The following is a 113,938-nucleotide window of genomic DNA, read 5'->3' as shown; positions in this document are numbered from 1 at the left end:
AAATTTGAACCAACGTCAGAAGAATCTATAATCAGCTTGTCGGCAACAGATGAATAACATTAAAGCGTAAGGACATACATGTTGTTGAAGTGTCTCTTTAAAAAAAAGGAAGTGCCTGGTTTGAATGGGTTCTCTTCTGGCAGAATGAAGGCTACTGAACTTTATGTTGCGTATTTCCACTACGTCATTGTTTCAAAAATACATCAAATAGGGGGGGGGGGGGGCTTACATATGATTTTCTTTTTTGTTGCTTCAATTACTAGTGTTTTAAAACGTAACTTTAAGACAGTACAGCATTTGTTTCATTGTATGCTTTGTTTGGAATCAGTATTCGCATGAGAATGATTAAACTGTGACATTCTACGGATGCTGATGAAGATGCTGAAGGACAAAGCAATGATCATTCGCAAGAGTTGGTGGCCCTCGTCTGTCACACATTTAAACACTTCAAGTAAGTAATTTGTAAAATAAAGTACAGGTCTCCCTTAACAAAGCAAGTATCATGGGTGTCTCACATTGTTTTATAAATAAAATCTGTCAAGTTGACATTAATTCACTGCTCTCTGTCAATCAACTGCAAGATGAAGGCCTCTTTCCACTGTCAATCATGGGGATTACTTTGACCATACTTCACCATCTTGGTGAAGGCAGGGAGGGGACCAGGAACATTTCACTCGCCACTGGTGTTAGCCATGGCTGAGAATCCAACGATGGTCGCCATACCCAAACCGCTGTACCCGCCACTGTTAAGGCATCTTATATTGTGTCTGTGTTGCTATGCTGTATGTTAATTTAACGTGAGAATACCCATGAGATAGTGAATATCTTTTTTTCTTCTGGCCATTGATGCAGCACTTCAAAAGCGGTACACAACACAAAAACAAGGTCTTGCCACTAAATGCAAACGTGATGAGACATCTGAAATGTATCTCTGTTGAGCAGAGGTTTTTGTGCATGCATCATCATTCTGCCATGGCCAGTCAGCAATCAGATTTATCTGCACAAATTTACCGTTACTGAGCACGGCAGAGGCTGCTCAGCCACTCGGCTCAAGCGGGTTGTAGCTCACGTCTCATACAAACATAAGACTCAACAAAGGCGATTGTGAAACATCTCATTTGAGAACATATACAAATGCCGTTGAAGGCAATGTTATTGACGCATTTCAGCCCCTTTGTTGCACCATCACCGAACAATTCGCTTCGTTTTAGAATAGGGGGCCGTCCATAAATGACGTCACGCACCTAGGCGGGGGGGGGGGGGTCAGACATTTGTGAGGATGTGTCACAAGGGGGGGGGGGGGTTGAGAAATGTGACGTCACATCAAGATGCGCAACTTTAAATAAATATAGACAACACGTTCTACTTAATAAATAGACTTTTTAATAAATGTTTTATCCTACAACATCAGAGTGCAGCGCCACATTAAATACGCACTACAATGACAATAGGATAAAGCGATTTGAAGCATGTTTTATATATTTAGTTTTGGGGGGGGAGGGGGGGTAGAGTTTTGTGACGTCATATTTAAAGTGGGGGTCTGACTTTTGTGACGCCGTTTGACGACGGGGGGGGGGGGGCGGTCAAAAATCGCGTGACGTCATTTATGGACGACCCCTATGCAGCTCAAAAACGAAACAAGCTCAGGTAGTAAAGTCACGTAGATAGATAGAAAAAATAATATAAATAAAGTGAATACAAATATCGCGACGTTTCGATCGCAACACAAGCGGTCGTCAGCAGGGTGGTGTGTGGAGCGGGGTTGATCTCCTGGTGGCCCTTTGCTGCTGCATTGGCATTGCTGTTGCAATGCCATTGCTGCTGCATTGCCATTGCTGTTGCATTGGCATTGCTGCTGAATTGCCATTGCTGTTGAATTGGCATTGCTGCTGCATTGTCATTGCTGCTGCAATGCCATTGCTGTTGCATTGGCATTGCTGTTGCATTGGCATTGCTGCTGCATTGGCATTGCTGCTGCATTGGCATTGCTGTTGCATTGGCATTGCTGCTGCATTGCCATTGCTCTTGCATTGCCATTGCTGCTGCAATGGCATTGCTGCTGCATTGGCATTGCTGTTGCATTGGTATTGCTGCTGCATTGGCATTGCTGCTGCATTGGCATTGCTGTTGCATTGGCATTGCTGCTGCATTGCCATTGCTCTTGCATTGCCATTGCTGCTGCAATGGCATTGCTGCTGCATTGGCATTGCTGTTGCATTGGCATTGCTGTTGCATTGCCATTGCTGTTGCATTGGCATTGCTGTTGCATTGCCATTGCTGCTGCATTGGCATTGCTGTTGCATTGACATTGCTGCTGCATTGCCATTGCTGCCCCGCTCATGCTGCTGGTGCTGCAGATACACTTGGGCTACGCCCATCTCCAAACCTTTATAAAAAAAAACAGTTTGCCGCTTGTGTTGCGATCGAAACGTCGTGATACTTTTATTCACTTTATTTTTATTTTCTTTTTTTTCTATCTATCTACGTGACTTCACCGAAAGAACCAAAGAATATGAATTCCTGCAGTCACGAACGTGTGAAGTCAAAACTTAAGCTCAGATAGCTGTATGTATGTACGTTGAACTTCTTTCGCATCATACACAGCTAACCGTGCTCATCGTAGGTGCGGATGAAAGACAACGAACTGAACACAAAAAACAATTTCGAAAGAAATGCGTTTTCAATGTAGCTGCATAGCTCTCGTGGCTTTCTAATATCGTAAGGAAGAGCATTCCAGACGGCTGCAGAAGCACACATCTGAAAGCATGTGATGCAGTGACCGTTTTTGTAATGAAAATTTCACACAACATTATAAATGTTCAAGCAATCTATTTGTTAAGTAAATTTAAGATAAAAATGTTCTTCGCTATCCACAGTATGCCACATTAATAAGCATCATTTTGAACGCTGAGCCAGTAATTTTAATGTATGACTGTTTTGTTTGCTTGCATTACGTCTACTTTAAAATAGCCTATAAAAGAAATCGAAAATTGATTAATGTGCATAGTGCATACAGCAGAGGTGCATTTATTTATACAGGGATGTAACAAAAAGAGTAAGAAACGAAAAAGAAACGTGCTAACCCAATGTCACATCTGAATATAAATTTACAATCTCACCTTCAATGATTTTGACCACTCTTCCTACATTTATACCTCTTAAGGGTCCTCATGTTGACACAATCCCCTGCACAAATAGCACATTCATTTTACTTGTCGGTGGCAAAATGAAAAGACTTCGTACAATGACTTGGGTTATAAAGAGGTTGTGAGTAAAAAAAAAGATATTAGTAAGCGTGCCTGTAATAAGATGTATTCTCCCAGCCGCCCTTGGATCGTATGTGTCCAAGGTGAGTTTGGGACCATGCTATTAGACGGGGCTCTGTCTATGACGATCCGACTGCACATTATGCTCCTGGCAGTTCCGCAAGAAAACCGGCCAGAGCTCAATCAATCAAATCCCCGTAAAGACACCACTTACAATTTATAGAGACACCAAGCTGCTCTTACGCAATTTGCATGCTGAGCATACTGAGATGGAATCACAAAATCAATTCGAAGTTTAAACCGAGGTCACGTTAAAATATGTTCTCAGTCCATGCTTGCTCTTTGCAACGATAAAAAAAATATACATTTTTGGTGGTTATGGATTAAAATATAGATTACCATATTTTGTTTCTTTATTATTGGGAACGCGCCTTATGAATTATACATTAGACTTATGCAAGGAAACATTGTCTTCTAAATAAGTAAATGATTGCGTATTTATATATTCTGTATTTCTGTAACACGTGCTCTACGTACACAATAAGAAACAATTAACCGTTATCGTATGAGCGGTTTGTTGTGTTTGTTAAAATATTGCTCCACATGAATGCAGTGCGGCAATGACCAATAGTGCACGTGCCTTATTGTGCCGTATTGATGCCACTGTTACTATAGTCCAGCTCCTTCATCCACAAACTTCGGCTTCTATTGTCAGAGATGGGGGAACATCACGGGGGCACAAAGGCAGTTGTGCCCAAGGGAAACCATATGTTCTGCCTCCCCCACCGCCCTGATCCTCATAACCATTATGGGACCTCTACGGCTACTTGCCTACTCTATGTCGAAATAATTCCCCAAAACCAACCGTAACCACTTCCATCACCACATCAATCACCGCTGGGTGGGCATCAATTATTTGCCATACAGTGGCAGTGATATCCTAGAGCGTATGGTTCCACCATAATAATGTGGAATTGCCACCACTGTCTGCAGTGGTGCTCATTTGAACGCGGATACATAGTTGTTGTTAACCTTCACAGGAGCAACCCCATTTCTTATTATGCTTCTCTTAACCGATTTGGTAGAGGATACTATTTTATTTATACCTCATACTGTGCAAAAGCAGTTTTCTATCCCTTGCAAAAATTTATCTTTGCAGTAATCGCTTCCTCCTCTTTTATATTTATTTTGTCTTTCATTGGGGTCTGCGCCCTCTATTAATTTTGTATGGACAGTCCTAATGGTTAAGCTTCGTCGTTGTTCAAGTATATGCCGCGGTATTCTATTCTGGACCTTTGCGCCCCCTTCTTTTCAAGCCTTTATGCAGTAAAACAGGAGATATAATTCAGGAATTAGCAGATGTTTCAACCATTTGCTCAGCTTAAGCACCACCTGCAAGTCCACTGGAATGCAATTAAATGCACCATCGACATAAAAAGAAATTTAAAAAAACCTCACACGGGATAAAATTAACCCCAAACCTTTGTGCTTTTTACTAAGATATAAGGGAGGAGACGTGCAGCACACATCTACAGTACCTGTAGTCATGAAATAAGCATGTGCAGTGAGCTCCCCCTACAGAGATAATTTACAAGGGATGCAGCCAATGTTGAAATGCCCTTCAAAAAATATTATTTCATTTGAAAGCTCTTTTCATAAATAACACTGAAAAAACGTATGGTGCAGAGCTTTCTCTGACGATTGGAATGTTGAAAGACGCGACATGCAGAACTGTGCGAATGCACAATTTATTTACCAATCCCACGGATGAGATTCCGTGACAACTGTGCATAATTCCCAATGTGTGCGTGTAAACTCAACATATTTTTCCATTTTTCGCTCGCAATTGAAACGTATTTTATTAACACACCTGCTAAAATGATCATAACTGGCCATTCATTACGGAACTATTTTCCACATACTCTAGGACATGTTGGTAAGTTTTCTGAATATATATTTTTTGGGAGGCACTTAATCAATTTAAGACCATCATTTTTAGAATAACATTTAATAATGTATGCTTAGTTTATAACTAGACTGTATTCATAAGGCATGTGATTTACACCGTGTGTTTGCATTGGCATGATGGCATCATTAAGTCATCATTCACAGCACCATCCAGCCTGGCAATGGAATTGATGACAAGATTAACGACCTCATTGTAAAGTATAATTACCCGAGTGACCAGACTTGGATATTTAGGTCCCGGCCAGGGTTTGTGAATTCCCAAATAACAGTTCAACATTCAACGGCATGTGAGCAACATCTTGAATGTAACACGTGGAAGGCAGCCATGTGGATTATTTCGTGAAACTCGTAGTGCAAGGGCATGTCTTCCCATCTAGAATCCCATAGGTTTGACAGCCCTAAAAACAGCACATCGGGATTTACTGTTGATGAAATCGGGGGGGGGGGGGGTGGCGGCTGAATCAATTCCAAAAGGAATTCCCTCAGCGAGAAGGCACGACAGTTGGGAATTTACATCATAAATGTAAAAAAGCCTCTATCAAAATGCAATATATGGGTGATATACTCACATAGACTATGCGTGGTAGTTTTGTCAGGCAGGACCGCTTCTTGTGAGTTTCTTATTAAGAGATAAGATTTTTTTCATGTAACTACACAACTTGACAAACATGTAAACTGCAATCTCTGCCACCAGAGGCTCTTAATAATCGCACGGCTAACCGTTTCCATTTTGTCAGGCAGGTGCTGCCAAGTGCATTTTTGGATTATTATTTAATTTAATCTACATTAACTGTCGATACGCAACGACACGGCTCCAGCAAAATTACTCCAGGTCAATAACGGACGTGTGCGATGCATCATAAGTAAGGGTGCAACGTGAATGTTCACGTTATCCTTGCTCACAATTATTTTCTCTACTCTTTCATGCAAAAAAAATCAGTTGCCAATGTATTCGTAACAGCTGGCAGGGGAGATTGAAATGCATTGGTATTCACAAAAGTCAGAAATGCAAAGGTGACAATTGTGAGTAAATATTATTATTAATGAAAACCCACCGCCTGTTTCTGTCCAGTGTAGCATCCCTTGGTATATTTCTGTGCAAGTTAACTCCAGGGTCAATTAAGGACTCCCACTGTCAGTTAGGTTTATTTATGTTATGCTGTGGAGTGAAGATGGCAAGACCATGCAGCAAAGGAAGTGGACTATTTCAAAATGCTTTTGATCGTGAAGCATACATCTCCATTTTTTCATGGGTTACATATAGCTTACACGAATTATTTATGATACATGTAGAATAAAAAGCAAAAAATGTATGTGAGATTGGAATCAAATTCACTTTTCCAAATGTGTGCCAGTCCATCAAACTAAACTAATAGATAATGTTAATTTAACCATGATGAGAGTTTGAAAAACACACCTCCAGCACACGTATTTATTAAATATTTAAGCTTGTGCATGTTAATCTGGCGATATGGGTTTTTTTTTCTCTGAGAAATGTGATTCTACTACCAGAGAGTTGTTTAATCGGTTTTGAAATCTGTGTAATTAATCCAGATGCAATTATCAAGGCAGCTGGCATCAGATGTGGGCACATTTTCTTATAGCTGCCATGTGGTACCTGCTAATGAATGTGCACAAATAGAAACTGATGGACGGTAATCCAATGTGCGGCAAAAAATATTTACGCATTATGCACAAGCTTAATAGTGTTGGAAATATAAGAGTTCTTCGAAAAATGAAACTTAATTTTGTAACTGGTAATGTACAATTACTCTAATTAGTCACAGAATGCAGACACGTGCACACGTATTTTTAGTTTACTCTCTTTTAAATATGAATGTGTCGTCGGGCTAGAGTGATACTGTAAATGTACTGTGAGCGGAAAACAAGTTTATACACCAAGAACATTGGCACCGTAAAAATATATAAACCAATTATTTGGTGATGCTGCATTGGCAGTGGTGCAAAAGTACGTTTTTGGGCAATGGCTCTTCTCCACAGCACACGTCTTGAGCAATGGCTCTTCTCTATAGCACACGTCTGGGGCAATGGCTCTTCTCTATAGCACACGTCTGGGGCAATGGCTCTTCTCTATAGCACACGTCTTGGGCAATGGCTCTTCTCTATAACACACGTCTGGAGCAATGGCTCTTCTCCACAGCACACGTCTTGAGCAATGGCTCTTCTCTATAGCACACGTCTGGGGCAATGGCTCTTCTCCATAACACACGTCTTGGGCAATGGCTCTTCTCCACAGCACACGTCTTGGGGCAATGGCTCTTCTCCATAACACACGTCTTGGGCAATGGCTCTTCTCCATAGCACACGTCTTGGGGCAATGGCTCTTCTCCACAGCACACGTCTTGAGCAATGGCTCTTCTCTATAGCACACGTCTGGGGCAATGGTTCTTCTCTATAGCACACGTCTTGGGGCAATGGCTCTTCTCCATAGCACACGTCTGGGGCAATGGCTCTTCTCTATAGCACACGTCTTGGGGCAATGGCTCTTCTCCATAGCACACGTCTGGGGCAATGGCTCTTCTCCACAGCACACGTCTGATGCAATAGCTCTTCTCTATAGCACACGTCTTGAGCAATGGCTCTTCTCTATAGCACACGTCTGGGGCAATGGCTCTTCTCTATAACACACGTCTTGGGCAATGGCTCTTCTCCATAGCACACGTCTTGGGGCAATGGCTCTTCTCCACAGCACACGTCTTGGGCAATGGCTCTTCTCCACAGCACACGTCTTGGGGCAATGGCTCTTCTCTATAGCACACGTCTTGAGCAATGGCTCTTCTCTATAGCACACGTCTGGGGCAATGGCTCTTCGGACATTGCCCAAAACGTCCTATTGAGAAGACCATTGCCCCAAACATCGCGGATTATGTATATTTATATTAAACCGGTGTTGTTGACGAGTGTGTCGGACTTTTTTATATAAGTATATATATGATAAATAAATAAATAACATGGCATAGCATCATATAGATCTTTCCATGAATTACAGCACAGAGTTGTGCAATGAGCCGTTGAGGTTATGCGGATTGTGTTTAAAAGCGGGGGAAGCGAATGCCTCCACGCACACGCCGACGCATTCCACGGAGACCTGCATTGCAGGTCCACGGGATGATTTATCGTGAGGAGTGTGGAGCCTTGCATTGACGACGTGTAGAGGGAATATAGGAGGCAAGCGGCTGAAGTGGGGGTGATGGGGGGGGGCAATGTGTAGTTGAAAAAAATCAACGATTTGCTGAGCTCATCAAGAGCCTGCCATGGTAGGGTTATTCATCACATCTCTTAATACCAATACTGCTCCTCTAGATACTATATGCACAGTGCATTGAGCTGTGTTATGGAAACAGTCCAACGTGGGCTCTTTCAAATGCCTTTTCCATTACTGTCCAATCTTGTTCAAGTGTAAATTCGAGCACCATTTCATAGTTTGGAATGTTACGTGCTCAACGTTAATAATTAATGGTATAATTATGAATTCAACAACCCCTACAGGCTTTAGTTGAATAAGACTTATATGCAACTGGATGATAATAAAAAAAATCCCAAGCCTACAATTTACTTCCATAATTGATTTATCATCTGGGTTCCTTAATAGAATGGAATTTTTGTTCATCTTACTTTACTACGCTGGTCAGCGTGGACTGGCAAAGGAGGGAGAGGGCAGGACCCGTTCTGATTTCACTTCCCACCCACATTAGCAGTGACAGGGATTGAACGCGGGTCACCGCGGGTCACCGCGTTCAGAGCGTCGTGTGCCAACCGTTGTTCCACCGTTTCACCCCTTACCAACTGTTTAGTGCGTGTAACATTCTGTCCGACCAGTATGATAGATGAATCGTAATTTAAGAGGAATAAGATTTGACACTTCGGTAGACATATGCCAGGCCTAACACAAAGTGGTAATAGTGACATGACCGAATTAAAGAGGTTAATATAACAATCCACGCACTGATTATATTAAACTAAAACAGAAGTGCCAGAGCATGTAAAAGAAAGACCGTTATTAAATTGAAGTTCTTCTAGTGAAGGATGCAGCAATGACAATGCACACTATTTAATTTTCAAAGCCCTGTTGTACATTACAGACTAATTCAGTGTTTTAACAGATGAAACCCCGATACGAATGATTTAAGTGGATCATCATAACGCAGTTGTTCGGGCACTGCGCTACGAATCCAAAAAGCCAAGTTAGATTTATGGCCATGCCCCACCCCCCTCTCCACCCCCCTCCACCCCCCCTCCATCCCCCCTCCACCCCTCCTCTCCACACCCCTCTCCACACTCTTCTCCCCCCCCATCCACCACCCCTCTCCACCCCCCCTCTCCACCCCCCCTTTCCACCCTCCCTCTCCACCCCCTCTCCACAACTCCTCTCCGCCCCCCCTACACCCCCCTCACCACCCCCCCCTCTCCACCCCCCCTCCACCCCTTTCTGCACCCGCCCTCCACCCCCCCTCTCCACCCCCCTCACCCCCCTCTCTCCACCCCCCGACCCTCCAGTGAGCTTGGCCTGGTAGGATGGGGATGCATATTTGATGGGGATGGTTGTGTTTTGTTTGTATATGTTTGGGTAATTTGTTTACCTTTCTTGTACTTTGCACTCCTATCACGTGTTGTTATTGTACTGTTTTCCTGTTGTAACGTTCTTACCCGCCCCTACTGTACATCTGTGAACAAAAAAGCTTTATAGCTCGTCGGATTCCTCCAGTATAATTAATTATTGATTCACCAACCTGGCCAGCCTGGTGAATTATGATCAAACAACTCCCATGACTGACAGTGTGGGGAGGCCTTCATCCAGCAGCAGATTGAGAAAGGGCTATACAGTTACGTGCTAATGCATATTGATAAGAAACATCGACACTGACAAGTCAATTGAAAAAAATATAAAAAAATGTGCAAAGAAGCGTGGGCACGTGTGCTGAGATCCCACATGGACTCGCCCCTTCCTGCTGTGCCTCTTATGTCTCTGCTACAGGAACCAACGCCTCCCAGTCAATTGTTGCTCCACCGAGAGGTTGCTCCTTCTTCTCTGCTGCCTCCGTAATTCAAGACGTTCTCACTGGCCATCCATGTTATTTGTGCCCCTGTTCAAGCCAAGGCCCAAGACCTTCATCTTCTCCTTTGGCTATAGCTGTGCCGTCTCTTAAAATATACACATCTATACACCCACACAGATGCCTCCTTTTCCCTCACGATATGCCTATCCCGTTGTTTTGGAGAGCGCCTTGAGATGCCGTTGCATTCATAATTCACACACAGTGCTGTCAATGCAACCTCGTGTTGTTTTTAGACTGGGAGAGAAAAGCACGTGGATTAGAGAGCTCAAATTAAAGGCATCAACAATGGCTCTCAAAGGACAATGAAGTGAGCTTAGGTGGAGTACATCACGAGGAAGGATGCCGCAAGCCGATGAAAGAGACGGTTGATGCAATGGCAGTCAAAGGAGGCAACACCACCGAGATAGAGCTGTGAAGTTGGCTGATGTGCAGGAGTGAGCAATAGTGTTGTATCGCAAGCCTCAGGGATGGCAACGACGTGAGGAGGCTTTCATCCAGCCATAAATCATGCTAAATACGATGATGGAAATAATGTAGTGAAAATGCTCTATTTTAAGCTGGTAAGGTCTCCCCTAAAACGTTGCGGTATCTGTTGCACGTCTAAATATGCTTTGGAGAAAGTTTATGAAAGCATTTCCGTTCATGTATTTCCTCTGGTAATTATTTCCGTGATTTATAAGCGTCGTTATTTTCCATAAATTGACTCCTCTTGTTGATTGCGCCTCGTTATAATAGCCGTGGGTTTCAAGGAAATAAATAAATGCTCCTCTCTCTCTCTCATTAATTGCCCACATTGATATCTTCAGTAATAGCCTCTATACAGACACAACCGTATTTCTCACACACCTCGGCCACATGCGGCTACACAAGCTAGCACAAGGACCCATGATCTCGCATTTGAAATATGCAACATGCATGCCACCTCTTTTTTTGCCAGTCCACTCGAGAAAAATAGGATCGCTGAGAGGCCTCCACAAGGGATTTGTAAGAGATAATGCTCTATAGCTTCCATTTGGTGGTTCGTCCCGCTTGGCACGGTGAGGATTTCTCCAGCAGAATGGGTGCCTTGGGAGGAATTGCACTACCACTGAGTGTTCTAATGCGCCATAGAGTGGCTCAGGGAGAAAATGAGTGGGCTGAAAAATGCATGCATTGCAACAGGAAACTCATCAAATGTGATGATCCCTCAGGGTTGGCCGTCTTCCTACCGGCGAAGAATGTGAGCAGCAACTGTCCTGAGATCCGGGTGGCGTTTATTTATTTATTTTACGGACGGAAAATGACTCCCCAGAAGAGCATGAGGGGGGAAAAAGTGTTCTCAACTGCTTTGGAATGTACATGCCATGCCAGCGAAAATATATGCAAAAATATTAATCAGTCCTCATGCATGAGATGACTACATGTAAGTGGCCATCCATTTAGTACGTACGCATGGAGGGGGGTTAACCCAAATGCTGGCGTATGTATGGGGGGGGTCTACTGACAATGTATGTACGCATAGGGAACGGGGGGGGGAGGGGGGGTGAAGCCTCGATAATAATTTGTCTACATTGGCCTTCAAATGAGCCACAGTTCAGTGTCTTCAGCTGTCAGACAACAAGTCCTACCGGGAGAAGTGGGGCTGTGGGAGAGGTGTCACTCTTTGTGTGCCACCCCTGACTGCAGCTATCACGCAGCTCGGCAAAATAAGTGGCCAAGGTTCGCAACTTAATTATTTAATGCAGCCGGCGGTGGACTATCTGTTTACTTAAACACGTCAATATTATGAATCCTTGATCGTTTCTGCGTGGATTAAAGATCGGCCGTTCTGTAGGATTCGGGGGGGGGGGGGGTTAAAAAGTCCGCGTGCGTATAGGGGAGGGGGGAGGGGTCAAGCTTTGACAGATTTTTGCGTATGTACTAAATGGATTGCCCCTAAGGGGGGAAAACTACTTTGGGACATGATTCGTTATGAAGATTTGGTTTAATATTCCAGAGGATAGTACATCCACTTTCGTTTGAAGCAAAGGCAGTGCCTTGCGAGTGTTCATTCCCAACAGCGCCTCAGCCTCCCTGGACAATACTATATAACCAGCAGTTATTTAACGGGAGGTAGTGGATTATACAAGTGTAATGATACATCGATTAACATTGACTCTTAAGGCTCACAAAGAGAGGACTGAGTAGCTTCGAGGTCAGAGCGCTGAGCTAGCACTAATGAGATCCTGGATTTGAATCTGGGCAGACAACCGATGGTGAAAGTGAATTCCAGCGAGTTCAAATAAAAACTATACAACTAAACTATTTTTATTTTACCAGGTAAGGCACACTGAGATATATATGTAATTTTCAGAAGCGATCTGGTCCCAAATGATAATTCAACGATGTGGCTTATCATTCGGAATCATTTATAGCAGCCAAATACTCTAAACGCATGTTTCTCAATGTGGAAGGAAAAACCAGAGAACCCGGAGAAAAATCTATGCGACCACAGGAAGAACTTGCAAACTCCAAATATACAGGCGTCAGGGTCTGGATCGAACCAATAACATCCTGTATACCAGGCGAGGGAGTTAACATCTTGCCACCGAGTTGATGGATTCTGCCTGGTCACCAATAACTGCCCCAAAAACCTGCCATAATATAACTAATTTTTTTACGAAGTTAAGATTATTTCTAGATCTGTGAATATGAATGTTGGATTGATTGACATGCATTATACATCTTTGTACGTATGTACGTTTAAATTATTTCGCAACGTATGTAGCCAACCGTGCCAATCGGAGGTGCGGGGCATCGAACAAATGCATCGCTCGTGCAAATTGATAGGCCTATTGAAGTGACTTCATAACAAGTTTGGTGACCTCATCTTCTTATGCTGTTCTCTACACAGGGTGATGCACTGCTGGCTGTTGAATTCCGAATAGAAATTCCCTCAACTTATGATTCCAACCACAATGGGAAAATATAATTGGAAAAAATTATTTAAAAATTTCAGTGACTAGTGTTGGATAAAATTTTGATTTAAAGCTTTCGTGACTGCAGTAATTCATATTCTTAGTTTTTTCGGTAAAGTCACGTTGAAGAGAAACAACAAAATAATAAAATATATATATAACAATAAAAAAATTCTCACGACGTTTCGACCATAACTCAAACGGTCATCTTTATTATTTTGTTGTTTCTCTTCAACGTGACTTTACCGAAAAAACTAAGAATATAGTGTTGGATACATAAATTTTAATGCGTATGTTATCGTTAAATGTAGGCTAGGAGACACACAAGAAACAATGGATTCTTAAATCGCAGTCCGGAATTTAAATAATTGATTAAATCTTTAGTATCGGGGTGGTGGGGTTGGTGAGGTGGTGAATCGTTACACCCCGAGTGGATTATGGACAATTGTAAAGGGCGGCGGTGGAGGGGTTGGCAGATAGGAACGCTCTCCGCTACTGGAATCTCACCAGCAACAGTGCAGCTCATCATCATATCTGGCTCAGTGGACCAGTCGAGTGCCAAACCATCACACGTTGATATGCGGGTTTTGACCAAACTTCTCCCACACCATTTTCTATTTCACACCAGCGCGACACACACATCTCTCTTCTTGCTGCAGACACAATAAGCACTCCTGTAAATTAACTGCTGCAAAAAATAGCCATGTTTCCACACATTCAATAAAATAAAGCAGTTATATATAACAGCTCATGTCACATATTATTATAGCACATTAAAAGATGCATTTTTTTATTCATCAAAATAACACCGATACATATAAACTATCGACATAATGATAAACCATGAATTGTTGAGCTGCTTGGCCATTGCTTACGGTGTAATTTGTAATTGGTATGAGACGAGGCTCAAAAGAAAGCTGTCTCTGGTGTGGACCAATCAGTTTCAAGGACAATGCATTTATTATCAGAGGATGTTTTTTGTTTGCATTCTGACCACAAGTATTGTGGTTAATGCAGACATGATTCCTTGTAAAAAGTTTGGTGTTTTAACATCTTAACACCTGTTTTGTTGCCAGAAAAAAGGGGAAAACCTATTATCAACAAAAATAATGTATTTATAGTTGTCTTCTGGAAGAGAAAATTACTTATTCACTTCCTTATTTAATAACATTTCAGGGGCTATCCACAAGGGAACAGAATTCAGACGCCCACGCACAAACACCAACAAGGGCATTTAAAGGACAGATTATAGATAGGCTCTCTGAGACTTTATGCACAAAACACAACACAAGACACCCAACATTCATCAATCTTGCAGATTGTATAACCAGGACAAAGCAAACGACCAAGATGGAAATGTGAGCAATTGGCCGATTTGTCCAAACACGGCATCCCAAAGGGCAAGCCTTCACTTTCAGCCTCAAGACAAATGCAGATCACAATCAGATGCGCACGTTGACGTTTGCATTGGAGGCTTTACAAAAGGATCGTAAACTTCTATGGCATTAATAATGAGGGGAGAGTTGCTCACGATGTTTTTTTTCCACAGGAGCCAAATTTATATTTTATATTGGGCCATTTATAGATGGGAGTTTTATTGAACCATTGTTGGGGGGGAAGGGAGAGCAGAGGACGGAGAGTTTATACTGTATATCCTTATCGAACTTTAAAACATGCTCTTTCAAAACAAGAATATAGTTATATGTTGTATCATATTTTCTTCATTGGCATTATTTATGCCTAGATACATTCCAAATGAGACATTTTCATTTACAATTCATATTTATATTTTTCACCAGTTGCAAGCTCCAATGAAGATTTCACAACTGTCCCACAGAGCCACAGTTAATGGACTGGCAGGTCACGTGCGGTAAGGTAAAGTGTGGGTACCTCCCACCTCTGCAAAGATGTCTCACCAGAATGGAAATACCCTCCACAGTTCTTCTCCAGAGCAGCCACTTGTGCAAGCCCTTCTGCCAGCAGTGGTATGAGAAAGGAATTTCAGGGCTGCACCAATCACCCTTTAATTTATGTTTCCAACTTTTGCTTTTGACCTGATTGCTAGATATACCGGCTTAGAAGTCGCCAGGGTAAACAAGGTGCGCGTCCTCGATTGAGTAATCGGGATTGGGTAGAAAAATGTGCTTACCGGAAAGCAGCAGCAATGTAGGGTGGACAACAATAGGAACATTAAAAGTGTGTTGTTCGGGAAAAATCGAAGGAACTGGAAAGACAGGAAGACCTCAAATAGAATGGCGACACAAGATATCAGTGCTAGAAAGATGTTGCGCTACTTGAGCATACGGGCACAAGACAGAGGAATGTGGAAACAAATGACGAAATGTGGCAGTGAGGGCACCTACGGGCTGCCTGCCCATGGATGGTGATGATCATGATGCTGCTTAGCATTAGTAGTGAGGTTTTTTTTAATCTCCACACGTAGAGGAACTCACTTCACACAGCAAGGAGTGGGGTGGAGGTAGTGGGATGGGGGTAAATAGAGGGCAGCTGCATTCACCCAGAGAAAATCCCTCCTATCTTCCTCCCCCTTGCACCCTCTGGACCTCCACTCCTCGTGCCGCTGCCCACAAGAGATTTCAGCAGCGAGGTTGAGATTTAATGCAGTGTTTACCGGAGTAAAGAGGGGTTATGCCCCACATAAAATTAGCTCTGCCCCTTGGCCTCTTTCAAATGGAGATTTTAGATAGGGAGTTTAATGTTTTGGTGGAAAGGCTAATCCACGCCCCAAAAATTACACGCAACTTTTCAACTGTCCGCACACATGGACATCTCTTAGGGTGACATTCCGCATGGCAAAATAGGGCCAGAATTCTGCCTGAATGTTGATTTCGTCAGTCTGTGAGCAGCATCAAATCATTAATTTGGCCCAATGCATGATGCCCACCCTGGGTGCGAGAAATGGTTATTGCGTGGTACATGATGATGAATTGCAGGGATAAATGTAAACAAAACTCACCTTTGTATCTAAGCGCTGCACTAATTGATAGCAGCGCAGGTAGACGGATGCAAGTAAACATAACGGTGACTGAAATATACGACGATGGTTTAATAGAACGGCGATGAGGAGGATGAGGAAGATGAGGACCTTTTATATTTATTTCTCAGCGGTGTCAGTAACTGTTCGTGTGAACCACCCATCAACCTAGGGATGCGTGGGAGATGGCTAAATCATGTTTAGATCCTCCCCAGTGGCTTGGGCAGCTTGCTGGATTGCAGCCAGAGAATGAAATAGTAACAGCCATGTCGCGGCAGCTGATACGATCCATCTCACGAAGGCGCTGTGTTATCCCGGCGATTGCAGCCTGCCTGAAAATGTCCCACGAGAATTTCAAATTCCATGCAAATCCTGCAGGGAGAAGTCAGAAATGCGCACCAGGGTAAATGTATACAATATTTTTTAGTTTTACACAAAAGCACTTTTAAAAATGCCATTGAAAAGCAAACTATGATTATGCTCGAGCACGCTAACCAAAGTCCACGTGATTATCTGCATCCCTCTCATCCTATTATAGAAATAAACAAGTTATTCCTCACATAGGTTCTAAAACTTTGGTCCTTTGGGTCCGCTGTGGTCCATATTTGCACATTCATATGCAAATGCAGTTTCATATGCACGCGCAGAGGCCTGAAAAGCATACGATTTGCATATCTCAAAGTCAGGAGTGATATGTAGGCCTAAGACATGTAATAGGCGGAGGGGGGGGGGTAAGATCTGTATGTGGTATCCATTTTGTTTTATTTATCATGCCGGGTGTGGACAATAAAGTGCATGAGCAATAAACAGTTTAGTTCGACTCTTTTAGTAGCGATAAATGTTGACTCATATTGTACCTATGCCAACAAAAAGCATCATATTTAGGCATGAAATGGCACATTGTGGGCGAAGCTGTCAAATGACTATGACAAAACTTTGGCTGTGGCGGGCACCGATAGCCAGTGATTTAGGTGTAGGGCACTTCTGATAAACGTACTCATATTCATCACCATTGTGCTGAGTGTTTTTTTCACGTAATTTTAAAGGAGAGATGCGTTACAATCCAAACATGGGTAATCAAGCCCTTGTAAGAATTCAGCAAGGGATTATTGATATCTCAATAATATTTATTGGATAATCCAACAAATTTGACCAAAGCACCCAACCAAGAGATGTTTTTCGTGTCCACAAAAAAATTGCAGATGGTGCACTTCGACACTGATAATTGTAGCATATTATTACGAGGAAAATGATTAAAAAAAACTGGTTAACCCTGAACTTGAATGCAATCATACTGAAAAAGAAGTAACCGATCACGGACATAACAGCTACGTTATTGATTCTCTAATGTTGGTTTAGCGAGACAGTGGTGGGACACCCCTGTGATCCAGCACTGTGGAGGCGAGGGTTGCTGAATCGCACAAATGCTGTGATACTCCTCTTTCCATGGGTGTCAAGGTGTCAAACTCTGGCTTGCCAGTAGAAGGCAGTACAGCAAATGTTGACTCCAACTGTCCCTTCTGTATGGGATCGTGTTGCCCCCTCCCACTCGCTGGTTTTCTCTGGGTGCTCCGATTTTATTCCACTCATTCATTGACCGATTACACCTTAATATATAGAGGACCGCAGAGCTTGGGGAGAAATGTGGCACCAGCTCACTGCCTCACATTGTGTTCATTGGACATTGTGTTCATTGGACATGGCGATGAATTTGATCACTGTTCATGGAGAAGCTCCCAGCTCTCAGCACGTGGAGTGAAACGTCAGGCGTTGTGCCAAACAACAGCAATGCAGTACAACCTGAAACCGGGTCAGAGAGCTTTACAGCACGAACGCAAGAAGGCCATGCCTTAGTGTACACTCTCAGTATTTGAGAAGATCAAACAAATCTTTGTTGCACGCGCTGAATTGTGTAGCTGCAGTTCAAAAATGCACTTCTTTAAAATCTACATTCCTGCCATTCTCATGAGGATATTTTTTATCATTCATAAACAGATTGTTACCAAACTTGTTATTTTGTATCACCACAGATGTATTCAACCAAATTTTTACTTTCTTCATCATTACATTTTATCAGCTAATTTTGTACTTTCTAGTGCTTGAAGCACACCATGGGTGAATTGATGTTTGATTGGAAACCAGAGGGCTCCATTTAATACATATTCTTCTATAATCGCCCCAAAAAGGTGCTTTTTATTTAATGTCTGATAAATCTAATATGACATATCAATCTTTTTTTACCCCATTATCTGTATTTTCTGTTCTGATAATAGGCAATTTTCAGCTACATGTGTCATCTTAGATTTTTAGAAGCATCAAATGTGAACCCCTGTAAGATCTGCACGGATTATTATTCACGGTTTACCACTACTCTGCTGTTGTAAGGGTTTTTTTAATCTTTTTAAATTGTCAGTGCACTGAAAATCTTAAAATACTTTATAGGCATGCATCAGCCTCTCTTGTGACCTACATAATTATTACTCAAATTGAGTAATGTTGATTAAATCTAACACATTATGAATTGTTTGTTACATGCAAACGCAGCTTCTGTTTACCATCCTGCATGTCAGAAATTTTAGGGAGTTGCATCATTGTAATGTACAAATATACTCAAAAGAAATGCTATATTGTTGCACATGAAGAGGATACCTTACAGGATTAGACATTGTGTGCAATGAATTGATACTGACATTATCACACCACATTAATTTTCAATTCCAGCAACGAGTATATTCTAAAAATGATTGAGACACAATTGTAAAGCTTCCACGGTTTTAAAAATGCCGTGCAAATGTCCTTACATGTACAGTTGATCTGATTTAAACGAAGTTTCTTACAGAACAAAAAATGCCTGCTCTGAAATTTCTTTTTGGGCATTTTAACGTACACTTCACTGTACCAGTAAAGCATGTCCAAGACATTTTTGCGTTGAAAAATGAAAAGCAATTCCAGAATTAGTCCAAGCAGCCTAGCGGTGAGGTCTTCTGCTTTCCCCTTTGTCCAAATGTTTTAAAATAAATTGTGCCCTAACTTGGAAATCGTCCACTTGAATGTGGCAGCTAGACCAGCAGTGCATACAGAAAAGGCTGCAATTATCCAATGGGCTAATGCGATAACCCAACCGAAGGGTTATCTAATCTTCCTTTTAAAAAAAACATCCCTCCATGCCAAATTTGTAGAATTGTGATTAAGCTCAAATAATTTTAGATTACACGATGGTGCTATTTATGCAGCTCCTTGACAGCTCTACAGCTCACACGGCTTATTCTAGCAATGTCAATAACAAGTGAACATAACCAGTTTATATGTATATTAGTAGCCCTGGGGAAAAAAGGCTATAAAATGCAAACATTAAGAATTACAACCATAAGAAGCAACATCTGAGTTGGAGTACTGTGGCATATGATGGATGGCTTTCGATGGCTTATTGCCATATATTTTTTACAACATAAAATACTTTTACATGAAATACAAGTACATTTGCCTACAACTGTAATTAAGAACGTGTTTAGTTGTAAAAAGATGGTTGTAAACATATTTCCATGATGAACAAAAATATACACGTTTTATTTCTTTGTCATTGAGAGAGATGTTATTTGCGTTAAGATAGTAAAATTTTGATTTAAAGCTTTCGTGACTGCAGGGATTCATATTCTTGGTTCTTGCGGTAAAGTCACGTAGAAGGGAAAAAATAAAATAATACAAAATATAAAACAATAAAATTCTCACGACGTTTGGACTGCAACACAAGCAATCATCATCAGGTGTGAAAACCACAGCAAGAAATTTTGAAAAAAGTGGCGCTTTTTTAACGTTAGCACCACGGAGAGCGATTTGGCAGTTATTCAGATGGACGAATCCATCTATGTTCGGAAAAGAGGAGGGGGGAGACGAAAATAATGGATGCGGTCTGAAAGCCACCGCAAGCGTGAACAATCAATTAAGACCCGAAATAGTTGATCAAATCCTTCCAATGATTACTAGGCCAAAATCCATCTTCTCGGTTGAAATTGTCTCTGTGTTTGTATATGTGGATAGCCTCATAAACGAATCTCTCATGGTAGCCATATGGCTTGCAAAGAACCTCTGTCTTGGAGAAGTCAATGTCATGTGAGCCTACTGAATTATAACAGTGATCTGCCACGGCCGAGGTGTTGGTCCAACCGTGTTTTAGGTCTGCTTTGTGTTCACGAATGCGGTCCGAGACATGTCGTTTGGTTTCTCCAATGTAACTACTACCAGAGGCAACTTAGTTTCAGACCGCATCCATTATTTTCGTCGCTCTCCTCCTCTTTTCCGAACATAGATGGACTCGTCCATTTGAACAAACTGCCAAATCGCTCTCCGTGGTGCTAACGTTAAAAATAACCGCCACTTTTTTCAAATTTTCTTGCTGTGGTTTTCACACCTGATGATGATTACTTGTGTTGCAGTCGAAACGTCGTGATAATTTTATTGTTTTATATTTTTATTATTTTGTTTCCATTCTACGTGACTTTACCGAAAGAACCAATAATATTTAAGATAGTAACTTTATAATTTTTACTGCAAAGATTTGTTTTGTAATGTGCAGCTCCCGCATGTTTATCGGCATGACGTCTGACGTTTTGCACTACTGGTAAGAAGCTTCTTCACGAGCTAGACATTTCAGTTGCTGAAGAAGCTCCCAGAAACTGCACACTTAATTTCCTTAAGCGGAATATCAATTAGCTTGATGACTATTTAAAAAAAAAATAAACACGATGAAACATTTAAGATATGACTAGGTTGTGACTAGAGTGTTCCGTATCCGTAAATGTGACTGATGGCGAAAACATTCTACAATCTAAGAAGTACAAATCATCTTAACCGCAAGTGTCAAATTCGATACAAGGTCATGTCACACTGATGCCATTCGACCTTTCTGCGTGTGCTGCTATTAAGCAGCAGGTATGGCCTTTCATACAAATTGTGCGACTACTTCTCCGTTTAAAAACAGACGCAAGAAAACGTCGTGAGAATATTATTGAGTTATTTTATTTTATCAATTTATTATTTTATTCTCATTCTACGTGGTGACTTTACCGAAAGAACCAAAGAAGATGAATCCTTGCAGTCACGAAAGCTTTAAATCGAAAAAGAATCATGCAGTTTCTCCAAAAAAAATGTGTTTTTATAGATAATAAACTGATAATGTATTAGCAGAATCCGTTGAACAATAAACAAGCAACATTCGTTTTTTTTTAAATGAATTTATTGAACATAAAAAAGGAATGCGAGTGGTATGACCAAAGGCTCGCGTCATGCCGGGCCAGTAAAACAGCACACATTGATGCACAGCACTTTACTCACTTACCCATGGCTGCATTTTCAAACATGCCTGCCTAATCTTTAGATAAGCAAGTCCACTGCCTCAGTGCATTTCTCCTAACTTTGCTAATTGCAATACTAGCCGAACTCAAAATACAAGTGATAATAACGCATACCACAGCATGCAAGATGGCATACAGTGCATCCCATCAGTCCGTCGGAATTCCAAAGGGGCTTGCGGAAAGCGCAAAAAGGCGGTCGTTGACAAAATATAATCTCAAAATGACGATAGCGGGAATGCAAACGCAACCAAAGGGGGTTGGCAGTAGCCCAGGATAAGGCAACGCCATTTGCATTTTGTGGTTTGTCATTTCAAGGTCATCTTTAATCGACTCAATTGTTATGGTCCCATGAGATGTTGCATAACCTAGAAATGCCAAGGCATGCAACAATCCAAACACCGAGCGACGCTCACAACGATAGCAAAAAAAAAACGTGGAAGGTGCTGTGGTTTGCAAACGTTGAGCCATTTTATGCTCGATTAAGTTGTTAGGATAAGAACAAATGCATTGTTTAAAAAAATAGAATAAAGCAATGCGGGTAACAAAAACACGTTGTTTTAAGACATATATTGTATTGTACACTGCTTTGTGAAACAAATTACTTTACATACATGTCAAATTTGGATTTCATAGTACAGTACTATTTACAGCATGGATTTACATTTCATAATACACAAGGGGAATGTGCTCTTTAATTCATGCTTAAGTTCATGCTTAAGCTCTCGATCTATGTGCTATTTTACCTTTAGTCATCATTCGAACTTTACAAAAACATGTATTGCAGTAAAACATTAAAGTGAATGCTAAATATAAGCAAATGTGAAATACTGCTAAATGTAAATATATTTAAAAGCTGACCAGAAATGTACAAGGTTTAATTTCACCTACCAGCAAGATTTCACAATCATACCAAATGTCAAAGAACATTGCTTTAAGGAGCCAAATAAGTAAAGATCGTTCACAACTTTTCCAATTCAATGATGCTTAAATGCTGTTAAATATCATAAGGAAACTAAACATTTTATTATATTAGCAATATTTTTTTTATTTTATTTTAAGCAAATTATGCTATAAATACATCAAAACTGCTGTTTATTACATTTGGGGTTGGGTAATATTAATCGGCAGCAATTAATTCTGATTCTATAGCATTCTCCCAGGCAAGGTGTGTTCAAAAGAGTTAATTGAAACTGATACTTAATTATCATGCATTTAAATTAACTCTATTGTCAACGCATGGCAAAGACACTTCAATTGATGATTCGGTCCAATTAACCAATAAGCATACATTATGTGGAATAAAATAACAGAGGGGTCACACACCTCAATGTCGCAAGCCTAACAAGGCTCAATCATATTTGTCAGGTGATAAGCAGCCTATATGGACAGTTGTGCTGTAAATTACATAAACATGCCAAATGACTATGACAGGTGGCCAAAAAGGACATGAGCGTTTTCAGTTGAGGCTTCAATTTTCCTTGCACCAGGAATAAACAATATCAGAAGTTGAGGGCCCGTCACTGTCTGTCTCTTTGGGTGTTATCCCGAGCTTAGATGTGATTCCATCAAATCATTGCCATGGCAGGCGGATCGCACTACCGAACATCCAAGCTTTTTGCAGAGAGGGGGCAGAAGGGTGTGAAAAGAACTAGAAGCAAAACTGCTCATTGACTGTGGATGTTGCCAGACCACAAGCAGCAGAATGTGAAGGCAAACTGATTCAGTCGTCTTTTAACTCCACCGTTTATTCGTGGGAAATGGAAAGTTCGGTTTGCGAATCACGTAATTGTACCTTAACCGGTTTAAAACTGAAAGCCAACCATGGGGAAACGTGTTATACGATATATATTATGCAAGACACGTGTGTACACTTAAAGATGCTAGCCAAAGGCCAAGCCACATGTTGCAACACTGTCTCAATTCAACTGACCATGTGCATAAAAACGAACAGCAATGGTTGTACAACCAGCATGGCACCATTATTTATAATAAACGAAGTCCTGCAAAAATGTGTGTGAGCATGGGACGTTTCAACTTGCCCCAACAAACTCACTTAAAAGTCCTAAAATTCCAAAGCCACCGTATTACAAGAGGTTAATTTGGCATGAACTAATACAATGGATAACCAGATAACTTTATTATACTGTATATGCTATTGCACAATGCACATCACACAATCTAATTCTGCATTTAGACTCAAATTATGCAAGAAACAACATTTAAAAGAGCTGACCTATTTTACATTTTAAAAGCGTGACTTGAGTATGTTTTTCAATACTCAGTGCAGGGTTAGTTGTATTTTGTTGATACGGTGGTTCATGAAGTAATTTTTCCGTCCCGAAGACGGTGAGTCCGTAACGAGCCAAATCAAGCTGAAGCCATGCAGCACGGTTGCGACTTAACACATCGAACCATTATCGTGCAGACTGATGGACATTATAGCCAAAACAACAAAATCAGCGTGCCTGTCAAAACACTGACCCGGCGTGCGATGTGTACACACCGATGCACTCTCAAGTGGCAGCTTTTTAGAAAGCACTCCCCCCATGATGCACAGATTTGTCACGAAGGAATAAGTGAGATATAATGGTTGGGGGGGGGGGACGGGGGGGGGTGTTTGCTGGAGGTTTGCTCAGAATTAAAAAAAAGACTCCTGTCTCCACTTCGCGCCACCATTTTTCCTCCCGAGCACAAAAAAAGATTGCTGGAGCTGCTCAGTCTTTGGCAGTGGCGACGTACGTGTGTGTGCTTCAAAAAGAAATGTCTCGATCGCAGCATTTATAGTTGGGGGTGAAGCATTTTTTTTTTTTACACGAGGAAAAGTGTCTGTGGTCTTGTAAAGCGTACGTAGGTAAGCAGTATATTGAAGAAGAGAAAAGGGAATACAGCTGAACGCTACTCTGAACACGCTCCGGCCCTCTTGAAAGCAGAGCTGTTTGGGGAAGGGCACATCAGTCGTAGAACTTGCTCTCACTCCTCAGTTGACAGTACATGATCATGGCAAATGCCATGCCAAGGACCTAAAATGCACAAATACACATTGGACAATTAGAATGGAACAGTCTGAAAATGTTGTTTAAATATGTATTTTGTCACCGCAGTCATGTATAGCTGGGCAAAGTACTGTAATGATTCTACCATTCCACCCAAACCCTACCATTCATGCAGGAAACATGATTCTTCTATGGGTGATTTAATGTAAAAAAATCTCCATCGAAATTATATTCTAATCGGGATTCTGCCATGGAAACTTCATATCACAGAATGAAATATCGAAAATCCAGCTTAGGTTATGTTGGGTTATTCTTAGCAGAGCTAGCTTAACTAAGCACCCCAGATTCCAGCCAGCCATAATGCTTAATCTGGCAGATTCCATGTGGTTAGGATTGATCAGGATTGCCATTCATATGCATTGCCGCTACCTTATACATTGAATTAGCAGCTTCGTGTAAAGCCAAGGCTTTACGTACAAATAACTGCACCATGTATTTTCCCAGCCATGTACAAGCACTAGGTGTCAGCTATTCGTTTAAATGGAAATTATTCTAGGATGGCCAGGCCTCAAAGGCGCTCTCTTGTTGCTTAAACACCACAAATGGGCTTCACACAGCCTGGCACTCACAGTTATATAATTTTGCTGACTCCATCCTGTTAGGAATCGTATTCAGTTCAAATCAGAAATATGATTCGTAAAAACAGACCAGCTCTACAGCAATTTAAGCTGACAATTGGTGGATTAAACTTCACAATAACAAAACAAGAGGCCTGCATTTTTAATGAAAATGTCAGGCAATTAAATATATCTGCATTAGGATAACTTCTGTTAAATTTTCACTCGTTTAGTCTGTAAATCCTCAGTCTCAAAGACTCTTTTTCGGGAGGCTCTGACGAATTTTTTGCAGTCAGGAGTAGTTTGCGGATAGTTTTTCAGCATTGGCATGTTTGGCCTACACTAGTTATATCGCATGTTTTGAAAAATATCCCTACCTGAATCAAAGCGATGCACAGGCCAAATATGCCAACAACCATGAGGTGCTCCTGCAGCCACGCTTTCACTTTGTCGTAACAACCCTGGACACACGCACACAGAAAACATCCGAGTAAATTAGCTTGGAAATCCTCATTTGGTGCAAGCCAATAGCCTGCCAGCCAGTAAGTCGGTCATTCAAAGAGTGCTGACACATGACCCACGTGGCTTGTTGTGGACAGAACAGCATGAACAGATGCTTGCGATTTTCACGAAGCTCATCAAGTACCCGGGATCAAAGGGCTGGCATCTGGCCGTTTCATGCCGCTGCCCAGGAGATGAACGCTTTATCAAAGGAGGCATGCGCACGGCTGGCTCGGCAATGATGGATGCTGCTCACTGACGAAGATCCTCATGACGTGTTCATTAGGGCTTCCAAAGGAACACCAGCTGAGAAAAGCAGAGCGCTGATCCAAAACTAATCACCATGTGTCGCCACGAAAATAAATAAAATCATCAAAAGGTTAGCAAGGCAATTCCAATATATCTTTCTACTGTAACATAAAAGGCATGTATAATGTTAAAAAATTTCAATGGGAATCTTTAACCAGAAGGTATCAAGATATTACAAAAACATACATGATATATAAGAGACACAAATTGCGTTCAACAGAGGGCATTTGCAGTGTCCTTGACTGATGAAAATTCCAGCCACGGACAGTTGAGGCTTTTTGCTTTGTCTTTTGAATACCAAACTTTTTCTCAATCTTAAAGACTACTAGATATTAGGCTGGTATTGATGCCATAAGCCATGCCTTAAAACACATTATTATTATGCCCAGAATAGACGAATTAACTCATTGGCGCAAGAATACATTTGCGATTCATCCAAATAATATTATATTTAGGCCAACGGACCAAACAACACTGAACAAACGAAGACAAGTAATATGAGCAACAATACAAACGAGATGGTAAAAATGAGGCAAAAATAATCAACTCTTGAATCAAATCATAACCAGGCATTGTGGAAAATAATCCAATCACTGGTAGAGGAGGGTGGGGGTGGGGGGGCGCAGAGGGAGAATAATTTACATTCCCACGAAACGTACCATACATGCATACAGTTACAAAAATAGGACAATGGAGTCACCTCTCTTTACTTCCTGTTAAAACATTTGACCTTTTTGGGAGAAAATTACAAGCTTTGCTGAGCGAAAATCAATGACCGATGAGTTGGTACTCTCTCCATCATGTGACACCCAGGCTCATGCTGAATAGCTCACGCAATCAATCAATAGGGCTGCACTTTTCTGCAGCAGCCAGCACTGTTGCCAGACTCCCATTTATATCCAAGCAGGATTGCCCCCAATAATTATGAGCCCTTTGTAAATCCACCGTCAGTGATTGGGGGTTGTTTTGACCATACTTCACCACTCTTGGTTAATGAAGGTTAGTGACTGGAGGGAGGCTGGGGGAGGGGCAAAACCAGTTCAGATGAAACTCATCGCTGGGATTGAAATGCTAAAGTATGGCCTGAAAAGAGTTTTGTTATTTGAAATGTTTAACATTTGTTCAAGGCAATATTTGAGAAATGTAATATAATTTATTATATTGAAACGGGCTAACGGAGAACTACTGCAATTGCATACTAGTGCATTTACAGGAAAAAAAACCCGGCAAGATACTTGTACATTGAGCTCATGAAACAATTTATATGGCAGTATCGGATGTTGTCCTGGATATGCGGACTTTTTCAAATAATCAGAAAACAGTAAAAATATATATGCATTATAAAAAAAACTATTCTGGTTAGAGACCATTTTTTTAGATTGCAGTTGAGAATGAAAATCAATGACTGTCGAAGTAAGTCCTCTTGGCTCTGTCACCAGTTCCATTTTTCACAGGAATGCATGCCCAGCAAATGAGATTGATCAGATTTCCATCACAGTTAGACAAATACTGCATGCCCTCGCTGATTTTCCAATCGTATTCACAACAGCTGTGGCCAATATAGTTAATTGGACTATTGAAGGTATCCTGTGCACATCACATTATTTTTCCATTTTTTGCAAAGACTTCCATAGTCCTGTCACTGATAGTATTACATGTGTTTGTATGGTGGGTGTATGTGCAGATAGGGTAGAGCAGTAGCGCAGTAGCGCAGTGGCTAGCCCACAATGCTACAAGCTCAGAGAACAGAGTTTCATTCCCACTCATGACCAATAACAGTGGTGAATATTTGAATCGGTCCCGCGCCTCCCCTAAGTCGACTCAGCCATAAATGAGTTCCTGGTACAGTATGTAAACATCAGCACTGTGAAGACAAAGGCGGCCAGGCGTGGTGTTGGACCACCAACCCCCTTGTGTGCCATGCCGGTCTTCAAAGGCGCTCGCTAACAGCGCTTGCACCAACAGTCTGTTGAAGGCTATACGAGGGATCATTGTCTTTGTGTGGGTGAATGTTGGTGTACGTGCAGATATACGGTACAGTGGTGCACCTTATGAGTGCATCACATTTGTAAATCGTCGTTGGTGATGGAGTGGTTTGCACAATGCAATGCAAACCCTGTAACATCAGTTCAATTCCCTGTCACAGTTATCAGGCCTGGGGGCCTCCCTTAGATCCTCAAATGAGAACCCGGTGTAGCATGCACCCATCAGTACTCGGGTAGACAAAGGCAGTTTTGGCGTCATGCTGGCTATGCCATCCTCTCTTTCGCTATGCAGGCCTTAATAGGTGATCGCTAACAGCATTTTCCCCAACACTCTGTTAAAGGCTATACAGGGAACCTCTGTATTAATATGTGGAGGTAAACCACACGCACGGGTAGAGATGATCATTCCTTCCAAAGTGGCTCTATTCGTTGACGGGTGCCTACTTATTTATTTATAGTGCGATAAGTCGCGTGAAGCGCAAGCGCACGGGTTGCGGAGACACGTTTCCAGTGAGAGTGAACCGAAGGATGTTGCAAAATGGAGCGGGGGAATTGGGCCTGAAGCTTCGGTCCTCACCGAGTTGATGTTGGTGATGGAGGTTAAGATGCTCCCACATCCGTTGCTGTACTCCAGGCAGCAGGAGTCAGGGACCTGTTTTTTCTTAAACACGTCGAACCAGTCTGTGTAGTTGCCCACGCCACAGCAATGGAACTGCGAGAGAACACGGTCTGTGTGAGGGCATGTTGGGAGGGGAGATGACGAATGGTGAATCGAGAAGGTGATGAGGGTAGGGGGGGAGGTGAAGAAGAGGTTGTTGATAGGGTTGCCAAGTATATTGGTTTTCTGAGGACGTCCTCCTTGTGACATAGCCGTCCTGGGAAATCTGTGACTCTTCCCGGGATATTAAAGTCCCCATTTTTCTGTGAGTTGCGTAACAATAAACCACTCAATACAACACCATTTATACATTTAACACGTAGGCTTTCACGACCAATATTATCCATAAGAGGGGTTTGTTTTTGGTTAGATTGTGTAAATATAAATGTGTCGTTAAATCCGCTACCACCCGACAGAAAATCAGCAAGGTGTGTCACGTAAACAAAACATACCTATTCGCTATTAGTTCAGCACACCAGTGTGTTGGAGAAAAACCCACAACATTTACAATTCGACTACAACGTTTTACCGAACTACGCCTAATTAGGCGTAGTTCCTCCCTATTCGGGTATTGTGAGAGACTCTTATTCCTCATGATATGTCCCAGTTTTTTGTTAGTGCCTTGGAGGTGAAAACGGCTTGGTGTGCTTTTTTTTGTTGCAAGCAGACTGGATGGGTTTGGTTGCCCCGCCTGGATGACTACATTGTTCGGTAAATTGAAATGTGTACACTTTATGCTTACATCAAGTTTTCAAAGTGCTTTTCTATTTATAACTAGCAGACCAGCCCATCCCTTGGACGTAACGTTGGTCCCTGCATCCCTCCCGCCTGATGTCACGTCTCGCTAGCCAGCAAAACAAAATTCTAAAATAGTATGATATGAAATAGTCAGGCTTCTTGATTACTTCATGCATTCACCTTTACGTAACATTTACACATGACTGATTTAACTCCATACTTCCCGCACCTCCGGTTATCACGGTCGGCTGTGTATGGTGCGAAAGAAGTTCAACGTACATACGTACAGCACCGGCCGCGCATTTGCGTGGTATACAAAGCCAATGAGTTGGGGGGAGTGCGTGACGGCTCAACACTGAGGGATACATCCCTCTACCATGCACGTACACTCTGGAGCCAGCCAGCCAGCCAGGAACCCAGGGAGGCAGCAACGGGTTTTTTTTCCTTCAAATATGGTTTGATGCTATGCTGGAAATACCAAACTAGAACCAGCACGATGGGGAATGTTAAAAAGTTGCAACAAAAAAAACATTCGCTACAAATTCATGAATTGCAATTCACGTCACACATTCAAAGTTTATCAACAGTTAACATAAATTTACGGTGGAAAGTCAAAACCTAAGGCAGTCATTTATTATTTTTTTAAAAAATCATTACTACAACTTATTTGTGCTTAATGATCTAACAACTGCTCATGTGCAAGTGTTAAATGGCCGATTAAGCCTCATTCACTCCGCAGTGTCCCTCAGCAGCGTCTGCATAGAGGCCCGTGTAAGTGAACTGAGCCTGGGGTGGAATTGGAGTTGGCTGATGAAATATGCTTAGCGAGTCACGTTAAAAACTTCACAAAAGTTGGTTCCACACCAGCGAGTGTAAAAACAAGTATCACCCGAGTAAGTTTACATGACCAGCATGTTAACGTGCCATTATTATAGCTTTTTTTTAAAACATTATTTATGACGGATAGCTTAATTGATAAACTGCCTTGGTGTGATCGTGAGCACACTTGGATATGCAATCCAGAGGTGGCCGGTTCAATCACCCAGCACGGCAGTGAAAACAATACGGCAAGCCGCGTTTTTTCTCCCCAGTACTAATTTTGATATCGAATCAGGTACTGTACACAATGTACTCACTTCAGGCTAAGTCGACCTAGAGGAGTCTCAGGATCGGTTCAGACACTCGCCACTGGTGTCAGCCGTGAGTGGGAATGCAACAGAGGCCACTGGGTTCGCAGTGCAGTGTGCTAACAGCTGCGCGAGTATATTCTTGGTTCTTTCGGTAAAGTCACGTTGAAGGGAAACAATAAAATAATAAAATACATATAAAACAATAAAATTCTCACGACGTTTCGACTTTACCGAAAGAACCACGAATATGAATCACTGCAGTCACGAAAGCTTTAAATCAAAATGTACTATACATTCAATATGCATAACACGTAATAGTACAGTATATATAGTAAACCTGCAGTCGATACTATACAGAGGATATGCTCTACATATCCTCTTGATATACCCTGTAGATCAAGATCAAGATGGTGTCATGCCTAAAGTCATTGATGCCACCACACCTCGCCAATGCGTTCTAACCTCTGACAAATCCGGCAGCGTCTGCACAGTGGATAAACGACCTCCAAGATCTACCCTTAAGACTGACAGAGAAACCCACAGAACCACACAGAGGCCCAAAGATCTGCCCTAACAATATCCCCACCATCTGATCCGAGGTGTTTCCCTTTCGTCGCCACCTGTCTCGGCAATCGGCTCTCCCCCAGACGCTGCACACCCACATCTGCTCAATAATATCACACTGTATAGGAAGCGTTCTATGCGTCACGTATGTAGAGCTATATATAGATACAAGTCCTGAGCACCGTAAATCTCGAAAGATTTCGCCAGTGATATTGGGCGAGGGCGACGGTATTTCACGGCGACGTGAACGTGAGCCTCTGCACACGAGTGCCTGAGCCGATATCGGCCCGCGTCTACCGTTTTCTGGACGTCTGTGAAAAACAGCTTCACAGCTCATCGGATTGCTCCAGGATAAATAAAGATTCTGATTGAGAATTTTCCTCCGCCTCTCTTGAGCAGGAAGCACGCATCGACAAGTCACGTCGACAAAGCCTTTTCGCGTGGCAGTTACGGAGACAGAAATCGTCTCGACACTCATGTTGACATTAAACCTGCATGAGAAAAACCCCCATTGAGTGATTCGCGAAAATCACAAAAAGCTATTAGCAAGGTGCTGTTAATGCTATAATTTGATGTAGTAATGACCTTGGCTGAAAGCCATTGCAATAACCAAGAGGGTAAAAAAATATACAAGTCCATCCAATATAAAATGAAATTAAAATGTTAATTCTGTACGTTCTTTCGTCACATTGTAATCACAAAACTGCAATTCAATACATTTAAAGTTTTTATAATTTTTCTCCTGCCATCTTTTGACATGTATTAATATTAAATATGCATATAATACATTTAATATTTATGTCTTCTTCGCTTAAAATACTTTTAAAATTGATATTTTTCACTCTTTCGGGTAACAGAATTGAAAATGCAAATACGGTTAATTTTGAATACTCAAACACGAGATTAAAAATCCCAGGTGGATGCTTACATGATGTAACTGAACGTTGCAGCTAAATAATAATAAAATACTTGGATAGCCTGTAGCCACATGCTGTATCATTTTAATAGCAAAGCAATAATCCCTAGAACCACTTTCCAATTACTCTGGCATGAATTTTTGAAGGGTGAAAAATTAAACTGGGACGCATAACATCCACCTGCCGATTGCCCGAGATACTCACATCCGTCTGCACGATGTTCCATGCGTTGGTGAGCCCAACGTTGCCTTGTTGGCCGTACAGCTTAAGGCCATGAATCAGGTCCTTTTGTGCATACGAGTCAATCTGTAGAAGGGAAAAATATACAAATCAGTCAACAAAAATATACAAATAAGTCAATAAATAAAGAGATGGGTAATTGTTATCGCTCTATCGGGCTTTGTGAGCCACGCACAGTCCATCCTTCCACATCACCCGATCCTATGCATTCACTCGTTAACTTGACGATAAGTAATACACACGTGTGTTGATGAGTTTGATGGTGAAGGAGTGGGTCTAGCCGACAGTGGGGTCTGGAACGCTTGACATTGATGTGAATGATGATGCCTTGCAGGATATGGCAAAAAAATTCCCCAATGACATCTGTGGCATAAATATTTCACTTTAATGTGTATTATTTGACATTTCGGAGCCCTGCACATCGCTCATCCCATAAAGATGCAGGACAGCGAAGTGGAGTCGGACATTGCCCATGCTTGATGCATATCGTGCAGAGCCTACGCAGGATTGTGCCATCAATTTTTATAGGTATTGGGGTTGTGGGCAACCTGGCCTTTATATTGGGGTTGTCGAGACAACAGGAATAACTTAGGCATCACCCCCTAGTGATAAAGAAGCCAAGAGTAGGCAGGCTATTTATTATTCATGATCTGTAAACTTATAAGTCTTAATTGTACAGTGTAAAATATCAACTCGATAAGTTTACTATACTTCGGCAAAGTTATTTTTTATACGATAAGGCAAGAATGGGAAAACAGAAGTTAAGTTTGGAATGTAATCATTATCATGCTAAGTTTGTGTTGAAAGTGTAGCATGAGTCGATATAAAAAGTGTAACCAAGATTCAACACTTTAAGAAATGGTAATCTCTGAACAGATTTTAATTCAGAAAACGCCACAACTCGGTTTCAATGTTTGGAGAACATTACAATTGTTTATTAATTCTGCTGTGACCTTAACAAGTGATTCCTAAGGCAGTACACACTGCAAAATCTGATTGCGCTGGTATTATATTCTTAAAGGTCAAAATAAGGAGAGAACATTTTTACTTTAAATACCTATATGATGCTACTGCTTTATTTTTCTCTTCTAGCATGGCACTGTTTTCAAGGCTTAGTCGCATAAACCATTGCTATTTTTATTGAAATATTAGCATAGGTTGTAATCGTATTTTAAGTCTTTGCTGTGCATGAGCACGTACAACATGGACACGATAACCTTGCAAATTAGGCAATCTACCTTGCACATGACTAACAAATTGGCAGGTGTAAAAGTACGTCTGTGTGAGGAGCTGTGAAGGACAGGCGTCGAGTGACTCCTCACAGGTGAGTCACTGTAAACTAACAAAACCAATGTGGGGCACATTTAGGTGAGATGGGATGATTAATTACAATTATCATCGCTACTATAGTTATGTCATACTCCCAATACATCTTCTTTAGAATTAAGCATGCCAGCTAATGTTATGCAGATAATAGCAATTGAATGCAGGATTCACTACACCAGCAACATTAATGCTAATTATTTTGATGTAAATATAACTCTCAATATATAACCGAATCATAAACTGCTACCGCAATTAAATAAGTAAATTAACACATACGTTGTTGCATTTTCTTTTTAATTTCCGAATATCACAAGCTGTATTTCTTCACGTGCTCTATTGTAGCTTAATTTGGCTTCGTTTTGCTTGCACTTTTAATCTGCAAAGCGTAATGTGCGTTATTTTCTTATAGGATCCATCCTCTGTAAGTTTGTCCAAATATGCGTTTATGTGGCGAAAAAAATCGGCTCTTGTTCTCAATGGGCTCTTAGTTACCGCATGGAGCTGGTGGCCTCCATACAGCATGTCGGCCACGTAAGGTTGTTTGACCATACTTCACGATGCTGGTCAATGCGGTGTGACCCTACCCGGTTGTAAATAAAAGTTTCCGTCTATACGTCTGTCTGTCCGTAATGCATTGGTAATGTGCCTGCCTGGATGTCAGTCTTTTTTCACAGCTGTTGCCCATGTATTAAAAGTATTCGATCACATTCGATGGGCAATAGCCAGTCATCATTGCTTCAGTATTCATTAAAATAAGAAAAACATGTAAAAGTGGATGCAAATCATCGTCTGCAATAAATAAAAGTAGCGTAGTTTTGCACAGTCATTTCAGAATCGTGTTTTACTTAAAAGTTGACAATGCCTTTCATTATCTTGTGTACTCATGTAGAAACCGTTGCTTGTAATGGTTTAAATCAAGGAACCTCAACGGCCCATCCAAAATTCCCCCTGCAATCGATCCCTGCAATCAACCTGTCAACTAATCCTTCAGGCTCACAATCCCCAGTGGCGTCAGTGTTTGCTATTAGCACTTGTTTATTGGTAGATAACAGAGGTAAAGTGTGGTCAATTGCTATTGGGAGACATGTTATTTGCTAAATTGAAAACCAAATTAAAACTGCCGGTTATTTGTCTACAGTGTTGGCTCCATGGCCCTTAATTAGGCATGACACACACGCACACACAGAGAGTGCAGTCAGGTAAGGGACACTGTGTTCCATTCTTTAGTCAATGCTGATCAGGCCACGTTCAACATGCTGGTGTTTCTGGAAGCGAGAGTAAATCTCTTTGACTCGGCCCAGCGGAAGCACGTTTGCCGCTTGTTGCAGAAGTTCCCGATTCGAATCCGGCAGCTGCCCCGGTAATTACCGCGAGTTTATTAACCATAATAATACACACTGTCTGCTTCAGAGTGGACATTAACGATCCCGTGATGTGATTCGCGAGAGTAGGCCGTTGTATCCAGCATCACGTGCCCAGATTGACCAAACTATGCAAATTACTTCAATTGCACGTGACACAATCGTTGCCCGAACTGCTGTACCATCCTGAAAAAAGATTAATGGGACTCAGTGAGGCATTTCTGGGTAAGGAATCATAATAATAATCGTGACCTCCTTTATGGGACAAAGTAGCTCAAACCAGCAAGTTTGTAGTTTATGTGGACAGGCCAATAAGTGGGATCTACTATTGCATAGGTTACTGCCGTTCCAATACTTTTTGGGTTGTACTCATGTGTTGTTCGACAGGACGTCTGATGTTTTGCTCCACGTGCCGTTTCTAAAGAAGCTTCCAGCAAGCAAAACATCAGCCACCATGTCAGACAATATGCAGTAAAACAAATACCAAGCTATGGATCCATACAATGGGATCTCACACAATGAATCAACCACCTACAATTTGACATCGTGCCTCGCAAATAAGAAGGCTTCGTGGACTCTGGTGGGAAGCACCCTGCTGAGAAAACAATTAATGGATGCCATTTAATTTACAACAGTCAGATCTCTTATTAATTGCAGACATCTGTGGCTGTCTACTTAATTAAGTTGTTACCACTTTCTCAGTGAAGAGAGCTGTAATGTGTGCAGGATGTGCTTCCTATAGTAAAACGGTTACATCATTGTGTGCAGATTTCAAAGTCATGAATAAAAATAGTTTTTTTGCAATAGCACTAATGATGTTATATATAATACATGTACTAACATAATTTTGTATTTTTATATTGACAATTCTTCTTCATTAAAAGCGTGCATTATATAAAAATTGCTTTATCTTTCAGCAAATGTGTTTTCAAAACACGTTAATTAATTTGTTACCGACTTGCTATAAAACGGCAATGTTGTGACAGACTGATAGGCAAAAAAATACACTTTGTAGTGCAAGATTAGTGAGTAAAACTCGTGCATGCTAATGATGCAATACGCCATATTTAAAGCCGGGTACATTTCCTTCATTTTTCCTTTTGTGTTTTTTTTTGTGAGATGATGTGCCGCCAACGATGTCCGCGAGCCATTTATTTGTGAACACTCCTCAGAGTACCTGGCATTCAAAATAAACAAAAAAAACTGCGGCTGTGATTCTTCACACGCGTGGCACACTGACAAAAATATTACGCGTGTTTGCTTTGCTGCCAGTGTGGGTCCATTGGGAAAATTGACGGCCGAGCACAATAGGAAACTGGTTTGCACCGGCCGCTTCAGTCATACCTTGTCAAACAGATATCACAGCATTCCCCTTGGATTAATTATTTGTAATTACTTAAGCAGCACAACATGCCAGATTTTAGCAGCGGGAGAAGTTCGGAGCTTACTTTCAAACAATGATTGTACCACTCACAACATTCATTTGTTATAAGCTGTGGTTTTAAGCCAAGGTCAATACATTCAGAAATGTAACGCATTCTATTTATTGTAAAAATGCGTTCAATATAATACGTGCTTCATAATTATTGATTATTTCCCACTTGAGTGAACATTACATGTAATACCATAGTGACAATGCGTGTTCTTCATATGTAACATGGTCAAATATTCTGCAGCTAACACGGCATGCTCATGAGCTCAGAAATATATTGCATTCAATACCACACTCGTCATTTGATATACAAGAATTCTCAGTAAACCACAACTCGGCCTTGATGATCAGCAATGCGGGGAAGTCCTCACACTCACATCAAAGAATTATTTAAAATATTTCACCTGACTGTTGCAACATTCCACTATTCAGATATGTCACGACAAATTGTATATTTTTTACTTTCAGTGTGACAAATACAGTTTTTGCTACCAGAGCACTCACCCCGCCAATGTGTTCCACTGATGACATGAGGCAGAGTTACAGAAATCAAACCCTCCCACGGGACATGTGTTGGCAATACAAGACTAAGAAGATAAAGGGGGGAAATTGCCAGTCGTGAACAAAACAGTCACCTTGAATTTCCAAGGTGAAGCGGCCTCCTTCGAGGCTGAATGGACCACTTAGATCCAAAAAAAAACCGCACAAAATGCAGTTTTCAACTGAAACACCCCATTCTTTTGCAACCGTGGGAAATTTCACCCTTTTATAGAGAGTGACAGAGGCAATAACAAAGCGATTGATGAACAAAAAAAATATATGCGTAACATACCACATCCTCGTAAACGATGAACAAGATGCCCCCAATCAGCTGCAGCGTGAAGATGATCAGGAGCAGGATGAAAAACTGTGAAGATTGGAAGACAACATTAAACAAATATACGAGGTTGTAAATAAAAGCATTTTAGATTACTAAGGAATTAAAATTAGACAGTAGTTTAAAAAGCATGGCTGAAACATCAGCGATGTATTCATTATATCTTGATTTGAAGCTTTCGTGACTGCAGGAATCCATACTCTTTGGTTCTTTCGGTAAAAGCCACGGAGGTAGAAAAATAATAGATCACGGCATTTCGATCACAACACAAGCAATCGTCATCAGGTGGGACAACCACAGCAAGAAAAAGCTGCTGAAATAGGCGAGAGATCTGCCATGGCACGAGGTTATATAGTAGGCCTCGGCAGTAGGGGGGAGAGAGAATGGGGGTGGGGGAGGAAGGAGGCGGGGCAGAAAGTGGACTGGAGAGATCGGCCACAGTGCTGCCGCGGTGGTCCACTTCACTCCAGTGACCTGGGTACTGCTGCAGGGTCCACTTTCTGCCCCGCCTCCTTCCCCCCCCCCTTCTCTCTCCCCCCCCCCCTACTGCCGAGGCCTACTATATAACCTCGTGCCACGGCAGATCTCTCGCCTACTTCAGCAGTTTGTTTCTTGCTGTGGTTGTCCCACCTGATGACGGTTGCTTGTGTTGCGACCGAAACATCGTGATCTATTATTTTTATACCTACGTGACTTTACCGAAAGAACCAAAGAGTATGTATTCATTATATGTTTTAAAGTGTATGCCAAAAAACTGAAATGCTTGAGTGAACTTTAACAGCACACAAAGTGGAAGCATTCAAAATAATTGTGCTCAAGAAGTTGGTGAACATCTGTGAATCCCTCCAACGTCAATACTACGTGTGTCATTGACACCATGGTGGATATGTGTCAGTTTAGAGGGATGAATCTCATACGATGAAACTTTCATACGACAGAGAGTGTGGATGTGTGTGTATAGTTCTATATACTATCCAGTGGTTAACGCGCTGTGTAACGAATCTGGTGACCCGAATTTAATTCCTGTTCAAGGCAAACACCAGTGACAATTATATGAATAGGTCCTGCCCCTCCCCTAGATCGACGCAGCCTCAAATGAGTACTTGGTTTCGTGTGTAAAAATCGCCACTAGTAAAACAAAGATGGCCGGGCGTGGTGGTGGCCACCTTGTGTACTGTGCCAGCCTTCTTAGGTGCTCGCTTACAGTACTTGCCCTAAAAAGTGTGTAAGGTTTTACGTGGGAAATATGTATAGTTGTATCAACCAAGCTAAAACTGCTAATTATAATTCTTTAATATTGCACGGTACCTTTAGGGATATGCCGTAAATAATGTTTATAATTACCGAGCAAAACAAAAAAGGCCTAATTTGGATTCTTGTACATTTCTGGTCGATAATTTTTATTACCAGACAAATCTGAGGCTCTAATTTTCGACAAAATTGCCAAAAAAATATACGAGTCAGTGTGTTGAATAATAGGCATGTGGTCCGCGTGCATATTTATAGGGCATGGCTGAAAGCATTAAAAGTGTATCCACGCAGGCTGAGATAATATGCAATAGGGGCTAAGATGGTAATGCGGCAAGGAGAAATGAGCTATTTGTATGTTCTCATTGAGTGAATATGTTTACGCATTAAGCAAGGTACTTTCTCATTGCTGAATAAGCTAGCCTGTCGTGGTAAATTACATTTACAATCCTGAACTAATTTCTTTTTAGAAATATTGCTGGAGCTCACACGTTGAACCACATTTTTCCCTCATTAATTTAGTTCATATTCTAGCACTTCACGTGTATTTTTGTAAAGAGGTCATTGCAACCAGCGTCCAATTTCTCGTGGAATATTTTCTGAGGGACCCCCACATGACTGAAATTAAGCCCCAATTATACATTTTACCACAATTTCTTTTAAATCTCATCTTAAAACATGACAACCCTGTTGAGTAATTACATAGTTGCAGTGAACATTACATCCAGAAAATACGTAAACTAGGATTCGTAAAAAAAAAAATTACTGCCAATTTAAAATAAAGTGCTTGAAATCATTGTCTCCGAAGCCTTTATTGTGCATGAGTGTGCATATTTTACAGGCCCTTAATTCCCACAATTATTTCAAATTGAATGCGATTCCGGTCGGAGGGGCGTGCACTCTTTCCGCAAACAAGCACCCTTTGCAGAGCCGTCATTTGGGCCGTCGTTTTGGCGGTTTCCTTCGACAATGAAAATCCACGGGAGCGGCAGAAGGTGAGCGCGCTTAAAAACGCGGCACCGGGGGCGCGCGAGTGGAAGGGGCTTACCGTGAGCAGCAGGGCGCGGTTTTCTTTGATGGCTCCCAGGCAGCCGAGAAAGCCCACAATCATCATGATGGTTCCACCGGCAATAAGAAGGTTGGCAGCCGTGAGGAGTGGGAAGGCCGGCGAGAGGGTCGCAAAATTCCCCTGAGTGACCGACAGCCAAATGCCCACACCCAGAATGCCACAGCCACCGAGCTGCAAGAGTAGACGTGCACAAAAGCACCACATTTTATTCTAGCCACCTCCCTTCATGCACGGAAGAGGCTCATTAGTTTGGTGACATCATGAACGTTAATTAATAACTACTGTACCACACTGTGTCCCGCTGAGAGCGAGACGGAGTAATATATTGCGTGTAAAGAGCTCATGTTACTATTCCTCGAACATGTGAATGTAATTTGCCACCAACAAATACAGATTACACTTATACAGAGCATAACTTGCACTTTAAGTTGTGTGTTACTGCTGATAATGATTACAAATATGTGGCGTTGATGATGCTCATGTTGATGCAATGAAAATAGCATCTATGTTTGTGATAAACATTTGCAATTCACATACATGATTACAACGTCCACAACATGTGCTGTTACCCTTCAATCACCCATTTGAAATTATGAAGACATGGACCAAATTGGAAAAGTCATCGGGATATATAAACAGTGTTTGTGCCTGGCACATATGAATTGTGGTCATTGGAGATGACCTAAACTCACAAATTATGGTTTAAATTTAACTGCATTGCCAACTAGAGATGCCCACTGTTCATAACAGATGGGCAGGGCACATACCATACAGCATATTACACCATTTTCAGGAGCGGAGATGAATTTTTTTTTAATATTTTTATTCAACAGTAATAAAATCAGGTAGTTTGTTTTTACTTTGTTCCAAAGTCAGTGGGAGTGGTAAAATCCCCTTGGCAGATCTAAAGAGCTCCGCAGAGTGCAAGACCCATTCACACTGGGTCCACGCTGCTCCTTTTGCCCATAACAGCCTCCATGTTGCGGAATGTTTGCTAACGGCAGACACAGAAGGGGGCCCTCCCTCCCCGTGCTAGAGCTGCCTGACACGGATGACGCGAACGAGCAAAAAAAAACCCCACCACCCCATACATCCTCGTCGCGATTAACGCCAAGGTCGCAGAGGCGCAGATCGGCTACCTGGGCGGCAGGCAAGCAGACGTGCACCAACATCACCGCCGCCACCACCACAACTTCCATTCTCGTACCGCCACCACACTCTTCAGTGGCGTTTCTAGCCCACGGGAAGTGCAATCGGTTTTTTTTTGCTTTTACTGCACAGCTGGAGTCCTAAGTCACGCGTTAACGATAAATGCAATTAAGACTTCCTTGAGTGATAACAGGTGCGGTGAAGTGAGTTGATATTCGGAAAGCAGGTGGCAAGCCAAGTGTAAGGTCCCCCGCTCCCCAAACCCCCCTTTCTTTCAGCCTGTCCATCCACCATGGGAAAGTGGGCCTTGCGCCTGCGATAACGCGAATTCACGCCGGCACAGACGTGGCCTAAACGCAGCACATGAGCCATTTTTTCCCGTTGTTAGCAGTGGATGTAATCGACAGGTCTTCACCAATATCACATGAAAATTCACTTTCGTCAAGATTTTGACTTAAAACTTTCGTGACGGCAAGAATGAATATTCTTGGTTCTTTTGGTAAAGTCACGTAGATAGAAAATAAAAAGAATAAAATAAATACATTGAAAATAAGAATATTATTTTCAATTTCTAGATTTTGTTGAAAAACTATTTTTATTTTATATCTACGTGATTTTACCGAAAGAACCAAGAATATTTCGTCAAGATGTGGAGTGGGCGCGATATGTGGGATATTCCCTTATTGATTAGTTTTTTTTTACAACAGAATTAAGAATGCTGCCGCAGTGTAATGGTAGGCACGCACTGAACTTGAAATTAAGGTCACCAGCTCGATCTCCCAGCGTGGCAATTAACACAATGATCAGGTGGATTAAATTCGCCCTCGCCTCTGTCCACCCAGCAGTATGAATGACTACACCACAGTTAGTCGATCGGCAGGCTATGTGTCGTAGGATAGAGTGTCTCGATTCCCACCTCTTCCAAGCCATCTGGTCAGCGTGGAAGAGTAGGCCAAGTACTTCAAGAGGGGCTCTCTAGAGCTCCCTCGAGTGGAGGCCCTTTAGCGAGCAGTGGCGTGAACAAGAATTTGCAGCACTGCGCCTTTACCGTTTACACAAGGATTGTGGGGGGGAAGGACATAAGGCATGGCTATGTGATATCTAGCTCCACACAATCCCTGCAGGGATTATTAGTGCAAACTGCCAAGGGGTGGCCAAATGGTTAAGGTCCTCTGCCCTTTATTTATGAGCCAGCCAGAATACCATTATAATACATCAGTGTGAGCTACCACTGCACTCTCCCTGTTGCCAGACTTTGATAATGCTGATTTACCTTGACAGCTAAAATACGCACAAAGGAAAACAAAATCCTTATATATTCCAAAGAAACGCATTAGGTTCCAAATATGACAAGAATAATGATTTTTATGCAGATTTTTTTGCAGCAACAAGACAGTCACAGAAGACATTACTGTAGTTTAAACAAAAACAACTTCACATTTAAATGCTAAAAAGACCCAAATTCAGTGTGAATTAAATTAAAGACAAACAAGTACATTAAGTAATCTTAAAAAGTTGACCACTTTTTCACTTGGCAAGTTCACATTGAAGTGGACAACCAAGTTTATTTGAAAACTTCCTTGGTGCACCTTCAATATTGTGCAAAACTATAAATCAGATAGAAACCACACAAGCGATTCCACAAAATGCCTCTGTTAAAGAGATTTGTTAGGGAGCCCATGGCAGTCCCAGACAAATGGATTAGTAGCTGAACTAAACTAGTTAACATTCTGGCAATCGGTGAACAAGCAGCAAATCAAGATGTCATCGATCGACGCAGCCAAAATTTCAGACCGCCACTGCGTGACTGGATGGACAAAAGAGGTGACTGAGAAGCGTGTGCCATTTTTTGTTGTTGTTATTCATTGCACAAATTGGCAGCTGTGTACATTTTAATAATCTGAGCTTTTTTTTCCTTCCGTTCAATTTTATTGCAAACATAATGTATGTATGTGTATGTATGTTGAACTTCTTTCGCATCGTGCATTGCCAAACCATGCTGATTGAATCAGAGGTGCGGGGAAGGACAACAAACTAAATCAAAACGCACTGCTAAAAAAAAGAACCGGGTTATCAGTTTAGTTTGCGTGGAACAATATTAACGATATTAACATCGACGGTTCTGCCGTCACTTTTAATCTGAGCAAAAAACTCCCGAAGATGCCTGCAGCAGTAGCGTGTGGTGAAAGCTGGAGAGAATAAATGTTCAACACGCAGCCCAAGCCCAAAAAAATACACTTGGAATATTAACGTGTAGCAATGTATAAGCTCTACCTCCTAAATACATTTCCTAATTTGTGCATATTGACCTATCAAAAAGGTACTATGCATATTTTAGTGGGCTCATTACCGAGACGTATATTATTAAATAACATGGTGGATGACAGCAGGTTGGATTAAAAAATTATGTTTCAGGAAATAAAACTAAAATACGTACAACTATAACATTATCGAATAGAAAATTGCGCATTCAACAACTGGTGCAAGCCCTCCGCACCATAAAAAAACAATTTATAATAATGTCATTTATCACCACGAGCATGCTGTCCATTACCGATAACATTTCACCAAACTTTTCACTGTGAAAAAAACACACGAGCAATGTAATAACAAAGCCGTAATGTTATTCTGCATCAAAAGACCAAACAAAAAAATAGATGAGGGGCAGATAAGTTGGGGGAGTGAAGCAGAGAAATATGAAAAGTAAAAAAGTATGAGAAATTATATGGATCAAAACAAACACAAGGAAATATTGAAATCGTGAGAAAGTGAAATATCCTTCATATCGTAACATACTGCAGCGCATTACTGGGATATGAGAAAGAGATATAGATGAAGAGATACAAAACAACGGATACACATTTAAACCAGGATTCATAAGAACACGTAATACCTCTGCATGTGAACACAGTAGGGAAAAAAGCTACGGAACTTCACAGAAAAACACTGAAAATCTATATATATAAAAAATACAGATTTATAAAGGACAACGAAGGGTTACAGAAAAGCAGAGGAATACATTTAACACTGAAAACAGATAAATATGTACAAAGCAAAAAAAGGGAATGACACGAACGCATACAGATGAAGACGGAGGGACCTGACATCAGCGAAAAACAAAAGAGGTCCTGGGAATGACAAGGTGTGAGTGTGATAGCGCAAGCGATAAAGACAGAGCACGGGTCTCCAAGGTGACTTCCTCCAAACAAAGCACACGTCGTCATGCAGAGTGCCTTGTCCCACAACTCCAGCTGTGAGTCAAGACACCGAGGATCAAACACCCCGCTATACCACACCTCCTAATGACGCCTGCAAAGGACGACACTGGAGTTCAACAAAGGCGCATGAGCAAAACCCCTTGTGAATCAAAAGGCTTGGGGGGGGTGCATTTTGATATTAAAAAACAGAAGTAACGATCCCAGTTTTAAAAAAAAAGTTTACACACGCAAAAAGGCCAACATAATTGCTTCTCAGCAGCCAAAATGCACGTAGTTAATTGCCAATGCGGTAAAACTGCTATGCTGTAAAATACTTAACGTTGGTGATGTTGGTAAGTGTGCATGCAACTACTCAAAGAAGTAGCTAAAATTAAATACAACAGAACACAAATGTGAAGTTGCAGGAATCCTCTGGACTACATCATTTCATAGACGGCCATCGACCATATTACATACGAGTAATACGATTTGGAAAAAGACCGATGAACGTTAACATCATTGTGCCCAGCCTTTACGTGGCCTCAACGTGCACGTAGCCTGGCACAAGCGTCGTGGTGACGTCACCGCCACTTAGTGGCGAATGGCGGTTGTTGTTATAGTTGCTTAGCCTTTGTAGACTATGAAATCGCATTCAATACTGACAGCCATCCAAGCTCTCAAAAACCAAGGCCTAAATAATGTTTTCCAAATGGCGAGAATATTAACCGTCCCAGATTTGCTGGTGGAATCGTAATTGTAACATCGCATATGGGAATAACCTACAGGAAATGTTAGAGGAACTTAATAGGGAAGGCTGTAAAGCTGGGCTCAGGATAAATGAGCAAAAACAAAGATCATTTACAACAAGTTCGCGAAATAATTGTGTCAGAGGGACACGGCTGAAGCTCACAGCAGCATGTGTATATATCTAGGGCAGCCTTTGAAGGTGGAGCCAGACGTAAATTAGAAAAAAGAAAGGTGGATGAGAGCAGGTTGGATATCTTCCAGAAAGCCAAACTTGTTTATGCAAAGCAACAGACGAAATACGTCAAAGTAACATTATTATTGTTGTATTGAATACACTACCGGCTATGACAGAGATAAGATAAAATATATTTTTTAAATACATTCTTTAAAACTGCTTTTTGTGTTACGTTTGTTGTCCTTTCCCCACACCTCCAATTAGCACGGTTGTCTACGTACGGTGCGAAAGAAGTTCAACATACATATCAAAGTGGGCTTGTGCAGAATACGTCGCTTGGAATGATGATGGCCGATGGTCATGAATAGTGACGGAATGACGGCCAAGGCAGGGAAGGTGCCCGAGAAGATGTCCACTTGCTGATATGGAGCAATGAGTCGCTCGTGTGCAGTTGTCATGGGGATTGTTGTGGTACAGGACCACGCGAGATGGCCGTGGCTTAGGGCGGGCCCTTATCAAACGCTGGGCTGATTATGGCTGCTGATGATGATGATCATCATCATCATGATGACCTAGGGTCATTAAAAAAAAACAATGTTTAACTGCATAATTTCAGAATCAACTTAGAATAAAGGAGTTGTGCAAACTCATAACATACGAATGTAATCCATTTAATTATTTTGTTACATATTCTTTTGCAATACGTTTCCACTTTCAATCGGAATGAAAATGGCAGATTTTTTCGATTCACTATGTTTTAAAAATATGTACATATTAAAACATTGTGTTAAGCAACAGAAATGTAAATTATGGCGTTACATTTCTGCAACCCATAGCCTTATAAATATTAATGAACTTTCGACGAAGTTTACCAACTGAAATGTGTTCACAGCAACAAAATATGCTTGGCTGAAAGTTTAATTATTAAGTAATACATCATCTTTAGCATTGTAATCTGTGGGATGTTTTTTTATCCACACTGGTTAGAGAATGTTTTTCATTAAAGATGACCTATCTTCTCTCTGGTACCAAGCTTACACACTAGAAACTGCTGAGAACTACATTGAGTGCAATACCCGAGGCTCCTGAATTTGCATTAGACCTCAGCTACTTGATAAACGTCTCGATTAATGCTGACGAAAAAAGTAATGCCTGCAAATATTATAAAAGTTAAGACCAAAATGCATTTGTAGATGTGTATTTTGTAATCCATGTCTAGGAAAGGTAAATGCAATTGTGTGATAACTGCAATTTAATTCATTTCTAATGTTGCATTTTCATGACATACAATATAATGACAATATACATGATACGAGAAATGATATGATTTATAAAAAATCGCATAAAGTAGTATTGTGCTTAATTTTGGGCATAATTCTTATTCGTCAGAGCTTTTGCAAAATCGAAGGTGACAAGCCCAAGAAAATCACGGCTATTCTTTGCTTGTCCAGCCTTGGGGCTTGAACCCATGGTCAGACCTAACTCTAAGTGACGAGCAACACCCTGCCATGGAGAGTTGGATACTGCCCCCCTACAGCATATCAAAGAGCCCCGACGAATACGCGTCCTGGTTTACCAGCTTTATCTCATCAGTGATAAATTGACTGCCCACCAACTTTTGACCAGTTCACAATGCATTGTATGCTGTATATCTCATAGAAATTATTAAATTTTGATGCCATGCAATGTAACGTGGTAGCCCAACAAACAGATGGATTGAGTTCAATTATGCATAGAGTCCAGTCTGCACGTGAACAAAAACCAGGCTATCTATATTTTTGGCAGCTTGCTTATCTGTGACTAATTAATCAAAACAACTGCACTCATTCTAGGGATTTTCCTTAATTCTAAAACAACATTCTCAAAAAAACAAGTGTAATGATAGATTCAATGATTGATACCGAAGGCATTTTTTATTTGACCCAGACCTTTTGAACATTATTCATAAACGGTCCACGGTTAAGGAAAAGTGGCATTCAAAAAGAGTGCACAGAAGCTCAAAGTGATTTAGTAAACACCACATTGCAATTCAAGTAAGAGTACAGTCTTTTTTAACATTTTCAGTACGAGATGTTGTACGAGATGTTGTAAATTAATTTAGCATTGCCACAAAAATTATATTTACCCTGCTAATGAGCATTGTATTCCAACAGCAAGTGACCTGAGACTCCTGTGTAGGTTACATGAAATCCCAGTGGACATTTGATTACACGCACTGCTGCCTTTTTGGGGAAAAATGCAAGAGTTGCATTGTCAATTCCATTTGCATGAGACAAAGAATTGGCCAGTGTAAATATTGTAACAGTCATTATTCTTATGATTCGTTTAATTTTGTTCATTGTAGGCAAGAGGGGCAAGTGTTTCTGCATTATTGTGTGTATTATATGCGGCACACGAAGCATTTTAAAACATCTTACCTGTTCAATGAGATACGCAATTAAATAGAGAGACGATGACCGCAGAACTATTTGTTGTTGTAGTGTATGTATTGTACAGGGAAAATGTGCGTTAATGCACACAACATACAATTTTACTATCAAATTAATCATCGCAATTATGGACATTAATACTGAATGCAATTGGCAAGCAAATGAGATTTACAGCCTGGTAAAATAGGGCTAGACTTCAGTATACTCACTGGTACTATATATAATTAATGCTATATATTAAATACACTGCAATTAAATGCATTGTGAGAAACGAATTCGCATAACCAAATTGTGCTTTCAAACGAAACGCAAAATTACACCACAGTGCAAAAGGCAACACTAAATGATACATATTAGCAATATTTCAAGTGGGAGATTTTTTTATGGGAAAGATATGATTACAACCATGTTAATGTAACACTTTGAAATGGCAGATGACAGAAACAAACTGCAATGCAAACATCAAGGGGTAGTTATTATAATTGTATGTTCGATATTTTGCTTACATTAAACACATTTCTGTACATTTTTCGTGGCTTATCAATTCAAATAATAATCTCTTTAATTATCACCAGCATCTGCTTTCAATTTATGAAACCCAACTGGAAGTATGGAAAATTGTTTTTAAATATTGCCAGCAACTAATGAGTCATTGTAAAACATTTATCATGTCATAGAGGTCTCATAATAATGCACTGTTTCTGACAACCATCAATTAAGTTCATATTCATAGGACATCTGTGCAATATTTATAAAACATCAAATTCAGTTAATGCATCCCTGCATAGAAACCATGTACTTGCAAGCTCTATTTAAGAAGCATTTAAAATACAAAGGAAAAAGCCAATGTTCTAAGCTGACTGAAAATATAGATTGGACACTGTGGATGTAATTTGTTTTGGTTCTCACAGACAGCAGCTGGGGCCAGAATTTTAGGAGACAACTCTACGGCAATGTCCCAAGCTTTACAGCAATTTATATCACCTTAAGACTTGATCATAATCAGCATCGCAAATGGCCTGTTGAAGGATTGACAAGTGAGAATCAATCAAAATCTGGGCTCACGCACGACCTAAGCAGATGGCAATGAATGAATATGTGGGAGCTGCTCAGAGGCAGCTGTGGTGGGCGAGAACAGGGTACCGTAGGGAAGGTGGTTAGAGGCATCGATAGCCAAAAACACCCCCCCCACTCCTAACCCAACAGACCGTGGTATGACCCTCAGCTAATTACCCACATAATCAGACCTCCCGAAGCATGGCTGGCTTGGACGTGCACATGTGAGCAATGATTACACGACAATTCACATGTTGGCGACGTTTGTTCTGCTTGGAGCCATTCCCCGCCCCCCTGCGGACCTATCCTGCTGTGTAAAGTGCACAGGGTGTGCACGTCAAAGCGGCCAGTTTCCTCCACACGCCGCCGCAGTGCAACACGCGGCATCAATTCCGTACGATCAATTCCCTGACATTTTCCAAAGCAACCATACATTCGTTGACATACACCGCCTTCATTTATTGAGCCTGAATGTCTAATTTGCCACGCTCCCGTGGGATTCCCTGCAAAAAAAACTAATCCAGGGGCCTTTGGAGATGTTTGTCCAATATTGAGCACTTGAATCTTGGTCTTAATACCAACACAAACATTTTATGCCCACATATTTATTTAATATAAGAGAAAATGCTTCAGGTATACACCATACAGTGCAAACATTAGCAACCCCCCTTCACAACAGTTACTGCTTTGTTGAAGGGGCTCTGCCACTGATTCACTTGTTTAATGATAGTTCAAGGAGCTTGTATTTGATTAAAAGGTTAAATCAATCAACTGCAACAATCTTAATAGTGTTCATAAATAGGCTACTGACTGCAATGGAGAGAATTTTTTACAATCGGTGCAAAAGTTAAATTATATTTCAAATGCCACTAAATTAGCATTATTAATTTTCTATTAAACACTTTATATCGTCTTAATAAAGTGAGGAAAAGGAAAAAAAATGGTATTTCCAAGCTCTAGTGTGTTTTTAAGAATTGCATCAGTTCAGGTTTGGTAATCAAAAGCAAGGTAATGTTTATTGTATATTTTATTTATTATGATTTTTTCCCTTCTATGTGACTTTACCGAAAAAACCAAGAATATCAAGGTAATGTTTTCAGTGTAAACGGTAGCTGCCTTCAGTAATTTAAATGTATCATCTGTATACAAGAAGTGCCATTATAAATAATAAATTTAATTTCCACCACACCTCTGCGAGGTTTAATGTCTCGAAGTACATCATTACGTGCAGCATGTGCGAGGGTAGGTACATTTCAGAGAAGAGTTGACATTCAGCGAAAGCTGGTCCTCCATTTCACCGATCAAATAGGCACAGATTCTTCTGTTTAACGGAAATTGAGGTAGAAAACAGAGAAAGGTGAACATGACAATGACTCTCCCCTTTTCTCATCTGCAGGTCACACCAGCCACTGTATTCCCCAAACCCTTAATCTCATTCAGGGCTAGTTGCAATTTTGGGCCACTAAATCCCTGTCGTGTGCCGACTGCAGAGACAAAAATTAACCAGCAAGCACAGAATGAACAAAACCTGCTGCGTGATTTTACTGAGAGAGAGAGAGAGTTGGAGTTGTGGGACCCACACATGCGAAAGCATTTATGGCGAGTCTCTTAAGCCAATTTTTCACGTCGCTTCACTGTATACTTCATGGGGCTTGTAGGCAGTGGATATGCTATAGGGCACAGCGGGGAAAAGCGAGGCAACAAGAGCAGTGGCACCACATCATTATGTGGGTGGGAAAGGCAAATCTACACGGCACGCGTTGATTCACGCCGATGCAATTCAGTGAATCGGCTTTATTTGGGGTCGGCATTTGATTCCAGAATCGATTCCATGTTTTTTTGTTGTTTTAATCGTTTCGTACGCAAATGGTTTCACGTTTGAACAGCTTTGTTCGCTCCGCCAGCCTGCACGCAACGTGGGCACGTAATTTGTGCGATTTGTAAACACTGCAATCGAGTCGTACAGTTCGATGTATGTATTGTGTGAGTTACGATCGAATCTAATAATCGAATAGTTTAATTGTTAACTATCTCAAGGTAAAACTCCACCAGACCAAACATTACTTGTATATATAAGTAAAGATCACTTTATTAAACGTTATAAAGAGAATACTGTAATATTGGTTCTTTCGGTAAAGTCATGTAGAAAGAAAGAACCGAAAGAACCAAGAATATGAATCCCTGCCGTCACGAAAGCTTTAAATAAAAAAAAATAAGACTGTACGATGGAGAAGTAGTATCAGCATCACTATGCGTGTCAGAGAGCTGAAATTGAACAAAAGAACTGAAAAAAATAAACGTATATTCATTTGAATTAGACATATGAAGATGCCAATGAAAATATCACCATATTCAAAATGCAAGCAATAGTGGAAAGTGAGCGTTGTATATGCAATTGCGCCTCTGGGAAGCTGCCTTCGGGCAAGTGAAAATTGTGCGCGTTACAAATTAGCATCATTATTACCGTATTACTAATCAAGAAGAGGAGGATATGACGGGTGGGTTACGTGTGCTCAGAGAGACAGGTCACTGAGACAGGCACCACTGGATGGGACATTCAGGGGTCAACGACCAAAGGGACTAAATATGAGGCCAGATGCTGGGATACTGTCAAGAAGTCTTTGGAGGCTTGGCAGTTGACTTTGCAATAGCTGTGTGACCCAGCAGAAATAAGGAAGTGATCGCGATGGCTGGGTGTGGGTGACACCAAACAACAGCATTTGCTGCGATGACCTGAATAGCCTAAACACGCGTTCCTCCTCCCCAGCCACTCAGAGGAACTGTCTCCGGATTGAAGGGACTCTGGGTGGTGGGGGAGGAGACTGCTGGTCATTGTATAAGCACGGGCTTTCACAGTCTTCCACATGAAATGTGAATACGTCAATAGCTTGCATACGCTAAATATAATCTATCAACACCTTGTGCGTTAGAGTTAAAAGTAAACACGTGATTGGGGACAAATCTCTTGTTGTGATCGAAACACTTGGATGGATGTTATTAAGGACTGAACCTCGATTAAAAACCACACACTGCATTGAGAGTCATGTTAAAATTCACTTTGTTCCCACTTCCACATGGCTATGCAATTAAGGAAATAATAAAAATGATTTTCAGAGGCCTTTGTCAATCCATTGGAGGATGAAGCCTACGAAAACCTTTGCGGTCATGGGAGTTGTTTGACAATACTTCACCATGCTGGTCAGTATGGGTTGATGACGCTGGAGATTCCAGGACCGCTTCAGATTTGACTCATTACTGACTCATGTTAGTCATGGCTGGGAATCAAACTCAGGTCACTGGGTTCGTAGTCCAGTGAACCAACTATTGCACCAGAATTGACAATGCTGCTGGAATTCGGCAGACATTGCGAACATTTAAAATCTCAGGTGTAATTTACAAAAGTAATTTGGTGGATAATGTACATATTTATTTGTTTGTTATTTTATCAGTTGTAATTCAGTATCCAATACTTTTGAGCAGCTAGTTAAGCACACATATTAATCTATAAAGACATATAGGAAACTCTCTCACCACACACACACATAGCTATTGTCATGGGGCTTTACCGCTTGATACATTTAACATGACAGAAGAAAAAATCGGAAATTATTTGTACAAGAATTATTTAAATAGTTGTTGAAACTCTTAGAGAAAATCAAAAGTCACAAAATCACCAGAAACATACATCTTATGTTACGTGTAAGGTAAGGGGTACAATTTACACGTCAAAGATGACAGTTACCAGCATTACGCATATGTGCAACACCATTTCATACAGACAAAAAAGACAATTGGGTATCCAATAATAATAAAAAGCACTGCCATTTAAATCCCTCGTGTTTCTCAGGCTGCATTGAGAAGCGTAAATACCATTGTTAATTGTCTTTTTTTTACTTGAAACACTAATGAATGTCCCTAGAATTTTAATTACCAAAATAATATTGCCATGCTGTGGGGGAAAATTCGCAATCGAGCTTGTAGTTGGGGTTCTGTTGCGAGCATTCTGCAGGTAATGGAGCATGATAACAGTGCTGTTGTTTTAGCTCAGGAGGGCATACTCGTGCAGCCACAGACGCGCGCACAGCACGCACGCTGCTTCTGCGCTCGGCAGTGGCACGACGCGCAGCGAGCTATAAACTCCGAACCTCTCCTCGTCCCCAAACATACAAAAAAACAAGCATGCGAACAAATATATCTCAAATGAAGCAGAGACAAGCAGAGACCGATGATCAAATAGCATTGCCATCCCTCTGTCAAGATGGCAAATGCGCTTGAGAGCAAATCGAACGTCTGTGGAATTTTATTTGGGTCGGGGAATGCGCTATGAGTCTAGAGCAGAAAATCAGAATTCATCCACTGCCATGCTGGAGACAAAAAAATCTTTGACGGAATACGAATAAAAAAGATCACTCAGGGAGTATTTTCCACGCTCGATGGCAAATTGATCAACAGGACACACACAAGCTGGCCCGTTGATTTGAAGCGATGGCTGGCATGGCATCAAGACGCCCATTAGCTGGCCCCTAAACATCCGCAGTTTGCCGAATGGAGGAGGACGACCGTGAAACCCTTCCACTGGTCAGACACACGGGCGTGAACGGCCAACAGTCACTTCCAATCGCTCACTCCAAATAAAGCAAGAGCCGCCACCCCCCCCCCCCCCTAGCTAAATCACTTCCCCTCCCCTTTTCTGCAGCCCTCAATCCAAGCTCAATCAAATAGTAAGGTCTCATATTGAATACTTATTTATCGTTACAAATTGCAACATAAAAAAAATATGATGTCAATATTATGTCTGAATTACAGTAAGCAGTTTTTATCATTCATAATAAAGGTTTTTGGTTTAGATCGCGTAAGTATAAATGTGTTGTAAACATCCACCACCCGACACGGCCAATTAGTAAGGGATTTTTCACGTAAACAAAACGGCAATTAGTTACTTCAGCCAACCGGTTTGTTGGAGAGTAAATCCACAACATTTACAATTTGAGTAGTACGATGTTTCGCTGGTAATTACATCAACCAGCATCATCGGGCGATTTGCCAGAATAGAAATAAGATTTGCCAGAAGTATAAGTAACCAATTGGCGTTTTGTTGACGTGACAAATCCCTTACTAATTGGCTGTGTCGGGTGGTGGTGGGTTACGACGCATTTATAAATAACGCGATCTAACCCAAAAACCTTTATTATGAATAATATTGGTCCCGAAAGCCTACGTGTTAAACTGGTTTTAATAATATCCCTCAAAGTTTTAACACATTAACGGTGGTCTAAGATACTGTAGACCCCTGAAGCCTCTCAGGTGAAAGCTATTAACTATGACACAATTAATTTATACACAATACGATATATGTACTGTAGTGTGGTCGAAGCCAGATATTAGGCATCTCCACCTGGGAGCAAGGCCAGAAGTAGGGTGTTTGTATTTTACGTTTCCCTTCTCTTTCCACCTACCTGGGTAATGTGTTCCTTAAATCAGAACTGTGCTTTTTGAAGGTATGCTCACATCCAGCTTCCGTTGTAATTTGCGAAATGATCAATACTTGGGATATTCCGTACTGTGATCGCTCAAATCGCAAATTTTAAAATACATACTAGTGAAGGAAAGTATTGTGAAAGTTTAACCTATGCAGTGAAAAGGATTATACAAGTCTGTGCTTTGTAGGTTATTATGCTCATACAGCCACATGAAGGCTTTGATGATGAATGATTTTGAGGCTGTTTGTTAGTCATGTAAGCTCACATAAAAGCCCACTGGCTCGGCATAATGTACTTTCCTTTTTCAACCTGAGCACACATGTCTTATGATTTACTTATGACACGATACCCTTGCTGCTGTATTTATCAGTGTTTAATTACACAATTACAAACTATGAGAAGATTAAAGCAAGCCCTTGGGATAAGTGAGTGCGAGGAGATTATTTAAGAAGCCGCAAGTCTATCTGACTTCACTAGTGCCTTTAATACAGGAGAAGCAAACAACCACATTCACCGTTCATATCCACCCACATGAAAGCTTTACATTTTACTAGACTGGAATAAAAATGCTTTGTAGTTCTGCATAAATGTTTAAAATTAGTCGTGGATTCAGCACAAAAAACACACAAAGGTATGTTTTAGAAGAATAACTTTAAATTGATAGCGCCTTTAAACATGGATACTAAACCATGCTGATCAGAAGCAGGTTGGTTGAGGGGGGGTGGGGATCTAGGACTCGTTTAGAGATCACTCGCCACTGGTATTAGCCATGGCCAGGAACAGAACCCAGGCCATCGGGTTCGTGGCTCAGTGTGGTAAGAACGGTGCACATTTTCTTTGGTTCTTTCGGTAAAGTCACGTAGAATGAGAATAAAATAATAAAATAAAATAAGACAATATTATTGTATTCATTATAATGACAGACACGCTTCAAAAACACAATGTACTATTGATAAGCACATTTCAAAAACTCTGTTTTCTTATTTTATTTTATTATTTTATTTTATTATTTTATTCTCATTCTACGTGACTTTACCGAAAGAACCAACGAAGATGAATCCTTGCAGTCACGAAAGCTTTAAATCGAAATTTAACGGTGCCATTGCTCCCTTCTCAGAACATAAATGGGTTTGAAAGATTGGGTTCAAACAGACTCAAAGTTGGGCATATATTTGTCATGCCATCTTTATGGAATAATCATATACTGTGTTACATTATAATGCATTAACATGAGCATTACATCGATTGACGAAACACTTGGAATGCCAGCCTTATGTTTTTTTTTCATTGCCAAGCATGAAGAAATAAAAAGATTATCATAAGACCAAAAGATGAGTCATCTCACTCTACATTGCCTTTCTCTCCTTTTGCAAGTGCAGGTCTGCGCTTATACAGCTGATTACAATCTATAGTGTACGATGTATGAGGAAACTTAAAAGAGACATTAAACTGACAGTGGAGAAATTTGCGACACACCATCATGCTGTTTCTTGACAAGGTCCCTGCTTGTCAACAAACTGTGTCCAAGTTGAGCACACAGCCTGAAATCATAAGACATCGCTAGAATACATCATCTCTTCCAAACAGGTCACTGCAGGTCACAGGGTAACCTGCCCAGAAATGGCTCACTGCAGGCAGCTGAACATATATTCCTCGGTACGCTTCATATTTTTTATTGTCCACGCAAAGGATGTCAGTTCTGCAGGTTTATGTGTCACTACGTCAATGTGCACACAAGTGTGCAATGGCCGTTATACGGACAATGTATTAATGTTTCTTTAAGGATCAGGATTGTCATTCACAGGGCACTTAAATGCCTCAGCAACTCAAAGTGCCTTACATCACTTCACATCAAATTTTAGAAATCGAATGGGATTGCTCTTCGTGTGTGGTATTACCACAAATTATAACCATCCACTAACAGGTGTTTGCATATGCAAGAGCCGATTGTGGCTTCTGCTTTGTAACCTAAACAGAAAATGGTAAACATGACCTTGAGCTTCTAGCAATGTTCATTGATGGACTTTTTTTTACTGGACCTAAACACACAGCTCGAGTGAGTTTTCTGGGAGGGCAGACAGCATGATGTTTAATTGAACTGCGCCTTTATTTAGACATGAAGTGTCCGTTCTGTTCTAGCAGCCCACTTCCAGGTTACCCATCCGTTACATTCAATGCCCGTTTTATCACTTCCTCAGGCAAAGACTGAGCTGTTATTACCGAGATCTAGCCTAGTGGCTGGGTCCTGGCCTTGAAAAAATCCAACAGTGAATGAATGCCAGCTCCGTTGATCGGAATAAGTATGAACGGCTGGCTGTAACTTACCACGTCTGTATGTTGCCACGGCTGACACGTTTTCAAGCAACTTAGAATTCTGCACTAGCACAGCACACGGCGGTGCGTATTCATTATAATGACAGACACGCTTCAAAAACACAATGTACTATTGATAAGCACATTTCAAAAACTCTGTTTTCTTATCATTGTGTTCCAAAGCATTTAGTATAATGGTTCAGTAAACACACCAAAACAGAAAGTTGTTTTTGTATAAGTTTAGAAAGAAGCAGAAACCAAAATTGATTTACTATATCTGAAAAAGTAGCAAGTTTGTTTATATAAATAATGTATTTATTATGTCTTCAATTTGTGACAGAAAAATACATTACGTTTATATAGCAGGCATGTCTAGTTTTAAAAAGCACGTTTTAAAAATGTTTAGTTTTGGCTCTGCTCTGAACAAAATGATCGCTTTCTCAATATAAATTTTATTTTTTTACACAGTGCTAACGACACAATGCTAGGCATATTTCAAATTATGTTTATTGGCTTTTGGAGATTATAGAGTGCTGCTTATTTTCAATAAGCATTATCGCCATGAAATATTTTAAATGTATAAAATTTTACCAATTTTCCATAGCGCTCATGAATTAAGAAATGCCCAGTGCCTCCAACTGGCCAATGGAGAATGCAAGATGGACCAAGTCTCAAAGTGCTTTGGTCAAACAGATGCCAGTATATTGATCGTGTAATGTCATTGTATTTAATACTGAGGAATGTTGAGAATTCAGGCCTTTTTAACTTATTTGAATGCAACATCCTGGTCATAAAAATGCTTGAGATTTTACTCGGGTATTGTGAGATCATGATAAATGTGCCGAAATTCAATCAATTGAGATCAAAATGTGTGAGGCTCGAGAGCTTCGCGTTCTCGATGCAAAACCTTGCAGTGGAGTTTACCCCTTGACTGTTGGCAATGAACAGCACACGAATACTTCATTTAAATATAACATATGGTAGGATTTATTATGGCAAGTATAATCACTCAACTTCTTGGGACACAATTATATTCATACGCTATATGAATATCAAATTCCATGGCACTCACAAGCGTTAAAAAAACCTGACAAAATGCCAAAACACACGGCAACAAAATCACTACAGGACAATATGAACAACAGTTATGCGAGCAAACAAAAGACCACCTTGCTCAGTTTCATTCCTGAATACGTAGCGGGAAGTCTTTTGAGATCCGAAGGCAAAAAAAAAAATGTTTAAATAGGAGCATTTGTCTATGTTTGCGGTGTGAGAGGAAGTGATACGATGTGCCCATTCACGATGATTTCACTGCACATGTTCGTGGAAGATATGTACGTGTTCGCAAGCAATAGGCGTGTGCGGGGATACACCTGTACGTATGTATATAGCACCGTACGTAGCCAACAGTACTAATTGGAGGTGCAATACGAAAGAGAGCTCGTTCAATACACATGGTTATTGTAAATATGCTAGAGCAGATAAGCAGCACCGAGTCCAATAATTATCTGAACTGACTGAACTTTAAGACGAAAGGTTTTTTTTCTTCATCATTTCAACTTTACCTTTAAAATAACGCCTCATTCATTGAAATTTCCATAAACATTTTCGAGAATATTTTGGATATGTATGATTTACAGACTAGCAATGCAATCTGCATAACGTTGTAGGTATGTTAAACTTCTTTTGCACTGTACGCAGCCAACCGTGCTAATCAAAGGTGCGGGACTTTTACTCCACATATGCAGCATGTCCTTTTGTTTCACCAATATGACAGAATACTGTTCCGTTATTTATTTCAATAATACGTTCTGAATCCCTTCTGATATGACCAATCCCATTACATCTCAATTTATGTCACTTAAACCATTTTCCAATTCTATTCCCGTGTCTTCATTTGAAAGCGATCTTACATTTAGCATTCCAACATACATGTGAATTTCTGTCGGAATACCACGTCAATTGTGCTCGTGTCTCCTGGCAGAATTAGGCCTTTGTACACAGAATATTGATGGCACATATTGTCGTGTCAGTCCATGGGATTGGGGAGGGGGGGGTAGGGTTTGGGACTTCTTCATCAGGAGTGGACAAAGGCACGTCCACTACACCCCCACACACCGGAGGGGCAACGGCAGCCGTTATGCCCCATTAGGGCCCCTGCCAGCGTAACCCAATAAAGATCAAGATTCTCTCCCACGGTGACCCAAACCAGATTGGGAGACAGCGATCTTAAATCAGAGCAGGGAAAATCCTATCACGTGGCTTTCAGAGATCGTATTATTATTAGCAGAGACTCAACATTTAGCCGTGCAATAGACGTGAGTAGCTGAACTGTATTACCCACCCCAGAACCCACACCAAGCTGCTTTGAAAAATCCTGATTTATAGCACCGGGACTTGGGGGGGAGCCGCAGCGGCGGTGCAAAGGGCCAGATAGAGGTGGTATGCCATCTGCGCCAGAGTCCTGTTGAGTGTACAGCAAGACTACACAGTATAAATTCATCACGTAAAAATGTTTGGATTAAAAGGGAGCTTTTGTGTTTTTTTTCTGTATCGGGATCATGGCTACAAGGAGGCAGGCTCCCGTTGAACAAAGCTAAAGGCACATGTTGGACTCAAGCTTCATAAGAAAAAAGGGATCACAGAAACTATAGAGTTCAAGCTGACATTACAGAGTTTTGCCTTGATAAGCCATCATGTTTTCTCAGACGCATGGCCGCAATTTGAAAGGAGCCCATGCTTGTGATTAATGGCACGTTGGGGCATTGGGGAACATGGAAAGACACAAGGTTACTTCTGGGGTCACAAGATAACATGTTCAGTCACAATTCCCACTGTTATGGTATAATGGCATATGCTGTGGTGCAAGGTTACAAGTTAGATAACAAGGCTGCATATCACAACATAACGGGCAAATTATGGCATATAATCGCACCACAAGGCATAATAGCAAAAGAGCAATTGGAAAGTAAGGTAAAAGAGCTGAAATCCAGTGCCCACGAGTTTGAAAAATAGTAAGCATGCTTAGTAAGCTGGCTGAGAGTGGCGGTGCAAGATTTCAAGGCAAGGTTTAGAGGATTAGGTACATTTGCAAACCTCGCAAACCCACTGGCTTGCGAGGTGGCCAGGAGATGACAGTACAGAAAAAAAGGTTAATTAATATTTGTGTGTGTGTCACATATAATCACAGGATAAAAACAAAACAACCCTTGGGAACTTTGTGTCAGCTTTGCTTTAAAAAAAGGCCATGGCTTAAAACGTTAACAAGCTTATTACGGTACAATACTCTATCTACGTGACAAAATAAGTTTTAGCGTGCACAAGCCCTGCAATGGTGCAGCCTCCAATAAGGTCATTAGCAATGTATTCACAGGCACTGAAACTTTTTCTGAGAACACTCACGTATGCATTTATGGATAAGTGAAAATAAAATGCCCTTGGTGGGCAATGTGCAAAATGAAAGGTTATCGTGAACAAAAATATTGCATCAAAGTAAATATTTATTTATGATAGTTGTGGGGCGCAGGGTCATAGCAGAGCTATCACGCGTGGAGGCATAATGCAATTTGACATACATCTCACCATCCAAGGTCACAAAAGAGGTCCTGAGGACATCTGAGGATGGCATAGCAAAGGGTCACCTGGAGGCAACACTGTAATTAGAGACATCTACAATGGCAACACTCGCTGTTATGCAAGCGCGAGCACTGAAAAGGTGTCAGAGATAAAATAATATGTCTCGTATGCCTCGTCTGCCAAGGAAACAGATGCTACACATTGATTTTTTCTTGAATAATTCTTTTGCAGCCTTGCAGGACATCAGCCAAGGAACAAGTCAACCTCTCACATCAACAGGGTGTACTTTCCGTCCATCACATCATATCAAGCTATGGAGAAATCCTACCAGCCCATTGTATAGCACATGTATTTTCACATATAGCCTGGAGAATATAATGTATATATTTTAACGTGCGGTAAACAATATACCTGTAAAAAAAATTTGAGACTCATTTTTTTATAATACCATATTCTTTCTTTGTTGCGTATTTTGTGATAACCAAACACGTACAGACAATAAACAGCAAAATTAAAGGTTTATTTTAAAATTATTTTTTAATGTTGCATTACAGAGAATACGTTGCTGCATTTTTTTATGGTTTAACGTTGGTCCTCAAAGGTCATGTTAGTGATCTAGGTAACTAGCAAATGAGACTATCCTGATCACTTGGATTCTTACAAGGTTAAAAAATATATACTTGATGACTAATATCCAGATGCAGGCAATATGCTCAACATGAAAAGTAAACTAAAGCAGACCATAATGTCAATGAGAGTTTAAGAATATGACCACTTTTCACAAAATCCATTAAGCGGTCAGATATTAAATGCAGTGTACAGCCGGATTACATCAGAACATGAAGAGGAAAGCACCCTCAATTTGCGGGGGGGATGAAGATAACGCCGTTTAACTTAGCAACGCTTAAAGAGAGCTCTTTAACAAGCTGCAAAATGGTGAGTTGCCACAAGCACGTGCACATCCATGTCCACACGCAGGTGCGGGAGGGCGCCACACACACAGACAGACGTCCGTTTCCCATTTAAGCTGCTTACTTTCCAGGCTTGAACCGAGTGCTGAAAGCAAAGCATTAAACATGTTCCCCAATAATGTCTGTGCAATAAGGCATCCTGCTCTAAGAAGAGTACAGGTATGAAATCATGTAATTGTTCTCAAATGGAAGTTCTACGGATTTCCATGAACCCTTAAATCTACAAAAGCACGAACAGGCGGATTATATAAAATTGTGCACATAAAAGATGCACCCTCTGCTTTTCCTCTGCTTAATTTGTCTGGTGCTTCAAGCTGAAATGCAACTATTATCACATTCAGTAAAGTATTGCAATAATTTACAGCCCTTTGCCAATCCACTGCTGGATGAAGGCCTACACTGTTGGCCATGGAGGTTGTTTGACCACAGTTCACCATGCTGGTCAGTATGGATTGGGGAAGGGGGGCCAGGACACATCCAGATCTCACTCGCCACTGGTGTCAGCAGTGCACTAACCACTGTGCCATCACTCTCATCGTAGTTGTAGAATAAGTTTATATCTTTTCCATACATTTTTTTTTCAAATTTACCAAAAAATGCAATACGTGAGGTATTTGATGTATATTTTCTGTTACATCACACCATAAAGGGCAAGGTCATGAGGCCATTACTTAACTCGTGCCAAGATACAGAGAAACGGGTAACACTAGCCAATAAGAAAAAGAGAGAGCAACATAAGCAACCATGTGCAATGTGATGAACATCTCGCTCCAAGGTAAATTCCATCTTTATGCTGAGCACATTACATGTACTGCTTATTTTGTCATAGATCTATGGTCGTGAGTGAACCGGTGAATTTAAATTGACCTTTTTTTTCCTTACTCCAAGTTAATATATGTGGGACATATGTTCTCGTTTTGGTTAAGTACAGAATCATTTTATAACAAAATATGCCATGGATTTTAGAATATATTTTTTGTACTTAATAATTTTGTCACAGACTAGAGATTGCAAATTTCTAAATCATATACCCATTGGATTATGTTAAACTTTACCATGTTAGCATTGTGTTCTCATGTTTAACATTTGAGCTAAATTTTGATTTAAATACATTTATAAAAAATATAACCACAATATACTCCGTGAATGAGTGTTGTATACAGTACATATACATACCCACACATGGCAATATTAGAACACGTTGAAAACAAGTTAGTCCCCAATAAGACGAATAATTAAATGTCAATGAACACTTTCCCCAAAGACGTTTCAGCGACATTAGCAATCCTTCAAATTAAATGGTTATTTAATGAACAATTTACAGCATATTTAATTTGAATTGACAAGCCCGTACCGCAGATAAGCCAATAGAGTGAGTCAACGCACACTTAACAATACTTCATAGGGTGCTAAACATATGAAAGGTGGGGTTCTTAACTGAAATACTTTGCAAGCTCGTACATTGCAGCACGAATACAATTCGGTATCTTCAAATAACAAAATCACTTATTCACTATGACTTATGAACTGTCTTTATATTGTATGTTTACAGATGTGCACTTAAAATCCATTTGACCAAAAAATACTTATGCTCAGTGCACAGAGTCTATGCGGTCATTTTGTACATGTAGGACAAACATAAATAGACACAATGTCAAACTGCATCTTAACATGCAGCATTTGTAAATGTTAAAAGCAAAACAACTTCAATACTGCAACATGTACGTTGATGAACATATAATTATTAAATCTATATTTCGGGAATCAAACGGCTCAAAGTCAAAACGTGCGCGTTTTCTCGTTAAACAGTGCCGTGCTTACCCAGAAGACCAGGTTGAAGATGAACATGAGATACTTGAGGCAGTAGATGCAGCTCTGGGCCATGTTGCAGCGCTTGAACTCTAGGAGAAACACAAAGGAGAGGTCCAGGTAAAAGACGACGTACTTGCTGGGTCCCTTCGCCAGGCCACGGCCGGTCTCCTTGGCCCCGGCACCCGTGCCAGCTCTGACCCCGGCGAAAGTGGAGCCTGCCGGGCACTGGGCACCGGCCGCGTAGAAGCCACTGTATCGGTGGAACGAGCCTCCGTCCCCGTCCACGTCCCCATCGCCGCCTCCCTCGCGCTCATCAAAGTCCTGGCTGTCCAGGGAAGGGCTGCCACTTGGCGTGCCGGCAGAGTCGGCGCTATCCGAGTGATTCATGCCTCGACCGCCGTTCCCACTGCTCCCTCAGGCCTCGCACCGGAGAGCTGGTTCCATCGTCACCGTCAAAGCGGCCCTCAGTCTCCAGCCGGGGACGCCTTCAGGGCCGACCCCGAGGGCGCTCGGGACCGGCGGCACCCGGCGTGAAAATGCGGATGGCGCGGCGATTCGGCACTCCGCATTCCTCCCAACACCCCCACCTCGCTCCCGGAGCTGCAACCTACAGCCCCCTTAAACGCAGCACACACTTGGCCACTCTTGTTGTCACTTTGCAGAAGTGCGCACGACGAGCAGGTAATCCATCAAAGCGGATCCCCACAAAGAGACAGTCTCACGTCCCATTCTTGGTCGTTCCATTCGCCTCTGCTTTAAGTAGACCGCGGCTTGCACAAACGTGGAAAAATGAGACCACTACATCAGTGAGCAGCAGCATGTCCACGCCAGCAAAGCGAGCATCGCTGCCTGTGCCCTTCCTTTCACAGCGCCAGAGGGCTAACCATTAAATAGCTCGCAGCTTTTGCTCATTACTAAGTCTGCATCTCCACCGATCCACCGCTCAGCCGGCGAGGCGGGCATCACTCCCAGAAGGGGATCACTCGCAGGCGCAGAGGATTCTCTCCTCCTCCTCCTCCCTCCTCCTCCCCCCCTACCTTTTCACACAGTCCTCCTCCCCCACCCCACTACCCCGCAACCCATCCCCATCCCACGCTCTCGTCTCTGGCCCCCTGCCTCTCGTGCTTCACACAGCAGCGGAGGTGCGTTGCTCCGTCCGCCCGGGGGCTCCTCCTCCCTCGCCTCGTGCACAGCCAACCGGCGACACATCGACCGAGGGGGCGACACGAGGACCCAATTGTCCCGAAACCCGCTCGCTGCCCACCTCCGTTTGGAGAGTCGTTCCATTCGGCCGCACGTTTATCACAGAGAGAGACAGACATTCTGCCTCGTTTATTGAGTGTTGCGTAAACCTACCCGAAAGTTACATTTCCATGCTACGTTACACCCCACGCAGTGTTTAATATTTGCTGATTTATTACAAGTAGAGGGCATGTGAAGTTTTATTATACGGTAATATATCATGATTAAATTAATGTTTAGCTTTATTTCATATATGAGACGATATGAGGTTCATTGAAGTGTGCTTTTCATAGAGCTTTGCCAGAACACTGAAATGGAATACGAAATTGCTAGAAATCTATAACAGAATGACCTTTTAGGAAAACAGTACTGTACGAGCAGATTCCAGTGAGATATTTTTTTTTTTACCACGGGTATATAAATCCATTTAAACTCATTTGAAATGTGTTTGCTCAGTACTTTCCAATAAAACGGATCATAAGATGGTACATTGGCTTTTCTTCCGTCTAAATATTTGATCACGAATTTTTAAATCAATGCAATGTTTCTAGGTGGAGTTTTTGCTTGTGTATCTATATGTCTGTAGACACAAGGTTATCTGTAAAGCACACTTAAGCCACACAGATCAATGGTTCAATCCACCCACTGAGGGTCCCAGAACAACTGTGTTCAGAATGAAATATCCAAGTAAGCCTCGATTTGCATTAGAAAAAAGTATTTAATAGGAAAACAATATAACCCTGTTTTGTCTGCCCTTGTCAATCCACTGCTGGATAAATGTCTCCCTCCTCACAATATTCTGGATATGAGGTTTTTATTAATTAACAAACTTCACAATGATTGTCAATGCAGGTTGGTGAAATGATATGACTCTCCACTGATGTTAGTCGTAGCCAGGAATCAACTCAGGCCACCAGATGCAGAACACGGTTCACTCGGCCACTGTGCCATCACTCCAACCCCAAGATTTATTTCATTGGTAGAAATGTTACTTTGTTTTAATTGCATGATATATAAAACAATGCATGCACGTACGTATGAATATGTATGTTGAACTTATTTCGCACCGTACGTAGCCAACCGTGCTAATCGGAGGTGCAGGCAGGGGCGGAGCCAGGGGGGGTGACAGGAGGGGTGACATTCTGCGTATAAGTGTACGACACTCGGTCTGGCGGACTCCGTGCAACTGCATTGTCAGAGTGTGTCGCCAACCGATGGCGTCTAGTTCAACAGCCTGACTCTCTAAATATTATTGAAATAAAAATGTGTTGAATGTCACCCCGGCCTGAAATCCTGGCTCCGCCCCTGGGTGCAGGCATAGAGGATTCTCCCTGTTTTTGTGTGTGCATATACATGCATTGGAGCCAACATGATATAGTTCCTCACAGACGAATTGCAAACGAGACAGTAATTGCCCCTACATTGTTATGAACCTCAATGCAAAATGGGTAATATAATTTAAATGGTCCTTGAATGCCATTGCATCACAATTCATATAAGAATGTATAATCTGTACATAACGTTTGTCATCAGGTTATGATAATGATAACACATACTAAGAAGGCAACAATGATCTAATGCTAGGCTTGCTATGAAGACAAATGTTATAATCTATCATAGGCGTCAATATTGATGTATTACCATGTATAGTTAATATATGGTAATGAATCGACATGGGTGCCTCTGTTGAAAACAAATGAGTACATTTGGAATCCAGTTCTTGCCATTTTTTGTAAATTGCCCCATGTGGCTAGATTGTGTTACCCCAAACATAACATTCCTCTAAAATGTTCCAAAGGATACTCAGAAAAAATGGGTACAGATTTAACATTGCTTGTAGGAAGGCATCATCAACCTTTTTAACACAAGAATAATGAATAGTAAATTAGAAACAGAATGCCATCAGCTGCCATTATGCGACAGACATTCATGTACAGCTTCTCTTGCAGAATCCGATGACGAATCTTCTTTGCTGTCATTATCCTCAAGGACTTTGTCCTCCCAGGTGCAAGAATGCATACCGTGACATTTCCTGCAAATACCCCCCCCCCTTTTTTCTGTGGTCGCACTGTATTCATATTGAGACAATGCCAAGGCTGGGGGTTGGCAGTTTACTGTCATTTTGCACCGAAGTCCTTCATTACAAATCAGCAATTTCCATTATTTTACTTTTTCATTCCCATTTCCCCCTAAAAAAAAAAAGAGATACATTTATTTTAAATAAAAATGCCAATATTCCTTATTGTGCCCTTTTCTGACTGCACAGGGATTGATGGTGAATGGCATGGAATCATAAAATCATGGTTATGCGCAATACAGTACAATAAAGTCTTATTTTAAAATGTTCACGACAAAACAATAACGCTGCTGAAATGCAGATAATAACAAATTGTAGCCCTTTTGTGAGTCCTACTGCTGTGTAAAGGTCTCTCCAAGACATTAACTTGCAACGCTGTTCCGCTGTTGTCTGTCAGCCAAGTTGCCCTTGAATAAGAGCCGCGTAGCTCAATGGGTTTCACTCTGGAAATAAACTTCTGACATTTTAGGCATGGGGGGTTTCACCCACAATTCACCACACTGGTCAGTGTGAGTTGCTGGGGTGGGGGGGCAGAACTCTAATTGCCACTTATGTCAGCCACGGCCAGGAAAATAACTCAGGTTTCCAGGTTCGTACTGCAGTGCTCCCTCAATGTTTAAGCAAAGGGCAATTAGCCTACCGAACATAGTCCAGAAGGAGAGGATAACATACATTTGTCAACATCAGTTAATTTGTCCCAATTCTTAAGTGATCAAGAATCACATCATATCCATATTGTCAACCTATACAACACAATGATATATCAGTAATCGACTTACGGACACAATTAGTTTCTGAGACCCGTTCGTAAGTAGGAATACAGTAAACGACTGTATATTTAAATGCACACACACACAAAACACTCACTCCCAGCACGAGATTGACTCATTACATCTCACGGAGGATTGATCATCGGAACAAAATAGTGCTGCGGTTCAATTTGCAAGTGAGAGTTCGCGTTTTAAGTCAATCTAAAAAAAAATATTTCATGGAAGCAGGTTCGAAAGTGTGGGTGTTGGTTAGTCGAGTGTTCGTAAGTCGAAGACCGCCTTCCAATACAATTTGGCTTTATAAAATGTCTAAATGCAAGTGCATCTCAATACGCTTATGATGAATCATACTTGCAGTGTGTGGGGCATTTAATGTATGAAACAAAACACCTCTGCTAAAAACATGCGCAACATATGAGCAATTGGAAGTTTTATTGTCTTCTGAGCCTCAACAGAATGTACATAGAAACAATTATAAATGGATATTATTTATGAACTTAAGGCCCCCACAGTTGGTGGCCACTGCATGGCTCTATATTCCAATGCATTGTATTTGACCACAATCCTCTGAATGAAATATTTGTAATTGTGTTTTCATGATTGGCATGCATAATTTCAGCTCGAACATCATGGACACCGTTCCGGAAATTATCTTGGCACGCAAGATCCATCTGACTGTCTCTTGTCCTTTTGGATACTGCAGTGGTGTGTGTGGTGATTTAACAACCAAAAAATGTACATGGGTACTGTTTAGCGTTACCAGATGCTCTTAGGGACAGTACGAGGAGTATTATGGATAGGCGTAACTTTTATTCTCGTGTTAGTGCCTAACGCAGATAATCCCTACTCGAAACCATCCTGGCAACATCCGAGAAATTGTTAGGTGAGAAATTAAGCCTGGACGTGATAACTCATGCCTGTCCAGCTGAGCTGCGAAGATACTGGATGAAACTGGGCCAATGGAGGGTTATAGAGTGCAGCTTACAGAATTGCAATCATTTTGGATTCCGTTTGGCACAACAGCAAAGATTTCATATTTCCCTTGAGTACACCACAAAGTTCCCTGGCTTCATTTGGTTTAATTGCTAGCTCAATGAATGGCAATTTTTACCTGTATTCAAGAATAATGCTTGTGAATATTAATGCACAGACTGCTCTTATTAACATCAGCAAATCAGCTCTGCCTTTGATTAGTTGTAATATAAATGCAATTTAAGTTTCAATTTATACTCGTTGAAGAGATCAAATATGATTTTAAAGGCTTAAAATAAAATTATGTAATTGTAAATACTGTATTACAAATACAGTAGCTTATATCCCCCGTAATTGCAATTCGCTCAAACAACATTACAATTAGTTTCAAGACAATTTAAAAAAAATGTACAATTAGCACAGGGTATGCACTGGTGGATACAAACCATTCTGCAAGAATTTTATTTCACTTATGCAGGTCACCTACTGAGAACACAATGAAGGCACTAATGAAGTTACCTTCTGGCTTAATATGCTGTAGGCAATGAAAAGTTGATCAACGTGCACTTTCAAATGTGAAGAAGTTATATTTACAAATGGTGTAAAGCATCACCGAAATAATCAGTGGCACCAATTCTACAGTTTTAAACAGTTTAATCGTTCATTTTGTGCTTTTTCTCTCTCAATCATATACCAATTATACCAGTGCATCGTATCAAGAGGTGAAAATACATCTTCTGTACAACTTGTGTAGCAAACAGAACAGCACCTCTGGTCAGAATGGTTCTAGAATATGACATCAGAATTACTTTGATGTTACCTCAAGACTCGTAATTATCTACACTGGGAGCAAACTCTTTTATACTAGCCTTTTGTCCGCCCAAGGACGGGTGTATTGCAATAAATCTGAAACTTGCACGCGAAAATCAGACCGCGACGTGATATTGCATCCATTCGTGTGCAATTTGTAAGGGCGCGGTGACACAGACCTATTTCATTTAAAGGTTATAATCCCTTGTTCATCACGACGTCCTTTTTACTTTGATGTCTCAACAACAGCGTTACGGAGATCACGTGAAGACGTGAAGGTTCTGCCTTTGTAGTGAGGGTTGTGTGTTGACGCTGAAGAGGGGGAAGGAGGCGCCTCGCACCCCCCCCCATGTGGAGTGACGTCAGCCGATAATTGTTCTGAATGGGGGGGTGTCCATTTGGAGGACGTCACTTGCTCATGATTATTAATGAGGGGGGGTGAGTACTCCATATTGAGTGATGTATCCGTCTCATTATTATGAATGAGGGGTGGGGAGGTGGCAATTTGGAGGACGTCACTTGCTCATGATTATTAATGAGGGGGGCTGGTCGATGTGGAGTGACGTCACGAGCGTTAAGGACAGACATTCCTGGGTGACGATAGTAGGTATGCAGTACCCTGCAAATGATTATCGCATAGCAACACAACTGCTTTGTTTTCAATCTCAGAAATGGAAGCAGCCTAAATCTGATAGTACATTTGAGAACCTCGTGTAATCATAGTTGGCTGCCCGGATTCAAACCCATGGTCTCAGGAGTTAGTGGCTAAGTGATCTGACATGGTATTATTCTTCGGAGCCACCATGCCACTTATTTAATTAAATACTGTGGTTGCTTTAAACAATTAACAAATGCAAATTGAAATAATGTAAATGCAATTACGTTACAGCAATTCAATTACAGTACTCGAAAGAAACAAATAATTCCACTAGATTGTTTTCATTTGTAACATGGGCATATGCAAATCATTAGATGGATGGGTCACTTTATTTTTTATTGGAATTTTTTCTGTTGCTTATAAGAACCTATGCGATTGAAGACACTTACTTGTATGTAATATCGATTCCATTTCAATTTGCAGGGCGATGTATATCACAGCTTGCATTACACATAAACATGCAGCAGCTTGATTAAATTATGCATAGAGAATAATTCCGGAAATGTGCGCACAGGAGCTAAACTCTGACTTTGAAGCAGCTGCTTTGGGTTAGCTGTGATATACTCTTTGGTTCTATTCGGTAAAGTCACGTAGGTAGTCACGTAGGTACGTAGGTAGTCACGTAGGTAAAAATAGCTGTGATATCCAAAAACTTCCAGATATATTGGAGCACGCATGTATGGACAATGTAATCATGATCCTTCCATATATCATAAATTAACATGAAGATGACTACTTGGTGTCACCCAAAAATTGCCGCTGACAATTTTTGTCACTGACAATTTTTGTTCAGTGAACGCCGTTTGGATGTTCGGCACAGTTTGTATGTTGTGTGTGTTTTTTTTACGCAGTAAATTTTGATCATGCCATCGTGGTCACAGAGGTAATTTAAATTTGTGACAGGGTCATGAATTCTGTCAGGAACCCATTTTCTATGGCAGTATGAATTCAGGATTCCCAATATAATCAACTACACAGAAACAAATTCTCACTCTTCCTAACAGTGCTTCCACAGTTTCCTAAACTAGAGATGCCTCCTTGTGTGTTTTATTATTGGGTGCTGCGACAATAAATAGCACAACCGCACACAATTTAAACCCACATTTATTTTACTTTTGTTTGCAAATAGTTTATGTTTTGGGTTGTATCTTGTTACATTATCACACATTGCTTTTCAGCGACGCAGCAAAGTTTGAAATCTATATAATAAACTGTTTTACTTGCCATCATTGCATGCATTCACATTTTGAATGCAATATATTACACGAGTAAAATGAAACACGAGAATATAACCATATTTAAGTCGTGTCACGTATTTCATAAAAATGTGATCGTTTTCAGTTTGCCGTGTTTTTAAAAGTGCAGCATGACCCAATTCGGGGGGGAAAAAACTGGACAGCTAGCTTTCTTCGCTGTATATAATGCTGGCGTGGTATAGATTTTGTTTGGCCACATAAGCCTGTGGAAAGCATTTACTCCTTGGGCTGCCTGCACCTATCACTGCAAGTTTTTTATAATAATCCCTTCCATGGCGGGTCTCAGAAGCGCATCCCAGTGACAATGCATCTGCACCAATTCAATTTCCTAGGGGCAGTCACTCATGAAGGTCTCACTGAGTGCTAGCACAGTAAGCCTGCAATACTCTATGCCACTGCCCCCCCCCCCCCCCCGTTCATCCTCAACTCTGTATTGCATGAGGATAATCAATGCAAAAAATAATCAAATGAGGAATATTCATACGTACATCACAAAGCTTTGGAGGTAAAAAAAAAGAAATCACAAATGGCATCAACTTTTAAATAGACCCCAGAGATGGTCCTGTCTGCATGCTACTTGATGCATTGTTATGGATTTAATAATTTAGCCTTTTTTTCATGTGTTAGACCAGGTAAGCATCTATGTTTTATAGGCATTTAACAATTTCCCACTTCCCCACTTCCGAGTTCTAAGACTTGCATACAATTCGGGGTCGCAACTCGATTTAAGAATTGATTCCCATTTCTCATATTGTTTCCATCCTGCTTTTATTGTTTAACATTTTTATCTCCTTTGTGTTGACTCTTTCATGCGTCTAAATTAGCATGCCATTTACATAAATCGAAAATACTGATTATTGTATGCGTGACCCCATGTACGAACCATGAACGTAAAAAAAGTTATTGTTCCACTCACATTGTATACACACTCAGTGCAGGCATACAACAATTCCAGGGTGTTTTGGAAAGATAGACCCAATTTCAAAGCAGCATATTTCACGATGGCAACATGTTACAATTATACAAAAAGTTACAAACGGTTTAATGAGTTATCAAGTTTTACTAACCATTTAATAAATGCTCTATGTGCCCTCCACCTGCTGTACGGACAACATCAAGACGATATTTGAATTCGTCCCAAACGCCTCTCAAAGTGTCTTCTTCCACTGAAGTCACCGCTGCCGTGATTCTGTTTTTGAGGTCATCCAGATTAGTCGCTAATGGTGGCACAAAAACACCACGGTCTTCGACGTATCCCCACAAGAAAAAGTCGCAGGGTGTGGTGATGTCTGAGGATCTTGGGGGCCAAGAGTGTAGCACCAAGTCTTGGGGTCCCGTGCGATCTATCCAATGTTGAGGCAGTGCATCTTGCGAATGACTGAGGCTAGGGAGCGGCATCTAGCAGTAATCATTTGAAACTCTATGCCCCGCGCTTTCAACTGTTAAGAGTTTCATTTATGGGCGGTTCGTGGTTGCAGACATATAGCGATTCAAATCGGAGCAATCATTTCAAAACACCCTGTATTTTAAAACCAAAACCATTTGCGTTCATGACGAGCAAACAAAACAATAAAGCACTTTGTAAGTACATGATAAACTTAGCAAGAGGCGGTTGGGACAGCATTTGAATTAGTTTTGGAATTTTTTGAGACAACTAATTCAGTGGAAATATAATTGACTAAATTGCTCAGACATATAGTGGTTCAATTCAACAGAAGGTGTTTGGAAAATTTATTTAGAGTGATACATAATTATACGTAATTTTAAGATATCTATCCCGCTGAAGATGAGGATGAACATTCAAACCTACTTTTCTTAGTAAACGTGTAGTGACATCGTTGGATGTCACTGTGTATGTCAATGAGAGGCACGGCGCGTGTGATGTACTGACATCGCAGACACAAATGGCATAGAACCAAAGAGTATCGCAGACACCACTGAGGGTGGATGCAGTACCGGCCCTAGCGGGGCTCAGGGAGCACCGACTGGCAGCAATGGATGGCACCACACGCTAAGTGCAGTGCCAGCCCCTACAGGAGAGGGTAGGAGGGTGCCGGCCTCGGAACGGCGTTTCAAAGGGGGCCATGGCGCTCTGGTTGAAACCCGGAGGACACGTGACCGGAGGTGTCTATCCCGGGACCCCCAAATGGGGGGGCTGGGGTGATCACGTGGCCAGGTGGAGATCCTCCTCGAGAATTCGAGGTGGTCGTGGCTAGGGGCGGAGCGAGTCTCGCCACGCAGAATATCAGCCGGGCCCCCCCCCCCCCCCCAGTGGGACTGGCGGCTGTTGTTCATCCCGAAGACTTCACGTCCCTACTCCACGTTCTACAGAGTCTCCAACACGAGGACCCGGACCCGAGCTGTGGTCCGGTCCGTTGTAGCTAGTTACGTGTGATTAGTGTAGATAGCATGGTGGTCCACCACCATAGAGTACTATCTGGTGAAGGGGCAGTTACCCCTTCGTGTTAACGCGGTAATGGTAATAAATGTGTTGCCTCCAAAAGTACGTCTGAGTCTCCGTTTGAGCCCACTACAAATGTATTGAGGAGATTGAATAAAAAAGAACAACACTCTTAATTCTTTTTCGATTTAAAGCTTTCGTGACTGCAAGGATTCATCTTCTTTGGTTCTTTCGGCAAAGTCACGTAGAATGAGAATACAATAATAAAATTAAATAACACAATAAAATTCTCACGACGTTTCGGCCACAACACAAGCAGCCTTCTTCAGGTGAAAGAACAGAACAAGAACAGAACTGTCGATTCAGAAGCGACCTGGCCATAAATGATAGCTCAGTGGAGTGGGTTATCATGTGGAACTCTACAGCAGTCAAATACTCCAAAACGAATGTTTATAATAGTGGAGGGAAAAAAACCGGAGGACCCGGAGAAAAATCCACACAACCACAGGGAGAACATGCAAACTCCAAAAATACAATAGGTGTCAGGGTCGGGGATCGAGGCAGATAACATCTCACCACCTTGGCACCCATAGAGACTGACAAAGAAAATGTAATTAAAACCTGCAAGTAAACAAAGAAGAACGGAGAGATGCACGTTTGGGATTGCATTGACAAACATAAACAGCAATATGTGTATCAAGGAACAAGTACAAAGTATTTATTATTATTTTATTATGTTTTATTATTATTTTATTATTTCCCTTCTACGTGACTTTACCGAAAGAACCAAGAGGAAGTACAAAGTAGAGAAACATTATCAATTGTTAAGCGTAGTAAGTGGACCTGGGCAGGACATATTGCGAGCAATGATAATCGCCATTAGATGAGACTGGTGATGAAATGGCAGCCAAGGAATAGAAAGCTCCTCAGAGGACAATCACCACAAGAGATTGAGCAATGAGGTTATCTCATGTGCAGCAGTGAAATGTATTCTGGCATCACCAGACCACAAGCGATGGCGATGACAGGAGGAGGCCTTAATTGAGCAGTGGACAGAAACTGACTGAAGGGAGAAATGATGATCGTGGAAAATCCAAGAAATGAATAATTTCAGTATGCCTAGACAAACAAATATTTACATACAAGCATAATGTATGTACATAGGCTTGTACCTACATACGGACTGATGTTTTCACTTCCTGCCTATGTGATAATAATCACACTAAACAAATTCTCGAGTTAGATTCATTAAATGAATTTAAATGATAAACACATGTTTAACCACCCCGTTTAATTACTGTAAGATTTAAAGTACGTTTAAAATAAAAAAAAGAAATTGTATATACAGTACAATAGTTTCCATTTACGTCTAAAAACGACAGATTAAAAACTCAACAGCCGTGGTGCCCTTTATGCCCAAACGCGAGCACAAGCATGGGTGGACTACTGTCAGTGTTCACTGTTTATTTCCAGCAAGAATCATGGGCATGAAATCATCATGTGTCGCTGCCCAAGTTGTCAGAATCCAGATATAACTTTTAATTCTCCAGTGAGGTTACCAAAGTCCTCTTCACAGAGTACACAATAAACAATAATAATAAAAAAAAACGCTGTACTTTGATGTATCAGCAGCAGCATAGTTTCTCATTGTCAAAATGTAACATGTGTGTCCGTACATGTGCACGGCACTGACACTTTAACCTCACCGAACGCACTTGCACACAAGTGTTGTTGTTGCATTGTATTATACAAATAAAAAATATTCTGCTTACATTATTATGTACTGCAATAAATTTTACCGCATGCAGCTGGTAATGCAGAATCTTCAAATATTTTACAAATATCGTCACAATGTTATTTCTGCAGCTGAAAACATACCATGTACGCACAGTATAATCTGCGGTTCTGAAAAACAATTTTACGCACGAACAAGCTGTGTGCATTTGTAGCGGCCTTATTGACGTCGGAGACTGTTCACTTGAGGCAACACGTATTTATTACAGACACTTCTGTTACAGTAGCGAGTCTTATACTTGAAGAAGTAACGGCCTCTTCACCCGTACTTTATAGAGGGAAACGTTCCCCGAGCTTTAGCCCACGCTAGCTCCCTGGTTCCCTCTATCCTATTCCTCTCCCGGGAGGCTATCTGACCTGGCACAGCTTCGGCGCAGGTCCCAATCACCAGCCACGCGAGTCCGGCCCTCGGAAGGACATCGGCCCTCGTGGCTCTGGTGTCGCACACCCTGGCTTGCTCTGCCCGGCCCTCGGAAGGACATCGGCCCTCGTGGCTCTGGTGTCGCACCCTGGCTTGCTCTGCCCGGCCCTCGGAAGGACATCGGCCCTCGTGGCTCTGGTGTCGCACCCTGGCTTGCTCTGCCCGGCCCTCAAAAGGGCAGCGAGTCAAAGGAGTGCCAGGGTCTGGCTAGTCGATCGTCCTTCTTCACTGGCTCTTCATCTTGACTGGGTCGAACTCACTCTCAGCTCCCCGGGTCCCACCTTTTATACTGTCCCTCTCTGAGGGTTGGGGCTGGGAGGGATCACAGCGTCCCCCACAGCCCCCCAGGGCGGTGGCTGTAGCGGACGTGTTTGTGCCCACCGTTATACAACCGCGTGTCACCCTCCCGTAACACCTCTACACATTTCACCGCACAAGTTCTACAGAGTGCAATGGAAGGTGTATTAAAACTAAAGGGCAATAATTTGCTCTGTGAATGATAACTTGCAAAGAGGCACAATGACACAAAAAATAGAATTACAGATCTCCTCTGGAACTGTAGGGTCCGTGAAAACTATTATTATTGGTGACCCTATTCCTCCTATTATCCACAATTATCTGTGCTTTTTCCGATCCTATTTTTCAGAACCGCTTCCTATTATCTATGACACCTTCATGGACAAAGAGGAGTTCATCAGCAAAATCATCTTATTATCCGCAATTATCCGTGAAACAAAATTTTCGCCACAGATAAGTGGCGTATATTTAGGAATAATAGGATCCATGATGTTTGTGTCCCACATTAACACAAAATAAGGCGATCTCCAGTACAAAATGCAGCTCTGTTCTAACACATGTGATGCCACGACCACCAGCGTTCACAGTGGCAACATTCTACATCGCAATTGGAAAGTTGACGCAGCACTTTCATGTCATTAATACCATTGAGGAAAACATCGGAAGATTGCTGCACATGGAGAAATCTAATTGAGTGTAATAAATGTCACGAGAGTATGGTGCAGTTTCTATAAATGATCACCATTCCTCTAACAATGACTTTCACCAATGCCAATGCAATGTTGGCACATTTTATGATAAAGAGTAAGTCTAACTTATCCCGAGGCTTGAAAATGACACGAAGTAAAATAACGTATAATTAAAATGTATCCATTCACAATATTTTTTATCCAGTAACTTCAAACAACTGCTGCATTGCCCTCAAGCCACCTTGGCGCTGTGCATATGGACGATATCTGTGTGATCCATAAACATTTCCTCCATCATCATCATCCTCATCAGCCATAACTAGTACACTGCTCGATGAAGACTTCAGAAAGCCTCCGCCATATCTCTCAACTATTTATCTCATACCGCCACATGAGCAAAATGCATCGCTCCTTCTCCATAGCTGACATCCTTATGGGCACGTTCCTTCCCTTAGCTACCACTCCTTTGTTAGCTTCGACCACCAGCCATTCTCCTTTCCACCAGCCACCCCTCCACGGTGCCGAATTACAGGCTTGCACCAACCAAACCCTTCTGCGGCCGTCTGGAATGCTCTTCCGATATTAGGAAGCCACTGGAGCTATGCACTTTTAAATCATCGAGATTTAAAACATTTATTTCGAACTACTTTGTGTTCAGTTTGTTGTTCCTTCCCCCGCACATCCAATTACCACGGTTGGCTACGTACGGTGCAAAAGAAGTTCAACATACACACACAGTGTTAAAATACTGGCGATATAAAATCTGGACGATGCTCCAGAAAACAGCAATTAAATTTTCCGACTGCACGGGCAACGACTTCTTCAACGGCATACACGAACCCCCTCCACCCACAGTACCATGTCTCCGTTAATTTAACATTGCCTTCCCATAGCGTGAACACAGGCTTGACCCTCGATGAACAATGCGTCAACGAATGACAAGAGCCAAAAAATTGCATAAACGGAACATGTCAACCTAAGCCCTCTTTCATAACCTGGCCCCCAATGCTGGACTGCGGAGAGAATTTGTACAGCACTTAATGTGTAAAACTAGCCAAGCAATGTGCGGCATTTCATTTGACACCAACGTTAACTGTTTCCGTGCATTGTGACTCGCAAAATGCTTAATCATATCCTCGCCCGTGACTCGATGCTGACAAATGTTATGGGTTATGCGTTAACTTTTTTTAATTAAAACCAAATACACAAGCATGGAGTTATGGTAATTAATAAATAGGCCTCCATCTGTCAGCCTATCCAACCTCCTGCATTCCCTGGCAAACTGCTAATTCCTCCCGTCAGACATGGCCAAAATGCAAATGAATAAAGTACGCTCACTCCTGTTTCGCAGTTGGCAGCTAAATGAAACACCCCATGTGACTACATCCGGAATCCTTTTCTAAGCGGCATGCCTGACTTCATTATACGCGTGGTTGGCAGCCACATCCAAACCTTTCTGACACGAGAGAATAAGAAATGCGAAATGCATCCATGCGCAATTTGATGACTTAACATGAAAATGACACGGTGTGCCGGGAAATGCTTTATCGTTTGGTTTTAATCCAGTTGTAATTATAGTGGTTTAAAATGTAAAGTCGTTTTATTACAGTGCATAAAACATTAATTTGTTCAATAAATATGAACATTTGTACTTTTTTCCTCGTGCAGCGTATTTATCTTAGAGGCATAGAGTCATATTTGAAATACACACGAGATAAATATTGCAGTTTGCTGCACCCTCTGTTTCAAAAGTATATACGTAATGTACTTGCATGCACATGGATTATTGGCTTGCGTGTGATATTAATATCCTGCTCTTAAAGCATTTTACGACTCATCGTGTATAAATAGGATGCAATTATGAATTAACAAAGTGCAGTCTGATGCACAGTGACAATCAAATACTGTTATATCCGAAATTGTACTCTGAAATTTCAAATCTGAAATGTCAAATGTAGCTAGAAAATGCATAGTATGTATCAATACCCATACCTATGTTAACACAATGAACAAGTTATATTCTTCAACAGAGTCTAACCTATTTCACTTCTGAAATAGATATACCGTCAAACTCTGTTTATCTGTGACCGGGTTATTCGTGAATTTGTTTATCCGGGGTCGGCAAAACACGGTTCTCTCTTCGAAATATCCAGGGGGCTCGGCCATCGAAATATCCGGGGTCCAGATGACGGTTAAACAGAGTTATTTGGCAAATTCACCAAATATCCGAGTTAACATACCCTCGGACTGCCTCCTGCTACCAAAAAAATCAAGTATGGGTGCAAATGCCGATGCAGCGCTTTCTGCAACGCACTGTTGAGGTCCTCGTTCTTCGGCGTCTCTCCCGAACACGATGGCAAGCGAGCTCGCTTGCCATACCCATCCCTGGGAAGCAATTTTCCACGTGCAGCAGCACTTGCACAGCATTGCATGCAGCGCTGCATTCACTCGACATGTAATGCGAAATGCGAGAACTGCTGCAATTGGGTATTGACTTCCGATGGATGGGTATGGGAAGGGAGCTCGCTTGCCATCGTAAACAGCTGGCGATTGTGACCTCGTTCTGTGACGTCAAACTTCGTCACAGAATGCGCTCGAGGATCACGCCTGCTGGACACGCCCCATTTGGTGATGTTTTTGTTTACGTTGTCACAGGTGGGTGGGTTCTCTTCCAATTATCTCGGCCGTGGATAAAAGGAGTCCAATTATCAAGGGGTTATCCGTGATCATCCCACTCCCTTGGACATTTGTAACCGGGGTACCCATCCTCCCATTTGCCCAGAATAAATGGAGCTTGACTATAGGTCAATCCTTCAACGTGGACATTATACAATAGAAGCACTGTCTGATAATTTATGAGAACGTGAAACCAAATCGCACGGTACTGTTCAAGTGAGCAGGCCACTGCGTATATTATATGAAAATGCCGTGCTTAAATATATAAACCACTCTTCACAGTTTCCCCACAAGCATGACCCATCTTATCACTTGACTTGTGTAAGTGGAAATAGGAGTTCTCGAATGCACGGGAGCTCAAGTGGAACAATGGATTATCGCAACATCTTTGCGGTGCGGTTTTAAGGCTTGGACAGCAGTGGCATTCGTGCACAGCTGCAAGAGGCATACCATAATAGCTGTGCGATTCAACTCTGTTGGAACGGTCCAGGTGGTAGCTAAAAAGGCAGGTGTGAATTGCACATCGACACGCGTCCTACGCAAGCAGTGGTAACTGTAACAAAACACAGCACTCACCGTGTGCGGAATTCTTTCCGTCAAATTGAGCCACTGCGGCACCAAGAAGATTGACAAAACAGAAAAGTTTGTATCGTCACTCTCAACCCCCAAGCAACTAATATTCCAGGCATGTCCAAAGACGAATTAAAAAACACACACACACCGCTGAAGCATGCTCATGCAATAATGTACGAGCATCTATCGCACGGTATGGCCTGTGATGTGACACTGGGTTCATAATCACACTTTCAATCAAGGCTTTCCTTGCTGCTGGCAGCATGCATAATCCCTGTCACAAAAACAAAAATCCAGCCACTAATTGGCAAAGTGATGGCAACTTTTCTTTTAACCTTTATCGTGTTTCAAAGAGCAATATTTAGAGTGATATAATTTGAAATTACACTGGACAATTACAGTGCTAGAACAGAATTGTACTCAATGTATGGCAACACTCTGTGATCACGTGTTGATGTGTTTCACAGTCATCAAGTATGAAAGATAAATTAGTTCATTAAAGCATCAATGTGTTTTGTCTTTATCCCCAATTTTATTCTGATTATGCTACCAGCGTCATGTCACGAGACAAATAATCCATTCCCAAATCTTTCAGAGCAGTACATGTCTAATGTTAGAAAATCGCTTGAAAAAATGAGGCATCTACTTAATTCTGAACTCTCTGCAAGAGACGTCTTATCCACACTAGCAGACAGCAATTGATCATACACTCTACTTCAGAGAGTAATGCTCATCTGCCACAATCATGACAAATGACATGTGATAACTTTCTCTAATCGTGGGTGGGATGCCAGGATTCCATACCAGGATCTCAGCGGTATTAACTCAGTGTGAGGACCTCTAAGCCACCCAGCAACTTCTGGAAACGGATACATTTAGAACATCAACGTCTCTCAATATCTAATGCCAGAGACGCCTATGTATACTCAGTTTGATCTAGACACGCCGACGACATGCATTCAGCCCAAAATACAGACAGCCAAAATCTGCGTCACACGTGAAACATCAGATCACACATTCCTATTTTTATCAGCTGATAAAGCTATGATACCTCACGCTTATTGTATACCAATGCCTGAGGAGATATTTTAATTCATGTGATACTCAGGTACAAAGTACATTCCAACCACTGTTTTTATGAGAATATTGTAACGAGCCACTGTCTATCCACTGTTGGATGAAGGAGTCCATCCAATAGCAACAGCTTTTAAATACAAAATTGCCATAAAAAAATTAACCACAAATTATTCGATTGGGATGATACATAGCAAGCATCACCCCGTATTGGCAGGCTAATGCCCCAGGTCACTCTTGCATATGAGACATCCTGGTTTCTTGAGTTCTAACCTGATTAAACAAAAATAAACTTAAACTTGAAACTCATTGTCTTATGGTGCCATAATTAATGTCATTCCTGCCCATGAGATGATCCTACTGATCCATCTCCATGGTTGGTTGTCCTTTTGAGCACATTCTCTCCTTTGGATTACATTCCATCATCCCTTTTAACAATATATGCCCGCGGCCAAAGTGAACTTATTTTCCATAACAGTTGATATGATATTCAAAATTTAGTTGATATGATGTCTGTAATTTGCATTAATCACTGATCTATGTGTTCCTCTTTCTGTCTCTCAGTGCAATTCCAAACACACATCTCTCCATGCTTATTTTTGCACTTTCAGCCTTTTACTATTCTTTGTAAGTGCCCATGCTTCTGATCCATGAGTTATGGTGGATAATATACACTGATTGAAAACGTTCTTATTCACACAAGGCAGTGTGTTGGTTTTCATTATCAAATTTAGTTGACAAAAGCACCCATCCTGCTCTCATTCGCTTCTTTATTTAATAATTTTGTTCCTGATCTCTCTTAACTAAATGTCCTCTGAATATATGTTTGTGATTCGCATGAAACACAAACATTATTAGAGATATAATGACTTGGCCCATGAGAAATTAAAATATCCACTATCTGATGCAGGTCCATCTTAAACAAATTATTGCCAGAGCAGCAGTTATATGAGAATGGCCATTTGAAACCAAATCCCCCAAAATAGCTATCACTCTAAAACGCATCCTTACGAAAGCTGTCCTCTGGCTTATGTCAAGATTGAATGAGTGGATGTATATGTCTTTGTCTCTGCAAAAGTTGTGTGTTACATACATAATAAAAAACAAACTGTTCCATAAAACATATTGCCTAAGCGTGTCATTAATTTAGTCTGGGTTTCACTTGGCCTCGTCTTGCAAATAACGTCACTTCCTTCAACTCCCAACTGGGTTGGTTTGTTCTAAGCATAAAAATTGGCTGGGCAAGTTGGTTGCTTGCAACATGCCTCTCAGCTGCTTACAAATTGGGTCACATCTCATCAACTGTGTTTATGTGACTGCTCTACGAGGCTGCCTTGCCAGTTCGTGCAGTGGGAAGACGGCCCTGCCTCTTTGACAACACAGGAACACTGTCCGTCACGATTGCTATCAGGCACGTCTAGATGCCAGTTTCCATCACCGCCGCGAGCAGGAGAGATCCAGCTTGATGTCCCTGGAGCTCAATATTTCATGAACAGCATGTCAAAATTATCATTTTGTACTGCCAGGCTACATTTAGTTGGCTCTCCGAGCTCACTGCCGTCTTTGATGTATTCTAATATTAATATAAATATTAAATTACATAAGACGTCAATGACAGATGGCCTCCTCTATCCAATTTACATTGCAGTTCATGATTCGTAGCACCGTATAAGTATTAATAAAAGGAGTTAATTAAAAAATATACGGAGATGGACCATTTGAATCGGTAACACACAGTTATTAATTGGGATCATCCAAGCTTGTTACGCACAATTGCGATGCTTACATTGTGTAAAATTGCAACACAAGTGAGATATTTCTTTCTTTCCATACAGTATATCCATGTTTATAGATAATTTTGTTTCCATTCATGAGTGTGTAAAACGTCAATAACATTTCCTGTAATAACTTACAAAACAATAAAACAGTGACCAATATCGGCCTAAGGTGCATTGCATATTGAGCGGTTTACATTTATGAGCAATAGGCCTATATGAATGTTTTTTTACGTTATCTAATTTACAAGTTTGTAAAATGTTTTAGACAATCGATACAATCAAACGGTGCTTTTTGACGAGGTCACTCACTTTTCATACATTCAGGCAACAGACTCGTGTGATGTAAACACACTGCATGGATCTTGCATGGGAAAACCCTATGAAGGCAAACTACAGACAGATACAGTATACGTGCTCTGAATGTGTAACACAAATGTAACAAATGTAACACATTTATCTATTGTGCACATATTTAATAATTTGCAATAGAAAATGTTCAATATCGAATTTGCAATTTTAAGATATTCAAAACACCCATTCAATTGTGAACTAAACTCTGACTCGGTCAAAATCAGCAGTTGTTAACAATATGATCCAGCATAAACCTCTTACAAAACGTGCACTGCAGGAGATTAAACTACCTACCTGATTGAACAAACAGCTTTTGTATATTAAAATGTGACATTGTACTGTGTGTGTATAAAAAATTATAGTCTTTATCTGTCGCTGTGAGCCATCTATGTTTACCATTGCTCCCCGTTCCATTGTAAATTGTGTGATGATACAGCGCGTTGATCTGACGAAGAGCAAAAATGATGTGGACCACAGGGAAGCAAAGGGTCTGGACATCATGAACCCCTGCCATGGAAAGAGAATTGGTTATAGAGCTTGCTAATGTTTTCAGGGGTTCATCACTGCCCTTCCAAGACCCCTTTAGAATCTGCCAGAGTGGTATTGAATCCAGGTTTTGGTGTCATGCTCTCCAGGATCCCATCACACGATGCAATGGGGAAGTTTTGAAAATGTCCACATACCAAGTGTTGTTTACTTTCGTGGGCTCATGCAGATTGCTCTGTCTGACCCGTCTTTGGTTCCAGATGATAACGCTAATATAACCCCGTTTGATTGCACATATCCTGCGCAACAACTGAACAACTGACCCACCAGTTGTGAATACAAGCAGCTTGTTTTTTTACGTTATTGCCCGTTTCACAAGTACTGCAGAATACGTGGATTGTGCCCTCTAGTGGATCTAAGTCAACGTTAAGCGAGACAACTGACAAATGGGCATTGCTGGCTTTTTGTCTCTTGGAAAGAACATTACTGTAGTTACACACTCCGTATGGCGGAGCACTTTATAAAAACGTCGAAAATACATGCGGATATATGTATAGTTGTATTTAAAAAATTGTTCATGAAGATATCCTTCGAGTAAACGTGGCACGTTGGTGCCAACGTTGGTCTAACGGTTCAAACCACAAGCCAATGTTGGCCCAACGTTGCATATTTATGTGGCTATATTATTCAAGGGAATAAAATAAAAATATTAACTTTTGTTCTGTGTTGCTACATAAAATATATGTTGTAGTCTAACAGCCTATTGTCTCTGTGTGTGTCTCTCTCTGCTTGTGTCTGTCTATGTGTCTCCGTGTCTGTATTTTATCTCTCTCTCACATTTAGCAATCTTTGGAAGAACGTAATCAACCAGGTAGGGTGTTGACTGTTGTGTTAGCCGACTCTCTGTTGTATTGCATTATATTTCTAAGTTTACTAGGTTTGTTTTCTTATTCATTCTTACCTGATGGTGGTTGCTTGCAATCGAAACTTCGTATTTTATTATTATTTAATTTATTTTCTTCATACGTTACTTTACCGAAAGAAGCAAAAAGCATACTGGCTGTTATAGATTTATCTGAACCAGCAGAATGTATTGTTTTGTTAAGGAAACTCTAGACTGTTTAACATGTAGGCTTTCACAACCAATATTACCCAAAAATACCTATATTACACAGACTATAAACTGGTAGCAACCTTCTGGGTCTCACGAGCAGTCCGATTGGCTAAATACTGCTGGTTTATTAGATGTTATTGATAAGAGCATTCCCTAAAAACAATGAGGGCTGGTCAGCACACAAAACAGAATTGTATAACAGCTCACAATGCAAGCTACTTTATTGTAACTGGGACGCATTGATCAAATACACTGTGGCTTTAAAAGCAACGTTACATAATAGGTTGACGATTGGACAATGGCCCTTCCTCATAGTACACACAGAGAGAGGCTAGAGAGATAAAGTGAATAATAGAGTTTGAGGTCACACTCTCCACCATGTGGCCAGATGGGAAAACATTGTTGTTATTATAGGTTATTATAAGTATCATTATAAAAAATACTTATATTACTTTAAGTATGATTAAAGTTGCGTGACTAAATTGTGCCATTTGCGAATGTTGTTTAAAGTTACCCAAGGCGTTGCTAGACACCGGGGTATAAGTCCTGCACGTCTCTTTTTACGACACACATTAATTATTTTATTGCACAGCTGCATCGAGCATGATTCAACATTACAAGTACAAAGTACACTTCTAAAAGCACACGTAAATCGTAGTTTTTTTTATTGTACATACCAACACATGTTATTTTCTTTAAAATTACACGTTTTTGTGATGCTGCGTTTGCAGTGGCGCAATAAGACATAAACTCAACACATTCATTGATAACCCTGCCCTACAAAGGGAAACAAGAAGGATACCATAGGACCTGCACCTCCGATTCGCACAGTTGGCTACGCGCAAAAGAAGTTCAACATACATTGGCGACATTTCGGAAAATATGTTTCTTTTTAGGGTAGTTTTATTGACGGACGCGTCTCACCTATGTTAGTCTATACATCGCAACACATTCGTCAGTAATATAACAAAGGGTACATATATGATAGGTGACGTTTCAGGCAACGAGCCTTCTTCATAGCACATAGTAAAAGAAAGTCCATCACCTGAAACGTCACCTATTACGCAGTGTTATTGACAAATGTGTGGAGGTTTTATCTAGTTTTGCCTGTGCACCACTGCCCATGCAGCATTACCAAGTCATGTTAGTTATTCTATGAAGGCTTGACTGAAGTTTTTTTTCCGATTATAATGCAGTGTGCTTGTTAATCACCAGGTGGCAGAACCCGCCCACTGCTACATAGACAGAATCATGCTTTGGTAATGCCTCCCATTTACGATCTTCAATGTTATAAATCCCATCCAATATGTGTGATTACGGTATGAACAAACTGGTGTGCCTGCCAGCATGATGAATTTACCACAAATATTAACAATACTACATTGGGCAAATATTAAATTCTGCTGACGTATCTAACTAAAAGATATCTTAGTAAAGCATAATTACATTATTAGCGTTTGTTTGGATACCAAATGAAACAAATTAATAACAAATACCGCCCAAGGGCCGTCCATAAATGACGTCACGCGATTTTGGACGATTTTTGCCCCCCCCCCCCCCGTCGTCACACGGCGTCACAAAAAGTCAGACCCCCTCAAATATGACGTCACAAAGCTCTGACCCCCCCCCCCCCCTCCTCAAAAATAAAACATGCTTAAAATCGCTTTAAACTATTGTCATTGTAGTGCGTATTTAATGTGCTGCTGCACTCTGATGTTGTAGGAGAAAACATTTATTAAAACGTCTATTTAATTAAGTAGAACGTGTTGTCTATATTTATTTAAAGTTGCGCATTTTGATGTGACGTCACAATTCTCAAACCACCCCCCGCCTCGTCACACATCGTCACAAATGTCTGACGCCCCCCCCTCCCCTAGGTGCGTGACGTCATTTACGGACGGCCCCCAATACATTCCATGGGGTGAGGTGGAGTGGGGGCGCAGAAGTTAGCGCACTCCACTCTGAACCTGGTGACCTGTGAGTGCAATTCTCGGCCATGCCGAACATCAGTGTGGCTAGCGCATTCTCAACTGGTCTGCCTTCACCAACCCGCACTGATCAGCATGGTCACACTCATTACACACACACACACAGATTGAGCACGATGCCTGACCGATCTCGTCAAGGAATATGAACTATCAAGTGAACTCCGGTCATCCTCACAAGCAGCAGTGGTTTTTAGCAAGCCTTCGAACAAAAACGGTGACTGCATCGCACGCTTTCAGATGCACTTATGCGGCCGTCTGGAATGCTCTTTCATCCGATATTAGGAAGCCACTGGAGCGATGCACTTTTCAATCTAGACTGAAAACAAATGTATTCAGAACAGTTTTTTTGTGTTTAGTTTGTTGTCCTTCCCCCAAACCTCCGATTAGCACTGTTGGCTACGTACTGTGCCAAAGAAATTCAACATATATATGACCGAAAGGCATGGGGAGGTCTTCATCCAGCACCAAACTGGCAAAATTGATAATACATTCCCCATGTACTATTCCAGGCATAGAACCATGTTTCTGTTATATACACCGTACATGCAACGTTTCAGTGTAAATACTCGCACATGTGAGTTGCAATTGTCAGTTGAAGATTGTTGAACAGCAGATAACACACATTTAAAATGTATAAACAGCAATGAATAATAATCAGCATAGCGTATATAACTGCCGACAAATTAATCAGTGGCTAAAAATGGGAATGGGAAAACGAGTCTGGATTATTTCTCATTGTGAAGAGATTTTCAACTGTGACTTTTGCCATTTTCTCCAGTGTACCGGATAATGAAACGTGGGAGACATTTGTGACTCACATACATTGTGCCCTGCTCAGTGCTAAACTTTAAACGCCATTTCCTGCCCTCCCTCGGATATTTTCCAAACAGCCATCATGTGAAAAAAAGACACTCATTGAGTTATGTTTACAGTGCAAACAATGTATGCTTTGAAACGTATCTCTTGTGGGCGGTGGTTGCTTTTCATGGTTGTTTGCTCCACTCGCGGTTACCCTACAAACTTCATATCCCTGAAGCAATAGAAATACCATCAGTCAAGCTACGTTCACGCAAAAATAAAACTAACCCATCGTTTAACATTTAAAAGACTTGCCTTTGTAATCCCTAAACTGATGGTCATCGTTTGTCTTTTTTTTTAATCCAAAACCATAAATTTAATAAAATGTGCCTTTGTTTCCAATTTCATAAACTATCCTTGTGTTGTAAGCATTTAAGAAACAAGCCTTGCCTTCATTGTTTAGCATTGAGATAAATGTGTGGTTTTTTTAATCTTCAACCCGTGTGCGGTTTGCCGCTTTGGAAAATCAGCCATACATATCTTAAACAGGACCCCTTATAGCCATGAATGGAATGGGTGGAATAAAGTGGATGGTGGAAGAGAGATGTCTCTGTTGGATAGCGTCAATGATAACACATTATCTCTCCCAAAAAGGACATACAACTGTTTGCATGCAGCAGAAGATGAAGGTAAATGCTGTGACTCTGCACAAAAACAAACACCAGTGACACTGGGTGCTCACTCATTCCATGATGATTAAATAAATATCAACACATTCGTCACTTGAACTGCCTCTTCATGAAAACATTAATAATAGAACAATATATCATTCGAATATATCATATATAATGGCCCTTCTTCATAGCACATCTGCTATGAAAGAAGGTCATTGCCTGAAATATCATGCGCTTATATTTTTTTCCTTTTAAGGCAGTGTTATTGAAGAGTGTGTTGGTTTTGTTATTTTTGGTTGTGTGCCACTACCCGCACAGCATCATCAAATAATCTGTTTGATGCAGATTCAGCGTAATTAATCCATGATAGCACTGTATGCTGAACTTCTTTTGCACCGTACGTAGCCAACCGTGCTAATCGGAGGTGCGGGAAGTCAGAGGTGAAAAAGTTCATCCGTGCAATTGACATTTCTTTTTTTAGAATCTTAGGACATCGGGAGAACACAAAGTACACGAGCCAGAATGATAAAACCCTAAGGACCACGCACTTGACTTTGAGTATAGAGTAGTAATCATCGTCCTTGATGTGGTGGCGCGGCATTTAGGACACTGCCGGCTTGAGTTCTATTCAGTGCGATGGATAATATCAGTGGCGAGTAATAACAGGTCCCATTCCGCCCCACCACCAACAACCCTCCACCACCTCCCCGAAGCCTTCACCAAGCCCTACCTACTGACCAGCGTCGCGAAGTAATCTAAACCAAATACCATGACCGACATGGCATGGGAAGACATTCATCCAGCAGTGGATTTATAACGGGCTGCAAAGGTCATGATCAGAGGGTGCTGCATAGCTGGATAAATACGAAACAATGGCTAAATATTTGCACAAAGAACTGCTTTTGGACTACAGTGTGTGTCAATGTCATGTTACACAAATGTGTCCAGATAGCTTAAAGTGCTTTAAATTCCTAATTAAAAAAGCATAACAAATGTACTTTGACTCTTCTTGCCATGTTGTGTAGACATGAAAACCTAAATAATGTAATGAACAATTTTGCATGTAATGGCATGAAAATGTCAACATATTCCTCAAGTCTGGTAATTACTAAGCGTTAATACAGCTGCAAATGTTATACTCGAGATGAGATTTATTATATAAACACTCGTGTTGCTATTTACTGTTCATTTGTAAAAAAAAAATCTGTGCATATTTATTGTTCCACCCATAATTTCAAGATCTGCGTGTCAAACCACAAGACCTCCACTATTAAGAACGTTCTGCATAAAAAATATATTTAAAAAATATGGTCAGCACACTACTCGCTTTAAGAAATTCGGCTGAATGACACCATCAGCAAAACATTCTCGAAATAAAAAGTTGCTTTGAATATTGGGCATGAATGGTTAAAAATAGTCAATCTTGCTTTGACTGCCTCTGGTGCTTCCATAACGGTCAAATGCAGTTTCTTCTATCCGTACATTTAATTGAAAACATTGTTACATAGGCTTCTTGAGCTAATATGTGTAGTTTTTGTTGTTGTTGCGTAGTTGTAAAGTTGTGCCTATATGCTATATTTACGGTAATCGCGTGATGGCAACTCTGCCCAGAGGATGGGCAACGGCTTCTTTCTATAGCAGTTAAATCTTTTAAATAAAATTTCAATTTTTGTCAATCTGATGTTAAGAGCAAAAAGTAACACTTTTCTTTTTACCCTGCACTCACGTATAAACCTCTTCGGATGCTTTTGTATAGTAGTAAGCGTACACCAACCGTCTAAAAATGTCTTCATACCATTTCGTGTAATTCCTTCAATAGTATCCTGAGTGGGCTTTCATTGTCACGTTATGAGATGAAGTATCCATTCAAATATTTTGCAGAGCAGTGCAACCCTTTGTTAGAAACTGTCTGTGGAAGTGGACAGAGTTACCTCCTAGATCCCTTTCGGTGACCCCTGGTCCACACGGTACAGAGCAGGACTTCCTTAACATACCATACACATACGTGTAATGTTGTTGCATGACATTCAAACTGATATTTTACATTCTCAGAGCTGTAATTTAACCAAATTAATTTCAGAACCAAATCTAACGTTATTTTACACGCTTTTACTTAACTCTGTTGTTGTATCCTTAAATCTTGTAACTCAATTTTAACCCACTTCCCAATGTGGTATCGACTGCAAATTTGGTATACTTATGTCATACTGATGACAATACTATATTCTATCATAAAAATATATTTCTAAACATTATTTTTTATATGTTATGTTTCGGCTTGGGTCTAATTGTCCACGCTCAACTCACGTTGGCTGTAAATCACCACAGTCTCTTACGTTATGGCAAAGCTTTGCGGCCACTTCCTGGAGTCGTGGAGGTCTGCCAATTCGAGTACGGTACATTTCATTAAAGCGTGTTTTTTAAAAGTATTTTTAAATATTACTTGTTTGTACAGTTACTGGTTACCAGGATAAGACCATCAACTCACGAGATAACCTCGGAGCTCAGTGGTATAATAATATCAGCGCTCTGACCTCTGAACCGCTCAGAATTATACAATATAAAGGCATTTTTTTGTTTAAATTGCTAATTACGTTAACAAGCAATTATATCAGCATTCTCGTTAAATTGTCGACCCTGGGAAGTTCGCCGAAAACTTTACCAATGTAATTCATGAAGGCATGGTACCAGCTGAACGAGCAATTATAAATAGTGCTAAAACACCGTAATTCATACACACCATACAGTATAGGCCGTATTTAATTTCGTTAAACCTTGTACAAATAACATTACAACCATTGGTGCATGGTCATGAACAATACGAATCCCAAGCGAGGGACAACACACAAGCGTCGAACTTCAGGCATTGCTGCTGTTTTCTCTACGTTTTGTCGTGCTCAGTGATGGTCGTGACATCATTATACCACAAACTTCACTAACTACATTTTCATACTCGAAGGAAGTTCCCCCCCTATTAAACATTCCACAGCCATCGTATGCACAGCAACATGCTGGATTGAGGCACATCTAATTGAGATATGATCTTACGCAGAGTACGCCTGGTTTTGGAAGTTTAAAAAACCGCCTTGTTTTTGGTGCATTTGAGCTTGTGTTCTCAAATGCAGTACTGAATCCAAACAAAGGTACACAACATTTAAAACATTTGTAAAAACGCAAGATAAAGTAATACACTACACTATTGTTATTTCTCGGAGGAACTTTGAAAAGGGAAGAAATATTTTGCTTGACTATATAATACACTACAGTACCCCATTAAAAATACTGTATTATAATGAGAAGTGGCATATTGGTCACTGCTTTGTATGAATCGAGTGCCCACTCCATATCATCAACCCGCACTGACCCATCGTGGGGAAGTATGGTCAAAACAACCCTTGTGACGACACGACGTGGGGAGACCTCCACATCCACCAGTGGTTTGATGAAGGGATAACACCGTTTGTAGTCACAGTATTTTATTATCAAGTACTTAACCTACTTTATGATATGCAGTGGATAGTTGGGGGCAGGGCAACATATTTACACACACAAAAAGCCCACAGTTTGCAAGTGCACTGTGTAATAAGATATTTTCCTTATCCAGATTTTGTATGCATTCCACAAAACCCAACTACAAAGCAGAAAATGTATGTTGCAAGGAACTCAGGGCACATTCTGAGAAGTTTGGCAAGGCATCTGGGCACAACGTGGGCCTCACAACGCAGGCAGTTAACTTTGCAGGCGTGGCTCTGAAGCTCGTGATCTTTCGAGAGAAAATTACTTTCAGATGCGCTCTAAAGGCAATTGTGCTCAGTGATGCTATATTCAAGGGCAATTTAGCTGACGCTACAACAGATACCTACAAATAGGGATGCTGCCGAGGTGCAATTGTGAGCACGCTGGATTTGCAATTGGAACGATGGGGCAAGTTTCTTGCATCTCCACGTCTCCTCTGTGTGTAGTTGATGGGCAGGTCGTGTGTGGCGTGGGTATTATCATCATCCCCAAGTCTGCTGGCCAGTGTGGCCGAGCAGACAAACATACCCTCTAGAGAGGGCTCTCTAGAGCTACCTGTAGTGGGAGCCCTTCCGCAAGCTGTGGCGTGAGCAAGAACTTGCAGGGGCTGTACCTTTACCTGTATTCCCTCGTAAAGTGTAACAGCAAGTGTTGCGATTGAAACCGTCGTGGGTTTTTTGCTTTTAATTTACATTTTTGTTTTCTATCTCCGTTACTTTACCGAAAGAACCAAGAATATAGCAAGATACAAAGTTGGGGTTTTGCGTTTTGCCAATAGTTTAATTGCATGTTCTGGACGTACAGCATAGTACTTTACACATCAAACATATACTGCTTATATATAAGTATCGAGACAGTATTTTATCTACTGCATATGCATTGTTTTTCTGTGATGGATGAGTAACACATACAAAGGTTGTGTAAAGTTACAGAAAGTTAAACTAAAGTCAGACTCTACAGTATATAAAAAAAACTTTGACATAATTCCAACATAACGGAACAAATATTCCAACATGTCCAGGCAACCAACTTAAACCATATGTTTGCTGCACCATGGGTGCACTCCAGGGTAAACAAATCACTCACACGGCAAGCATCTCACCTGGCTGACAGAGGACCAGTGTTGCTACCTGAGATCTCAGCGAAGTTTTGGGTTTCTCGAGAGATTTTTTTTCATCTGTATAAAAGATACCGAAGGATAATCTAACTACGGTACCGTACTCTTTGCAACGAGGGCATTTTACAGATTTAGGATCGATTCCAGTTATGCATTAAGTGCCCTGTATCATGTTACTGTGTACATTGGGGTATTTTTTGACTTTAGAAAAGCTATCGTGTGACTTTTAAAGTTAGTTTGACGACTTTTCAATTTCCGAAGTTGGGACATCGCAAAAATACCATCTCACTACACAGGATAAATAATTCACAGTGTAACTAACTCGTAGATGGAGTAACCGTGTGAATACGACAGCCTTCGTGTACACATTCTTGAGCCATACATTTTTGTAGTTTTTTACAGTACTGTACAGGGTGGTCCAGATGTCTTGTGACCCAAAATTAATTTACTCCTAAGCTTTTTTTTCCTCCCTTTACATGTTCACTTATATTTTGAATAAACCATACTTACATTTTAATTATAAAGTTTTGGAGAATTAAATGGGGGGTGGGGGAAGGGGTCGCAAGACATCTGGACCACCCTCTAACTCCCGTTACATGCGCACACAGCATTCACTCTGCAGTGACGATGGCTCAGGGCGACGACGAAGACTCGTTATGTTCAATAAGCCGCTATCGCACTCGGCTGCTAATGTCTATTCTCGACATTGAATTTAGCGAAATTCGTTGAAAAAAAATAATAACTGAACCTCGCGGACCACACGGGACAACATCACGTGGCAACAATGAACAATGGGCACTCACAATCACGGTGGTGATGAAGATGGGGCTGCTCGCTCGCTCTCTCGCTGTCTCTCGCTCGCTGTCCACACCGGAGTAGAGTTAATTCACGCAGCTTTCTGCCTCTGCGCAATGAAGACTCTTCTTGGTTCGAGACTCGGGGCTGCGGGGGCACTCTGGGTGGACGCAACGCGTGCCGGACGGGCGGAGCCCCGAGCTGGAAGGGATGGAGGTGGGGGACGTAGCCCAGGCAGGGTTCTCCTCCTCCTCATCATCATCCGTGCTGCCAGAAGGGAACTTTCCTCGCGTTTCTTTCCTCTACTTTCCACGCAACACGGATTTTTTACGGACTATCAGCCCAAGCGAGTGTCTTGTTAATGCCCTGCAGAAGTTGGTGTCCAGCTGAACCCTTCCAATGACTGCACCTCATTGATCACCTGATTGATAAGACAAATAATTGACGTACCCAAAGCAGCACTCTTAAAGGAGCGGAAAGGGTGTCGTCTTGATTTTTTGTCGAAGTCTTTCTCCGTGTCACGCTGTGTCTCTCTCAAATGTCGCTCCTTGTTTGTATGTCTCTGTCGCCTCTGCGACTATGTCTTCTGTTAATCTCATTGTCTGTGCTTCACCTCCCTATTACCACGAGGCAGCGCCCTTTAAAGTCGTTTCGTTCCCCCGTGTCACTTCAGCTTCACTGGATTGCTGCATTCTAACAATATGCAGCATTCTAATACCAATATCAAAAGTGGAATCGGTACGTGGATGGCATTGCAGTGATCAGTGCAAGCGGCATACGATGGCATTGTGGTGATCAACAGTACAATGGCTAAAAAGATGGGATTGTTGTAATCAGTAGTGGAATAGGCATACGAATTGGATTGTGGTCATCAATAGTGCAATATACACGTAGATGTGATTATTCTAATCAATAGTGCAATATATACGAATGGGATTATGGTGATCAACAGTGCAATATGCATACGAATGGGATTGCGGTGATCAGTAGTGCAATAGGCACATAGATGGGATTAATATTCTTGGTTCTTTCGGTAAAGTCACGTAGAATGGAAACAATAAAATAATAAAACATATAAAACAATAGAATTTAATTGTTTTATATTTTTTCTTATTTTATTGTTTCGCTTCTACGTGACTTTACCGAAGAGAACCAAGAATACGAATCCCTGCAGTCACGAAAGCTTCAAATCAAAATAGATGGGATCGTTGTGATCAACAGCACACAAGGCATACGGATGGGATTGTGCGTTCATCAACAGTCCAATCGGCATAGTGGACGTGACTCGCGTTGATCCGATGGACGTCCGCGTACGTTGACCCGGCCACGTGCTGGATCGCCGCCGCTGCACGTGGGCGGCGGGGGGGAGCGCTCGCGCGTCGCTAAGTTTCCGATGACGGTACCCACGTGATCCCAGCCAACAGCAAGCGGGCAGCTCCTAGCGCGCGCCGGAGCGTCTCGCCGGTAAACGTATTAAATTGTATTCGGGTTTTTTTTTAATTGTAAAGTTTGTTGTTGTCTGATGGGGGGGGGTTTGTTTCTGCTTCTTCTTCGTGGTCGTTATTTCCGTAATAGGTTAATAGTAACGTTAACTTTGCCGTGAAGTTTGTTGTTCTGCCAGTGCAGCCTGCGGAGGTTAGGCCCTAAGTTGTTCCCGCGCAGGCCTCGTGTCGCTGCGAGATGAGAATTGTTACTCCTTAAAGACACGTGCAGAGACACACATAGACCGACAGATACGTAGACCGACAGGAGACACAGTGAACGAGACGAGGTAACGACACGGGACAACTAGAACGAGAGCGAGACAGACGAGGAAGGGGGTTTACGCTGGGATACATGGACAGTGGTTCACGGACAATGACACATACACGGAGACCTGGAGACAACAGCGAGACAGAGACCACGAGTGAGACACAACCAAGGAGAAAGTGCGAGACGAGACTAGGGCCCAATGCGACAGGGAACGAGACGGCGAGACGAGGACAGTACGCGTACAAGCAGATAAAGAGATGGACACGGAGACAATCAGGGAGGCAGGCAGGCTTCTATGGGATAGATGCAGAGACTGAGAAATGACATACACGTGGAATTATGCGCAGACTGAGAAAAAAGCAGATCTTGTACAGAGACAGGTATTCCAGATATAGACACAGTGCCATACAAAGATACGTAGACAGACACCCATGGACCTTGAGTACAAAGACGTGGTCTCATAGCCCTGGATTCCTGCTTCGGGAGCACAAACGTTTAAATATTACAAAACTGCGCTGTGTAAGACGGTTCATAGTGCAACTGCACCTTTCTTAAAAGTTTCCACGTGAAATGAACGAAACTATGTTTCGAGTTCTTCTCCTGATACACGTAGGCGTTTGCTCCATCGGCCTTGTTAACACCTTAATGTCGTGGACTTTTTTTGAGGATTACGATATAACCCCTGTGACAACGCGTTTTCCGTATAACGCGGTTCGCCCATTAGGGAACACTTCGCACAACGCAGAACGCGCCCGTTATAACGCAGAACGCGCCCCATTATAACGTGGAACGCGCACGTTATAACGCGGAACGCGCACCATTATAACGTGAAACGTGCACCGTTATAACGTGGAACGCGCACCATTATAACGTGGAACGCGCACCATTATAACGCTGAATGCGCCCGTTACAACGCGGTACGCGCCTGTTATAACGTGGAACGCGCACGTTATAACGCGGAACGCGCACCATTATAACGTGAACGCGCACCATTATAACGCTGAACGCGCCCGTTATAACGTGGAACGTGCCCGTTATAACGTGAAACGCACACCATTATAAACTGGAACTCGCACCATTATAACGTAGAACGCGCACCATTATAACGTGGAACGCGCACCATTATAACGTGGAACGCGCACCATTATAACGTGGAACGCGCCCGTTATAACGTGAAACGCGCCCGTTATAACGCGGACCGTGCCCCTTATAACGTGAAACGCGCACCATTATAACGTGGAACGCGCCCGTTATAACGTGAAACGCGCCCTCTGAGTCGTCGGCTACGAACTTTCTTGAGCTCTGTGGCTAAGCTGTATGATAGAGTACCCGGCGGCGTATCCTCGCTTATTTGTCCTGCCATCTTACTCTGAGTACAGTACATCTTACCTCGTCAGACTTTATCGGTACATTATTTTTCGGAGAAAATAAAATCGCTTAACGCATAACTTTTCAGGAAAGCATTAACCACGTTAAACGAGGACTTACACAGCTGTTTCAGGACTTGCTATATCCACGTAATCATTTTTTACTTAAATTTTTATATTTTGCACAAGCCATAGCGTCAAACTGTATTGCAAACTTGTACATTTCAGTTGGTTTTACTTTTTTTGCACTGGAAACTTAATTGCTCAAAACTGTCATAGTACATAACACACTTTCCCCCCATGTTGGAAATACACAGAATGCGTTGTGCATCTCGACCATACCTTCGCACGGGCATTTTAAGATCTTGACCCCACCATGCCAAACGTTTAGCGATTATCTAGAATAGAGTGCTGATCAACCTTGAAAGACCCGGTACATGTGGCAAGTTTGGATGCTGTTATGGTGTTCCACATTTAACTCCTGTAGTGTCCTTGAGCTTATTACTCAATTATATCACACTAATTACTGATTTTCCAAGTCAAGGTGTGGCCATTTAACTCCCACCTACCCTAGCATAACTGCAATACCATTTAATTCCAAGCACGATAGTGCATTCTCATGTGGGGTCCGTTTAACCTACCCAGCGGTGATGGTGATTGGGCCGTTGACCCTTGGCCAATATGTGAACCCGCATATTTGTGTTGTGGTAACGCCCCCAGTATACTTGTGGTGGGTTTAACTGATTCGCAGACGTACTCTTTGGAGGCAACACATTTATTAACACCAACACGGGGTAACTGCCCCTTAACAGAGTAACAACCTATGGTGGTGACCACCAGGCTAACAACACTAATTACAACGTAACTAGTTACTACGGACCAGACCCCAGTTTGGGTCCAGTTCCACGTGTTGGAGACTCTGTAGGACGTAGAATGTAGACGGAGGTTTCTTCAGGTTGAACAACAGCGCCGGGCACTCTGGGGGACCCGGCTTATATCCTCTGCGGCGTGGCTGGCTCCGCCCTTGGCCACGACCACCTTCCAGAATCCTCGAGCAGGATCTCGACCCTGACACGTGACCACCCCTAGCCCCCACTTGGAGCCCCTGTGCAAACTTAACTAGTCACGTGTCCTTTGGGGTCAACCAGAGTGCCACGGCCTATAGTAACCCCATTTCCATGGCCGGGACTCCGACACCCTATCCTGTAGGGGCCGGCACTGCACACCAAGCATGGTGCCATCCAGCGCTATCGATCAGCGCTCACCGGGCCCCTCTAGGGCCGGCACTGCACAGTGACATCCCGCGATGTCACTATGCACTTAACAGCTATCCTTTGATGTTTTCAATAAAACGGGCATTTGTACAGCACTTAAATGCAACGACATTTAAATTTGCTATATAAATTGGGATATGCACATTTTGAGGCAAGGAGGTGGATTTTTAAGGTTGTTTGAGGGCAGGTGGGGAGTCGTAAGTTAGAGAAAACAGCCCCCATCAAAGGTAACAAAATATATTCACCATCTATTTATGAACATATAGTGCTATTACCCTGTCATACCAACTCTTGCACTTTAGTGATATTTAAAGTTGAGCAGCTCTGACAAATAGTATTTATCTTGTAGTACTGCAGGGCATCTTTAAATTTAAGCCACGTTTTTATTTCCCTTGGAATGGCAGCAGCACAAGATGATTATCCCGGTGCGGTGCTTCACGTGCGGGAAGGTGGTCGGCAATAAGTGGGAAGCCTACTTGGGTCTGTTGCAGGCCGAATACACAGAAGGGTACGTTGACTAAGTGTTGTGCGTTCATATATGATTCATGGTTAAATATATTCATACATAATTTGGTTTTCACTTTGTGCAAGTCATCTCATGACCGTGCCGCCTTCCTGACTCGTGTGTGCAGAGATGCGCTGGATGCCCTGGGACTGAAGAGATACTGCTGTCGCCGTATGCTGCTCTCTCATGTCGACCTGATTGAAAAATTACTCAACTACGCACCTTTGGAGAAATAACTTTGCTGCACATTCCTACACAAGGCCTGAACGTTTTTTTTCCCCATGGCCACGAATGATAAATGATTGGGCATACATTCGGCCATATTCTCATTTTCATTACTTTCCTCAATTGGCTGAAAAATTACATGAGCGAAAATGGCAACCGCAATAATTTTGTTTTACAGAATACAAAATAATTTTGTTTAGTTTTCAGTGAGAATTATTGCATGTTCATTCACCAGTATTTAAGTTAAAGTTTTGCATTGTACATTTTAAGTTTAATAAAATGTATGTTGCTCATTTTGTTGATTTCCTATATTTTCTGTAACATGCTTTGTTTAAAAGTATATGGTCAGATGCAAATACTTAAAAAAAACTTTATTAAATGAATATGCAGTTTAACAGTTAATTGTATCCATCTCTATGCTGCTGGATATTTTCTGGTGACATCTACCAATGATTAAGGCACATTTAAACGATGTAGCTTAAACTTTTGCATTGTCCTGTTTTAATACAATCATGGTATATTAACATTAAACACAAACTACGAGTATAAACACAAAACTGACCGTGTAAATATATATTAAGTCAATGTTAATTTTTCAAATAGCAATTTCCTATGCAAGTTTTATAGTATACTAGCTTGACAACCCGGCTTCACCCGGGACTTTAATTCACCACGCCCGGCCGCCTTTGTCTCCCCAGTAGCGATGTTCACACACCAGTTACTCGTTTGCGGCTGAGTCGACCTAGGGGAGGCCCAGGAGCGGTTAAAATTATCGTCACCGGTGGTGGCCGTGAGCGGGAATTGAACTCGGGTCGCCAGGTTCCTAGCGCAGCGCGCAAATCGCTACACAGTCGCTGCCCCCCCACACACACAGGATAAAGACAATGTGCTTAGTATATTAATACTATAGGTACAGTTCATTGGGTCAGAATTATGACATGTTTGATTCACAAAAACGTGTTATCAAAATGCAGGTTCCTGTCATTCTTTTAATAGTAGGGGTCTAACTTTATACTTCTGTATAAGCAGCAAGTCAGTATCATCCCCAGCACCTGAAAGAAAGAATGTATGTTACTGTGAGAATAGCAAACAGGTTATTATTTTGCTTGAGCAAAGCAATCTGGTTTCTTAAATCCGTTCTTCAAGCAATATATGATCTATACAATTTAAGACACATGGTAACATCATTTGGCTATGTACATTCTTTGTTCTAGAGGTAGTATAGACTGCTAAACAATAAGGGTTGTATCTTGAGTTAAAGCTTTCGTGACTGCAGGAATTAATAGTCTTGGGTCTTTTGGTAAAGTCACGTAGATAGGTTCAAAGAAAATTAAAAACTGACGTTTCGTACGCAACACAAGCAATCGTCATCATGATGACGTTTTTTGTTATTTTCTTTGAACCTATCTACGTGACTTCACCGAAAGACTTAAGAATATGAATAAGGGTTGTGATTCATATCTCGGTGGAGGGCTATTTAGACCCCCAAGAGCAGTTCAGTGAATAACCAAAACAATTCTAGAATGTAAATGTCTTGAATCTGCCAGTAGGCATTGTAATGCAAATTCACATAATGGACACATTTGTCTGCATAAGCAGCCTGAGAATTTTTATAATCTTGCAGCTGTGTGAGCAAAAGTTATGCTGTTGCTATACCCAAATACCATTTTCGATAAAGGTGAGTACACATTTTAGTTAAAACATGTTAAAGTATTATAAGCATGGAGAGTGCATGTTTGGAATTGCACGAAGAATTAAAATCTAAATAACCAGGAAACCCTTCAACAATGCAGGATGGAAACCGGTTTAACAACTGCAAAAGCTACATGTCTTTTGAGTTGGTGGTCTGAATAAGGCTGGGTGATTTTGTACATCTCTGTATTGTTAAATATATTGCACTAAGGAAGAGGAAGATTAATATTGAGAATTAAGAAATCGGACACAATACTGTATAAACTTGAGCGAAAGAGGTGGGCTTGGCAGAACACCACTAGAAGGGATGGTGGACAAGACTAGTGATGACATGGAAGCCAAAGAAGGAAAAAAACCCGATGTGGAACGCCGCCGTAGAAATTGAGCACTAAGATCCGTTTATTTGCAGGATTGTGGCATTGCAGGATTGAGTTGATGGTGACCTCATGGAGAGGTTTTAAGCAGTGGAGAGAGAAAGACTGATGGATTCAAAGCATCACTGGCAAAATGAATGTTCCCCGCATGCAGCGATTCAGCTTCACATTCGGAAATCTACTGGTATCACTGCCACCTGTAATTGGTGGATCCAGGAGTCTAGCTGCAAAGTGGCTTCGTGATATATGCAGAGTTAAGACCAATGAGAGAGCAGAGCTCTGGGGATCAGAGAACAACGAGAGCAGATAGCCAGAGTAATAGGCAGAGAGCAGGCAGCGAAGCAGAGGAAACATTGACACGTTGGTACTGTATAAATAATGGCAACAGCAGCAAAATATGATTGGTGATGTGAAATGTATCTCAAGCATCAGCGTTCATAAGTTTAGAAGTAAATGTATCTGATATTGGGAAATTTAAATGCCTTAATAGGCAAATGCACCACCCCACTGCTGGTGCTATGCCACACATTGATACACTACAATATAATAAACTTAATTTGATATAGCTGACAACACCAATGCTGTCTCGCCAATGGCTCTGTATTGGTTGCAGCTACATTAGAAGATGTGTGCCGAACCTACCGAGTCTGCCCTAAATAAAAAAAGGCGAATTTGACGCAGTAAACTTGGCAAATACCCAATTTATAGCAAGTTACTTTAAAACACTGCAAATAAATATATGCCTCGCACCCTATTTAATACTTGGATTGGTTAACGTTGCACAGTTTGAAATTATGCACACTAAAATATCAGTTTCAGACTTTAATGGCGTTCTACTTTAAAGCATAAATGCATTGTTCTGTTTTTATTTAAGGAAAGTTGATGTTGGACATTGCAACATTCAATAATGCAATGTTAATTATAACAAATGCACAGTTTTAACCTACTTAAAACCAATGTACAACAGCAAGTCGTATAAGTTATATTAAAGTACACATCTGGATACACTGATAGCACATCACACCAAAACGGGTAAAAAATACAGTAATCTGTAAAAGGGAAATTGTTTAATGCTTACAAATATTTTATGGGGGAAGATACTCTTCTAATGTGCTCGCATATCTTTTATTTTTGTAGTTTTATAAATACACAAGTAATACCCACCCCAACTAACTAGTCAGGGTGATGGGATAACGAGAGCAAAAGTTAAGAGTAAACAGCAAACGTGCTACTGTAAAGAAATTTGGTAAAACTCGCAAAAAGGTTTAACTTGAGTGCGTGCAGCCATATAAACTGGCAACCTGCCTTGCCCATCCTCCTAAAGCCCACATGGGACTTTCTGAAAGAACATTCCCGAATTAGGGAAGGAAGCAGAATGTGGGGCTGGGTCAGGAAATGGCTGTGTTTAAAGCACAACACAACCTACAGTAGAGGTTACAATGCAACCTGCTTTTTAGCTATCAATTCATTTTCAGTTCCACTGCTACAGAAATGACATACATATGGGCAGCATTGTTCATATTTACTAGCATTTTACTGTCATTGTGGAGAGTTATTGTGAATTTTCTATTTACGACAATGAACCATCAGCATTCTCCAACACGTTTTTAACCTCGTGTTAACAGAGTAATTCATAGTTTCTAACTTTCAATTATCCCAGTTTTCTTAAGAATTTTTTTTGCTTTAATACTTGTAGATTTAAAATTTTGTAAATGAAAGTTAACACAGGGAATTGGTTTTCTCTTATTGCCCTTAACTTTACATAAATATTGCGAACAGCAACAGAAATACAATTATATAATGCTCGTTACTTGAAAATGTCATACAATGATAAATACTGTCATTCTGCAATTATGAAATCATTAACAGGCAAATATGCGTTATAAAAAATATATATTGAATTGCAGTGAATATATTTTTCAGACTAGACATTATAATCTGAGGAAGAATTCTGAATAATTTTTCATACTGACCAGCATGGATAGGAATATAAAACCATTATAAATCCTGTTAAACCTGTATTTTTTATTTATACCCTTATACCATTATGTCACCAATCGAGAAGCACACCTTAAGGCTGGAAGCAATAAGTGTGTTTATCAAATATGGTATGACTGCAATACTACTTTGTATCGTAATTAATGAGCTTCTTTAGTTAAAACACCTCTAGAGCCAGTAAGACAAACCATACTTTTCCTGTTTTTAACATTTGAATGTCAGGTTTTTGAAAAATAATACGTTTAATATTTCATAAAGATAGCATTTAAAATAACTTGTACAATCTGATAAGGTAGTTTGGTTTGTAAATAAAAAATATTTCCAACTGCTTTTTTGCTTATTCTCTAATAAAAGTGAATTATTAAAATGGCACTCACATTTTGATCATTTAATTGTTGGCCGTAGATGGATCGTAATACGTTCATCATAGAAAATGTATAGCACGTTTGATAAAACTGCAAACGTTTTTCCAATCCGAAGTTATTCATTATAAGTCTGAGAATGTTTTTACATTTAACAAGTGTGCAATGAACCATCCAGTCACACCCCTTTCTAGCTAACAACTGCTGTAACACTATGTATTTTTTTAACCACTTATAAAAAGGAATATACTCTGAACATCAATAAAAAACATACAAAAGTGAAACAAACAAAATATTGTATAGCTTTGGTTAACATTGAAGTCGTTTGAAACAGATAAACTTACAATGCAATGCAACACCAGATTGTTCAAGTTGAATATTGATATATATATATTTTTGTAATGGTAGCTATTTGCATTTTCATCACAGTAAAACGTAGAAAGAAAATGCGTATGAAATGAGCAAAATATGTAAAGCTATCTCAACTGAGTATGAACCTGTATTACACAAACAACTGACACTATCCATCTCAAATTATCAAATAAAGGCTGGTCATACCTGCAGGCAGGCCACGCCAATTCCCACCGCACCAATGAGCAGCAGATGTTCCTGCAGTATCACTTCCAACTTCGTGATGCACCCACCCTGCAGCAGAGGCACAACACTTTTATATTAAAATCTAATAAAGGTACACAAAGGATCTGGTGCACTCAGATCATGTTCATTCAAACTCAAAGGACTCTAGTGTACCACAAAACTGAAACATGTGCATTGTTAAACCCTTGGCCAATCTTCTGTATTTCTTCTAAAATTATATGCAACTCATTCACATATTCCTTCTATAACTGAAGCAATGCTCCAATATGATGCTGATTATTAAGAGTATATTCCCATATGAGAGTGGAAAACAAGGAAAAAAAAACATTGTTCAGCCCAATGTCCATTGCTGAATGAAGGCCTCTCCATATGGTATCAATCAAGGGGGTTATTTGCCGATATTTCACATCACTGGTGAAAGGATGCACAGAACCGGTTCAGATATCAAATTCCATTCACGGTAATGTTGGTCAGGAATCAAACTCGAATGAATTAGTTATCACCACTGCACCACCATTCCCTTCATTATCCAAGAAGTAAACAAATACAGTATTAATAAAATAAATGGGCAAAAGCAATGCAATCGACAAAAGTATACTTAAAAGAACATTTTCTACAAGCAATTCCTTTACCTTCAATTGGTTTTGAGGAGAGAAGTTGCGAATCACATTTACACATGTATATTATAGCTGTTGAAATCAAACTGTAGATTAAAACTCCAAAACAGGTCATGATTGTGTAATTAAAATTAACAACAAAAAAATCAACCAAAAGCAGCAGAGGTACACATGGAGTATATTTTAAGACCAAATACTGCGCACATGATTGACCGTTGCCATGTTGCTCACCTGGCTATAGCAACCCAATCCTGTAATGGCCACATTGTTGTCAGATCCACCATGCACGAAAGGGTATTTGTTGTTTTTAACCAAGTAAAACTAGAATTTACTTTTGAAATAATCGATCTACCCATTGTTGTTTGGACTTGAGCGTATACAATCTCTCAAAACTGCCCTAGAGGAGTTGTACACCCCTAGCTGCCACTGCTATTCATTGGCGTAAAATAAAATAAAATGTTTCGCTCCGGATGACGCTGCAAAGTACTATCTGTATTTTGATTTAGCGTGCTGATCTTAAAGGTGCATTGAAAAAAATGATACTCCGACTGATGCTTCTGTTGTTGTGGAGTAACTCATGCATCCAGCTATGGCTCTAGGATTGTGTTACATGTTATTTATGTAGTTTATTGTAGTAAAAATTCGGTCACAGTCCCTATGATCACTGTTACGTTGCAATTATGGCTTTATTTTATGGTGATTTCGAAAAGTTTTTTGGTTTGGACATGTTTGTTTTGTTGTAGTACGGAGTTAGACTGATGACCTTAATCTAAGTTTTTGTGGTTGTTGTTTGGCTTGCATCCCACTGGGATTTTTTGCACACAGCGTTGGTGCACGGTACTTTTTTCAGGAATATGTTGCTGTTTTTTCATGGATTTTCTGTTTGCACAGTCACATAGTCACTTTAAGATGTTTTCTTGTTCGTGTTTTTTGTTGTGGTTGCACCCAATTCAAGAGCCGAATGGCTCACAGGGCTATACCAAAATAAATAAACTGAAACTGAACAATCGCGGGTTGAATGACACTTTTATATATGTACGCGATCTAACCCAAAAAAACCTGTATTATGGATGATATTGGTAGCGAAAGCCTACGTTAAACCAAAAATTTTCATATAGTTGAAATAAATTATTTCAACACGAGGCTCAGAGCACGTGTTTGAAGTACAGCCTTATTTCATTGATAATGGAACTGTCGTCATCACTAGTCATCAATGTTACTGTGCCACACGGGGAATGCCACTATGTTGGGAGTTTCCCACGTTTCAAGGTGGATGCCCAGCGTCTACCATTTTCAAATTAATGCTGATTATTTAATAATGTATATAACCCTTTAATGGTTTATGCATTACAATCAAGTGTCGGAAAAATGAAAGTGTGCAAACGGGCCACCTCCACCCTGTTGATATTGGAGGGATGGTCACGGCGGCCACAGCGTGTCGTCGGGGATTTGCAGCAACTGTCTGGCACCAGACGGCCTTCTGCTGCGGCGACCTTCACCCAGTCACTCCGCTGCCAATCATTCCAGTCGTGGCTCCCGCAGCACTTAAACTACCAGGGTCCATTCATAAACAAACAAAACATGACCATTCTCGGAATACATTTCTTTGTCAAATGTATATTTTTGTTATGTACTGTATACACAGTTTTTCTAAAGCTTTTATAGTGAGAAGCGGGCTAAATGCTTGCATGAAAATTCTCTGTACCTGATTGCAATCTGAATGAGATTTAGCAACCTGAATTAAAGGCAGAATGTTTACATGTGTAGTCATAGATTTAGTTTGTAATGTGGAATGTTCTTCCAATGGCATATTATTGCTAGCCAGATCAGCTTCTTTGTGACTTTTATAGAGGGAAACTCATTGGCCACTTTTCATGCATTATGGGTTACATTTACGAATATCATATGCACTTTTCAGTTTATATATGAAGGCAGTTTTTCAAGCTCTGTAAAGGGAGGCATAATCTGCCCATGAGTTGGGGGTCTTAGTGTTGATTATCGTCATGAAACTTTCCCAGAAAATTAAACGCTCCTTATGATCCAGGCGCTGTGAGCAAGCTGACTCTTGGAACGCCATGAATTATTGTCCAGCTGCTTTCACATACCCAGTCCATCCTCGTGGGATTGAAGAAAATATTTTCCTCCTCCAATAAAAACATTCCCTTTATTATGCTGCCACCAACTGACCACGCATTTACAAGAATGTAGGCATTTCCTGTTTCATTCCATACAGATTACACATGGTTGTTTTGTAACTAATGATCCTGATTTTTGCAAAGTATCAAATCGTAGATTCTTGCACAGTATGTTTTCCATACCATAAACTTTGAAATAAACAGTATCTTAGAAAAAAAGAGCAAATGGAAACTTACACGGCTTGAGGAAAGCGCCAGGGATTTGGGGAATTTATTGATATTCAGTTGTATATTTTTACAATGACATGTTTTGAAGCAAAAGTTGAGATTACTTCTCTTAAATTAGGTGGTCATGTGCATCAGCTTGACTTTGGAAGGGGGGCTGCGTCAAGAATAGACCATATAGTCCTGCCAAACACATGATGGATTTTCCATTTATATAACTCATGGGAGCCATTAGCATAGTGTAATGAAATATACAAAAAATAAAAATCATAGAAGTCGGCCAAAAGCCAACAGAAATGTAACCTATATACCAGATCAAATACATTCGTTTGATTTTAACTGGTTTCCTTTGTATTTTGCATTGTATATTGTAATGCACTGACTTTATATTTATAGCAGTGCTATGAATATGAATTTATCACCCTTCAGACTGAAGTAGCAGAACTTTGTATGACGTCAACTGTGTCTTAAGGAGAGATTATTCTCTGCCTTTGGAATGTGGAATGTCTACCACTAACTCAGGACAGTCAATGCAGCTAAGCATGGCCCAATACTCAATGGAATATGGGACACAATTTAACACATTGAAGTACTATGTGTGTAATATGTAGATACGCATTTAATAGAATGTTCCCAAATGTTCTGCACTGGTGTGTATAAAACTACAGCTTGAATAGTCTGTAGAACAAAAAAATATTACTGAGAATACTTCCACATTTTGTATTATTTACTTAGCCAGAGAGCTTGGCATGCAGTCGAGGTTAAAGGGTCCTACCTCCTGTTGAAGTTTATCCATGGCATCAGTTACCCTCTGCTGATCAGGCTGCCCATAGCTCTCCACAATTGTTTTGTTCATGTGGCTCTTTAACTCTTCACTCAACTAGAACAGCAGGATATAAAAACAATATTAGAACGTTACATTTTTGTTATTCAGTTTCGAGTTGAAACCCAAAAAGTGTCAATAAAGCATATTATCACCCTCCACTCATTAAAGCAAGTGACCTTATTAAACTACTTAATGGTCCAAAAATATGAACATTCGTGGGGAAAAAAGAAAACCCAAAAGTATTTTAATTCGAATAATACAGCTATTTAAGAATGTGTCAGTATTAAACCGACAGTGCTGTCACTTGTTATACTGGAAAATATTTAATGTCTATTCACTAAAATATTTCAGATCTTGCGCTAATACAGAAATCCTCACTTTTCGAGGACTGCCTTCATTTGATAAGATGATAGCTATAATTCAGCATTAAATTAGTACACAGATGCTGATGCCTAAAATCTAAAGTACCCACATTAACAAGAATGACAAAATGTAAAAGTAAATTAAAAGGAAATAACAATTTAATTAAAATGAAAAGCAGAGAATGACCAATTTGTGGTCCCTCAGGCAAATTCTGGACGATATTCTGTTACAAGCCATCATTTTGACTTCTGGCCAATGCAAATCCTTGTTTTGTTAATCTTTCCCTTAACTGGAATGCTGGGAACTCAGTCCGATTAGTATAATTTGCTTCAGGGCTACGTAAATGTAATGCTAAAATGAAACCAGATGTGATTTAAATCACCGTTTCATGCACAAATGCGTAACAACTGAGAAGCTGATTTGAGCTACATTGTCAGCGATTTCCTTCACTGTTGTAAGCATACCTGTTGTCTGTAGAGGTAAGCCAGAATCCCGGCAATGACTTCCAGAAGGAAGATGAGCAACAGGAGGCCGCAGTACTGAAAACAAAGAACAGCAATTCTCCTATGTGCAGCAAGACTTGTCTACATTTCTACATGCTTATCCAAACAAGAACCTGAACACAACGCGCAAGTTTGGTGATGTTAGGTTTGCCAAATGAAGCTGCTGTGAACAATCTGTAAATGTTATTAATAGGCACAACCTATGACCAAATCACCCGGGATCTGCCCTATCTTGCCAAATCTCAAAAGGTAAGCAGGCTGGAACCTGGATCGTGCTCGAATGGCCCATTCGACATGCAGGAGATATGCTGTCAGTGGGTCAAGCAGGGCAGCAAAATCCATTGTTGTATTATGTCATGCTACATTTCGTATCATGTCTTTCACCAGCCCACACTGATCAGAGTGGTTGAAGTATGGTCAACGCCCTCCACAACCTTCACAACATGGCAAAGCCCTCGTCCAGCAGTGTACTGACAAAAATGTACATGAACACACGCAACGTTGTAGACAGGCTCAAGAGAACCAACGATTAGGAAGTGGGACAGAGTGCGTGGATTGAGAGGGTAGCGTGCAAACTGCAGAGACTGACGGCAGCAAGGCATCCGCGTCGCTCGCGCACCACCGCACAGCATCCCAGCAGCCCCGTGAGCATGACCACGCTGCCAGCCAGAATGAGGATATAGGCAGTCGCGGCAAACGTGCTGGAGGCCAGCAGGCTGAGATAGTCACCCTTCTCCACCAGTGTCCACACGCCCACCGCCATCACTCCAGCACCGGTCAACTGAGACAAGTCACACAAAACGTTACGCATTGACGCCATGGCTACATCTGTAACTACAATGTATATCGTACTGCGAATTATCGGCTTGGGCCGATTCGTCAAGTAAATCAATGAATCGACTGAACATTGTAATTCACGATATTTTGTGGTTGATAGCTTGGTGGCTTGGCTGCTTGCACATCCGAAACTTCCTTCACGCAATGCCCAGTGTGACGCGACCAATATCGACGGCGTCACCAAACCCAACCCAACACCTCCCGTCCAGCGGCACAATTGGGAAGAGGGGTGCGAATCTATTGTCATGTTACGGAATTAGTCGCTCGTAATCAAACCGATAATTATCGGTGCAGTAATTTATTACAGCACAGTACTTAAAAAAAATAGCCCAGTCCTACTGTGAATCCTATTAAGTTATTATTAAGTAGAAGTATTATAAACTATAAGTTTCCCACACTTAAAAACTTTTACGACGTGACTTTCAGGTAATTGCGACGTTAGATAATGCCCATTTTGAGTTATATAATTACGATTTTCAAATACAGAAATGTCTCCAAGCGAACACGGTGGTGGGGGGGGTAAGGGATTTCCTGCTGATCCGGAATATTGTGAACCTTTGGCCAACGCTCGAGAAATGTCACCCTCATGACAGAATACATTCACACAAGAGTGGTTGCACACGATGCCAATGAGAGAGAGAAAAAAAAGCAAGCCACATCGAAAGGCCAACAACCCACCCAAAAGACGAAGTTGAACACGAGGAGCACGTATTTGAGACAGACGGTCCCACAGGCGTTCGTTTGCTCATCTTCGTACATTCCGAAGCTCGCGCTCATATTGCTGCCGAAGGGAAGGCAATGAAGCACAGCGTCATTTTAGTTTGTGTTTATGTCATGAGGGAAACTAAAAAAAATAACTTTGAAACTACAACGGTACTGCAAGCAGCAATATAACGGCATTCGCATCACTCTGGGGTACCTTTTTAACAGAGTGGACAAAGCGAGTGTGTATTGTATGGACACCGTAAACAATGCATCAATGTGTTTACACAACAGAGCCGTTTGTGTGTGTGTGTGTTTTTTAAAGTAAATTATGGAGCTGCAAGGTTAAAAACTTCAGTACAACATATAATCAACCGTTTTACAAGGTTGTATTTCGCAAACGTGAGCTGACCCAGACCTGCTGCGGCCTAGTGCACCCAGCCGGGGTAAAGCATCAGGGAGCCCCTAGGAGCAACTAGTCGAGACCGCCAGAGCGAATGACGTCGTTCTATCGTAATTGCACTTATATTAAATTAACAAAACAAAAAAAACTTTAACGAGTTACGAGAGAATATGAACTGATTCCAAAGCGAAAACATGTGTTTATTTTTTTTTACATACCGTCACACGGACGGTGTCGTAAAAAGCCACTAAAGTCCTCACTTGCCGCTGCTGTACTTGGTGGGATGCAGACGTCAATAAAGCCGTGCCGGAGGAAGCGCGGAGCGCATCACGGTTTTAAATAACAAACAAACAAAAAGGTTGTGTTCTAACGTCTCTCGCTCGTGTGACGAGTTAAACGTGTGTTTCCTTTAGCCTTACGATTTAAAAAAAAATTGAAATACTTTTTTTTTGTGGCCTGGGTCAAAACAAAAAAATTTTGCCAATCGGGGAAAAAATAAAAAATAAACTATTGCATGCGAATGGTTTTCCTCTTTGTCTGCATCAAGTGAATGAGTCAGTGCCCCCCAGTGTTTATTGCAAAAGGTCAGTGAAACGACAACGTGTTAAGGTGGATCGTTGTGGATCAGCTCTCCGGAATGATTGACCGAAACCGAGGTCCCTCTCGTCCACGACAAATCCGAGGAAATATTTTTCCGGAGCAGAGCACTCCGCATGAACTTGAAGCCCTGAATGTGAATATTAAACGCAAAAAAACGCCACTCACTGCTTGTGGGCTTCAACGTCCATGCGCACACAATGTGCCCTTGGACGTGAGAAGAAACGTTCGCTCTTTATTTGTTTGACCTGCCATCACCCTTAAACAATACTAAAAGTCTGAGACGCGCATCTGATTGTCTATTCATAGTGTTCATGTTTCCCTGATTTCCTACACAATTTAGAGCAAAAGCATTTTATGTAGCTGCCCCGAAAGTTTTGGGACCACCGAGTTTTGTTACTTGGCTACTCCATTCTGCCCTCTCTGTCCTCATTTAAACTATTAAAATCACTCAAGGTCAAGTGTCAATGTCATTTTACAACATAAATGCTATGACGTTTTTTTTATCTATATTTTTGGAATTCTTTGATGTTTTATGCCGGCCCCAGTCACCCTTTAAAAAATAACTTCCTAGCTTAAAAGGCTTTACTCAGGAAATAAACTTCTGATTCTGACCACACGTGCTTTCACCTGAAGCCTATTCCACCATAATAGATATGGTAGACTTCTACTGTTGCACTGCTATTTCCTAACCCCACGTGGCGTCGCTTACTCAAAATCAGAACAGAATCTGTATTTATGCTGGAGAAATCCGATGAGCTTCAAAGCTCTCTTTCACAGATGTCCATTAGGGGCAGGTCACAAAGTCACAACCACAAGGAATACAAAAACGCAATAATATATCTGGCCACAAATTATATAGCTCAACAAAGTGGCTTATTGTGTGGAAATTTAGAGCAGCGAAATTATCTATACACACGTTTAGAAAGAGGCACGCAAACTCCAAATATACAGCCGAACCCATGAGCCACCTGCATCCCCGGCGAGGAAGAATACATCACACCACCGTGGTTTGCTCCTAGGGTACATATTCCAGCGATATGTATGGCAATGTGTTCTGGAGCAAAATGGCAATGTCGATTTGTTCCTGGAGTCTGAGTGTGAACATTGCAGATGGCCTGAAGGTATTCGTGTGTTTGATTTAGACAGCTCTGTTCTACACACGGCAGGATGAATTACATTGTGTAGTTTAGAGATGGGCGCCCACAGAACGCGCACGGTTAGTGTTGTGCGTAACAGCATTGACACGCACCTCCGATTAGCACGGTTGGCTAGGTACGGTGCGAAAGAAGTTCAACATACGGTGCTTACATACAACCCACTGGCTACATTGGAAATGCTGTTGATGAGCACAAAGACGGACTAATGCTTGGAGTCTAGCAGATGGTGCATTCATTGTGCTGTGAACAGTTCATTGGAAGGATGTGGATACTGTAGTAGTATTTGCACATGATAGATGATTGGCAAAGGAAAACTAATACTTTACTCATTCAAAGTTGGCAAACAATTTTCTCCAAAGTAACATATAATGGTGTTCTCATGTTTGAACATGAATTGGCTGATTAATGATGGCGCCTAATTTTCTTTCATAAGTATCTTGTAGAGTATCACAAACGTGAATATGTTAAAGCAGTTAATGTTACCCTGTTGTAGCGTTTGTACTGTATTTATATTAATCGTCTTGACTGTTTGTCTATTCTAAAGTACTGTCAGAATTTGTTTTGTGAAATACCAAAATTGTAATATGTGAGTGCATTGCTACACCTGTTGTGCTCATGTACTAAATTTCGTTATTAACCCTGGGTTGTGACATTTATACATTTAATTTATTATCTGATATGCCATAAACACCTGGCAGCTTCATTTTTTTAAGATTGGGCAACAACGTACTGTAGATCACTGCCGTAGGAGATGATACATATAAATATCTAAATAGCAATTGCAAGCAAATCTCACTGGCGATGGTGCAGTAAATGTGTGTTTCCCATTTTCAAATTTCACGTACAATACACGTGGACACTTGTCAGCCGTGTACTTTCACATGGCTTACTGCCTCGTGTGTTACCAGCCACATTATCACATGAGAGAAGTGGGCATGTGGTTAGGTCCTCTTGCCCCTTTTAAATGTGGCCTCATTTTATGAGTGGTGGCATGCAGGCCGGCCACCCTTGTATGGGTGACACATAAGTTATTCACGTGGGGGTATGGTTTTGACATGTCGTATTTATTGGTGATAACACCATAAACGTCTCTCCTGATCGTTGTCGACCCCAACTCTTGCATGATGAAGGTGAGGTCCCTTTGTAATCAACATTGATTCAAGACAGCAAATGTGCAGCCCTGCAATTACTTATGACGCTGCTGGCCGAAAGGCCATCAATTAGACGAAACTCCAGAAAGTCCATCTAGAGGATATGTTTTGCCTATTCACGCTGGGCAGATGTCTTAAAAGAAGTGGGAATACTCACACTTTACCCCACTACACGTGACCTACCAATCAAATAAGTTGTCTATCTATGAACACTACTGAGTGGACAGAGACGGGGGCTGGGAAGGGTTAAGAGAATTGTCTATTGTTTCAACTGTAAACCCGAGAGATCGGATCGAATCGAGCTGGCAACTTCTGCATTGCCCAGTGTGATAACCATTCGCCACACAACAAAACTATAATCGTTCTGCACCTTTATGTCAATAAATGAAAGTGTAATTGCCGAATAACAAAAACGTTATTGCTGTGTGCTAGTTATCAAAAGCCTGACTTTCCCATTTGTGATGCTTTTAGGAGATTGACTTACAAACAGTCAAGGTGAACAATTTGTCCTTCACCTCGCCATTTCGCCTGCTGCTGTTTACATTTATATCTCGTGGTGAGAAATATTTTTTAAAATGTACCCCGCGCAGTTGTACAAATCATGTTTTAGCAATCAGACCTGACAGGATCTGGGATGATAAAGAGGCATTGTAGCAAGCTTAAAAGTACTACGAGTTAGCCTACCTGCTTATCAAAATATTGGCAAATGTATTTGAATAGTACGTTGTACTTAAAAACGAATTGCAACATGTTACGTGTAAAAAAATGTAATTAAGTAATTTAGTACTGTATATCAACAAGCTTGCTTTTTTGCTTATGAGAAAATGTAATTCTTGAAACAGCTTAGGTTACCTGCAAACTGCTGTGATTTAATGCCTCGTAACGTTGCTTAACCGTGTATGCTGACAAATTGCTTTTGGCCAGCATATCACTCTCTTGAAACCCATTTCTTGTTAAAAGTCATGTTAAACTTATCACACATTTGATCCTACATATTTGAAGGGCAGAGGAAAAAGTGCAGCCCTGCAATTGCATGCTTACACCCCTGACGGGCCTACACCAGATGGACCTCTCAAGAGTGCCTCTAGACTATTTTGGCCTGCTCTCGTGAACCTGGCCAGACGTCTTGGAAGAGGTCGGTGTTCCCATATTTTACCCACCACATGCAAACTTTCTAAATGAACAACTGATGTACCCCGTGCTGGTGGTGGTGGTCGCGACTAGCATGTAGGGCATCCAAGACATGGTTTTCTTTTGGAGCGTCAGGACATCAATGTTATGGGTTTTCATTACGATGGCGAGAGACCATCCCACTTCGCCCAGAACGAGTCCCTCAATGTTCATTTGGAGGATCCTTGTCCCAGGGCCTTTCTGGCGTGTTGTTTTGTTCTGGAAAGGGCCGTTGTGGCTTGTGTTGTTGCTCTGGAGACCGAGAGATCGATGTTTTCGGTTGCCGCGTTAGCAGCATTCGTCTTGTTTTCT

The 113,938-nt window shown here is 41.2% G+C and overlaps 3 protein-coding genes across 7 annotated transcripts; 1 reads left to right on the top strand and 2 right to left on the bottom strand.

Moving 5' to 3' along the window:
• Window positions 1-24,409: 24,409 nt before the first annotated feature.
• Window positions 24,410-92,953, bottom strand: LOC116939924 (tetraspanin-4-like). Of its 2 annotated transcripts, XM_032948981.2 has the most exons (8): window positions 92,800-92,953; window positions 62,474-62,553; window positions 39,539-39,730; window positions 37,198-37,272; window positions 32,211-32,312; window positions 28,577-28,711; window positions 25,582-25,665; window positions 24,410-24,614 (listed from the first exon to the last, which is right to left on the bottom strand). In XM_032948981.2, exons 2-8 carry the CDS (start codon window positions 62,534-62,536, stop codon window positions 24,546-24,548), a joined length of 720 nt encoding a protein of 239 aa, XP_032804872.1. In that variant the 5' UTR covers window positions 62,537-62,553; window positions 92,800-92,953; the 3' UTR covers window positions 24,410-24,545. The 2 variants fall into 2 exon arrangements, with proteins under 2 accessions (XP_032804872.1, XP_032804869.1); XM_032948978.2 differs by lacking the exon at window positions 92,800-92,953 and having other exon boundaries at window positions 62,474-62,988.
• A 1,157-nt stretch (window positions 92,954-94,110) lies between these two features.
• POLR2L (RNA polymerase II, I and III subunit L) lies at window positions 94,111-98,207 on the top strand. Of its 2 annotated transcripts, none has more exons than XM_032948976.2 (3): window positions 94,111-94,255; window positions 97,589-97,692; window positions 97,817-98,207. In XM_032948976.2, the coding sequence occupies exons 2-3, from the start codon at window positions 97,598-97,600 to the stop codon at window positions 97,923-97,925; spliced, it is 204 nt and encodes a 67-aa protein (XP_032804867.1). In that variant the 5' UTR covers window positions 94,111-94,255; window positions 97,589-97,597; the 3' UTR covers window positions 97,926-98,207. The 2 variants fall into 2 exon arrangements, with proteins under 2 accessions (XP_032804867.1, XP_032804868.1); XM_032948977.2 differs by having other exon boundaries at window positions 94,136-94,255; window positions 97,592-97,692.
• A 63-nt stretch (window positions 98,208-98,270) lies between these two features.
• LOC116939921 (CD151 antigen-like) lies at window positions 98,271-110,110 on the bottom strand. Of its 3 annotated transcripts, none has more exons than XM_032948974.2 (8): window positions 109,809-110,110; window positions 109,122-109,224; window positions 108,196-108,387; window positions 107,568-107,642; window positions 106,690-106,794; window positions 104,946-105,104; window positions 102,899-102,985; window positions 98,271-98,966 (listed from the first exon to the last, which is right to left on the bottom strand). In XM_032948974.2, the coding sequence occupies exons 2-8, from the start codon at window positions 109,218-109,220 to the stop codon at window positions 98,904-98,906; spliced, it is 780 nt and encodes a 259-aa protein (XP_032804865.2). In that variant the 5' UTR covers window positions 109,221-109,224; window positions 109,809-110,110; the 3' UTR covers window positions 98,271-98,903. The 3 variants fall into 3 exon arrangements, with proteins under 3 accessions (XP_032804865.2, XP_032804864.2, XP_032804866.2); XM_032948973.2 differs by having other exon boundaries at window positions 109,767-110,106; XM_032948975.2 differs by lacking the exon at window positions 109,809-110,110 and adding an exon at window positions 109,564-109,736.
• Between the last annotated feature and the right edge of the window lie 3,828 nt (window positions 110,111-113,938).

Source organism: Petromyzon marinus, chromosome 7 (assembly GCF_048934315.1).
Source record: "Petromyzon marinus isolate PM22_M1 ecotype Great Lakes invasive population chromosome 7, UKy_Petmar_22M1.pri1.0, whole genome shotgun sequence".
Classification (NCBI taxonomy): domain Eukaryota; kingdom Metazoa; phylum Chordata; class Hyperoartia; order Petromyzontiformes; family Petromyzontidae; genus Petromyzon; species Petromyzon marinus.
This window is presented reverse-complemented; position numbering and strand designations above follow the sequence as displayed.

Excerpts from the sequence above, each read along its gene's own strand:
- LOC116939924 (XM_032948978.2), bottom strand. The coding sequence starts at position 62,851 with ATGAATCACTCGGATAGCGCCGACTCTGCCGGCACGCCAAGTGGCAGC. Across the intron at positions 39,731-62,473 it reads TCTTCAACCTGGTCTTCTGG|CTCGGTGGCTGTGGCATTCT; the intron begins GTAAGCACGGCA and ends CTACTCTTGCAG. Across the intron at positions 24,615-25,581 it reads TGTGCATCGCTTTGATTCAG|GTCCTTGGCATGGCATTTGC; the intron begins GTAGGGATATTT and ends TGTGCATTTTAG.
- LOC116939921 (XM_032948974.2), bottom strand. The coding sequence starts at position 109,220 with ATGAGCGCGAGCTTCGGAATGTACGAAGATGAGCAAACGAACGCCTGT. Across the intron at positions 106,795-107,567 it reads CTTACCTCTACAGACAACAG|TTGAGTGAAGAGTTAAAGAG; the intron begins GTATGCTTACAA and ends CTGCTGTTCTAG. Across the intron at positions 105,105-106,689 it reads TGGATAAACTTCAACAGGAG|TTTAAGTGCTGCGGGAGCCA; the intron begins GTAGGACCCTTT and ends GGACCCTGGTAG.
- POLR2L (XM_032948976.2), top strand. The coding sequence starts at position 97,598 with ATGATTATCCCGGTGCGGTGCTTCACGTGCGGGAAGGTGGTCGGCAAT. Across the intron at positions 97,693-97,816 it reads CAGGCCGAATACACAGAAGG|AGATGCGCTGGATGCCCTGG; the intron begins GTACGTTGACTA and ends TCGTGTGTGCAG.